Source organism: Mustela nivalis (genome assembly GCF_964662115.1).
Source record: "Mustela nivalis genome assembly, chromosome: 3".
NCBI classification, from domain to species: Eukaryota; Metazoa; Chordata; class Mammalia; order Carnivora; family Mustelidae; genus Mustela; species Mustela nivalis.
In genome coordinates, this window is record NC_139022.1 from 96,269,808 (window position 1) to 96,388,361 (window position 118,554).

At 36.4% G+C, this 118,554-nt stretch overlaps 1 protein-coding gene across 2 annotated transcripts; it reads right to left on the bottom strand.

The window, feature by feature from the left end:
• Positions 1 to 27,028: 27,028 nt before the first annotated feature.
• On the bottom strand, positions 27,029 to 108,209 carry DDX4 (DEAD-box helicase 4). Of its 2 annotated transcripts, XM_082725993.1 has the most exons (22): positions 108,118 to 108,209; positions 107,231 to 107,326; positions 97,616 to 97,676; positions 78,225 to 78,302; positions 74,271 to 74,348; positions 72,644 to 72,694; positions 68,901 to 68,960; positions 51,072 to 51,173; positions 49,987 to 50,067; positions 48,187 to 48,234; positions 46,174 to 46,221; positions 46,020 to 46,067; positions 45,655 to 45,797; positions 44,873 to 45,025; positions 43,097 to 43,251; positions 38,955 to 39,084; positions 37,092 to 37,258; positions 32,198 to 32,343; positions 29,942 to 30,041; positions 28,677 to 28,947; positions 28,405 to 28,518; positions 27,029 to 27,728 (listed from the first exon to the last, which is right to left on the bottom strand). In XM_082725993.1, exons 2-22 carry the CDS (start codon positions 107,300 to 107,302, stop codon positions 27,642 to 27,644), a joined length of 2,193 nt encoding a protein of 730 aa, XP_082582119.1. In that variant the 5' UTR covers positions 107,303 to 107,326; positions 108,118 to 108,209; the 3' UTR covers positions 27,029 to 27,641. The 2 variants fall into 2 exon arrangements, with proteins under 2 accessions (XP_082582119.1, XP_082582120.1); XM_082725994.1 differs by lacking the exon at positions 74,271 to 74,348.
• Between the last annotated feature and the right edge of the window lie 10,345 nt (positions 108,210 to 118,554).

The window sequence follows — 118,554 nt, forward strand, 5'->3', positions numbered from 1 at the left end:
CTAAGCCATTTATTTCCCTAAGCTTCTTATTTAGCAGTTTATTATGATAATGATGATTAATAACATGTGGAGCTCTTATGGTATGTCAGGCACAGTACTAAGAACTTTAATTACCTCCTTGGATCTTCACAACAATCCTAAAACACTAATAGTATTTTTTTTATTAATATATATTATTTGTTTTAGGGGTACAGGTCTGTGATTCATCAGTCTTACACAATTCATGGCACTTACCATAGCACATACCCTCCCACTGACAGTATTTTTATTCCCATTTTACAGAGGAGGAAACTCAGGCCAAAACGATTGATAAACTTGTCCCAAGTTAGTGGTGGAACCAAGAAAGAAGCCAAGGCAGCCTGACCCTCAGTTTCCTAAAAATCAAAAGTTTAAATTACATAATTTCTAGGATTCCTGTGAGCACTATCATTCTACATTCTTTTGCAATGAACAAAATCATAAAGGACATAAAGACAAAGGAAAAGATTATGATGCAAAGGGAAAGAAACATAAGGGGTTTTGGCTTTTTAAAAGATTTTATTTGAAAGAGAATGTGTGTGAGTGGGGGAAAGTGGTAGAAAGGCAGGAAGAGGGACGAGAGTCAGTTCTGAGCTCTGAGCTCAACCCAGGACTTGAATCCCAGACCCTGAGACCATGAAACCATGAGTTGGATGCCCAGCCAACTCAGCCACCCAAGCACCTCAGAAACCTAAGTTTTAAAACAAGATATGTTTTCCAAACTCATGTTTCATTTTAAACCATCTCCCCAACTTCCTCAGGCAATGTTCCACTAAGTAAAAAGTTTAGCAGAAATAAGGAGAAAGAGAGGTATCTCTTAAATAGTAGATTATAAGATATTAAAAACCCCATTGTAAGTTATCATCTAGCAGAGCTAAACTTATGTATAAAGATAGCACCTCTTTAATCTCTTCAACCAGTTCTTAGTAAACACCTACTATATGCGTCACACCTGACTGAAGTTGTTGGGTATGAAATAAAATTCTGGTTATTTGTTGATGAAACATAGACATTTATCTATATTCTCTCAGCAAACTCCACAAAAATTACAGGAAAGGTATAGAGCCACAAAACAAAACAAATGGGAGCAGAGACATTAACACATAAAATGAAAGACATCAATAAGTTTTTGAAAAATGAGAAGTGGGGAGTAATATACTAAAAGTGCAACATCTACACCAGATTTGAAGGATTAATACAAAAAATATTCTTATTAATAATTTTTCTATTGATTACATGTTGAAATAACTTTTAAAATACATTGGGTTAAATATATAACAATTTTACTTTTTTTTTTTTTTCAATAGGTTCCATCCGCAGCATGGAGCCCAGCGCAGGGCTTGAACTCAAAACACTGAGATCAAGACCTCCCTTGCCTCTACTAGCTCTCTCCACCCTTATTCCTCTTCTGAAAATCTTCAGCTATACTTTTATACTCTTAAAGTTTGTAAATTATCCTTAGGTCATGCATGCTTTTCCTATACTTTGATTCTAAAACTTAAACACTACTAAAGAGCATTTCCAATATTATGATTATATAATTGATAATTACAGCAGCATCAAGTAGTGTTTTGCACAGACAGAAAGAGAAATGTAATCCTATACCCCTCAAATTGTCTGTTAGATTGAGAATACTTCAAGAATCCAAGTCAACTGGATTATCTTTCCTAAACTCTCATCCTCAAAATTATGCCATTTTTTAAAAGATTTTATTTATTTAAGAGAGAGAGAGAGTGAAAAAGCATGAGAGGGGCAAAGGTCAGAGAGAGAAGCAGATTCCCCATGGAGCAGGGACCCCAACGCGGGACTTCATCCCAGGACTCCAGGATCATGACCTGAGCTGAAGGCAGTTGCCCAACCAACTGTGCCACCCAGCGACCCCTCAAAATTATGCCATATTTATTCCTCCTACTTGGACAATGACTTTCTACTAGAGCTTTTCATTTTTCCTGAAGTTTTTGTCTTCTATTTTCTTGTTGATATGAAGAGCCTAGACCTTCATCTAATACTAAAATCATCCAAATTCTTCATCATACATTTTGTTAAAATAAATCCATTTTCTTTCCGAAGCATCTTCTTTGAGCCAGCTACAATGAGGTTTTGGCAGCAGGAGGTAGATGCAACAGGAGGGGTGCATAGGAAGGAGGAAGAAGCAAGTCTCCTGAAAGAAGCTTAATTCTGAAATGAACACGGTGACAAAGGGACACACTGGAAGGATGCAAGGTAGAAGAGAGTGTGTCTATGTGTGATCCCAGAATTAAGAATGGGCTTGAAGACTGGAGTCCTCTCCACCTGACAGCCTCAATCTCACCATCTAAAATAGGAGAAACAACCATCTGCTAAGAAAAGGATCTAAGGACTCATTTCTCTCATCATAGGAGCACAATAGGGACCAGATCCTGAGGATAAGGATAACTGAGTGACACCCAGGATCTTAGACAGTTGAAAAAAGCACTGGTGAAAAACATCTTCAGATTTCTGTGACATTCATCTGAAGACTTCTGTTCTTTACTATTTCAAGATAAAATGACTATACTATAAAAGTCAAGGAATATGTTCCTGGCACAGATCAAAGGGAGATTTCTGTTTTCATTATTATTTCCTTAACTAAACTCTTGACTCCCTCCTTTTTCCTGTTTTAATAATTATAACAGGAGATAATTACACAGCAATCTGCAAATTAACTCTATTAAAACTGTAAGATCTCTGGCAGCCTTTCTCATCTAAGCTCCTCATCTGAACTACAAATCAGAATTTAAATGACTATTCTATTTCACAAAGAATGGAACGTAATTAGTACCAATCCAGATGCACAGAAGAGAAGTTCATTTACAAGATGCACAATATAGTATTACATACAGTAGACGCCTTAGGGCATTAAGCTTAATTTTCTCACAGAACTCCAGCTGAGAAAGGCCAACTGAGGTGGATATCCAAAAAAGTAGCCAGAATTACTACAGAATTTTGAGCAATTACAATATTATCAAAATATATTGGTGATCTTGTAAACTGACACTCTTGAGGAATTAACACCCCTTTAGACTAATAAATTCTGATTTCCAAAAACATAAATTTCTAAACTGCATAATTACGTCCCTTATAGTTGTTTTTTAAAAAGGTTTACTTCTTTGTTTTAGAGAGAGAGAGAGCATAATTGGGAGAGGTAGAGGGAGAGGAAGAGAAAACATCAAATAATTGCCACACTGAGCACAGAGCCTGAAATAGGACTCGATCTTTCAACCCTGAGATAATAATGTGAGCTGAAACCAAGAGATGGGTGCTTAAACACTGTATACCCAGGTGCCCCTACTCTATAGTTATTAACTCTAACTCTATACCTGCAAAAACAATGTTCCCACTTCCAAAGCCTGGGATTTGAATAGGTTAATGAAGGAATGGGATGTAACTTCACTGACTTAACAAAGGAAAGCTACAGTAAAACTCCAGAACCACTGCATATAATCACACCTCTATAGGAACAATGATGTGACTGAGACATTTTCAAGGGGGTTTTTGACACTAAACCAGCCCTACAACATATGTTAAGGGAGAGTCTGTGAGCTGAAAACAAAAACCACATAAAAGTAATAAATATAGGAAACACAAAAGCAAAGATTAAGTCTATCTGTAAAAACCAGTCGAGAGAAACACAAAGCAAAAGGTTATAAAATATGATATCAAATATCTGAAATGTGGAGAGGAGAAAAATAAAGATTAAAGATTAAGTTTAGATTAAAGATTAAGTTAAAGATTAAGCGACCAACTGCTTAATATAGACTGCTTTATGCAGAAGATGTTATATATAAACCAAATGGTAACCACAAAAGTAATAGATATGCAAAAGGTAGGGAATAAAGAATCCAGTATTTCACTAAAGGACATCAACTATTCATGAGAAGACAGCAGGGAAAAAAAAAAAAAAAAAAACAGAAAGTACAAAAAAAAATACCATGACACAAGTATTTATACATATATATCAATAATTACTTTGAATGTAGATGGACTAAAAGCTCCAATCAAAAGACAAAGGGTGACAGAATGAATAATAGGGGAGAAAAAAAAAAGAGCCAACTATATACTGCCAACAAGAGACTCTTTCACCTAAGGAAACATGCACACTGAAAGTGAAAGGATGGAGAAAGATTTATCATGCAAATGGATGTTAAAGGAAAGCCCTTAGCAGCAATTCTTATATTGGACAAAGCAGACTTTAAAGCAAAGGCTGTAACAGGGGGCCAAAAAGGACACTATGTAATCATAAACGGTACAATCCAACAGGATATAACCACCATAAATATTTATGCACCAAACATGGGAGCACCCAAATACATAAAACAATAACAAACATAAAGGAAATAATAGTAACACAATAATAGAAGGGGACTTTCACACCCCACTTACATCAATGGACAGATCATCCAAACAGAAAACTGACAAGGAAACAGTGGTTTTGAATGATATACTGCACCTGATGAATCTAAGAGATATATTCAGAACATTCCATCCTAAAACAGCAGTATACACCTTTTCAAGGGCTCATGAAACACTCTCTAGATGAGATTCCATATTAGGCCACAAGCCAAGTCTCAACAAATTCAAAAAGGCTCAAGTCATACTATACATCTTTTTGGATCACAATACTATGAAACAAAACCACCCCAAGGAAAAAATCCACAGAGCACACATGCATGGGTCAACCAAGAAATAAAAAATTCCATGGAGACAAATGAAAATGAAAACACAATGGTCCAAAATCTCTGGGACATGGTGAAGGAGATCTAAGAGGGAAGTTTACAGCAATAGAAGCTTACTTCAAGAATCAAGAAAAATCCCAAGTTAACAACTTCACTTACATCTAAAGGAATTAGAAAAAGAACAACAAAACTCAGTCAGTAGAAAGAAAGAAATAATAAAGATTAGAGCAGAAAGAAACCAAATAAAAACTAAAATTACAGTAGAATTTATCAATGAAACCAGGAACTAGTTCTTTGAAAAGATCAACAAAACCAATAAACCTTTAGCCAGACTTATAAAAAAAAAGAAAAAAAGAGGAATCAAATAAATAAAATCAGAAATGAAAGAGAAGAAATAACAGAAATGCAAAAATAACAGAAAATGCAAAAAATTATAAGAGAATATTATGAAAAACTATATAGCAATAATTGATAAATAAATAGAAATAGACAAATTCTTATGCCAGGGTGGCTCAGTTAAGTGTCTGCCTTTGGCTCAGGTTGTGATCCCAGAGTTCTGGGATCCAGCCTCACACTGGGCTCCTGACTCAGCAGGTAATCTGCTTCTCTCTCTCCCTCTGCCCCTCCCCACTGCTTGTGCTCTCTCTTGTTCTCTCTCAGATAAATAAATGAAATATTTTACAACGATGTATTCCAAGGTTAAAGAGTGGTTCAATATCTGCAAATCAATGTGATCCATGACACCTATAAGAGAAATTATAAAAACCATATGATCATTTCAATAGATGCAGAAAAAGTCTTTGACAAAGTACAACATCCATTCATGATTAAACCCTCAACAAAATAGGGATAGATAGATAGATAATGAACATTCTTCAACATAATAAAAGCCACACATGAAAAACCCACAGGTGGTATCATATTCAGTGGGGGAAAATTGACAGCTTTTCCCCTAAGGTTAAGAACAATCCCGAGATGTCCACTTGCACATTATTTAACTTAGTACTGGAAGTCCTAGCCAGAGCAATCAGACAATAAAAAGAAATAAGAGGCATTCAAATTGGAAAGAAGTAAGTAAAACATTCGCCATTTGCAGATACGTTACTATATACAGAAAACCCTAAAGACTCCTCCAAAAAGCTACTAGGTCTGATAAGTGAATTTAGTAAGGTTGTGGGATACAAATCAATGCATGGAAATCCACAACATTTTTATATACTAATATGTATACTAATAATATATACTAATATATATACTAATAATGAAAAAAGAAACTAAGAAAGAAATCCCACTTATACGTGCACCAAAGATTTAAAAAAAATTTTTTTTAATTACCTAGTATTTTTAAAAAATATCTAGGAATAGGCTTAACCAAGGAGGTGAAAGACCTGTACTTGGGAGAACTATAAAACATTAGTAAAAGATATTGAAGACAACACAAATAGGTGCAAAGATATTCCATGATCATGATGGAAGAAAAAATATTGTTAAAATGTCCATACTAGAGGTGCCTGGGTGGCTCAGTCAGTTAAGCACCTGCCTTCAACTCAGGCTGTGATCTTGGGGTCCTGGGATTGAGCCCCACATGGGGCTCCCTGCTCAATGGGAAGCCTGCTTCTCTCTCCCCCCAGCACCCACTAATGCTTTTTCTCTCTCTCAAATAAATAAATAAAATCTTTTTTAAAAAAAGTCTAGAGTATCCAGAACAATCTTCACACTTAATGTAATCCCCATCAAAATACCAACCACATTGCTCATAGAACTAGAACAAACAATCATAAAATTTGTGTAGAACCACAAAAGATCCTAAATAGTCAAAACAACCTTGAAAAGAAAAACAAAGCTGGAGGCATTGCAATTCCAGGTTTCAAGTTATACTACAAAGCTATAGTTATCAAAATATTTGGGTACTGGCACAGAAATATGTGTACAGATCAATGGAATAGAATAGAGAGCTCAGAAATAAACCCATGTTCACATGGTCAATTAATCTTCGACAAAGGAGGCAAGAATATGCAACAGGAAAAAGCCTCTTTAAAAAATGGTGTTGGGAGAACTGGACAACTACATGCAAAACAATGAAACTGGACCACTTTCTTAAACCATATACAAAAAGAAATTAAAATGGATTAAGGACCTAAATGTGAAACCATAAAAATCCTAGAAGAGAACACAGGCAGTAATTTCTCTGACATTGGTTGTATCAACTTACCACTACATGTGTCTCCTAAGGCAAGGAAAACAAAGGAAAAATAAATTATTGGGAATTAATCAAAATAAAATGCTTCTGCACAGCAAAAGGAACAATCAACAAAACTCAGACAACCCACTGAATGGGAGAAGATACTTGCAAATGACAACTCAATAAAAGGTTATCATCCAAAATATATAAAGAACTTATAAAACTCAATACCTTAAAATAATATAATCCAATTAAAAAATGGACAGCAATGGTGGCTCAGTCTAGTAAGCATCTGCTTTCAGCTCAGGTCCTGATCCCAGGGTCATGGGATCGAGACCCATGTGGGGCTCCTTGCTCAGTGGAAAGTCTGCTTCTCCCTCTGCCCTCTACCCCTCCCCCATTCATGCTTTCTCTCCTTCTCTCCCTCTCAAATAAAATCTTAAAAAAAAAAAAAGGAAGAAATGAAAGATACTTCTCCAAAAAATACATCCACACGGCAGCAGACACATGAAAGGATGCACATTATCAATCATCAGGAAATGTAAATCAAAACTACTGTTAGATATTATATCACATCTATCAGAATAGCTAAAATAAAAAACTCAAGAAACAACAAGTTTTGGAGTGGATGTGGAGAAATAGGAAGCCTCATATATTATTGGTGGGAATGCAACTTGTGCAGCCACTGTGGAAAAGAGTATGGAGGTTCCTCAGAAAGTTAAAAACAGAACTACCCTATGATCCAGTAATCATACTACTGGGTATTTACCCCAAAAAATACAAAAACATGAATTCAAAAGGATACATACACTTCTATAAGTATTGCAGCATTATTTACAATAGCCAAACTATGGAAGCAGCCTAAGTAACCACTGACAGATGAATGGATAAAGAAGATATAGTATACACACACACACACAAACACACACAGGAACACTATTCAGCCACAAAAGAATGAAATCTGGCCATTTGCAACAACATGGATGGAGCTAGAGAGTATTATGCTAAGTGAAATAAGCCAGTCAGAGAAAGACAAACACCATATTATCTCACTCAAATGTGGAATTTAAGAAACAAAACAAATGAGCAAAGGAGGGGGGCGTGGGGGAAAGAGACAGAGACAAACCAAGAAACAGACTCTTACTTTAGAAAATAAACCGACAAGATACCAAAGGGGAGGGGGGCATAGGTAAAACAGGTGAATGGGATTAAGAACACATATTATATGAGCACTGAGTAATGTACAGAATTGTTAAATCACTACATTGTACACCTGAAACTAATATAACACTGTATGTTAACTATGCAGAAATTAAAACAGCAAACTTAATAAAAATAAAATTAAAAATAAAGTGTTGTTTTTTTTTTTTTTATTTTTCTGATCTATAATAGAATCACATAACTTTCCAAGGAAACTCTTACAAATGGATCCATTACATTATCATGCCAAGAGCTAATGCAGTATTGTACTTTCTGGGAAATACTACAAGCCTTTCAAGAATTTACTTCATTAATTAATCTTCAAAAATGTTTAAGACCAAAGCATGTTTTGCATTTTCATATAACTAAGCATGTCTCACAAATACCAAATGGTTTTTTCCACATCATTACATCTAAACCATTATAAATATTAAAGATGATGTATATAGGTAACAGTCATGCTTTCTTCTCTCATTGTGCTACTAGCAGCTGAGAACTAATCAATGTGTGCCAGAATTTGGCTTTTCAAAGTAGAGTCTAGGAATTAGCCATGTGAGTACTAACTAGGAGCTTGTTTAGAAATGCAAATTCTTGGGGCGCCTGGGTGGCTCAGTGGGTTAAGCCTCTGCCTTCAGCACAGGTCATGATCTCAGGGTCCTGGGATCCAGCCCTGCATCAGGCTCTCTGCTCAGTGGAAGCCTGCTTCCTCCACTCTCTCTGCATGCCTCTCTGCCTACTTGTGATCTCTGTCTGTCAAATAAATAAAATCTTAAAAAAAAAAAAAAAGAAATGCAAATTCTTGGAATTTGTTGAGCCTACATCATCTCAGTTCCAGTTATCCCCCTGCCTAATCCTGCTTCCTACCCCTCCCTTTCAGAGCCATCAATACACGTGCTATGCCCCAAAGTAAAGCAACCACATAAATTCCTCTAATAAAGATGAAGTTTTCCATGTTTACTTGGAAAGTATATTGGGAATACTGGCACTTGGCAGTATATTAGGTACGGCATAGATATTAGTTCAACAAATGCATACAGCCATCTTGGAAATCTCACAGCTATCTTCCATATCGCACTTATGTACTTTCTATAGTGATGTTTCCCAACTTTACAAATCCACCCTCACTTTTTAACACAAAAATTCCATTCACTCTCACTCTCAGAGACAGCACAAAGTGACCCCTCTAGTTGAAAAATGTCACGTATTGAAGAGGGTCCGTCCTCTGTATATCCCAGAAGGCCAAGAAGCTTTGGTCTAAATTTATTTTCTGTAATCAGTATCAAAAAGTAATAGACTTCTTTTGATTTTATTTATATTTTATTTTTTAAGGCTTTTATTTATTTGATAGAGAGAGATAACAACTAGGAAGATGGGCAGGCAGAGAGAGTGAGGAAGCAGGCTCCTTGCCAAGCAGCCTGACGTGGGACTCGATCCCAGGACCCTGAGATCATGACCTGAGCCGAAGGCAGAGGCTTAACCCACTGAGCCACCCAGGTGCCCTGATTTTAGTTTTAAATAAATGAATCTTTTTCTTCAGTCACTCACTTTGCAAACTTCCATCTCTTGTTCATTTTCTATAGACAAGGCATGCCACTTACATAATTGCATCACAGAGGGCCCTGTACTTAAAAGTCCCTTCATTTGGGTTATTAGCTTACTACTGCTGTCTTCAAATTCTGGTTTATTTTTCAACAAGGGGCCCCACATTTTCATTTTGCACAAAGCCCTGCAAATTATGTAGCCAATCCCATCTGCAAATCTGATTCTTAATGAGGGATGGTAATCAAAAATCATTAGTAAAAGGTATTCTTCCCCAAATACATGTGCCAGGGCCCCACCTTCTGAAATTCTGATTCAAGAGGTATGGGATAGGGTTTGTACATGTATAATTTTTTAAAACACACATATTTAAGAAACAGAAAAGAATTAAGGTAGAATTAGAAAACAGGTAGAATTAAGAATTCTACCTCGTAACTACTCACATTGCCTTAAATAAGTTCTACTTGAATAATAAAAGAAACCCCTTAATGGCTTTTAAGTGTGAGAGGCATTACTTGGTCTCTAATAGTATTTGGAATTGAACACTCCAAGCTCTAATTGTTTCCCAGTCTTGGGAGACCTCCCTTCCGCCCATCCATTAAATATTGACTCCTTTGGGAGTTTTACCTTGGGTCTTCTCTCTCTAATCCTATTCCTTAGAGGCCTCAATCACCATCTATGGATATTAGCTATTTATAACAATATATTTATCATATGTCATTTTGATTTTTCTACTTGAAACCTTTACTAAATATTTCAATTTTTCTTTTTTTTTTTAATTACAGTATAATTAACATAGTGTTATATTTGTTTCAGGTATACAAAATAATGATTCACCAATTCTATACATTACTAAGTTTATATCATAAGTGTACTCTTAATTTCCTTCACTCTTCAAATTTTCTTTTATAGCTTTTTATTTACAGTATCGATTGAGCAGTTTTGAGGTTATATTCATTACACACTTAAATCTTTTTTTTTAAGTTTTTATTTATTTATTTGACAGAGAGAAATTACAAGTACACTGAGAGGCAGGCAGAGAGAGAGAGAAGGAAGCAGGCTCCCTGCTGAGCAGAGAGCCCGATGCGGGACTCGATCCCAGGACCCTGAGATCATGACCTGAGCCAAAGGCAGTGGCTTAACCCACTGAGCCACCCAGGCGCCCTACACACTTAAATCTTTATATATTTATATACCTACTCTGTATGGAATTTGCTTTGCATTCACCCATGCTTTTTTTAAATTAACATATAATGTATTATTTGTTTCAAGGGTATAGGTCTGTGAATCATCAGTCTTGCACCATTCACAGTGCTCACTGTAGCACATACCCTCCCCAGTGTCCATCACCCCGCCACCTTAATCCTACCCGCCCTGCCCTCCAGCAACCCTGTTTCTTGAGATTAAAAATTTTATGATTTGTCTCCCTCCCTGGTCCCACCATGTTTCATTTTTATCTCTCTTCCCCCCCACAACCCCCTACCCTGACTCTCAAATTCCTCATATCAGAGAGATCATATGATCATTGTCTTTCTCTGATTGACTTATTTTGCTTAGCATGATACCCTCTAGTTCTATCTATGTCATTGCAAATGGCAATATTTCAGGAGCTTTATGACTGCATAGTATTCCTTTGGATATATATAACTACACCTTTATCCATTCATCTGTTGATGGACATCCAGGCTCTTTCCATAGTTTGGCTATTGTGGACACTGCTGCTATAAACATCCAGGTGCACGTGCCCCTTTGGATCACTAGTATTTGTATCATGTATTTGTATTTTTAGGGTAAATTACCAGTAGTGTGATTGCTGGGTCATAGGATAGCTCTATTTTGAACTCTCTGAGGAACTTCCATACTGTTCTCCAGAGTAGCTTGCATTCCCACCAACAATGTAGGATGGTTCTCCTTTCTCTGCATCCTCGCCAACACCTGTCATTTCCTGAATCAAAGTATCATTCTTATCATAAGTTAGATTAATTTCTGAATTTTTTTCTTCCAATTCTAGGAATGTATGTTCTGAAAGTCTGTAGTATATGTGAGGGGAAAGGGAAAAAAGAATAAATTTTTTGCCCAAAGAGCCTGTTATAATGTGGAATGAAAACTGATTTTCAATACGCACACACTATGCATTTATTTTAAGGGCCCAGAAAAGCAGATAAAAATAAACAAAGGTCTAGGTACTAGAGAAGCATAGGATCCAAACAGCCTGTATTATTACTGGTGTGCCTATTTTATTTGATGATGTCAGCAAATCAGTTTGCAGCAAGTTAGAGCTGAAGCCAGAGAGCACAGGATTCAAACTACAATTTACTACAGAATTATAAAAAAATGGAAAAATAGTTGACACAGATAGCATTTTGTATGATGGATAAACTAAAAAACTTAAAAATATTTTTGCAAATAATAGGTATCTTAAAGACACTAAAAATAAATATTAACCATGTTATAAAAGTTCCTTTCCTGGCAGATTTATGTATTCTCCTCATCTTATTACAGGTTGTGTGTTGCTGCTGCTTCTTTTGTTTTTGCAACAAGCACTCTATGAGATTCTACATTAAAGTGGGGACTTTAGTATTCTGTTTTTGTAATTTAACCTTTGCCTCTGAGATTACTTATATTTGTGTTTGTGGAAAGTATCATTGCCGATTCAATGTACAGAAAACTGAATTTAGCCTTCTGCTTAAAATGTAGATAACTGCAAGAAAATGTAACTTCCACCTTAACAACAACAAAACCAGCTCTTATTACACAAAAATGTTTCTTGAGCCCATCAAAGAAATGAGGTCCTAAGGCAACCTACAAAAGGAATTCTAAAGAGGGACAAGTTCCTGCAAGGAGAGATAGAATACACAAATTGTTTCACCTTAAACAAGAACAGGAGAAAGAAGTGGTTGCCCTACAACAGGTAAGGGGTGAGCAAGACTTTTTTTTAACAAATCCTTAATGCCAAGTATGGGCTAGCATGTCTTTTCCAAATAGTTAGGAGAAGCCAGTCACAAATAAGCTCTCTATCAGAGAGGGTGCCACTGAGTGTTCACAAGAAAGACTGGAGATGGGTCAGGAGACTGATCTCACCCACCCTCACCCTCTCCTCAGTGAAGCAAAAGGCAAGATATAATCACTCACCTGAATCATAGGACAAAGAATTCTCTCACTACTGGGGCACAAACAAAACTCCACTGCCTCTGGAGGAGGAATAAAAACAAACCCATTCCCTCTGGAAGAGGGCAGGAAATCCTCTCACCCAGGACACGGGAGAAGATCTATTAGCCTTCTAATAGAAGGGGAAAGAGGTAAAAGCAAAACCTCTCTACTTATCGGGGAAGAGCAAGAAAGAAGCTCAGGCCCAGGACCTGGCACCAAGTTCCAGAAATCTGCTACCACTGGAATAAGTAGGAAATCATCTCTTGCCCAAGACCAACTGCAGATCCAAGGCTGAGTGTGTCTACAAAGGGTAGAAAAGGCAGAAATGCTGAGAAAGCTTTACATCCAAGGCCTAGGAGTACAAGCCTTGCATAGGACAACTCAGGTCATGCTAAGATGGCCACAAGCCTAGCACCAAGTAACCAGCAACCATGGTCTTCTGCTAGGAGAGAGAGGAGAGCATGGAGAGAGAGAGAGAGAAAATCCCTCTGTGGAGGACCTGTGCAGAGCAACCCAGACCTCACTTGAAGCACAAGGTAATAGTAGCACACAATTAAAGGAGTTTTCAGCCTATGGTACACTGAAGCCCAAACCTAGCTCAAAATTTGGCTAAGTTGGATCACTTCCACACACACTGATGGCCTGCCAGAACAAGTACATCTATTTCCAGGTATAAAAACTATTTACCTGAGTCTCTACACATGACCAGAATTTGAGCAATATTTGTCATGATATAGTCAGCAGAACCAAACTAAGACATGACTCAGATATTAGAGCTATCAAACATAAATTTTAAGATAATAACTGTATGAACCACTTGGTGAAAAATATTTAAATGGTGTCTAAGTAGTTTTTCTCTTTATATGTTGTCCAACAGGATAGTTTGGGATGTTAATATTCCACTCCTATTTTTCCTTTCTTCTTCATTATAAGCAAGAAACCAGGACAACAATTAGAAATCTGAATGAACTAGAAATGTCCACATGAAGTCCATGACTCTTCTAGTCTTTAAGGAGAGCCCAGATTAATGGAAAACTTACCTCAGGGTAGGGTGAGGGAGTGCCTAGAAGGGCAGCAGAAAGTAAGAGTAAGAAAGCTCCCACCCAACCTCAGAGTGGGGAGAGATTAAGAATTTGTAGGCTCCGTGAGTTTGATGCTAAGGGCCTGCCCAGGACTTTGGTGGTGCTCATGACCTAGAATCTCAGCCAACTCTAAGTTTATGTGTTGGGTGAGAGTGATCCCCAATAATGATTTGAGATAAAGTTCCTACTATTCCAATTGGACAGATGGAAGATTCAAGATGAATTTTTCATTTGTGATATTATATTCAAGAATACAGGGTTCACATCCATACCCTTGTTTTCAACTTTATATCATTATATAATAATGTATATTCTGTGGTACACAGCTTCTAAAAGATCTCCCACTGATCTTGCCTTTTGTTATTCACACTCTCTGTAATGAATTCTCTCTTGAGTTCGATTTGAACTGGTAACTCCTTCTAATTAACAGAATACAGCACAAGTGATGTGATATCACTTTTGAGATCAGGTTTTTAAATTCTAACTTCTTACACTCTCTTTCCTCTCACTTGCCCTGATGAAGCCAGCAGCCATGCTGTGGACTGTGCTACAGAGATGCACACATGGCAAAGAACTCACAGGGAAGTCTTTGATCAATAGGTTGTGAGAAACAGGCCTTCAGTCCAACAGCCTGAGAGGAACTAAATCCTGTGAACAATAATTTGAGCAAACTTTGTAGCAGATTTTTGCCCCCAGTCAAACCCTAATATGACTATATCCCAGCCAAGACCTTGACTACAGTTTTGTTAAACCACACACAGACTCCTAACCCACAGAAATGGTGAAATAATGTGGCTTTATGCCATTCAGTTTGAGAATGATTATGCAGCTGTAACTAAAACAGATTTCAAGAGAGAGAAGAGAAAGTTCTTAATGTACACCTATCTATATGTATTATTTCTTTCTATGTAGGTCTAGCCAGTAGTTCTTAATAAAGGGTGTATATCAAAATAAGCCAGGGCTAAGGGAAGTATTAGAACAGAGAAATATATAGGAAAAGTAAAGTGGGGGTAATAAAAATGACAGAAGGCAAAGTCTATTTTGTTCCAATTGGATTCCAATGCCTGAGCTCTGGTTCAGTCCATAGCAGGTGAGGCTGTCAGGGCCACTGTCCCAGGATTTGATCTCCTTGTTACAGAAGAGCCCTGGCTCACCACTCAGAATTCTTATGTGGTCTCTCAGAATTATTTGGTTTCCTGCTCTTATCTACCATTTGGATTTGGTTTCCAAACTGCACAGAAGACAAATGAGACTGAAGGGGAACAGTAATGTGGTATCATCAGAATCTTATCCACCCCCTGAACTCTGCCAAAAAAACAAAAACAAAAACAAACAAACAAAAAAAACTTATCCCCAGAATTTATTCCAGGACAGTTTCAGCAGTCAAATTTTAGGAAATGGCTCCAGGTGATCCTACAAAAGCTCATAAAACATTCCATGGTTTAATTCATTTGTTCTGCTCTGGCAAAGCTTATGCAACAGCTCATGGCATTCCTGACACAGAGTACAGTAAAACATCCTTTCATGTGTATAGTGTCTTTACAACTCCCTCAGGATCACTGGCTAGCCAAATGGGGCAAGTTTCATTTCCAGCCATGTCACCAACCATGTCACTAACCATGTTACTAACCAAGATTTCATGTCATTTCCAGAAAAGGTTGGCATAGTTAGAGGTTCAAAACAATCCCTACATAGGTAAATAAATATCAGTGAGGAGGGGAAAAACCAACAAAGATTTGATAGGTGTTTTTAAACTATGGTGACCTTTATAGGTTAAGGGTCTATCATCAGAAAAAAATAACAGAAAACTTACTCTTCTCAGGTGGCTTAAAATAATTTAATTATGGAAAGTGCTCATAATTAAATGTGGCAACAACCATTAGAGAATGATCAATTAGACATTAACCTCTCTGCTTAAGAATGTCCTATGATATTCCCTTCTTCTTCTATACCCTATTATTTCAATCTAGCTCATCATAATATGTTAAGAAGGTCTAAAACAGAGATGCCAAAGACATAAAATGCCATGTTCAAGATGTGATATAGGCAGTTTATGAAGATAATACAAAAGGATACTACATCTCATCAAACAATTCCATTTATAACTATACCAAAAAGAATAAAATGCCTAGGAATAAACTTAACCAAGGGGGTGAAAGACCTGTATTCTGAGACATAAAAAACACTGATCAAAGAAATTGAAGATGACATGAACAAATGGAAAGATACTTCATACTCATGGATTAGAAGGATTACTATTGTTAAAAATGCCCACATTACCCAAAGCAATCTACAGATTCAATGCAATCCCTATCAAAACACCAACAACATTTTTCATGGAACTACAACAAATAATACTAAAATTCATTAGGAAGCACAAAAGGTCCTGAATAGCCCAAGGAAACACGAGAAGGAAGAACTAAGCTGAAGGTATCACAATCCCACATTTCAATATATACTGCAAGGGTGTGGTAATCAAAACAGGATGGTACTAGCGCGTGCATGCGCACGCGCGCACACACACACACACATACAGACATATAGATCAATGGAATGGAAATAAATCCAGGATTACATAATTAATTACTCTCCAGTATAGGAGGCAAGAATATACACTGGGGAAAAGACACTGAAACCGAAGACTTTTTGATCTGGTACTTTTGATTCTACCCAAAGGTGTCAGTGGAAGGTTTCACACAATTAGATCACAACTGTTACTTGGCTGACATCAACTGGACAAGATAACCTGATATCAAATATACTCACACACAGGAAAAATGTACACCCTGCAACAGATGAAATTAGTTTTAAGTCTTTAGAAGAGAAGTGATTTCATACTTCGGGAGTCTAGCTTCTCACCAAAAAAATAAAACCCTCTATGAAATTCCAGGACTGGACACAAGCAATTACAAAGGCTTTACCTGGCAGGCCTTATAGGAGAAAGCTGCCCTCCCCATATCAGATTTGGTGTAAAGCCAGAACATTGCAATCTCTGAAGGTTGCTGCAGTGAAGGACTCAGGCCTTGGTGACTCCATATGGAGGTCTCCTTATGGAGGAAAACTGGAAGACCATTTCCTTCATTTGGACTTAATGCTTTTTCACTCCTAGCCCTCCCTTTGTCCTCTTCCCTCCCCCTTAGTCCATAAATCTGCAGAAGGCTTTTGTTTGCTGCTCACTCTACAGTGAGACAACACCCCATATTCATGTTAATGCAACTGACCTTCACCCAATGGGCGATTTCACAGGAAGAAGTGGAACAGGGAGTCTTTCTCTGGTTTAGACGCCTGTTTATACAATTACAATAAGTGATTAGAAACTTGACTGCCACTTTCATTTTGGCTTATTTAATCCAATACTCCAGCACATAGTGGCTCAGCTGAGTTTGTGCCATTAGTCAAGTTGAGTAGAATGCAGTAAAGTAGTAACACAAAGCATGGGAACAGTCAGAGGTTCCTAAGAAGTTTGTTAGCTAGAATTTCCAGGTTTTTCTTTTTCTGGGGACTCAAGCAAATGTTGAGCAACTGCTACTAAAATACATGACAAAATTTATTAATCAACTGGAAACAATTCACAACACTGTAGTTATGTATTTGGATGAAAAATATTTGATTCTCATGAGAAGGGAAATCAAGGAAAGAAGGTAGCACCTAAACTTACGGTAGTCAAGGAAGGCTTTATGGAAGAAATTCCTCTTTGCTAACACCGAACTAGTACAATTTGGGTAATTAGTGGACAAAGCAAATCCATATTAGAGTATAATACCCCATTTTTAAAGAATATAAAGAGTTCTAACACTGCGGAACATTTTCCTGGTTAGATTTTCTTTTTCTTTTTCATTTATTATTATTATTTGTTTGTTTTTTTTTTTTTTGGTAAATTAAAGGTGTATACCCCTCTAACCACAAAGTATTTTCCACTGCAGAGTGACATGGAATGGGATATATGATCATTTTTCATATTTTCAAACTTGTTTTAACTACATTCATTATTACTGTATTTGTATACCCCAAATCCAAACTAGTGGATTAAACAGAGGGCATCTTGAATATATTCCTCCACAATTGTTTAGCTAATCCACTATGTGCCAATTAATAGGCAATTTGGCCAGTTACCAGCCATTAGGTTGGAAAGCAGCATCCTCCAATAAGGTGTAACCACTCTGGTCTAAATAGCGGCACTCTGAAAGCTAATTCCGAATAATTAAGTTTTGGAAAAGAAGCCTGGCTTCCCTCCAGCTGTTCAATTAAATTAACTTATTTATTATGCTTCACTTTCAACTCTACTTTCTTGACAATATGCTGATAATATTTTTCAAACCACAAATATTGAGTACTTTCTCAATGCCAGAGAGAAGCACATGCTTTCCTAGAGCTTAAGAGTTCAAACTCAGTCTAGACTCTAGAGCTGCACTGTGGATACAGAAGCCAGTGGCTGTGGAACACTTTAAACACGGCTAGTGCAACTAAGAATATAATTTTTTAATTTTATTAACCTAAATTTAAATTTTAAAACCGAGAGTTGCTTCAGCTATTGGAAAACTTTTAAGTAGGTTTGGAACAACTTGGGTATGTGAATCTATATTGAATATGTGAATCAATATGTATTATGCATATTTTATAAAGACTAAATACTGTTGAAGTATTTCCAATGAAAACCACATCCAAAATGAGATGTGAGGTAATTACAAAATGTACAGTCAATCTCAAAGATCTAGTACCCAAAAAAGTAAAATACCTCTTTAATTTTTATATTGATTATATGCTGTAATATTTGGGATTATTGACTTCATATATGGCTCACATTGCGTTTCTAAAGTAGAGCACTATTCTAGAGCAGTGCTTTGCCCATAGAAAGCTTAAACACATGGCTACTTAGGAAGCTCTACTGCAGGTACCTCAGCTCATGTTCATTTTCTTTCTGTCCCCTTTCTTCTTTCTTCCCTTGTTTTCTTCTCTATCCTTCCTCTAACAATGATGTGCACTGGACTCTTAATTGCTGATCCAGGTTTTAGAAAATTCAAGGCAATCCATCTCTTACTGGTTCAGAATATAACAATTAAAAAAAAATTTGAAGGACTTAGCAAGCCTAACATATTAGGAGTATCTTAGAAACTTTAGGGAAAGGTGTCAAAGAAACAGCTTTGCATTTCCCCATGGAGAGTATCAGAAGTAATTTTCTAATAAGCCACTAAAAACTTATTATGCACTTTAAGTTTTAAAGTCACAAAGTCCTGAAAAATTAATAAAAGACAAAGTAGTTACCTTATTTTAATTTTATAAATATCAGACATTAAATAAATAAAATTATAATGGAGAAGAGCTTTCAGCAAAGCATTTTAGCCATCACAGAATGGACTCATTAGGTTACCATTATCTGTACTTCTAATAGTCACTCTCCAACTCCAACAACATTGTCAGGCTACACAAAGAGAATGGGAAGTGTCTTGCTTAACAGTTCATATAGATTCATTGATATTTAAAGCTAACAAAGAAGTTAGTCTTTGTCCTGATTCAGTTTAATACAGAAATCCATTGACTATTCCTGAGAACATATGATTTCATCATTATTGGCAGAGACTGCTGGCCAGTTCCCAATTGGGCAATTCTTGGGCACACAAGACACAAGCTACTTTTTGCAGCCTCCCTTACAGTTAGATTCATCTGAGTTCTCAACACTGGAATATGAAGAAAAGAGATGTATATGCCATTTCCTTGCCAACCCATCAAAATCTTCTATATATGGGCATATGTCCTCCCTCCCCTGCCCCAACTCTTCCTTTCTTTGGCTTGATGAAGAGAAGCATAAGGACCTTGGAAGCCATGTATCAAAGATTACAAAGCTAAATGATGGAAGAAGCCTAGAGTCCTAAATAGATATTTGAAAGACCACCTACCTACCAGGAATTTGAATTCCCTCCTTGGACAGTCAAGGTGGGGAAAATAAAAAAAGTAATTCTACCTTAAGTCACTGAAGTCTTAGGGATTTAACAGCACCTAGCGTTACCCTAACAGACATAATCAGTAACCCGAAGGACTGTAATTTAGCTTAAGACAAACCATTTTCACAGCTCTTGGTGTCATCAGTGAGCAGCAAGATAGCACCACATCTCTTGGTTGCATTTTTTCTCACTCTTTTTTTACCACTAAAGGTGTACAGTTTGCACAACCTGACTAGGTAAGTACATAAACAGGTGTAGAAAGACAAAAATGCCCAAGAGGCATATATAAAGGCATTCAACATCACTAATCATCAAGTAAATAAAAATTACAACCACAGGAAATGACTAGAATTAATAATACTGGAAGTACCAAGTAACAGGTCGGATGTTGAGCAAATTTAATATTCACAAAACACTGGTGGCTAAGTTAAATGGTACAACCACTTTGGAAAACTCTTTGGCTGTTTCTAATAAAGTTAAATCTAACCTAATTTTTTCTAAATAATTTATTAAAATTTTTTATAAACATATAATGTATTTTTATATATGTGAATCGCCAGGTTTACACACTTCACAGCACTCACCATAGCACATACCCCCCCAATGTCCATAACCCTACCCCTCTCTCCGTCCCCCCTCCCCCCAGCAACCCTCAGTTTGTTTTGTGAGATTAAGAGTCACTTATGCTAAACCTAACTTTTGACCCAGCAATTCCATCCCCATTGAATGCTATGTTCACTGAAAGACTTGTACAAGAATAAAGGAGCTTTTTAGTCATAAAAAACTAGAAACCTAAGTGCCCATCAACAAGAAATTGGAAAAATTATTTGTAATATATTTGTATGACAGAATACTACACAATAAAAAGATAAACTACTGATACACAAAACACAACATGGATAAATTTCACAGATTTTATGTAGGCCAAAAGCCAGACACAAAAGAGGACATATTCTATGATTCCATTTATATAGAGTTCAAGAACAGGTAAATCTAACTGTGGTAATTAAAATCAGAATAGTAATTACCTTTAGGTAGGCATTTGACTGGAAAGGGGCAAGAAGGTAATACAAGTGTTACATATCTTGATTTGGGTGATAGAAGTATACGCAGGTAAAAATTTAAGCCATACACTTAAGATTTGTGCATTTCATTATTACATTTTATTTCAAATAAAGAAACAGCTTGGGGTGCCTGGGTGGCTCAGTAGGTTGAGCCTCTGCCTTTGGCTTGGGTCATGATCTCAGGGTCCTAGGATCGAGCCCCGCATTGGGCTCTCTGCTCAGCGGGGAGCCTGCTTCCCCTTCTCTCTCTGCCTGCTGCTCTGCCTACTTGTGATCTCTCTCTGTGTCAAGTAAATAAATAAAGTCTTTAAAAAAAATTGTGGGGAATATATGAAGAGCTTAGAAAAATGTAACTTTGAGGGAAATGTTGTTTAAAAAAAAGAAAGAAAGAAAGAAAGAGCTTGTCCCAGAGCACACAATTATTAGTAAGAAGTTGAGCTGGGATTCAAACTTAGGTCAACTTGAGTCTTTGACTACAGTAGTGTTCATTTTCCTACCACATTATACATAGAGAAAACTATAAGCCTCTGTTACCACTTAGTTTCAGTAAGTGATTAGCATCACTCTCGATAATATCTCTTAACATCCACACTATGATAAACTATACTTATTTTGGCACTGTATTCTAGGTCAAATGCTGGTATTACCTTTGCGGCACTGTATCAACATTCCTGTTTACAGAATTGAAATAAATTATTTCTGCTATGTTTTCTACAACCCCGGATGACTGGTAACACAGTAAGATAATTCAGAACAAACATATTAAGATGAGACAAACTGTCAGAACTTGCATTGCATTTACCTGGCAAGAACACACTGGCTGATTACCATGTGCAAATGACCATGAATAAATCTCTAGTGGTGAACATCTTAAGAATGATTGAAAAAATTAACAGATGAGGTACAGAGTAAGATGCCAAAATGGTCAATTAACAAGCATCACTCATGCCCATGCAGTATTTGTAATAGAGATTGAAAAACTATATAGTTGTAGATGTGATTTGACTTGTTTCTCAACTATCCATTTAACATTGATAAGGCAACTAATGCAATACTAGAATAAAACTTGAACATTAAAATACAAGTACACCAACATTTACCTATGATACTCTGCATTCTTATACAAGGCTGCCTCTCTTAAAAAAATTTTTTTTTTGTAATTGCATGCATTATGTGACTTCTTCACATCAAGTCACATAAAGGTGACTTCTTCATTGACTGGAGATGAACACAGAGAAAAATGCAGTTACTGTCTTCTTTTTATATATAAGCCAACCAAGGCCTAAAGTAGATCTATGCTAGACAAGTCAACAAATAAAGCCAATGTTTACTCCAACTAGTTATTTATTATAAAGCGTCATGCTGACCTTCTTATATAGGAGCCTCTCCTATACATAAAAATTTTTAATAAAGTGTTTGGATTTCTGTTGAGAATATTTTTATCTCTTTGATGCTAACCCCCTCCTAAAAGTAAATTATTAACCCCCCTCCTAAAACAAAAATCAAATTAAAATAGACATACCCAATACTTTGGGATAATTAATAAGTTCATACATTTAGAACAAGAAAATTTTTTTGTTCCTGAATAGTGAAAAAGAATCCCATAAACACATTAGACTCCAAATCCAGAAAATACTAACTACTGGAGACAAAAAAAAAAAATCCTTTGGGGGATTTTTACCAAAAATTCCCCCACAGAAAAAGCAAATTCCAATACTCTACTTTGACAATTTGACAATCATCCCCTAAATTACAGGAAAACAATTAATGAGTCATTTAAAGGATTAACAGATTTAATTGAATCACCAGCCCCCAAACTTGGGGACAAATAATTTACTCACTTCAATTTCCAGCGTCTGTAGTGTCCTAGCACACCACCCTGTCGTCCCCGTCCTCTCCTGACATGAAATCCTCATGGCACTACCATATCGTGGGAGTGTTAATCTGCGGTTCCGGACCCTTTGCCTGGGTCTGTTATGGATTTGAGAGAGGTTGGTAAAATCGCTGAGATCTAATATCTAAGTGGGGTTTGTAATTTATGTGATCGAAAAGGTTTCAGAACGCTAATGAAGAGTCCAAGGAAACCTCGCAGGGCCAGCCCACCGCCCCACCAGCACACCCGTCGCCCAGGCACCCACCCCTCCACGACTGTTCAGCCCCCTGGATCGCCTCAGCCCAAACTCCCGCTCCACCCCGCAGGCTCCAGCGGTCCCACGCCCTTGCTCGCTTTCATTTCCCGGCTTCTCCTCGGAGTAAGCGGGAGAGTGGAAGAACCACCGTTGGGAGCTGCTTCTGGGAGCAGCCTCAGCAAGGGTGCACGCAGGCGGAAGCTGCTTTTCAGCGCTGGCGGCTTCACAGCGGCCACAGCCATCCCAGAGCCGCCTGACTGCTGAGGCTTTCTCCTGGCTGGATCTTCGTTAAGAGAGCCTCTCCTCATCGCCAGGGCCTCGGGACACAATACGATTCCATGCTGGACTAATTTTTACCAAAGAGGTAGTAAGCATGCAGTTCGGCATGGGGTGCGCGACGGGGGAATCAAGCTGACCCTGAGCATAAGTAGTGTCTGCCAACCATAGATAGCAGCTGCACGCTGGCAAGTGACTAAGAAAGGGCTCTCAAATAATTAAAGACTAGAGAGGTACTCTATTTCAACACACTTAGAAACCAAACAAAATGACAAAAACACAACTGTGCAAACTGGGTAAGTGTAGTGTCATGGGAAGGGCGGTAAGGGAAAACTTCTGACCAGTGCTGCTGCTCTACACAGAAATGTTATCTATGCTTTAAAAAAAAAAAAAAAAAAAAAAATCAGAAAAATCATACCACCTCTACTCCAAGAACCTAGGGACAGATGGAGTACCTGGTGGAATTCCTAAGTGAAATCAGGACCTCTCCTCACCCTTATTTGCTACTACATCGTCATTATTCCCGAACCTTCACACGATCCTGTATATTCCACATTTTGAGCTTCCTACTTTGGCTTAGGCCAGAAACTCTGGCTCATTAAAAATGCATAAGCCTCTAGGAAAGGAAAGCTAAGCTTTATTACTCACATTTCAACCTGTGCCTTCTCTTGAGAGCAGACCTCGATATAGTTAGAGACTAAAGAGCACTTAAACTCCAGGCTCCAGGGTGCAGGCACAGAATGCTAAGTGAGTAAAGCTAGCATTCAAAAGACACGCAACTGGAGCACCTGGGTGGCTCAGTTAAGGTGGTTAAGCCTCTGCCTTCAGCTCAAGTCATGATCCCAGGGTCCTGAGATCAAGCCCCGCATCCGGTTCTCTGCTCAGTGGGGGGCCTGCTTCCCTCTCGCGCTCTCTCTCTGCCTGCCTCTCTGCCTACTTGTGATCTCTGTCAAATAAAATCTTAAAAAAATGCAACTTATAAATTGATAAGGACCCAAGATTTCTGATGCCAAGTAACAGAAAAACAAATGCTCAATGTAAGAAAAATTATTTTTAGGTTAAATTCCTAAGTGAAGCAAAAAATTCACTATTAAGCAACATTTTGAAAAACCGAAGAAATAAAGATAGCCCTTGGAAATAATTGCTAAAAAAAAAAAATCAAAGAATTAAGAAAAAAGCAAAAATTCTACCAGAACATAACAGATGAAAAAGAAAAGAAAAAAAAAAAGCTATGAGATGTAGAAAGAATGAAGAAAACTTAGGAAAATTAATCAAAGAAACACTTCCAGGACCAGAAAAGAACTGTCTGCTAAAATACCAAGTACCAGTCAGAATTTAAAAGCCCACTCAAAGTTTAAAAGCACCAACATCTTTTGGGATTGATACAATAATACTGAACCTAGAAAGGTAATAAAAAGGTGGCAAGAGCATGCTTCCTCTCCTGGGGCCAAAAAATACAAACTACAGGGTAAACAAATTGCTCAAAAAAAGTATGATGCAAGTTTAAAACAAACAGGTATGTGGAATAGTTTTTTTTTTTTTTTTAAAGATTTTAGTTATTTACTTGGCAGAGAGATCACAAGTAGGCAGAGAGGCAGGCAGAGAGAGAGAGAGGGAAGCAGGCTCCCTGCTGAGCAGAGAACCCTATTCGGGACTCGATCTCAGGACCTGAGCTGAAGGCAGCGGCTTAACCCACTGAACCACCCAGGTGCTCCATGTGGAATGATTTTGATCAATTTTCATTTCACTGGAACATTAATAATCTTCCCTGGAAAAACAGATAATTGGAAAAATAAGTTTAAAAAAAGGAAATCAGACTGTGTTAATTGGTCCATTCAGGAAACAATATTTATGTAATGTAAACCCTGCCTGATGTCCAATTTCAGAATCAACCTATAAATAAAAGAAGATAGACTTTATGGATATAGAATAGAGTGGATGTTTTAACTCTGGAAATGTAAATGTATAGTTTACAGATAATACAATGTAAAAAGCCATAAAAGAGAAGAGAAAGAGAGCCTTTATCATTACTTCATAAAGTATGTGCTTAGTCTCTCAAAGTTACCAAGAAAGTGAGAGTGATGTAAGTTAAATCTTTACCTATTATAGGGAAAACCAAGAGAAATCTAAATTTGGTGAGACAAAAATGAAATACACAATACCAATTACTAGAAATGGTGAAAGGCTGTTCAATATGGGATGTGAAATAGCAATTAAGAAAGGGAGACACAGGAGAATACTGCTTCCTATTATAAACTCTTCTGTGGCATTTTCTAATCATACGTGTACCTGTTACTTTGATATTTTTTAAAGAAATCATTCAAATGTATACCTAGAAATGCAGAAAGTAAGTAAACATAGGAACAGTTTGATTTGTAATGATAGTGGAATTAGGTACAATATTCTTTCCCTTTTTATATTTGAGTCAGTAATACTGTTATGGTAATTTTACAAATCATGCAAATTCAAAAAACTTTTAAAGGCAATTAGGCCAGCTATGACCGAAAAACTCTTTAAAGAAATGGGAATGGGAATGGGGAGCGGAGGGAACAAATGGTCTGTAAATGCTCTTTGTAAACAAAACAAAATGGAGGAGAAAATTAAGACACGCAGGTATTTTGCAAGTAATGACCCAAACACTTTCCTTCATTTACCCTTCCCCAGAAATGACATTACAGAATAGAAGTTAAATATTTCCCTATTTTCATTACTTGAACTTCCCTTTTTTCAGCTGTCTGTTCTTTGTCCATTCTTTTACTGGAATTCCTACATAACCACATATAAAGAACTATACATTGATAATCCATTGTAGTCACAGTAATATTTTTCCTTGTCTGTTGTTTACTCTTTATATAAGCAACTAATCCTTTTGTGCTCGAATCTATTGTTTCATGATTTCTGACCTCTGAGTTATAAGTCAACTATGATCCCCAATTCAAAGGTTTCATATTTAACTGTATTTTTTGTAGCTTTTAATATATGTGGAATACATTGTGAATATGGCATGGGGCACACATCTAGTCCTAACAACCTTCTCTTTTCCTAAGTGATGTCTCATTTATTAACCAAATTCACATAAAAAGATTTATGCTGGGGACACGCTGCTTTGCATTTCTTAGGTTAACAATAACAAACATTCATAATTGATCATTTTTTATCTAATATTTACAACTCACTTGTTTCATGTCTTAATATTTTGGTTCATTTATTTAATGATTTATTAAGAATTACTTAAGCTTAGTATGTCTAGAATGTTAAGATATATACTGGTAAATGAAAAAAGGATTCTCTCATTAGTCTTAAAATATCAAAATATTAATTATGGGGGCACCTGGGTGGCTCAGTGGGTTAAACCTCTGCCTTGGGCTCAGGTCATGATCTGAAGGTCCTGGGATTGAGCCCCGCATCGGGCTTTCTGCTCAGCGGTGAGCCTGCTTCCCTCTCTGTCTCTCTCTCTCTCTCTGCCTCTCTGCCTACTTGTGATCTTTATCAAGTAAATAAATAAAATCTTAAAAATATATATATATTAATTATGGCAAGAGTGAACAGTATTGTGTTTTGTTGACAGTTTGAGCTGAAGAGTGATTTTCACCATTACATCTGTGTATTAATGTCTATTTTATATAAATATTTAAATTATGTAAGACCTTATTCACTTCATTGGTTTTACAAGACTCAAAATTTCAAAATATGGGAGAACTATGATATGCCAACAAAGAAAAATTAAAAGTGCTCTTGGAAAACTAAGGGGGAAATGTGTTTCATCCTTTATTTTCAAGGAAAGTCTGTATAGAATAAAAACAAACATTTGTTATGTCATTGAGTACAGAGCTCACATTGCATTTAACCATTTTCATCACATACCTAATGATCTGAAATCAAAATCACCTTAAAAGGCTTATGTCTTTCACTGTCTGCTACATGAAAATCATGTTACCATGTTTCAGTGACATACTTTTGCTTTAAAGTCTCCTTTTAAGTAAAAAATGAGACTCAATAATTTCTAAACAAAAGGTTATCATAAATCCTACTGCTTATTATGGGATCAACAAACACCACACTCCGATTAAGCATTTAGACATGAAACATGTCTAAAACCCCTGAAGAATACACTAGAAATAAGCAAGACATTTAGAATGCTTTAATCTTTCCAGTTAACACCATTTGTATCAGTAACTGCAATGTTGTAATTTTTAGCATTTCACATAACTAGTCAGTAAGAATTTTTTTTTTAAGGGTGGGAGTAAGAACAGAAGGACAGAAGATACGAGAGTGTCAGGTTTCACACTTCTGTTAAAAACTCAAAAATGAAAACTATTTTCTTCTCTGCATCAAAACTATACCACAAACTTGACGGATGTTTTAGCTTTAATCCCATGACTCATCATCTACTGGGTTGGGAGCTTGTGAAGAAGAAAACCCTGCTGTGTTCAAAGTGCTCTTGCCCTGGTAATTCTTTAAAAAGAAAGAAAGAAAAAAACATTTAATTTTATATCATTTCTAAAGTTACATTGCCCAGACTGCGAAAGGGGACTCAAGCCTCCCACCATCTATTCCCCAAATATATAATAAAAGACTTAATTTTAACTAAATTTAATCCATTTGGGGAAAAAAGGCCCATATCAACTTAGGAAGTCTAAATTGCACAAAATATTTCAAGAAAAAGCTTTCTTAAACCAGTATTTGGCAAGTAGAAAAACTGAAAGCTTAAAAAGCATAAATATTTAATGATTAGTATGCTCAATGCGTCTGACTAAAAGTGGTGCTGCCTTTAAAATGACACGTCAAAAAAGGACATGAATTCATTATCTCTAGTATTTTGTCTTACTTAATAATACCATCAGAATTCTAAAAACAAAGAATTCTTATAGAAGGTTTAGAAGAATCCAAATTAGAATTTTAAATGCTAGCAAATTTGGGAAAGGAGGATGTTTGAGCATAAATATTGTTAATTCCACACTTTTAGGATCAAAAATACATACATACATAAAATTTCAAGAAATATTAATCTAGATATGAAAAAAATGGTTTAGATAATTATTGAATGTTATATAGTTACTTCACATCATTAACCACAACATTCACAAAGAGTAACTGGAACCCAGGTTTGGAATTTTTCCCCTCAACCAACCTTTCTAGTGTCAACTGATGCAAACACATTTCCTCTTGCACTACTACCACTGAAGCCAGGAACATATGTACTAAAGGCAATTTCTTCCAACCATGCAGGAACATCCTGTTGGGCCTTTAAAAAAGACATTAGTTTCATATACAACATGCATCAAGTCTTAAAGATTACTTTAAGTAATCTTTACTTATCCTGAATATACATATATATCTAATGTCTACTTTCAGTGATAAGGTATGATTACTATCCATTCAGTTTACACATTCAAAACTTACATCTGACAGTACTTTCACTAAAGGTTGTGCCAAATGGTTATCTGAATCAGGATCAAAAAAGGAAATAGCTTGGCCAGTATTTCCACAACGACCAGTACGTCCAATTCGGTGTACATATTCATCAATGGTAGAAGGAAGATCAAAATTGATAACATGTTGAACATTTTCAATATCCAGCCCCCTGGCAGCTACTGAAGTAGCAACAAGAACTGGACACTTTCCACAGCGAAAATCTCCAAGAGCTTGCTCTCTCTCTCTCTGTTCTCGGTCACTAAAAATAAAAGCAAACATGTGTTAGGACAGTTTTTAAGAAAATTATTACAGTGAATGATTAAAGTTCAACATATATATTTATTTTTAATACTAGTAAAAATAGCAGCATTTAATATTACTCTCTACTTCTTACATACCAGGTATTACACTAATTCTGTTCAAGCCATCATTTCATTTAATTCTCACAGTAATACTTTGAAGTGGAACAGTTATCTTCATTTGCACACGGAAGGTAATGGGTAATATGTACATGGAGTTAAAACACAAACTTAAGTATGACGAACATCGAATCTCAGCTATTAACAATCTCTTTCTAGTCTTGACAATATATAACTATTTCAGAATATCAAAGAAGTTTTTTAATTATAATCTCAGATTTCTGTATATTCACTGTATCTAAAGATACATTAGTAAAGCACCAATAAAGCTGTATTAATATGACATTTTTATGCAAGTCAATAAAAAGATGTCTAACATGAGAAAGAGTGGATTCTGAAGAAAAACTTAGATCTAAGGATCAGAGAGCCTGAAGGAAGCTCTCTTGAAGAGTTAGCATTCCTCATGATGAGGAGTCTAAGACCTTTAATGTCCACCCCATCACCCAGTTGTTATAAAAACTTAAAATGAAAATAACTGTTTATTGTATTTTTTAATTATTTTTTAAAAGATTTTTATTAATTTATTTGACAGACAGAGATCATAAGTAGGCAGAGAGGCAGGCAGAGAGAGAGAGAAGAGGAAGCAGACTCCCTGCTGAGCCAAGAGCCCAACACAGGCCTCGATCCCAGGACCCCGAGACCATGACCCAAGCCGAAGGCAGAGGCCTTAACCCACTGAGCCACCCAGGCACCCGAAAATAACAGTTTAGATCTTGAGAATTCTGAATCCTAATCTTAGGATTATATGATGTTAGTTATATACATTAATGTTTCTTAACAAAGGACAAATACAAGTGTCACCTCCCTACTATGAAATCATATTAATCTACTCACCCATGAATACTTGTTGTTGATATTTTTTCTTGACAAAGAAAAGTAGCAATAAAATCTGCTTTTTTCTTAGTCTCAACAAAAACCATAGTTCTTTCATCACCTATAAGACAATGAAACAGTGATTAACATTCAAACTACAAAATTAGGGCAAGGAAAAAAAGGCAAGAGTTATTATTAGGAAATAGTCTCATCCACCACTGTATCCCCAAGACCAAGACCAGGCCTGGCAGGTAATAGAAACTCAAATATTTCCTGAATGAATTAATATCAAAGTTAAAGAATTAAGGACTATTTTTTCTATTTTAGAGACCAAAAAAAAAAAAAAGCTTACCCTGTCCTCCCAGGCCAACACCAAGGTAGACACTTAGAGCAAGATAAATGATATCTACCTGCCAACTCTTAGCAATTCATTTCAGGATCTTCATTTCCCTCTCTAGTTAAATAAATGCCTTTGTTCCCTACCTCCCAAGGTAATTCAATCATTCATTCTGCTTTGATTGCCCTAAGGATTTATAAGGCATCCAACACAATATTGACAAATACTACAATATTCCATGTTCCAACATTCTCTCTTAATTCAAACCCCTTTATTCCCAAAATTTCATATATCAAGAAAATTAATAAACTTTATCCTAGGGTCTTATGAATCAAAAATATTTATTGGTTAGCTGAAAGTACTTAAGTGGTAGAAACTCAATCATAACCCAGAGATTTTTTTACCTATTATAAAGAGGATAATTTATAGTAATGGAAAGAAGATTGTATGACTGTCCATAATTCCTCTCCTCCATTTCCCTATTAGTTGGCTTCATTTATTCAGCAAATATTTAGTGCCTAAGAGACGCCAGTCACTATTCTAGGTGCTGGAAATACTGCAATAAAATGAAGTCCCTGCTTTCACTGTGGAGAGGCAAATAATAAGCAAATATTGTGCAATAAGTCCTAAAAGGGAAAAAAGAAAAACACAAGGATAGTCTCAAGAAGGTTACTTCAGATGTACCCTAATTAGATGACATCTGAGTAGAAATAAGAATAAAACAATATAGTGAACTTCAGAATAAAACAATATAGTGAACTTCTCAGATAACTGGGAAAGCATAGTACAAGGCAAAGGGAAGGACAAATACAAACACTCCTGAGTTATGGGTGTTCCTGGTGTGCTAAAAAGAAAAAAAACAATCAGAAAAGAGGTACAAACACCTTGAAGCAGAAGTGTGCCTGGTGCATGTAAGGAACAGTAATGAACGTCTGGGTGGAGTAGGGTGAACATGAGAGCAGCAGAACATGAAGACAGAGAGGTAATGGTGGTCAAGTCACGGGAAGGACACTGAAAGAAATTCTTGTGAGAAGGGAAGCCCCTGGCTTTGAACAAAGAAGTAACAAGATCTATTTTTTTTTTAAAGATTTTATTTATTTATTTGACAGAGAGAAATCACAAGTAGATGGAGAGGCTGGCAGAGAGAGAGAGGGAGGGGAGCAGGCTCCCTGCTGAGCAGAGAGCCCGATGCAGGACTCGATCCCAGGACCCTGAGATCATGACCTGAGCCGAAGGCAGCGGCTTAACCCACTGAGCCACCCAGGCGCCCCAAGAAGTAACAAGATCTAATCTTTGTTTTTTATCTGAGGAGCTAATAGATGCAGAATATATTTTGATGGTAGAAGCAAAATTATTTTGCAACAGACAAGAAATATGCAGTTAGAGAAAGAAATGAAGAATGACTCCAAGACTTTGTATCTGAACAACTGGAAAAATGGAACATTAACTAAGAGACCTGCAAGAAAAAAAGGCTCAGAGGAAGTATTTCATTAAGTCTCAGGTCTACTAACCAAGCAGAAAATCAAAATGGCAACTGATTCCCACAGTAATAAGTCAGTTAAACCTTAGTCAGTTTTAAAACTAAAAACAAAGAATTCATTTTTGGTGGAGTAAACACAGTTTGATGTAAAGATATGTTATTAGGACTTTATACTTCTTAAAACAAAAAATATATATTTCACCCAGAATAGTTTTTTGTCAAATACTGTTTAAATCTCAAATCCTTCCTATTTTTTAATCTTTATGAAAAAAGGACTATACTGCTACATAATTTACACAGGAAATTGAATCATAAAACCTTTTATAAAAGAAAGCTTTAAATACAAAGCAGTAAAAACACAGATTTAAAAAACTTAACACCAATTTTTAAAGTAATTTTTAAAAATTAGTCATTTAAAAAAATCAAAATCATGAAAAAAAATTATATCAATTTAAGGTACCTATGTTTCGTAGAATTTCAACAAGTTTTTCTCTTTTGGAGTACTGGCCAACTTGGAGAATGGTCTGCTGAACATCTCTACATGCTCCACCCACTTGTCCAACAGCAACAAACAAATAATTCGACTTTAAAAACTCCCCAGCCAACCTTCAAAGACAAAAGATTATCTCTTAACTTATCCTCTTTCATTAATACTCATTATATGCACTGAATTTCTGCAAGTGTTACTTCAAATATGAGATTGTAACAACTCTAATAAGGTAAGTAACTATGTCATCCAAGTACTAATTCCAAAGATCAGTATAAAATGTTAAGATTTTATTAGCAACTGTTAGTGAAAAAGTTTGTGTCAAATTATGGATACAGGGAGTTCAAGTGATGTGGAGGTCATGTAAAATTATGTAAAATGTGTATGTTATATAATAAAAATTATGCTTAAATATCAGACTACAATAAGCAGGAATTTTTGTTAAAAGCTGAAATACATGCCTAGGGCAAAAACTCTGTTCTTCACAAATACTTTTATGTATATTATTGCTAGAATTTATTTTCTGATAATATTATTTGTTAAATTACTATATTTTCATCAAATTATGAGCAAACCAGATCTTAGGTCAGTGTTTTTCATGTCAAAACACATACCAAAAATGGTTAACACTTATAGAGCACAACTGAGTAAAAAAAAAATCAGACAAGAGGTGAAGGGTCTAGGGGCTGATGTTCACCCCAAAGGTTGAGGGTATCAGCATGTTGACACACACATAACTCACTGACAGGGCACAATTAAGGTCTGCTTTAGATCATCCAGAAACATAGGGAGCAGGGAAAGGGAACTGCCAATCAAAGAGCTGAATTTTCGGGGATTAAGGAAGAGGTCCAAATCTATCATCAGTCCTCCTCTCTCCCATTTAGCAGTCCCTTACTTTCTACCTGCCTCCTAAAATACCATGAAAATAGTTCAAACTTAGCATTTCCAGAATTTTAATAAATCATTGCTGTTTCTTTCTCCTCACCTGCCCTTACAATAAAAGAAAAAGAAAAGCTTCATTTTGAATCCCTCCTGCCAGAATCAAGCCCCTCTCAACCACAAATTTCAAAACCACCTCAAATTCTTTATTATCCATCATCCTTTTCATTTGCTAAAACATTTAGTGAGCGTTAGGCACACATGGTGCAAGGTACTGGGAGTACAAAGATGGATATAATGTTCTCTGCCACTGAGATGTTCACATCAGTAAGATAAACATATAAAAAATAATTACTATATTTTTAGGTAGTTAACATTTTAATATTTGCATTAAAGTGTCTAAAGTATCTAAAACAGTTTCACAAGTACAATGGCAGGAAATAGATGAAATTATGTGTTTTTGGAAGAGCTTTCAAGTTGAAGCCAATAGGAAATAGTTTTAGTAGACAAGAAATACATGATTTCAAGCAATAAGTAGCAGGTGAAGCAAAGATTACATCATGTGCAGAGTCTGGAAGATGGTTAGTCAGACTGTGGAGATGGGAAGACATGAGAGGGTTTATTTATACATTTTTTTGTTTTCTTTTTTTTCTTTTATTATGTTATGTTAGTCACAATACAGTACACATCATTAGTTTTTGATGCAGTGTTCCATGATTCACTGTTTATATATAACACCCAGTGCTCTATGCAATATGTGCCCTCCTTAATACTCATCACTTGGTTAACATATCCTCCCACTCCCCTCCACTCTAAAACCCTCAGTTTGTTTCTTGAAGTCCATAGTCTCTCAAGGTTCATCTCCCTCTCTGATTGGGAGGGTTTATTTTGAATAAATGTCTAAAAAAAACCCAGACTTTATTTTGAAATAATTACTAACATAAAATTGAGATTAGAGTCGGGAGAAATGTTAGAAAGCCACTACCAACGAGAAGGAAACTGAAAAGGACTTAAAGTGGGAAACAGAGAAGAAACTAACAGATTTGAAATATTCTAGAGATAACTACCAAAATGAGTATTTTTGAAGGGAGAAAGTTAAAATTGTATGAGGGAAGAACCAATAGGATTCAAAGGATTTTGGTTTAGAAATACTATGCTGCCAATAAGGAAAACTGGATAGGAAGGAGGGTACTGAAGAATAGCTTCCATTTTGGACATAATGAACATTGGTTACTAGTAAATATTTTAAAAAGAAGTACTCTTTTTTTTCCCAAAGATTTTATTTATTTATTTGAGAGAGCATGAGCAGGAGGTGAGAGAGTGAAGCATGAGAAGGAGAAGCAGATACCTTGCTGAGCAGGGAGCCTGATGTGGGACTGGATCCCAGGACCCTGAGATCATGACCTAGTCTGAAGGCAGACACTTAACTGACTGAGCCACCCAGGTGCCCTAAAGAAGATATTCTAAAAAGTTAAAACCTCAAGTCTGGCACTCAGGAAAGAGATTAGGGATACAGGTAATAAATTTGGGACAGTTACAGAAGAAAACGTAAGCCACCGAAATGGATGCTGCAATGGTTTAGTGACATGCGCAGTGATAAACGTGTATTTTCAAGACAGTAATGAGCAGCTTATAACATTTGAAAGCAGAGAGTGAAGCAAGTGAGGAGACTTCAGTAACTTAAGACTGTAAGCAACTCAAGGTCAGGGCCTCTATTTTGTTTACCATATATCCCCAGGACTTATAATCAAATGTGTCTCATAAAAAGCACTCAACAACTGTTAGTTATGAGAGTACGCATTAGTCATTTTGACTGACCAATATCCAAATGCCTTCCTATTTCAGGGTGAATCAAAAAATGGGCAACAGGGTAGCTGGGTGGCTCAGACCGTTAAGCGACTGCCTTTCGCTCGGGTCATGATCCTGGAGTCCTGGGACTGAGTCCTACCTTGTGCTTCCAGCTCCACAGGGAGTCTGCTTCTCCCTCTGGCCTTCTCCCCTCTCATGCTGTCTCTCTTACTTCCTCTCTCAAATTAATAAATAAAATCTTAAAAAAATAAAAGCAACAGAATATTTAAATATTTAAGTAGGTAGTTACCTATCCACTATTAATTGCCAAAAATGAAGATGGAAATGCAGATATCACTTTTCAAACTTAAGACACCATTTAATATAAGAAACTATTATTTTATATACTACTAAGAAAAAAAATCCTGATCAAATGCTTTATTTAGACATTTTCTCCCGTAAAGAGCTCTTTTTAACCTTACACAGAGACTTTTAAAATCATCTCTTTTTTTAAGATTTTATTTATTTATTTGAAAGAGAGACAGTGAGAGAGAGAGCATGAGTGAGGAGAAGGTCAGAGGGAGCAGCAGACTCCCCATGGAGCTGGGAGCCCGATGCGGGACTCGATCCCAGAACTCCGGGATCATGACCTGAGCCAAAGGTAGTCGTCCAACCAACTGAGCCACCCAGGCATCCCTAAAATCATCTCTTAAGTAAACCAAATCAATAGCGAGTCCTACTATCTGATGACTTTGAAGTGTTTGATCCCATGTAACACTCTATCAGACAAGGAGACCTACTTTACAGCAAAAGAAGTAATGGAGCAGGCCCATAACCATAAGGTTAGGATTAGGTCTACAGGTCATATCATACCCCTGAGTAAGGAAAGGGTTAAGATATAGGCAGGGAAAGAAAGGGGGCCCCTGGCTAGGCTCTGAGACTATTCCAGGTAGGCAGAAGCACTAAGACAGAGCGAACAAGGTATAAGGAAACAGACCACCTGGCCCTGGATGTTAGGGAGTATTTTTCTTTGGTGGCTACCAAGTATCACAGAAAATGGCCAAGCCTCAAAGAATTAAGTCATTAAGGGCATTAACTATGGTCCTTGCTCAAACCAAGATGACCAAAGAATCTGAAGGACACAAGTTTCCCAGTCAGTTCTCAATGAAAGACTGCCATTAAAAGCCATCAGTGGCAACCTGTTTGGGACTCCTCCCACTCTAGAGAGCTTTCTCTGTATCCTTACTTAATGAAACTCTGTTTTACTCATTCTCCTTTGTCCAGGAGAGTCATTCTTCAACTCTGTTAGACAAGAACCTGACTCTCTCGCTTCACTACAACACTCAGAATCTGTCACCCTGACAGAAAGTGGAACATCCTCTTAAAGAATAGCTCACGGGCCAGCTTGGAAGTGTTTCCTTACAAAGACCACACATCATTCAACACGGCCCAGTAACTTTCAATCAGAAATCTTTATATAGTGCATTCAGTCTGAGAGCCAAAGGGTACAAGCAAGAGTGGCCCCCTTACCATCACTCCCAGTGACTCACATAGGAAATCTGTGCTTCCCACTCCCCCTCAAGCTATAGATTCTGCAGATAAGGAGGTCTTGGTTCCCAAAAACCAAGAGGTTCTGTCAGAGTCAACAGGAGGAGTCTTTAATGAATTACAAGCTAAAGTTGCTTTCTGGTCATTTCAGGTGCCTTGTGGCCAAGGGAGCAGCAAGCAAAAAGAAGAGTCACAATTCTAGAAAGGATGTGTCATCCTAATCTCAGAATTCACCAAGCTATATAGTGTATAGAGTAAGATATTCAATATGTGTCAATAATTGGTACATGAATTTTCTAAGAAAGGCCCAATTTTCCCAAGCTATATAATTTTGATTTGAAAAGAAGATACAAACATAAAAGTAACTTCATTTAGTAAACATTTATTAAATCCTAGCTAGCTGCTGTGTAATCACACACATATACATATTTTAACAAAATGTGACACTAATGCAAAGCCAGGCAATAAAGGCAAGAAACAATGAAAAATACAGTAAACTTTTTAGGAACACATCCATTTCTATGTTAAAATCTTAACATTTTAAAAAAACCCTCAAAAAACCCCCTCAAAAATAATATATTTGCATTGCTTTTCCTTTCATAAAAGCATTTATGCACAAAACAACTATTTTTAAGAAGAAAAAAAATGTTACCTTTGAATTTCTTCCGGAAAAGTTGCACTAAACATAAGGGTTTGCCGCTGTTCTTTTGATGGCATTCCAGGGCAAGAAATTAACTTCTTCATTTCTGGTCCAAAACCCATATCCAGCATGCGATCAGCTTCATCCAGAACTAAATATTTGACTTGTCTGAGACCAATCTTTAAGAATATTTTTAAGAGAGCAGAAAATGCATACAAATCAACATATTAAACTAATACGTTCCTCACAATTCTGACTACTAATTTATTGTTAAGCATGAAGATCAGAAATCAATGCATAAAATAATGAGAATTGTTATGTTTAGATAACACTAGTATTGTTTAAATACTGATGAACAATTCCTGATCTTCACTAACATGTTAGCCACTAGCTATTAAGTACTTTAACCTACAGCTATTAAGTACTTAAACCATGGCTACTGTGTGTAAAGAACAGAATTTTTTATTTTATATCATTTTAAAATTTGTATAACCCACATGTGGCTGCTGACTACTGGACTGGACTACTGTAGAGATGTACAGCTTATTATCTGATAAAATCAGTCTTTAACGTAAGGAAAAATTTCCTAACAGCATGATGTATTCAAATGTCTTATAAGGGGTAAATTTAGCTCTAATACTTTAAACTCTTAATAAATTCTCCATTCTCTAATCACTTGGGAACAACTGAGAAACTTCTGTCACCTTCACATGAATACTTATACTATAAGGAGAAGGAGACATTTTCAAGGAAAACAAATGAATTTGGCATAACCACATAGGTTGTTTAGTGAGAAATCAAGGTGGATTTCTCTGGAGAGTCTAAATAAGTATCCAAAGAAAACTACCTTTATAAGGAAAGACCATGTTTTGAGTAATCCCTTTAGAGAAGAGCCTTAAAAAAAGCAAAGGAGTTTCATCAAAGTGAGCTTAAAGCACTGATTTACAGATGTGATAAAGTGTTACATGAATACCTAAAGTAAGTACATAAACCTAAATATGTTTTTAAAGGCTCAGAAATTGTAACAATCCTGGCTAACATCATCCTATGCTTAAAAAGAGACAAATGCTAATAACCAGGCTTTCTTTTATGAAGAAAAGATGTCATCATGACTTACATGAAACTAGATAAAAGAATTTACTCCATTCCTCCCAGTGTAGTGGAATATGGGATATAGACTTGATTCAGATCCAGCTTCTAGCCCTAGCCTATCACTAGAGCTAAGTGAGGAATTTTAAACAAATTACATAATCTCATTCACTGTCTTCTCAAATACAAAATAGGAAGTACTACTTATCTACTGTTGGAGTTATTTTAATAATTGTGTAAGAATGCATTCAAAGAGTGGCTCCTGGGTGGCATAGTTAAGTGTCCAACTCTTGGTTTTGGCTCAGGTCATGATGGAGCCCCGGGCTCAGCACAGATTCTGCTTAAGACTGTCTTTCCCTCAGGGGGCACCTGGGTGGCTCAGTGGGTTAAGCCTCTGCCTTCAGCTCAGGTCATGATCCCAGGGTCCTGGGATAGAGCCCTGCATCGGGTTCTCTGCTCAGCAGGGAGCCTGCTTCCTCCTCTCTCTCTGCCTGCCTCTCTGCCTACTTGTAATCTCTATCAAATAAATAAATAAAATCTTTAAAAAAAAAAAAAAAAAGACTGTCTTTCCCTCTCCCTCTAACCCTCCCATCCTGTGCTCACTGTCTCTCTAAAGTAAATGATATACATCTTAAAAAAAAAAAAAAAGAATGCCTTCAGAGAATCTGATGGGCGCCTAACATAAACAGTACTCTAATAAACCCTTATCTCTTTGCATCATCTTTCCTTTTCCCATTCAAAAGAAATTATATCAATCCACAATTTTATTACCCGGCTAGGGCCTACCTTTTCTTTACCTATGATATCCATCAGTCTCCCAGGAGTAGCACATAATATATTACAACCTTGTACTATTTGTCGAATTGAATGCCCCAACTGGGTTCCCCCATATATAACAACAGCTCTTACACAGGTCCTATTAACAAGAAAAATGGATGTTATTTTCTAGTTATGTAAAAATTATATACTTGTTTCTAATAAGATATTTTTAAAAACCCATAAAGAGAAAACCTAATACATTCAACTACCTGAAAAATATTAAACTCTTTCTAGGAAGAATTGAAAAGCAAATGACGAATGATGGGGAAAAAAAAAACAACCCTGGAATATATCCAATAAAGGGCTCTTCGGGGTGCCTGGGTGGCAAAATGGGTTAAGCCTCTACCTTCAGCTCAGGTCATGATCTCAGGGTCCTGGGATCAAGTTCCATATCAGGCTCTCTGCTCAGCAGGGAGCCTGCTTCCCCCATCTCTCTCTGCCTGCCTACTTGTGATCTCTTTGTCTGTCAAATAAATAAATGAAATCTTTGGGAAAAAAAAAAAAAGGGCTCTTCAAAAACATTAGTAAACACCAATACCACCTCATAAAAATTAGCCCAAAACTGGGTGCCTGGGTGGCTCAGTGGGTTAAGCCTCTGCCTTCGTCTCAGGTCACTATCTGAGAGTCCTGGGATCAAGCCCCACATTGGGCTTTCTGCTCAGTGGTGCACCTACTTCCCACCACACACAACCCGCCTGCCTCTCTGCCTACTTGTGATCTGTCAAATAAAATCTTTTTTAAAAAATGGCTAAAAACATGAATAAGTGGTTCATAAAAAATACAAATGGCTTTTAAACATTTTTTAAGACCAACATTACTGTAAAAATGAAGACAAATGAAGACAAACACATTTTTCCTGAAGTTTAATAATACCATGTTAATTAACCATTTCACAATTTTAATCTCTTTCACAATTTTAACTCTCTTAAAATTTAAAAACTTCTCTCTTGTCCCAATAAATTCACATGTATTAATTTACCCTTCAGATATGTCCCCACAAATGGGGAAAGAAGACTTTATAGTAATATTCACTGCCAGCTTTATTTTTAGTATCAAAAGGCTGAAAACTTATAGTCTAGTCATCCAAAGGGATACTGTACATTCTTAAAAAGAAAAAGGGTACAGTTTCAGATTAGGCATTATCTCCAAACCTTGCCATTAAAAAAATAGAGTGACAACAGATTAGTGTGCTACCATTTGCTGAGAAGAGGATTAAAGTGCACCAGCTATTTCTCCTCTAATTCATACAAAACTGTTAAGAGTGGGTAACTCTAAAGAGAATTAAATAACTGGGGGGGGGGGTGTTAAGACAACAGGACAATTTTTTGTGTTTTCTTTTTAAAGTTTATTTATTTACCTAATCTCTACCCCTAACATGGGGCTCAAATTCATGACTCTGAGATCAAAAGTCACATGCTGGGGCGCCTGGGTGGCTCAGTGGGTTAAGCCGCTGCCTTTGGCTCAGGTCATGATCTCAGGGTCCTGGGATCGAGTCCCGCATCGGGCTTTCTGCTCAGCAGGGAGCCTGCTTCCCTCTCTCTCTCTGCCTGCCTCTCTGTCTACTGTGATCTCTGTCTGTCAAATAAACAAATAAAATATTTTTAAAAAAAAAGTCACATGCTCAGGTCTCCTGGGTGGCTCAGTCGGTTGGTGTCTGACTCATAACTTTGGCTCAGGTCATGATCTCAAGGGTCTTGGAATCAAGCTCTGCATTAGGCTCATACTGAGCATGACACCTCCTTGAGATTCTCTCTCTTTCTAAAGTAAATAAATAAATCTTTTTAAAAAAGGGGGGAGTTGCATGTTCTACTGAATGAGCTAGGCAGGTACCCCAAAAACTTGTTAATTAAACTCATTACTTTAAACAGATTCTTTGTTTTCTCCCATTGCTAAACCTAAATAAGCTAATACATTAAAAAATTGTTTATAACTTACCAAATGCTAAGTATTCAGTAACTTAGTTATTACCATTATTCTTCTAAGTGTACCATAATTTAACCAGTCCTTGAATGACATTTAGGTATTTAGTTTTCTGTCACAATGTTACAACAAATTTCCGTGTACAAATATTCATTTTGTGCACACACATTATCTGAATTTACCATGCACATGTTTTTGTTTTTAACAAAGAAAATGTGTTATTTTTTACTTGACTTAAAAGTCTAAAAGCAACATAGTACATGGATACTATTAAAAAAAAAAACCTCTGGCCTCAGCAATATATATACCCACTTTTTAAAAAATCTGTTAAGCTTGACATTAGATTTTTTTAATAACTTTGGTTTTTTTCTTCTCATTTGAAAATAAACTGATTCAGTGGGGCCTGGGTAACTCAGTTGGTTGAACATGTGACTCTTGATCTCAGCTCAGGTCTTGATCTCAAGGTCATGAGTTCAGCTCCACTCTGGGCTCTATGCCCAGCATGGAGCCTACTTCAAAAAAATAAAATAAAATAATTCACAGAAAATAAAATGTTAATAATTTCTACATAGAAAGCTCTTTAAAAAAAACCTGCAAAAAAGAACACTAAGATCCTATCAGATAAAGTGGTAAATAACAATGTTTAACAAAGGAAAAATTATAAAGTGTTCCAAAAGTAGCTTAACATCTTAATAAAGTTTTTAAAAATGAAGATACCTGTAGTGGTTTTACAACATATAAAAATTTTCCCACTTTCCTTTCCTTTTTTTTTGAAATATAGATCCTAAATCTCTTTCCCCTTAAATGTGTATAAGGCTGCCTTCATATGTGTACAACCTGTGCAGTCACACAGGGTCCTAAGGTAAAAAGAGCCCTTAGTTTGATTTAATGCTATGCTATATACAGTCTTAAAATTCACAATAATTTTTGAACAAAGGTCCCTGCATCTTCATTTTGCACTGGTTCCAGCAAATGACATAGCTAGTCCTGAGTATACGGCATACTGAGCGCTGAGTGATAAACACAATATGGCAGAAGTGACTGAGAAGGTTTTAAAAGAGCCTCCTTCTCTTTCTTGTTCATCACTCTAAGCAAGCCAGATGTCACTTCCTAAGAACAACCAAGGATCCTTATGGAAACAGTACAGTCAAGTCTTCAGATGACTACAATTGTTGGCTGGTATCTTGCCTGCAGTCTTATAACAGACCTCAAGCCAGAAGCACTCACCTAAACTGTTCACCAATTCCTTATCCCCAGTAACTATTAGGTAATAGTTACATTTTGAGTAACTACGTTTTAGGTAATTTGTTAGGCAGCAATCCGTACTAAATGTCAGCAAAATGTATAGTGAAACTGGCATTCTCATATACTGCTGATAGAAGTGTATATTGGTGAGGGGCGCCTGGGTGGCTCAGTGGGTTAAAGCCTCTGCCTTCGGCTCAGGTCATGATCTCAGGGTCCTAAGATCGAGCCCCACATCTGGCTCTCTGCTCAGCGGGGAGTCTGCTTCCCCCCTCCTCTCTCTCTGCCTGCCTCTCTGCCTACTTGTGATCTCTATCTGTCAAATAAATAAATAAAATCTTTAAAAAAAAAAAAAAAAAAAAAAAAAAAGAAGTGTATATTGGTGAAAGCTTTAAGTATATACCCTTTAACATTAAATTTATAAAAACCTACTTTGAGGAAATGCTTAAAACATAAAAATCGAAAATCTTTAAGCAAGCTGTTCACTATAATTTATGTTAGCCTCAAACTAGAAACAACCTAAATGCCGCAAAATAGACATAAAATCCATACACATAAACAATTTTAAAATGATTAAAAATTGGGGTGATTATGATATAAGCATTTTCTACATTATAAAGTTACATGTGAACATATTATTATTAGGAACACCCTAAGTGCATTAAGCATTCATTTAAAACTACCAGAAAATATACCACCCTTATGTTCACTATTTTATTTTTCTACTTCTATTATCATCTGATTTTAATATGCATGTTTCTTTTTTAAAAATAAATGTGTTTCTTTTAAAAATAGAAATTTAACAAGGATTCCATAAAGAAGATGATGAAAAAGTACACTTCAACCAAGTAACATTAATTATGTGACTGCACTAACTTATTCCCAAAGTAATTGAGAAAAATCTCTGAAGAAAAACTTGTTTTGAGTGGCATTCCAGATGTACATACCCAAAAGAAAACTTTCTGGCTTCCAGATAGATCTGATTGATCAGTTCTCGAGTTGGTGCTACAATGATGCACTCTGGTTCCTGCAGCTCTTTAAAACGACTGGCTGTTATTCCATCACGCATCATATGTGCCAAAATTGGCAAGAGAAAAGCTGCCTAGAAGTTGAATTACATAATTTACAAATTTATAATACACCATCCTTCTCCCTGTAGAAAGAAATCTATTCCTTAATTCCTTACAGCTTCTAGATTCTTCTTCCACCTTGCTGGTAAATTTAGTATGAGAGAGGAAAACAATTATTTCAGTGAGTTTTTGATAGATATATTTCAGTTATTTAAAAAGTATACCCATGAATTCTAAATAATTAACATAAGCTTATTGAGGGTAATGTACACATAACCTGATGTAAATCAGTGCATTTAGCAATTACTCTAAATGAATTCCTTTTGGAGTAGAGCTAAAATTACCACTGAATACATGACAAAAGTGGTACACAAACAACAAAAATTGGGAAATCATTCATTTGGATTACTCACCCTTAGTAAAATTGATGTGGCAAGTGAAATTTTGTGCTATAGTTTTCTCATTAAGCAAATCAGACAGTAAAATCTACTTCCAAAACTATGTGTGGGTCATCCATCAGCTGCTATAGTATACAACTCCTTTATTATCCTTTCAATTCTACTACAGAGGCTAATAAAAGTTGAAATAGCATGAACCATAATTCTTTGATTCAGAAAGGATAGGCTTTTAGACTAATCTCAAGGAACTCCATTTAACAGACAGATCCCAAAGGTAAGTTCTAAGACCAACCTGATCTCATCAGAGTTCTTTTAAATAGTGTAACCTGAAGTTACTCCATATTAAAGACCAGGCGCAATGAATATTGCTATTTCTTATTCTTTTGACTCCAAAACTTTATTTATACAACTTATTTTCTCCCTTTCTCTGCATTTTATAACCTCTGGTGCTTTGACCATCAATCATTTTGACGGTCTTTATTATACAACTTTATTCTACAACTTATTTTTATTACATTTATTATACAACTTGTTTATTTATTACACAACTTATTTTCTTTCTCTGCGTTTTATAACCTCTGGTGCTTTGACCATCAATCATTTTGTTATATATTTTTTAAGAGGGTAGGGCAAAGACAGAGGGAGAGAGAAACCCAAGCAGGCCTCATGCCCAGCACAGAGCTCGATGAGGGGCTCCACCTCACAACCACGAGATTATGACCTGAGCTGGACATTTAACCAACTGAGCTACACAAGCACCCCTCAATCATTTTGTTTTAGACACCATCATCTTACAGGAATTGAACAGTCTTAAAATGGATTAAACATCTATGAACTACAACACTACTCTAGAAATAGTTCTAAATTCTTTCTTCAGAAGTATACAGACCCCCCTTGGGGCTCATATAGTTGAGCCTCTGTGCTTTTGGCTCAGGTCCAAGCCTGGCATTGGGCTCCCTGCTCAGTGTGGAGCCTCCTTCTCTCTCTCCCTCTCTTCTGCTCTTCCCCCTCCTTGTGTTCTCTCACTCTCACTCTCTGTCAAATAAATAAATAAAATCTTGCCCCCCCCAAAAGAAGTATACGAACCTCAATAAAACCAGAATTCAGAAGCAAAACAATGAGTACTTTTAACAGTTCACTGAAATCATCAACCTTCCATCCAACAAAAAAGGCAAACTACTTGAGAAAAACTAAAGTTCAAAAACTATTAATAATTTGATTATGGGGCAGACTATATGTGGGGAAAAGGACTTACAGTCTTTCCAGACCCTGTCTGAGCACAAGCCATCAAATCTCGTCCTGCTAATATAATAGGAATACTGTATTTTTGCACAGGAGTAAGTTTAGTATAACCAGCTTTAGCAATGTTGTTATTCAGTGTCTGACAGAGATTAGCTTCCTCAAAATTCTAAAAGAAAGGGGAAAGGGTATGATTAAATTCCATATATCATATGCAGATCATTCCATAAACATATTTCATTTGAGTAGTCTCAAGCTTTTAACTCCACTTTATATACTAAAGTTACTTTACCAATATGCCCCCAACTCAAGAATACTATCTACAGCCTGTATATTATTACTTGATGGAATTAAAGAGTTACTCTCTATAGACACTGGTTCTAAGGACATTTTTTTCTGGCCCCTTAAAACCTGTAAAATATAAATATCTTGATCAGTAACAATGGCTCATTAACCACAGGGGATTACAGGCACCTCCCTACTACTTAGAATATCATTCTCCTTAGACAGATTTCTCATATACTTAAGCAGCAGAAAATTTCAATCCCTAGGAAAAATATCCTTTTCAGTAAGTTTAAATGAAGTTCTCATCCTAGTTTGGGAATGTGGGGATGAAATTTAATACTTTTCAACATAGCCATTAATTCTACAAGGAGTATAAAGTAGATAAGGTTCTCAATTTCTGACCTAAAACATTATATGCTAAAAATGAAACTTCTGTATTCTGCAGAAATGTACCATATATGTTACAAACAAAGTATGTTATATAGTCAATACAGAAATAATTATTACACTAACCAGAATTGCTGGTGGTGCATCATGTCCAGATACTTCTACAAGAATAGTATCATATTTGTCAAAGTTTATGCCTGTCTGATAATGTGCAAAGATGGAGTCCTCATCCTCAGGTGGAGGAGGTGGTATGTAGGTCACCTTTGGTCCTTAGAATTCAAATAAAACATAGAGCTTACATTACAAGGACCAAAAGAAAAGTAAGAGGGAAAACAAAAACTGAAAATCAAATTTTAAATACTGAAGAACTTCCCACTGTTTACCATTAAAATTCACTTCAAATTAAAAAAAAAAATGTAACTCTACTCTTACTTTTCATTTTTATTAAAATGCAACAGATGTTCATATGGCTCACATAAAAATTATTATACCTTGAGTATCACCACTTTCTCCTCCTTCAGCTTCTGACTTCCAAGAATCTTAAAGGGAATCAAACCCAAAAAAGAGATAATTTTTTTTTTTTAATTTAGAGGTGAAAGAGCTTTCACTGTAAAAATCAAACACCTTATCTAAAGTAAAACTTACTTTTTCCAGAGCCTGTTACTACTTCTTCATTTAAACCTTTGTAACCACCTAATTAAAGAAATTCATACTAATTAGTCAGGATACAAGGTTATGCACATGTTTATTTTCACTGCTTGTCTTCAAAGAGAACAAGGTCTAAAAATGGACAGACATCTTTCAAGTCCTTCATACAAATAAGACAATTAAGATAAATAGAATCCTTAACAACTTTAGGTTTAAATGCTCATTTTATGCAGATGATACTGATTTATGTTATCAGTTTTTGTATCAGTCCCTTTCATAGTTCCTATATTTCTGAGCAAAAAGGAATATATTTTCTTTTCTTTTCTTTTCTTTTTTTTTTTTTTGGAATGTAGTTTCTAAAATGAACTAAAACTCCATCCGTATGGGGGAATCCCTACTACAATTCCCAGGTTGAATGATTGAGCAGGACTCAGAATATAGTCATACTCACAGCTAGGATCTATTACAGTGAAAGGACAGGAAGCATCAGCAAAGGGAAAAGGTGCATGGGGCAAAGTCCAAAGATAACCAGATAAGAGCTTTCAAGAGTCCTCTCCCACTGGTGCCACAAAGAATACACTTAATTACCTAGCAACAAGTTGTGAAAACATGTTGGAAATGTTGCCTACCAGAGAAGTTCTTTAGGGACTCAGTACCCATGGTTTTTATTAGAGGCTGAAAATGGAGCCACCACTTTCTGTCTGGCACATACCAATATTCCAGACTCCAGAAAGAAAAGCTGGTATTAAAACTACATTGTAAAAATACTCCAGGCAGAGGAGAAGGGAGTTGGGGGAAATTGGAAGGGGAGGTGAGCCATGAGAGACTATGGACTCTGAAAAACAATCTAAGGGGTTTGAAGCGGTGTGAGGTTGGGAGAACCTCACAGGTGGTGGGTATTGGAGAGGGCACGGATTGCATGGAGCACTGGGTGTGGTGCAAAAATAATGAATACTGTTATGCTGAAAATAAATAAAAGAACAAAAAATACTCCAGGCACACTAAGCCATTCTTAAACTAGTTAGGGTTGTGAGAACCCTCCTCAAATCCAATTTTCCAGATGCCAGGAAAAAAACAATCTTGTAAGGACATTCAAAGAGTAGAAGTCAGGCCTGTCATGTTAACTATTTCCCATATACTACCTTCATGGTTTTAAATAACTAGTCCTCTATCGTGCCACTTTCCAGTATTATCACAAAAAAGAATAAGGACTGCATTAGATTTGAAAATCTAACTAGATACATTATCACATGTAAACTCTCTTTCTTGTCCTGAACACCCACAGATCTTTAAATCCTTTACCCAACAAGATTTGAGCATTTGTAGATATGGTTTAACTAACCATTAATAACTTCTTTATGAAGAATCTAAGAATCAAGGTAGGAAACAGAGGTAGTTCAAGGGAGTTGTCTCTTTGAATGCTCTCAGACTACTAATGATCACTTTGGATTTTTCAGAGACATCAAATAAATTTTATTATTTTCCTAGTCCAGAAAGCATTTTAACTTTTATATTATAATATTTAAATATTATAACTCTGAAAAAAATTTTCATAGTATAAAATCATGTATACCAAACTTTCTTTATGCCTTATACCAAATCAAATTAACTATCTCATAAGAAAAAAACATTGTTTTAATATAAGAACACATACATACAAACATACTTCAATCTTCAACATCTGCACAGGATCCTCTTTTAGGGTGATATGATTTATTAAACCATTATTTATTGATGAATTTTGGTTGCTTTTCAGTTTTTATTTATTATAAATGAAGCTTCAGTGAACACTCTTGTGCATACATTGAGCAAATACATCTATGGTATATAATCCCTATAATGGAACTGTTACACAGAGGAGTATTAAATAATACTCCAAAACAGGCTAAGCATATGTCTACTCCTCCAAATCTGTTAAAGCAGTAACAGTCACCAAACCTTTAACATCAAAAATAAAATTAGGATTACTATAATGTTAACCATTTATAGGTAAACCAAGTAAGAACTCACCTCGTCCACTTCCACTGCCACTTCTGCTTTGGTAAGTGTCACCATTACCTGTAATGCATTTTTTTTTTAAACAGATTATTTAGAGAAAACATAGTTCACCTTTTTTTTAAACACAGCTCTCCTCTTTGAACACATAAACCAAATAGCTATTTCTATTCAAATATTGAGTGTTACAGATTTCTGGTCCCTGCATCCATCCATCTCTTAATTCTACATTTAATTTAAATCTTTTCCTTATTTGAACATTTTGTTTAAAGAGTTTTCCTTTCTATAAGAGAATTTTAGATTTACAGAAAAATTGAAGGACAGAAATTTCCCATATACCGCCTCCTGCCCCACATTTGAACAGCCTACCCCATTATCAATACCCCCCACCAGTGCAGTACACTTCTTACAACTGATGAACCTAAGCTGATATGGCATAATCGAAGTTTACATGAGGGCTGTACATTCTATGTACAGCCTAGTATTCTATGTACATTCTATGCCCTTGGTGCTGTACATTCTATGTGTTTGAACAGATATAAAATGACATGTATCCACCATTAATGTATCACACAAAGTCTTTTCACTGTCCTAAAAAAAAAAAAAATGCTCCATGCTATTCATCCCTCCTCCCCCAACCACAGGCAACCACTGATCTTTTTACCCTTTTCCAGAGTTGTTTCTTTTCCAGAATGTCATACAGTTGGAAATTATACAGTGTGTAGCCTATTCAGATTGGCTTCTTTCATTTAGTAATATGCATTTAGGGTTCCTCATCTTTTCATAGATGGATAGCTCATTTCTTTTTGTTATTCAATAATATTCTATTGTCTGGATGTACCAGTTTATCCACACTTGCACATTTTTAGCAACAATTGGACTTTTTAAAAAATTCTCTCTTCAAATCTCCTAACTCAGGTTCCCTTTGAAACCACTAAAACTTCATTTTCCTTCCTCCAATTAAAGGTATAATTTACACCTCAAATTAACTGGTACATGAGAGAAAAATTAATTCACAGTATACAAATTTTCTAAGGAAGGCAAAGCTGCACATGTATTTTTGTCTGCAGATCTACAAAGCAGACAAAATCATGAGCTAACCTACTATACTCAAATGTATCTATTAGGTTACTAACTGTAGAGCTAAAAGCATATATGAATTGTTAACATTCAATAAGGAATTCTATTTCTGGGGCACCTGGATGGCTTAGTTGGTTAAGTGTCTGCCTTCCTCTTAGGTCATGATCCTAGGGTTCTGGGATCCAGCCCCACAACAGGCTCTTGGCTCAGTAGGGAGTATGCTTCTCCCTGTGACCGCCGCACCCCCCATTGGTTAAGTGTCTGCCTTCCTCTTAGGTCATGATCCTAGGGTTCTGGGATCCAGCCCCACAACAGGCTCTTGGCTCAGTAGGGCCCTGTGGCCCCTGTGGCCCCTGCCCCCCCACCCCCCACAGGTCATGCTCACACTGTCTCTCTTGCTCTCTGACATAAATAAATCTTTGGAAGGAAAGAGGGAAGGAAGGGAGGGAGGGAAAGAAAGAAAAACGGAGGGGGGGAAGAGGAAAAGAAAAAAAGAGAAAGGAAGGAAGGAATTAAATTAATTCTAGGGGCATCTGGGTGGCTCAGTGGGTTAAAGCCTCTGCCTTCAGCTCAGGTCATGATCCCAGGGTTCTGGGATGGAGCCCCACACTGGGCTCTCTGCTCAGCGGGGAGCCTATTTCCCTTCCTCTCTCTCTGTCTACTTGTGGTCTCTGTCAAATAAACAAATTAAATCTTTAAAAAAAAAAAAAAAAAGAAATTAGTTCTATTTCTCACCTGCGCCACTTAATGCTGGTCTTCTAGAACCAAAAAGGCCACCAGTGCGCTGTGTTCCTTCATCTTGTTCATATTCACTATCTATATTTATACATAATAAAATGAGATTCTGTTACTTTGAAGAAGTTTTAAAACCATACAGTATAGAGAAGAAAATAAAGTCACAGTGCCAGAAGTTAAAGATATGAGGCAAAATAGTTTAAATTTTAAAGGAATCACAATGAGCTTTTTTCAAAGTACCATACAAAAGATTTCTCCACAAATTATTTCCTTCAATTATAATTACTTCCTCAAAGTTTTTATTTTATTAAAATTATTTCATTAAAGCAGTTAGGGCCAATGCTATGTTAAAATATCATATAAGCAAAAGTATTTTAAATAACCTCCAAAAACTAAACTGTTGCTGCTCCAGAAAATGCACATCACATAATCTCATTAATTATTCTCCAGAATAGGACACCCCCTTGCTCCCACTTTTACCAGATCAAACCATCTAAGTCCTGAACAACAACCTCTAGGCCTCTACACTTTTTAAAAAGTGACAATTCACTGATCTCCTACACATTTATTAAATCATTATTACAAATTTAATTTTAACTTCCAAAACCACTAGTCTATCCTCCTCCATTAAGAGGCAAATGCAATCCAACAGTGACTTCTGAAGTCAATACCCCTAGCTCGAGAAATGATGGCTGGAGTAATTTAAAGTAGAAAGCCACATTAGTGAAAGAAGGTATATTGGGTGGAGGTGGGGTGGGGTGGTAGAACCTTAGAGAAGGCCACCTCTTTTTAAGGCTGGCTGTCATTATCAAGGCCAGGCCCTAAAACACTTAGAAATAATAAATAAGATTAAAGAGCTAAGTCACACAAATTTCTGGAAAGATCATATATTCTAACTAACAAGTATACAATTAGATACGTGTCTCAAAAATAATGTTATATACAATGTAGATGATTATGTACCAGTCACTCTGCTAAGCTATTCTCATATAATCCTCTCAACAACCTTATATGTTATATATGAAGGAAATGATGAAAAATAAAACCTAACAGATAAAGCACAGCATTTGCAATTCACTACTAACTTGGACTTCCTAGACCAAATCCTCCACGGCAACCTCGGAAACTACCTCTTCCACCTCTTCTGGATGACCCTGAAGCTTCTGAATCATTTCCATCTTGATAGCCTATAATATTAAAACAGACACACAAGAACAATACAAAACAACAACAAAAAAATCTTGGAGAAATGGTGGCCAAATTTAATTTAAGCCTTGCATAATTCAATGACTTTAAATATTTTAAGGCATTAACAGTAAAAAGAAATTCCATATTTGACCTATAAATGTTCAACTTTACTAACATAAACAAACACAGCTATAATTTAAAAAAAAAAAAAAAAACATTGCTTGCTTTGAGAATCAAAACTCTTCAGGTGCTGGCTGGCTTAGCTTGTAGAATACATGACTCTTGGTTTCAGGGTCTTGAGCTCAAGACCATGTTGGCAACACAGTTTATTTAAAAAAAAAAAAAAACTAAACTAAAATGACTAAAAGAAAAAAGTGTCACTTGTAAAACAATGAAAGTTGCCACAACTGCATCAATGGCAAGATTTCTACAATGCAGAGAAGGATTAGATAAATCTAGGGTTATATTTGTTCCTTACAGAAAGCAGTAGAACATCTTACTCAAAGCACAGACATACAGGCATATATAAAGTCTGGTTTCCTGCTATAAATAACATATTAATTCAACTAAATACCAAAAATTGGTATTAACAGTACTAGTAAAATTTGACCCCCCCAGAGCAGAATGAGATCAGTTCAAAACCAAAATGTCATCTGGGCAGAAAATAAAGTGATATTTACTTTATGAACTTGCCACTATTTACAACAAAAGAAACTGACCAATAAAGGTAAAAATTCTCCGTATGTTTCTTGATATTGAATATATGTGTTTTCAAAACCTATTTATAAAATAGGACAAACTTAATTCAAGGTAGATTCAGAGTTATACATCTACTATCTAAAACTTACAGATCCTCAATCTGGCAATAATCTACCAATAACCACACTTATATTTCAATTACAAATTATTTATTTGTTCCCCTTTATCTTGGAATAAGCCTTGTTGGGGTTTCTCACTTTTCAAGAAACGGTTTATCTTTTTGGTATGTTTCTTTTTAAGGTATGTTACTTTGATGTATGCACATGAATAAATAAAATATAGAAAACATATATACAAGTTTAAAATACAATAAAATGAAAACATATGGACCCACAATATCCAACTTAAAACTAGGAATGTTCCCAAAACCTCTGGAGCCCCAGCCCCTAGATAGTCTTTTGCCATGTAAATTCCACCCCCACCTTTCCCAACCAATATCCTGATTGTTTTTCATTTCCTTGCTCTTATTTTAATTTTACCAACTATGTACATAACTTTCTGCAATGTATTTAGTTTTGTCCTTGAGCTTTATGTAACAATCATATAGAATATATTCTTTGTCTTGCTTCTTTAATCCACCTTTGTTTCTGTTGATGTGTGAAAATGTACTTCACTTTTACTGATGAGTAATATTCCATTGTATGTTTCATTTATGTCTATTATTTAACTCCCTTCTACTGAGTTTTTAATTAAGTTGAACACTGAGCTCACTAATTTCTTTTCTACTCTATACATTTAAGACCGTAAACTTTCCTCAAAAAGTTGGCTGCTTTATCTGTATCCCTTAAGTTTTCATGTTTTTATTGTCCATTCAATTCTAAATACTTTATTATTGCCATATAAATTTTAGTTCATAAATTGATAAATTCACAGTTCCCAAATCACAAGGGTTAGGCTTTTCATTACAGATTTCTACTTTCATGAAACTTTAACAAGAGGACAGAGTTTGTAATAAATTCTATGGTATATTTTGGGACTTCCTTTTGGCCTTAATAGATGGTAAAATTGTATTTTTTATATGTTGTAAAAGAATGTGTAATTTATAATATGGGCCATATTATTCCCAACAAATTTCAAATCAAGCTTACTAATTTGGTATTCAAAACTTCTATAGTTACCATATTCTTAATCATTTCTGGTCTGATCATTTTTTTTTAAATATTTTATTTATTTATTTAACAGAGAGAAAGATCACAAGTAGGCAGAGGGAGGGGTGTGTGTGGGGGGGGGAGCAGGCTCCCTGCTGAGCAGAGAGCCCAATGCGGGGCTCAATCCCAGGACTCTGAGATCATGACCTGAGCCAAAGGCAGAGGCCTAACCCACTGAGCCACCCGGGCTCCCCTGGTCTGTTCATTCTATCAGTTCTAAGGGGAAATTGTGTGGGGGGCGCATCTAAGTGGCTTAGTGGTTAAGCTTCTGCCTTCAGCTCAGGTCAGGACCTCAGGGTCCCGAGATAAATAGCACCCCATGTGGGGCTCCCTGCTCAGCATACAGCCTGCTTCTCTCTCTCCCTCTGCACCACCCCCTGCTCATGCTCTGTCTCAAATAAAATCTTGAAAAAAAAAATCTTATGATTAATGGTTTAACTAGAACTTGTAAATTTTTCCATATAATTGTATCTACTCTTGTTTTACATAGTTAAGAATATTGTTATATTTTCAAACCATGTTCCAAACTGTAATATCTTCTCAGTGAACATGATTTTTATCATTAATTATTTTTTTATTCATAATATATCTGCTTTAGGGTCTGTATTGTCTCTTAAACTTCTACTGAGGTTAGTATTGGACTGACATTTTTTCTCTTTGTTTTCAACTACACATTGACACAAGTTTACTGTCAATATATATTATGATTACTAATGTATCAATTCCTACTTCTGTCATCCTATTTTGTGTTTTACCTTCCCTGAATTTTTTTCAGTGTTTTTTTGTTTTCCTTTCTGTCCTTCTATTGATTTCCTAAACACTGTGTTTTGTATTTTTACTGATATTCTTCAATTTCAGCATGAATATTTAGGAAATATTTATCTTCAAATACTGTTATGCTGAAAATAAATTTAAAAATTTATTTATTAAAAAATAAATAAATAAAAGAAATATTTATTTTCAACCTTGTCTCCTTCCTCCAAGTCCCAGCCTTCTATCCTATTGGATTTCCTCCATTGGTTAAGTTATACACTATAGACTTTTTCTTATTATGCTTCAATTTTACCATTTTTAAGAAATTCTGAAATTAGGTTCAATCTGTTCTCTTTCCCACTGAGCTGACAAAGAACTTAAGTCTTTTCATTTGCTAGTATTTTAGCTCTTTCTTATTTCTAAAACCCCTAAATTAATGATATTATTACTATATTCTAAAATACTTATTTAGGTTTACCAATATGTTTACCAATTTTAAAATGTGTATTTATTTAGTTATGCTCATCATTGCTTCCTACATCTTTCTTGCTGCATTCAGTTTCCTTCTTCTTAATATACATAATTCAGTAGTTCTTTCCTCAGTGGCCTGACAGTACTCAACACCATCTTTATCTGAATGGTGTTATTTCTCTATGACACTTAAATTATCCTATAGTAGTTTTGATTCAGAATTATTCTCCATCAGGATTCTACATTCTACTCTATTATGTTCTCTACCTTTATTGAAAAATAAAAAAGTTCTGCAGTCAATCTTTTGTTCTTTTATATATTTTCCTCTTTTAGCTCTAAATATTTTTAATCTTCATAATTCTGCAAATGTCAGTACACATATAAGACTGAATTTTTTTAATCTGCTCAAGATTCTTGTGCCCTCTTAACTCTGGAAGAGTTTCTCAACTATTCTCTGAATAGTTTTCCCTCCCTCTCCTCCTCCCATTTTCTCTGTTCTCAACTCAGGAGATATTAGACATATATTGGAATAACAGAGCTTCTAATTCTATCTTCCATAACTATCAAACTGTTTCATGTTTTCCATTCCCAAATTTAGAGAATTTCCTCAGAACTATCTTTGGATTCACTAATTCCACTCATCTTTGTTTAATCTGTTTAATTGATTCATTATGCTTTTAATCACTACTGCTTTCTGTAAATTGTTTGGTTCCTTTTCAAAACTAGCTTCTCTAGTGAGCAAATGACTACAAAATGACTCAGTACCTCCAGTATCTACAGCTTAATAATTCCATACAGAGGAGAAACACAAACATTTAAATGAACATGCTCTTTTTTTCCCCATAGCTCATGCCAATTTCTAGTTATATAAGGAGCATAATAACTGGAGGTAAAAAGATCATGGAAGTTATACAGAAATAAAAGTCTAAATGATCTTCTACAGAAACTCTACATACTCTACATGGTGTTAAAAATAATTTGTTTTTAAATAAATAGGTTAAAAGGTTAAGTAAAACACTATGAAAGTTAAAATGAATGAAGTAGAACTGTACTTTCAATATCTAAATCTTAAAAACATGGGAGAAAAAAAAGTCACAAAAAAGGGGAGGGAGATGGGTGTGCCTGGCTGGTTGAGTCAGTAGAGCATGCAACTCTTGACCTCAGAGTTTTAAGTCTAAGCCCCCCAATGGGTGTAGAGATTACTTAAAAATAAAATTTTTTTTAAAAATCACAAAAAGATAGGTATAATAAACTTTTATAAAAGTATGAATAAGAAGTATACGCTACACACCAATGTTTAAAAAAGTTACCTCTGGGGGAAAAGGATATATAAAACACAAAGGAAAGATGGGTCCTCTTAACAACTATGTAATTTTTTTTAATATTTGAAGTATACATGAAAAAATGCTCCTGTTAAATTCAGGTAGTGGTATACAAGTGTTTGTAATAGAATATTCTGTGCTTTTCTGTGTTCTTGAAATATTTCAGAATTTACCACTTTAAATGTCACTTTTCATAAAATAACATTAATATATTTTTAAAGGTGACATTTGTCCTTCCATGAATTTTGCATTTCATAAGGGACAGCTGACAATCTCTTGCAGCCTTTTAAAGATGTCTGCTAACGATCTTCAGAAAGGAGTAAGTTTATAAATCACTTTTATCTTTGTGTAAAAGAAACATGAACATCTTTTCTTCATTTAAAAAAGTACTTACCATAAATTTTCGAGGTCACTCAACCTTCAATATATAAAATTCAATTGTATTTCTATATACTAGCAAACAAAATGAAAATTTTTAAATGATATGGATCACTGACATCAGCGAAAATGGCAAAGCAAGAAACTCCAAATTCTGCTCCTCCAAAAAAAATGCACAAAAATTGTCAGAATTAACATTTTCTAAAATGAAAATTAATCAAACTTGTGGTAACCCAGAGAATTTTTTTTTAACCCAGAGAACAGTGAACTCTGTGGCATATTTCAACTTACTTCAGTCCCATCTCCTGGCAATTCCACTTCTAGACATATATTCAAAAGATGTAAGGACTCAAACAGATAAATACATATGAATGTTCATAGAAGCATTATTCACAATAACCAAAGTAAGTAAAAACCCAAATGTTCATCAACAGATGAATGAATAAAATGTGGTATTATACATACAATGGATTCATCTATAAAAGAAATGTACTTTGTTCAGATCACGTTACAACATGAACACTGAAACCATTATGGTAAGTGAACTAAGGCAGACACAAAAGGGTCAATGTTGTATGATTCCACTTGATTGAAATATCTAAAATAGAGGCAAATTCAAAGAGAATATAGAATAGGGTTTACCAGGAATTCAGGGGGAGAAGATAAGGAGAAGTACTATATAATGGATATAGATTTCTGCTTTTAATTTTGGAAATGGAAAGTGGTGACAATTGCATAATACAGTAAATGTACTTAATGTCACTTAATTTTACAGTTAAATGTAATTAAAACGGCAAATTTTATGTCATAGTTATTTTGTCACAAAAAAAGAGTAGAAAATTTCTCAAATTTGATAAAAAATATAAATTCGCACATCCAAGAATCTTAAACAACTCCCAGCAGGACAAATTTAAAGAGATTTACACCTCTACCCTATCAATAATAAAACAAGAACAAATGGTGCACAGACTAGATATTCACATGCAAAAGAATTATATTGGGGCCTTCCCTCACACCATATATAAAAAAGAACTCAGAATGGATCAAAAAGAAGAATAAAATTATTAGAAGGAAACAGGTGAACATCTGAATGGCTTTTAATAGGCAAAAATTTTCTAGATATGACACCAAAAGCACAAACAAGAAATTAAAAAACAGATAAACCAGACAGCAACAAAATTTTTAAAATTCTGTGCTTCAGAGGACTCCATCAAGAAAATTAAAAGGCAATACAAAGAAAAGATAATATATCTGCAAATTGTCTATCCAATGGCCCATGTACCAAGACATGAAGAATTCTTTAAACAATAAAAAAAAACCTGCAGTTTTTTAAATAAGCCAATGATTTATATATATCTTTCTCCAAAAAAAGATACACAAATAGCCAACACACATAGGAAAAGCTGTTCAACATAACAGCCATCAGGAAACCCAAAACAACAATGAGATACCATTTTACACCCTCAAGGATCACAACCACCAAGAAGACACACAATAACAAAGATTGGTAAAGATACAGAGAAACCAGGACACTCATTCATTGCTAGAAGGAAGATAAATTCATGCAATTGCTGTGGAAAACAATTTGGCAGTTTTACTCATAGGTATATGCACCAGAAAAATTAAAACATATGTTCACATAAAACTTATACACAAAGGTTGATAGCAGTATTAGTCATAATATCCCCAAAGTAAAAACAACCCAATAATCAATCAACTGATGAACAAACAGAATGTGATATAGTTACACAGGGAAATATTACTCAGCCATTACAAATAATTAAGTACCATCACATACTACAACATGCTCAAACTGCAAGATCACTCTAAGTGAAAGAACACACAAAATACCACATATTACATAATTCCACTTATATGAAGTGTCCAGAATCAGCAAATCCATAGCTACAGAAGGTCGATTAATGGTTGCCAAAGGATGGAGATAAGAAAGAAATGGGTTTGGCAGGGAAGAGACAAAGAAAATATTCAGGAATTAAATACTGATGATGGGCATACAATACAGTGAATATATTTAAAACTACTCAAGTACATACTCAAAAATGGTGAAATCTATGTTGTATGGAGCATTCGATAAATAAAAAACATATGCAAGGGTGCCTGGGTGGCTCAGTCGTTAAGTGTCTGCCTTCAGCTCAGGTCATGATCCCAGGGTCCTGGGATCGAGACCCACATTGGGCTCTCTCTGCTCAGTGGGAAGCCTGCTTCTCCCATTCCCTCTTCCTGCATCTCTGCCTATTTGTGATCTCTGTGTCAAATAAGTAAATAAAATCTTTTAAAAATGCATCACAGAAATGGAACAAATAATTAAAATTTATATGGAACCAGAAAAGACCTCGAATAGCCAAAGGGATATTGAAAAAGAAAGCCAAAGTTGGTGGCATCACAATTCCGGACTTCAAGCTCTATTACAAAGCTGTCATCATCAAGATGGTATGGTACTGGCACAAAAACAGACACATAGATCAATGGAACAGAATAGAGAGCCCAGAAATAGACCCTCAACTCTATGGTCAACTAATCTCGACAAAGCAGGAAAGAATGTCCAATGGAAAAAAGAGAGCCTCTTCAATAAATGGTGTTGAGAAAATTGGACAGTCACATGTAGAAAAATGAAATTGGACCATTTCCTTACACCACACACAAAAAGACTCAAAATGGATGAAGGACCTCAATGTGCGAAAGGAATCCATCAAAATCCTTGAGGAGACCACAGGCAGCAACCTCTTCGACCTCAGCCGCAGCAACATCTTCCTAGGAACATCGCCAAAGGCAAGGGAAGCAAGGGCAAAAATGAACTATTGGGATTTCATCAAGATCAAAAGCTTTTGCACAGCAAAGGAAACAGTTAACAAAATCAAAAGACAACTGACAGAATGGGAGAAGATATTTGCAAACGACATATCAGATAAAGGACTAGTGTCCAAAATCTATAAAGAACTTAGCAAACTCAACACCCAAAGAACAAATAATCCAATCAAGAAATGGGCAGAGGACATGAACAGACATTTCTGCAAAGAAGACATCCAGATGGCCAACAGACACATGAAAAAGTGCTCCATATCACTCGGCATCAGGGAAATACAAATCAAAACCACAATGAGATATCACCTCACACCAGTCAGAATGGCTAAAATCAACAAGTCAGGAAGTGACAGATGCTGGCAAAGATGCGGAGAAAGGTGAACCCTTCTGCACTGTTGGTGGGAATGCAAGCTGGTGCAACCACTCTGGAAAACAGCATGGAGGTTCCTCAAAATGTTGAAAATAGAACTGCCCTATCTCCCAGCAATTGCACTACTGGGTATTTACCCTAAAGATACAAACGTCGTGATCCAAAGGGGCACGTGCACCCGAATGTTTATAGCAGCAATGTCCACAATAGCCAAACTATGGAAAGAACCTAGATGTCCATCAACAGATGAATGGATCAAGAAGATGTGGTATATATACACAATGGAATACTATGCAGCCATCAAAAGAAAGGAAATCTTGCCATTTGCGACAACATGGATGGAACTAGAGCATATCATGCTTAGCGAAATAAGTCAAGCAGAGAAAGACAACTATCGTATTAGCTCCCTGATATGAGGAAGTGGTGATGCAACATGGGGGCTTAAGTGGGTAGGAGAAGAATCAAGATGGGATTGGGGGGAGACAAACCATAGGTGACTCTTAATCTCACTAAACAAACTGAGGGTTGCTGGGGGTAGGGGGTTGGGAGAAGGGGGGTGGGGTTATGGACATTGGGGAGGGTATGTGCTTTGGTGAGTGCTGTGAAGTGTGTAAACCTGGTGATTCACAGACCTGTACCCCTGTGGATAAAAATACATGTTTATAAAAAATAAAAATTAAAAAAAAATGCATCACAAAAATATCAAATACAAAAAACCCAAAGTATCAAATGTTAATATAAATAAAGATGTGTAATGACTCTCCAGTGAAAACTGCAAAACATAGCTAGGAAAAACTAAAGACCTACTTAAACAGGGATCTTCATGGACTGAAAGGCTCAATATTGTAAAAATGGTCATTTTCCTCAAAATAAATGGAATCCCCAAAATATGCCATTAGGTTTTTTCCAAAAAATTGATCAACCAATTCTAAAAATCACATGCAAATGCAAAGAACTAAAAACAACTGAGGTAATACTAAAGAACAATAAACATGGAAGACTTACACTACCAGATATTAGGATCTATTATGAAATTGCAGTAATTAGGCTATATAGCAAAGGTGCAAAAATATAGACCAATGGAAAGGAACCATGTCCAGGGACAGTTCCATACACACATTGTCATCTGTTTAGGACAAAGAAGGCCTGGTAGGACTGGAAAAGTCTTTTCGTAATTGATAAGGGATCAACTGGATACCTTATGGGGAAAAAATGTACCATGATCCCTATCTTACATCATATAAAAAAAAAAAAAAAGCCCAGATGAATTACAGTATGAAAGTGCACACTAAAAAGATAAAATTTTAAAGGAAAAACATAAGAGTTTATCTTCATGACTTTAAAGTAAGCAAAGAGACTCCCAATATAAATGTTATCCAGGAGTTACTTTTACAAATTTTTGCAAATTTTCTATAAGTTTTTGCAAATTTTTGCAAATTTTCTATAAGTTTTAAATCATTCACCAATGAAAAGGTAAAAATAGACACCCAATAGAAAAGATGGCAAAAGAATGGAATCAGCACTATACAAAAGATGATGTACAAATATCCAGTAAACTTATGAAGCACTGGACATGTCATTAGTCCATCAAGGAAAGGCATATTAAAACCACAGTAAGAGGAGGAGTCAAGATGGCGGAGAAGTAGAAAGCTGAGACTGCTTCAGCTAGCCGGAGATCAGCTAGATAGCTTATCTAAAGATTGCAAACACCTGAAAATCCATCGGCAGACCGAAGAGAAGAAGAACAGCAATTCTGGAAACAGAAAAACAACCGTTTTCTGAAAGGTAGGACCGGCGGAGAAGTGAATCCAAAGCTACGGGAAGATAGACCCCGGGGGGAGGGGCCGGCTCCCGGCAAGCGGCGGAGCAACCACGCACAAAATCAGGACTTTTAAAAGTCTGTTCCGCTGAGGGACATCGCTCCAGAGGCTAAACCGGGGCGAAGCCCACGCGGGGTCAGCGTGGCCTCAGGTCCCGCAGGGTCACAGAAGGATCGGGGGTGTCTGAGTGTCGCAGAGCTTGCGGGTATTGGAACGGGAAAGCCGGCTACAGAGACAGAGCCGACAGTAAGCTCACAGCTCGGGGTTACCTTGAACTGGCCGAAGGCTCGGTGAGCTCGGAGCGCGGCCGGAGGTCAGGCAGACGGGAATAACTGGGCGCTGTTCTCTGAGGGCGCACTGAGGAGTGGGGCCCTGGGCTCTCAGCTCCTCCGGGCCGGAGACCAGGAGGCCGCCATTTGTGTTCCCGTCCTCAGGAACTCTACGGAAAGCGCTCAGGGAACAAAAGCTCCTGAAAGCAAACCCAAGCGGATTACTCACCCCGGCCCCGGGTAAGGGCGGTGTAATTCGCCTGGGGCAAAGACACGTGAGAATCACTACAACAGGCCCCTCCCCCAGAAGATCAACAAGAAATCCAGCCGAGACCAAGTTCACCTACCAAGGAGTGCGGTTTCAATACCAAGGAGAGCAGCAGAATTCCAGAGGAGGAGAAAGCCAAGCACGGAACTCATGGCTTTTTTCCTGTGATTTTTTTTTAGTCTTGCAGTTAATTTAATTTTTTCTTTTTCATTTTTTTTTTTTCTTTTTCTTCTCGCCTTTGGGTAAAAATTTTTTTTTTTTAACTGTTACCTTTTTCTTTTTTAACGATTTTTTACTAGTTTATCTAATATATATATTTTTTCTTTTTTACATTTTTCTCAGGTGTTTTCTTTTTTTAAAAAAATTTTTTTTTCTTTTCTTTTTTTTTTCTTTCTTTCTTTTTGAACCTCTTTTTATCCCCTTTCTCCCCACTCACGATTTTGGATCTCTTCTAATTTAGTTAAAGCATATTTTTCTGGGGTTGTTGCCACCCTTTTAGTATTTTACTTGCCCCTTCATTTACTCTTATCTGGCCAAAATGACAAGACGTAAAAATTCAACGCAAAAAAAAGAACAAGAGGCAGTACCGAAGGCTAGGGACCTAATCAATACAGACATTGGTAATATGTCAGATCTAGAGTTCAGAATGACAATTCTCAAGGTTCTAGCCGGGCTCGAAAAAGGCATGGAAGATATTAGAGAAACCCTCTCGAGAGATATAAAAGCCCTTTCTGGAGAAATAAAAGAACTAAAATCTAACCAAGTTGAAATCAAAAAAGCTATTAATGAGGTGCAATCAAAAATGGAGGCTCTAACTGCTAGGATAAATGAGGCAGAAGAAAGAATTAGTGATATAGAAGACCAAATGACAGAATAAAGAAGCTGAGCAAAAGAGGGACAAACAGCTACTGGACCACGAGGGGAGAATTCGAGAATTAAGTGACACCATAAGACGAAACAACATTAGAATAATTGGGATTCCAGAAGAAGAAGAAAGAGAGAGGGGAGCAGAAGGTATACTGGAGAGAATTATTGGGGAGAATTTCCCCAATATGGCAAAGGGAACGAGCATCAAAATTCAGGAGGTTCAGAGAACGCCCCTCAAAATCAATAAGAATAGGCCCACACCCCGTCACCTAATAGTAAAATTTACAAGTCTCAGTGACAAAGAGAAAATCCTGAAAGCAGCCCGGGAAAAGAAGTCTGTAACATACAATGGTAAAAATATTAGATTGGCAGCTGACTTATCCACAGAGACCTGGCAGGCCAGAAAGAGCTGGCATGATATTTTTAGAGCACTAAACGAGAAAAACATGCAGCCCAGAATACTATATCCAGCTAGGCTATCATTGAAAATAGAAGGAGAGATTAAAAGCTTCCAGGACAAACAACAACTGAAAGAATTTGCAAATACCAAACCAGCTCTACAGGAAATATTGAAAGGGGTCCTCTAAGCAAAGAGAGAGCCTACAAGTGGTAGATCAGAAAGGAACAGAGACCATATACAATAACAGTCACCTTACAGGCAATACAATGGCACTAAATTCATATCTCTCAATAGTTACCCTGAATGTGAATGGGCTAAATGCCCCTGTCAAAAGACACAGGGTATCAGAATGGATAAAAAAACAAAACCCATCTATATGTTGCCTCCAAGAAACTCATTTTAAGCCCGAAGACACCTCCAGATTTAAAGTGAGGGGGTGGAAAAGAATTTACCATGCTAATGGACATCAGAAGAAAGCAGGAGTGGCAATCCTTATATCAGATCAATTAGATTTTAAGCCAAAGACTATAATAAGAGATGAGGAAGGACACTATATCATACTCAAAGGGTCTGTCCAACAAGAAGATTTAACAATTTTAAATATCTATGCCCCCAACGTGGGAGCAGCCAACTATATAAACCAATTAATAACAAAATCAAAGAAACACATCAACAACAATACAATAATAGTAGGGGACTTTAACACTCCCCTCACTGAAATGGACAGGTCATCCAAGCAAAAGATCAGCAAGGAAATAAAGGCCTTAAACGACACACTGGACCAGATGGACATCACAGATATATTCAGAATATTTCATCCCAAAGCAACAGAATACACATTCTTCTCTAGTGCACATGGAACATTCTCCAGAATAGATCACATCCTCGGTCCTAAATCAGGACTCAACCGGTATCAAAAGATTGGGATCATTCCCTGCATATTTTCAGACCACAATGCTCTAAAGCTAGAACTCAACCACAAAAGGAAGTTTGGAAAGAACCCAAATACATGGAGACTAAACAGTATCCTTCTAAAGAATGAATGGGTCAACCGGGAAATTAAAGAAGAATTGAAAAAAATCATGGAAACAAATGATAATGAAAATACAACAGTTCAAAATCTGTGGGACACAATAAAGGCAGTCCTGAGAGGAAAATATATAGCGGTACAAGCCTTTCTCAAGAAACAAGAAAGGTCTCAGGTACACAACCTAACCCTACACCTAAAGGAGCTGGAGAAAGAACAAGAAAGAAACCCTAAGCCCAGCAGGAGAAGAGAAATCATAAAGATCAGAGCAGAAATCAATGAAATAGAAACCAAAAAAACAATAGAAAAAATCAACGAAAGTAGGAGCTGGTTCTTTGAAAGAATTAATAAAATTGATAAACCCCTGTCCCGACTTATCAAAAAGAAAAGAGAAAGGACCCAAATAAATAAAATCATGAATGAAAGAGGAGAGATCACAACTAACACCAAAGAAATACAAACTATTATAAGAACATACTATGAGCAACTCTACGGCAATAAATTTGACAATCTGGAAGAAATGGATGCATTCCTAGTAACATATAAACTACCACAACTGAACCAGGAAGAAATAGAAAGCCTGAACAGACCCATAACCAGTAAGGAGATTGAAACAGTAATTAAAAATCTCCAAACAAACAAAATCCCAGGGCCAGATGGCTTCCCGGGGGAATTCTACCAAACATTTAAAGAAGAACTAATTCCTATTCTCCTGAAACTGTTCCAAAAAATAGAAATGGAAGGAAAACTTCCAAACTCATTTTATGAGGCCAGCATCACCTTGATCCCAAAACCAGACAAGGATCCCACCAAAAAAGAGAGCTATAGACCGATATCCTTGATGAACACAGATGCGAAAATACTCAACAAAATACTAGCCAATAGGATTCAACAGTACATTAAAAAGATTATTCACCACGACCAAGTGGGATTTATTCCAGGGCTGCAAGGTTGGTTCAACATCCGCAAATCAGTCAATGTGATACAACACATCAATAAAAGTAAGAACAAGAACCATATGATACTCTCAATAGATGCTGAAAAAGCATTTGACAAAGTACAGCATCCCTTCCTGATCAAAACTCTTCAAAGTGTAGGGATAGAGGGCACATACCTCAATATCATCAAAGCCATCTATGAAAAACCCACCGCAAATATCATTCTCAATGGAGAAAAACTGAAAGCTTTTCCACTAAGGTCAGGAACACGGCAGGGATGTCCATTATCACCACTGCTATTCAACATAGTACTAGAGGTCCTAGCCTCAGCAATCAGACAACAAAAGGAAATTAAAGGCATCCAAATCGGCAAAGAAGAAGTCAAATTATCACTCTTCGCAGATGATATGATACTATATGTGGAAAACCCAAAAGACTCCACTCCAAAACTGCTAGAACTTATACAGGAATTCAGTAAAGTGTCAGGATATAAAATCAATGCACAGAAATCAGTTGCATTTCTCTACACCAACAGCAAGACAGAAGAAAGAGATATTAAGGAGTCAATCCCATTTACAATTGCATCCAAAACCATAAGATACCTAGGAATAAACCTAACCAAAGAGACACAGAATCTATACTCAGAAAACTATAAAGTACTCATGAAAGAAATTGAGGAAGACACAAAGAAATGGAAAAATGTTCCATGCTCCTGGATTGGAAGAATAAATATTGTGAAAATGTCTATGCTACCTAAAGCAATCTACACATTTAATGCAATTCCTATCAAAGTACCATCCATCTTTTTCAAAGAAATGGAACAAATAATGCTAAAATTTATATGGAACCAGAAAAGACCTCGAATAGCCAAAGGGATATTGAAAAAGAAAGCCAACGTTGGTGGCATCACAATTCCGGACTTCAAGCTCTATTACAAAGCTGTCATCATCAAGACAGCATGGTACTGGCACAAAAACAGACACATAGATCAATGGAACAGAATAGAGAGCCCAGAAATAGACCCTCAAATCTATGGTCAACTCATCTTCGACAAAGCAGGAAAGAATGTCCAATGGAAAAAAGACAGCCTCTTCAATAAATGGTGCTGGGAAAATTGGACAGCCACATGTAGAAAAATGAAATTGGACCATTTCCTTACACCACACACAAAAATAGACTCAAAATGGATGAAGGACCTCAATGTGCGAAAGGAATCCATCAAAATCCTTGAGGAGAACACAGGCAGCAACCTCTTCGACCTCTGCCGCAGCAACATCTTCCTAGGAACAACGCAAAAGGCAAGGGAAGCAAGGGAAAAAATGAACTATTGGGATTTCATCAAGATCAAAAGCTTTTGCACAGCAAAGGAAACAGTTAACAAAATCAAAAGACAACTGACAGAATGGGAGAAGATATTTGCAAACGACATATCAGATAAAGGACTAGTGTCCAGAATCTATAAAGAACTTAGCAAACTCAACACCCAAAGAACAAATAACCCAATCAAGAAATGGGCAGAGGACATGAACAGACATTTCTGCAAAGAAGACATCCAGATGGCCAACAGACACATGAAAAAGTGCTCCATATCACTCGGCATCAGGGAAATACAAATCAAAACCACAATGAGATATCACCTCACACCAGTCAGAATGGCTAAAATCAACAAGTCAGGAAATGACAGATGCTGGCGAGGATGTGGAGAAAGGGGAACCCTCCTACACTGTTGGTGGGAATGCAAGCTGGTGCAGCCACTCTGGAAAACAGCATGGAGGTTCCTCAGAATGTTGAAAATAGAACTGCCCTATGACCCAGCAATTGCACTATTGGGTATTTACCCTAAAGATACAAACGTCGTGATCCAAAGGGGCACATGCACCCAAATGTTTATAGCAGCAATGTCCACAATAGCCAAACTATGGAAAGAACCTAGATGTCCATCCACAGATGAATGGATCAAGAAAATGTGGTATATATACACAATGGAATACTATGCAGCCATCAAAAGAAATGAAGTCTTGCCATTTGCGACAACATGGATGGAACTAGAGCGTATCATGCTTAGCGAAATAAGTCAAGCAGAGAAAGACAACTATCATATGATCTCCCTGATATGAGGAAGTGGTGATGCAACATGGAGGCTTAAGTGGGTAGGAGAAGAATAAATGAAACAAGATGGGATTGGGAGGGAGACAAACCATAAGTGACTCTTAATCTCACAAAACAAACTGAGGGTTGCTGGGGGGAGGGGGTTTGGGAGAAGGGGGTGGGATTATGGACATTGGGGAGGGTATGTGCTTTGGTGAGTGCTGTGAAGTGTGTAAACCTGGTGATTCACAGACCTGTACCCCTGGGGATAAAAATATATGCTTATAAAAAATAAAAAGTTAAAAAAAAAAAAAAAAAAAACCACAGTAAGATAGACCACCACACACTCAGCAGAATGTTTAAACTCAAAAAGAAAGTATAAGATGTTGGTGAGGATGTAGGAGTTATACCTTAGTATATCTATCTTGAAAACATTTCACAAGAGCTATTAAAGCAAAAAATATACAAAATCTATGAGGCATCAATTCTACTTCAGAATATATATCGATAACACCAAAGAATGTCCACAACAACAGCTTCAAAATAGCCTAAAGCTGGAAGACATCCAAAGAACATCATTAGCATAAGAGTAGAACCAAAGAGTCTATACAAGCAAAGGTAATAATCTACAACTGCAACCAACATTATGAATGCATCTCACAAACATATTAAGCAGAAGATGGACACAAAAGAGTATACTGCATGCTTCCAAGTACAAAAAGAAAATTAACCCATGCTGCTAAAAATTAAATTAGAAGTTAACCATGGGATGGGAGGGCTGTCAGCAAAAGAAAATGAGCATAAAAGGGACTTCTAGAGGTGCCAATAATTTCTATTTCTTGATCTGGATGCTTGTGAACACAGTAAACCCAGGTGTGTTCCGTTAGTGAAAAATCACTGAGCTATACAGGTACAACATATGCACATGTCTGGTGCACATGTCTGGTGCTGTATCAAGTTACATTTTAATATAAACTTAAATATGCTTATATTTATGCATGCATGTCTGTTATTGACCACCATGTACAAATTTCCTATCTTCAAATGCATACAACTAAAGAGAATAGCAATCAGGGATATGCAAAAATGACTGTTTCCCTGCTAGTCACCCTGTATTAGCAAATAAGACAGGATCAAGCACATAGAGCAGCAACTGGCTTTTGACTGCCTCAATTAAGTATGAATTAGATTAATTTAAAGAAAATACTGAGGAAGATATTCACTGTTCTGCAGAAAACAACCAAAAATTTAAAACTAAGAGCAATGTTTTAAGAACATTAGTGTTAAAATTTGCTTATTAAGCGGGGGGAGCAATTCTAGAGGATGAGTCTGGCTTTTTCTTTTAGCTAAATTTCCTCCCCATCATTACATGTCCCCCTGCAATTATCGTTAAAAAAAACCAAAAACTTCAATTTATGAGACAAATAGCAAAACCTCCTTCAACCACCAAATTCCTCCCCACCTCGCAGCCTTAACATTGCTATAGTGAAGTCCCCACAAGTCCTAATTGCACTAGGAAGGGCCTGGCATTCAATGGGCTAACTTTCTAATGGTAAAATGAAAATTATGTTCCCAAATCACAGTAAAAACACTGATGTATCTGATTATCATATGGTTCCTAAGAATAAACTCTTATAAACAGATTTGCACATTATTAACAATTTTATAAGTTCACTATGTTTTTCGTGGGTTTTACTGTTGCTATTTTAACATGTCTACCCATAGGTTACCAAGAATTAAGTAAGGTAATATTTATACCACCTAATCTCAACTTTATTAAAGGTGGGATTAGCACAGTATGGTTAGAGCACTGCCAGACCTTAACAAAAAGTCATCCACAATTTTTTCACTCTCTGACATATCCAAATATTCTATTCAGAGACAAAGACATCCCAGTTCATAGATATTGTGACTGACCAGAACTCACAGTCCCTATTCTGTACTTTATAACACATTCTGGAGATCTTCAGGGATTTTTTTTCCTTAGAAAGCCTAAGTACAAATCATTCTAAAATGTGGTCTTACCGCCTCTCTTGGAAAACCCTCTGCTCCGTGTTTGATTATCTTCACAGTCATTATTAGATTCTTGAATAAAAATTTAACATGTGAATAGCATCTAAATAATTAACTTTAAAGTTTTAATATCTAAAGAATAGCACTATCGCAGGATAAAGTAGTGAGAAAAATGAGTATTTTTAAGTTAAAATATGGACATTTTAAGTCTTCAAATAATTTTAGCAACAGAAATATAAAGACATTATTCAGTCAAATCCCTATACAAATCGTTTAACATACCTAAATGTCCAATGTTAAGTGTATAATTGAGAATTCACTTATTTCTCAAGTGCTACATACAGGCCAAACAATAAGAATTTCATCAATATTGGTATGAATAAAAATGGTCTCAGAAATATCTAAACTATTAAAGTAGTCAAGTAGAAATAAATGTAGGCTACCAGCCACTAGAAATACATGACTATTCTTTTTATAATACTGTCAATATTTCTGTAATTTGCCTTTCTTACTGTATCTCAAACATTAGTGGGTTTTTTAAACATATGCAAATTTCCCCCCAATCATCCTAATGAAACAATTGGGGGATATCTTGGCTTTTCTGTTTTTAAGGATGTTATCAAGTAACATCATCAGTTTCTCAACAGTGGAATGCAAATCACTACACTGAAGGCTGCCTAAGAATTAGCTGGAAGGTTTGTTAAAAATAAATTCCTAGAAAAAAATTACATCAACCAATCAATCAATCAATCCAGCCCTAGAATCTACTCCCAGAGATGTTTATCTTGAAAGTATAGAGTGAGAGCAACAAATGAATAATTTTTCAAAATTTAAAAATGTTACTAATATGACTTGAAGTAATAACTTCAAGCTTTCTAGAATATTCCAACAAAGCCACATTTGGGAAATACAGAAATGATTTCAAGAGACCTTTGTATGTGTCATTAAATGTTTAAAATTTGAGAACTTTAAGTCATAGTAATGACATCAAGGGCTAGACTGCTTAAAAGCTTTGAGTTAAGTTCCTGTACAAAAGTACTAATCTATTTAGCAACTAACCCAGAGCTCTTATTGCAGGCTCCTACTGAAATGAAGTCAATAACTACCAAATATTCCAATTCATTTAATAACAAGACAACTTTTCGGGAAGCAGGATTTAATACTACAAGTGAGCTTAACAGGAAGGAAAGAATTTTGAAAAGAAACTTGGCCAGCCCTGGAATAATGAGGACAACTAACATTTACTGCCTTATGTAAGAAAAAGCTATAAATTAATTGAGACCTGATAAGGACAAAGAGGTCTCCCATTAACTTTGTCCAGTTATTTCCCTAAAACAAACCTATATTTTGACCACACTGGGAATTAAAATGGCCTAATGATATTGGGAGAAGTTGGGTGATAAGTACAGCTACATTTGGAGAGGGGCAATGGAAACCCTCTGTACTATTTTTCTATTTTTTAACTTGTAATGAGTCTTATTTCAAAATATAGTTATTGAAAAAAATCTGTAGAGTTAGGAAATAAAGCCAAGCACCAACAAAAAAGAGATATTATCCAAAGATCAGCTACAACCATATTATATTATTACATAAAAATTAATTACAGAAAGTATGTAAAATATATATAACATGTATGAAGTATAAATATTTAAAAACATAAATATGATATATTGATATGTTAAACATATAGTAATAAATATATTAGATATATAATATATATTCATATAAATATATTACATGAAATTATTAATAATGAATAGTGATAACACACATAGAATTCAGCATGGTCTAGCACTGTTCTAAAGGAGTAATATGTACTGACTTTTTAAATTTTCACAAAAACCTTGTGATGAGGGCATTATCCTCTTTTATAAATAGAAAAAATGAAATACAGATGTTAAATACGCTTTTTCAAGGTAATACAACTGAGAAGAGGAGACTCTGGGTCTCAAATCTAGGGTGTCCAAATCCAAAATGAATGGTCCTTATCACTAACTATACCAGATGGAGGAAACTAGACTGCAGGGAAAATAACAACCACAAAAGATGCAATTTGTGTACAGAATAAAATCTTCTATCATGGTATCAAAATCTGTTCCTGGGCTTGCCAATAAAGCAAACCATTTTGGAGGGAAGTTCTCTCAGGTGCCATGGAAACTAGAATTTGTGCTCAAAAGTGCTCTCATCTACCACTGATAAGAGTCAACTGGGAAAGCAGGTCTTGGCTAAGCGAAAACGATCTTGAATATTCTTTTTTTTTTTTTTTTTTAAGATTTTATTTGTTTATTTGTCAGAGAGAGCACACACAAGCAGGTAGAGTGTCAGGTAGAGGCAGAGAGAGAAGCAGGCTCCCTGCTGAGCAAGAAGCCCGATGCCGGACTTGATCCCAGGACGCTGGGATCATGACCTGAGCCAAGGGCAGTGGCCCAACTGACTAAGCCACACAGGCATCCCTTAACTGGTTTTAAAAAGGGAGATTAGGTAAAATAGAAATGGAAAAGAATAAAAATGGTCTTTTTTTCTTCTGTTAAGTATTTGTCCTATGTTACATACATTTTCATTTGAATTAAATGAAAAAAAGCATAGAAAATCAGGGAGAATGAGACTGAAAATAACTTAGGGAACAGTTTTATTAGATATATTAAAACTCCATCTAATTCAGAGACCTGTACCCACAATTCCAAAGGGTTTTAAGGTGATCAGTCTAGGCTTGGTTTTGATTTTTAGAATCACTGTTAAGAGTGCAATGAAACTAAGACTCAAATATTTAATGAAGATAGATGGCATTTACTGTTTACCATGAATGTGTCCGATATTAAATTTCTTAATTTCATGCATATTTTCATTAAGTCTGCCTAACCACCTATAACAGGGATGTCCTCCACTCTGCAGAATAGCAAACTGTGGCTATGAGAAACTAAGCAACTAGCTCTAAGTCATTCAACTAGGGGGTCACAGAGCAAGGACAGGAAACAAAGTCTGCAACTCCAAAGATTCCACAGATAAGGGCACCCCGGTGGCTTTGTTTGTTAAGCATCCAATTCTTGATTTCAGCTTAGGTCATGATCTCAGGGTTCTGAGACGTAGCCCTGAGTGGGCTCTGCACTGGGCATGGAGCCTGCCTAAGATTCTCTCTCTCTCTTTCCCTCTGCCCCTACTCTCATAAAAAAGACTCCACAGATAAGTGATTATCAAACAAAAACCATCAGAGTCACCAGGAATGCTTTTTAAATACAGGTTCCAAGGCCTCACCCAAATCTGCTTCATCAGTTTCTTCTAGGAAAGCATTATTAATTATTGTAATCTATATTCTGGTAACATTACTCTATTCTCATCATCCTCTGTATTCCTCCAAACCAGTTTGTCAGTACCCGGACAGAAATATCTTGATTTTGGCACTCATCCACATTCTCATGAATCTTTTTCCACTGTCAAGAATTATATTTGTCTGAATAGGGACCTGCATGTCTCAAACTGCATGTATATATGGACATGGGAGTTTTGATTCTTGGTATGTTCTTTCCTTTATCCATTTTTTCTCAAGGTAGCAAACATTCAAAAGTTGTACCTCATAGATCAAGGTCAAACTAGGATGTCTGAGCTCTTGGTTACAACTCTGGAAACAGGTGCTTTATCAAACTGGGTTCAAATAAATTAGAACTGAAAAAGACTATGACACTTAATCTTAGTTTCTCTTTAGCATGTACACCGAACATTAAATTTTAAAAGGCCTCTACAAAAAACACTGAACTTACCTCTCCAGAAATCAGAGCTATCACCTTCTTCAAACTTGTTATTTGAAAAACCTATACGAAATAGAAAATTAAACTTGCAAATTCATGAAAACAATTACCTGCACCTCTGTGGTAAATCAAACAAAAACCAAAGGGATTACCAGCTCTGATACCCCCTTAAAATAAAATAAACCACACAGAGCTATATATACATATACTGAATGAAAACTCACACAAGTTGCATTCTGACTTCTGCCTGTGTCAATTAACTAAGGTAAAAGGTCCAATCAGTGTTATACTACCTCAGATATCACATATATATAGATGGTCAGAAAAGCAGTATATATCAACATAAGCACTATATACTTCCTATTCAAAAGATCCAAGTTTTTATTTATTTATTTGAGAAAGAGACAGTGAGAGAGAGCATGAGCAAGGAGAGGGTCAGAGGGAAAAGCAGACTCCCCTTGGAGCTGGGAGCCCAATGCAGGACTCGATCCAGGAACTCCAGGATCATGACCTGAGCTGAAGGCAGTTGTCCAACCAACTGAGCCACCCAGGCGTCCCAAGATCCAAGTTTTTAAAACCTTATATATTAACTCAATCTCTTCAACTGCCACAGGACAATGCAACTAAATTATAATCCAATATCCAATAATTTTTCCCATTTCAGTAATAAGGAAATTATTCCAACATTTTTTGTTTATAAAATTTTTTATATCTTTCATTTAGCTTTGTTTTCAAATTGCTCATATAATAAAAACCTATATCTAGATTTGTGTGTCTCTAGAGCATACAGATACATCACTAAAATTAATTTTAAAAGCATTCATCAATAATAATTCACAAAATTTTAAAATAGTGAATCTTAATAAAATTGTCTTTAGTGCAAAGATATTCAGGGATTAATATCCATTAAAATTAAAGGTCACTGTAATATGGCTGTCGATCAGTATTTAAGCTAAATTATAAAATATTAAATATATTAAATCCTGGCAATACAGACTAATCAATTAGTATCTGAAATGTTAAATTTATATGCAGAATATATACATAAAGTCACTTAGTATCTCAGGTTCAAAAAATAGAACATCCCTTTTTAGCAGAGAAATTTAATACACAATTATGAAACAAAATAAGTGCCCAGTAGCCTCAATATATGATTAGATGAAAAAAAGGATTTTCCTTGAAAAGATAAATCATTTCAAAATAAACACAATCTATACAGAAAGAGTTTTATACCATGAAACTTAAGTTTTGAGTTATTTAGTTCATTTCAGAATTTGCAATCTTTCAAGTTGGTTCAGAAAAGGATTATATTCTCTCCACTGTCCACCACGACTGCACCCTCCCTCCATTCTAACCTTCTTGACTGCTGGGTTTCCAAAATGCTTCGGAAGTCTTCAACCTACACATTACTGGTCTTGATCTTAAATTCTGTTCCAGTTCTGATACACAGTTTTTAAAGAAAAAAAGAACTTCAAAGCTTCTACTGGTTCTTTGCTCAACAAGGTGGAGATTCAAATTTACCTTTGGAAGTATAGAAGATGGATCTCTTGTTGGAGAGCCCAGGGCAAGGGAGCCTTGAGTACAGAAATAAACTAGGGTTCACTCAAACTATAATTCTAAGATACCATAAGCAGTTTACCTCTGTTTCCAAAACTCTTTCCAACTCCAAAACCACCCATTGTGGATGTATTCTCTCTTTTATTAGATTCGCCAGCATCTGAAAATGTTCAGATAGAGTTAAAACTCTTTAAAACATAAAATTGATTGTGTCATCAAAATCTAGGTATTAAACAAATCTTTGGGATTACTTAAAAATAAAATCTTTTAAAAAGTCGGGGGAGATGGGGCACCTGGTGGCTCAGTGGGTTAAGCATCTGCCTTCAGCTCAGGTCGTGATCCCAGCATCCTGGGATTGAGCCCCGCACTGGGCTCCCTGCCTGGCGGGGAGCCTGGCTCCTCCTCTCTCTCTCTGTCTGCCTCTCTGCCTACTTGTGATCTCTCTCTGACAAAATAAATAAATAAAATATTTAAAAATAAATAAATAAATAAAAAGTCGGGGGGAGGGCACCTGACTGGCTCAGCTGGTAGAGCACACAATTCTTTTTTTTTTTTTAAAGATTTATTTATTTATTTTACAGACAGAGATCACAAGTAGGCAGAGAGGCAGACAGAGAGAGAGGAGGAAGCAAGCTCCCTGCTGAGCAGAGAGCTTGATGCAGGGCTCTATCCCAGGACCCTGAGACTATGACCTGAGCCGAAGGCAGAGGCTTAACCCACTGAGCCACCCAGGTGCCCCAGAGCATGCAATTCTTGATCTCAGGGTGGTAAATTCAAGCCCTGTGCTCAGTGTAGAGATTACTTAAAAACAAAAATTTTATTTATTTTTTAATGATTTTATTTATTTATTTGACAGAGAGAGATCACAAGCAGGCAGAGAGGCAGGCAGAGAGAGAGAGAGAGAGGAGGAAGCAGGCTCCCTGCTGAGCAGAGAGCCCGATGCGGGACTCGATCCCAGGACCCTGAGATCATGACCTGAGCTGAAGGCAGCGGCTTAACCCACTGAGCCACCCAGGTGCCCAAAAATAAAAATTTTAAATGAAAGAATGAATCTCTGACATAAAGAGACATCCAAGGATGGGGGATAAAAAAGGACAGGAACTTAAAAAGATAAAATCTCCTGCAACTTCTATTTAAACATTCTTGAATTTTAAAAATAAAAATTCTTGAATTATAATACCAACATAAAAACATAAACATACTATTGGTGAAATACAGCTTTCTACTAGTTTTTATTTTACTAGTGACCTGTTATCAGGAAATTCAACTCTGTGATGTTCTGTATATTGAAACCTCACCCTGAATAGAGCCAGCTATTAATGCACCAGTATCAAAGTCCTGCTATTGAAAATTTCATACTCTTGTCCTGTTTTTTTTTTTTAAAGATTTTATTTATTTATTTGACAGACAGAGATCACAAGTAGGCAGAGAAGCAGGCAGAGAGAGAGAGGAGGAAGCAGGCTCCCCGCTGAGCAGAGAGCCTGATGTGGGGCTCGATCCCAGGACCCTGAGATCATGACCTGAGCCGAAGGCAGCGGCTTAACCCACTGAGCCACCCAGGCGCCCCTCTTGTCCTGTTTTTTAATTACTTATTACTTACTCATTTTGTTAGCATTTAAAGTTCTCTTAATCTTTCCACTTTTAAAACTCAGTTTAGGATGGAACTATATAATAAAAAAATAAAAGCTGCAATTACCACTCCCTTAGTCACATCTCCACCCCTCCAGGGACTTTCCTCATGTTATCTTTGTGAGCTTTACCTCCAACTACACAACACTGAGTACCTAACACTTTAATTCACACCAAACAACTTCCCATATTCCACATTGTTAACTTCTAATATTTTCTACATTCCTACACACTGTTCCTTAAGCATGGCATTCCCTACTTTCCTATCAAAATTCTTTTCACTCTTCAAAACCCCAGAAAGGCTATCTCCTCTATGAAGTCTTTCAGACCTCCAATCACAATCAATCCTTCTTCCACATTCCCACAGCACACTCTATTTCTTTCCATGTGTTTCTCTACCACTAGAGTTAAGAATTTTGAGAGCAGAGTTGGTATGGCAAGAAGCATGGCTATTTAAAACAAAAAAATGGAACAAAAGACAGTCAAAATGACATAAACTACCACTTTAAACTATCACTAGAAAAAATTAAAGCATTATCTTGTGGTCTTCATAAATTGTGTCTTATCTAACTGAATAATATCCTAGTACAAGGCAGTAAAATGATCTGCAAAGCTCCTAAAACCATGTGCAAAACTGTGTATCAGCAATTATCTCATATTTTCATCAAGTTCTAAAGATGTGTGTGAGATTCAAGAAGTTAAAACTATTTAGATCATAGTTCACAGAACATGAAAAGTGATTAATATTACATTTTAAGAATTAAGAGTCAATTTCAAAAATAAACTACTAGCTATGAAAGCTCTGAGAAAAAATATCAGATTGAAACTAAAAATTACATTAACAATAATGGAAGGGAGTTACATTCATGGGTCTATGAATTTCCAAGATTATATATAGTACAATGATAACTTTTTAAAGTATCAACATTCAACCAAGAGTTTTGATCAAAAATTTAATGTGTTTTTCAACATAACACATATGGGATTAACAATGTGTCGTAAAATCTGTTTCAGTGATGATTTTTTCATTTTAAAAACCCTTTATTCGGAGATACAGGCTTCCAGTTACAGAATGAATAAATCACACAGATCAAAGATACAGTAAAGAAAATATAGTCATTAGTGTTGTTAATAATGTTGTATGGTGACAGATGGTAGCTACATTTTGGTGAGCACAACATAATCTATAGAGTTGTGCAACAGCTATGCCATATAGCTGAAACTAATGTAACATTGTGTGTCAACTACACTTCATTTAAAAAAAAAAGAAGAAAAAAGCATCTTCAATTCATGTAAAACTTTAACAAGATCTATGAATATACGCTCTGAATTTGAAAATTAAAATATTGCTAATTAATTTAAAACATTTCTCAGGGCCTGGGTGGCTCACTAGGTTAAATATCCCACTCTTGACTTCAGCTCAGGTCATGATCTCAGGGTTTTGAGATGGAGCCCCATGTGAGATTCCTTGCTCAGCAGGGAGTCTGTTTCTCCCCCTATCTGCCACTCCCCCTGCTCCTGTGAACCCACTTGCTCTTGCTCCTTCTCTCTCAAATAAATAAAATCTTAAAAAACACATGCATCTATAGATCCACATCTGTGTTAACTGAATCTAAACAAGAAATTAAGTTTTCCAAGTATCAAAGGAAATACTACACATCAACGTTTATTGTCTCCAATGAATAAAAATACCTAGAAGTAAAATCTTCCAATTAACATCTAATGAATTCAAGATTAAGTGTTACATGTACTTAAAACTACCAATAAGCCTTAAATTATACTTCCTATTAAAGAAATAAATGACTATATATATTTTTAAATGAACTGGTGGTTCTAATATTTTATGGCACTATAGTAAAACATAAAACAAAATACTTTCAGTATTTTATTATTAAATTAAAAAATGGACTATAGGAAGGTATTTCGCTATATCATTATCTGTCAAATCAAGTACTGGTTGTTCTAAAAATAAGAAGTTCCAAGTTTGGGGAAAAAACCTGGTAATACTAATAAACTAACAGAAATGCTTCCATACTGCCTTTTCTTGAGAAGTAAAAACTTCAAAAAGAGATCCTTCTCACCCAGATCTCTGAAGCTTTTACAAACATTCCTTTTATGCCAATTACTGAATATCAATAATCAATATTAAGAAGTAGGTCTGTAAAGCAACTATTTTTAACCAATCTATTTAACCCATCTATTTTATCAATTTAACTATTTGAAACTACTATCCCAGGAAAGGAAAAAGCAAAAAGAGAATTGCTAATTGAAAAAATGATACTCATTATTTCAAAGTCTACTGTGCAGTGCAATATAACAAATATAGCTTTGCACTAAACAGTCATAACAGTCTCTATTCTTTCCACCATTCAAATTGATAAGATTAAGGAAAGACAAAGATATTTACCTCTGTTTCCCATACTCCTCCCAGAGGCAAATCCGCTTCTCATGAAATGATCTCTTCGAGAAGGTCCATCATCCATTTCTAAATCAAGTAACAATTTGAAACAAGTCAAAATAAGTACCTTGCTGGTACACAAACTTTTAACCTTTTCAATGTACCACCTCCCATGACAAAGGAAGAATTCTATAAATTGGTAAGAAAGACAAATAGCCTAGTGGCCTACCTAAGGAAGTTCTCCAAGAGAAAAATAAAGGGTGACTAAACCTTACTCAATAAAACAAAATGTGAATCAAAGGAAGGAGATAGTTTTTTCAACATATGACTAGCTGCATGACAGTTTTAAGTTTGCTAATACCAAAAACAGCTAAGAACATAGGGAAACAAGCCCAAATCATATACTATAATGAAGCTACAAACTAGATCTTGATCCTAGCTCTGAAAGAATATATTTGAAAGTATATTAATTGTCATAAAGAAACTAAATCAGTACTTATATCTCTGCATCAAGCCTAGATATAGTTTTACACATGAATTCTATCAAACTCTCAAAGAACGAATCATTTCGATGACATATAACCCTCCCAGGAAACAGAAAGAGGAATTATTCCCCAATTCATTCCACCAAGTCAACCTGACTTCAACATGTCAAGGATTGAAGAAAATATCTCTTAATCAAAAGTGGATGTAAAATCTCCATAACAGTTATTAGCAAAACAAACCCAATCAAAAATTAAATAGATAGAACATTATGACCAATGCAAGGGTATTTTAACATCACAACATCTTAAAAAGGTAATTTATAACATTAACATATCAAAAAGAAAAAAAAACTATCTCCATAGATAAAAAATACATGAAATAACCCAATACGATTTATGACTTAAAAACATACACTTAGGGGTGCCTGGATGGCTCAGTAGGTTAAGTGTCTGCCTTTAGCTCAGGTTATGATTCCAGGGTTCTAGGACTTAGCATGAGGCTCCGTGCTCAGCAGGAAGCCTGCTTCTCCCTCTCCCTCTGCCTGCCACTTGCCCATTTGTGCTCTCCCTCTGTCAAATAAATAAATAAAATCATTTTTTTAAAAAAAAGAAAAAAACATATACTTAGCAAACAAAGTGACATTCATGCAGCTCTGCTAATACTAGCAAAAGGGAAACAACTCAAACATACATCAAAAAGTGAATAAAAATATGTGGCATAGTTGCACAAGAGAGTATCACATATATTGTGCTCTATACTTTATTATGTAATATTATATATATTGCATATGTGTAGTATATTCATACGAGAGAGTACAATTATAAATAGACCAAAACAACTGGCTGGCAACATGGATAAACTTTAAAAACAATACTGGATGAAAAATTTAAATTGCAAAGACTATAAATAGTAAGATACCAGTTTTATAAAACTCAAAGAAGCAAACTTAAACGCAGTGTTTGGGGAGATATACATATGTAATATGTTAACAAAGAAAGGAAAACAATGTAGGATAGGAATTCGACAGGAGAGAACTGGAAAAGCATATATAAGTTATATAACAGTAATAGTAATGTTTTTAAACAGGTGATCATTCAAAATATTTATTAAGATTTATAATTTGCATATGCCATTTTAAATACAGTATTTTTATGAAAATGTCTTCAATAAAGATTCAACAAAGTCACAAGGTAACAAGTATTCTTTGGATTTTTAACTCTAACTAGTTGCCCACATAGCTAACACAGTAAAAGAAGACTTACTAAGTAAAGAAAAGTGCAAAAAAATATTTAACCTACAATCCCTCTTCTGTATGTTCCCCTTCTTGCCTGATTCTGGCATCACAGTTCACATGTGTTTCACAGTTCACATGTGTAGCCTCTCTTGCTGAGGTTATACATTTCATCAGGTAACCAAAAGGTTGCTGAATTTCTGGCAATAGTAACCAAGTTAAGTTCAAATGCTCTCAGATCACACGAAGTTCAAAGACAAGAAAGATTTACTCAAATTCTAACTGCTTCAACATTAAAGGGATTCCACATGGAAGTACCAGTTACAGTAGCACTAAAAAGTTGCTAGCTTTTGGCACACAGTAAACAGAAAAGCAAAGGTGATATTAAAAGGACAAGGACACGGCCAGAAAAATTAGCAATTCTCTAAATACTAACTTCTAATGTTTGCCAGGCTCTCCCCAAATATACAAGATGAGAACAGCCATGCTTCAGCTGGCTCAAATTTTAAAGCTATGCTGTATAATACTACCATCCATACTACCCATATGTGGCCATTTTTTTTTTCATATATGGCCATTTAAAATCAAAATTAAGTCAATTAAAATAAGCAAAATCAAAACTTCATTTCCTCAGCTGTACTCATTAGTCACATTTCAAGTGCACCCTGTGGCTATATTAGCCAGTGCAATTAAAAAATATTTCCATCATTGCAGAGAGTTCTAATGAAAGCACTGGTCTTAGACTGGTAGTTCCCAACCTGTGGCACAAAGACATCAATGGAAAAGGAGTATGCTTCCATCTTGAGTCAACTTATAAAGCCAACTTCAGTACAGTGGTACTCAAATACATAAGAAAGTAACATATTTAAGACACTGCAAGCTCTTAAGAGTCAACAGGAATTGTTTTACCCTCAAGTAACAAACTAAAATACCCTTTACTCAATTAATTGAAATCCCTATATATGCTTCCCAGGATTTCTTCTCTTTTAACATTTATATTATTTCACCACTACTGATTTTTTTTCTCTCTCTTTTCAACTGCTATAATTTCAAGTAACTCTTCATCTAACCCATGTTGCACTTAAGATCCACATGATACATGTCCATTTGGTTACTATGGTATCTAGATCCATACTTCTCCCAAATTCTTTGACAAAAACCCAATTACTAAGATGGAAGGCCAAAAATTAAAATTACCATAGAAATAAGTGTGGGGGAGGCAAAAGGATAGATGATTTCCTAATAATGGGGAGCCTGGGTGGCTCAGTGTGTTGGGCCTCTGCCTTCAGCTCGAGTCAATATCTCAGGGTCCTGGGATTGAGCCTTCATTGGGCTCTCTGTTCGGTGAAGAGCCTGCTTCTCCCTCTCCCTCTGCCTGCCTCTATGCCTACTTGTGATCTCTTTCTGTCAAATAAATTTAAATCTTAAAAAAAATGATTTCCTAGTAAGAACATGGAATCTTGTGTTCTGAAACCTCACTCAAGTCAAGCAAACATAATTAAATATGTACAAGCTATACTGTATTATGCCTATTGGTAAAGAAAGGGTCACAAAGTATGAAAGCTTTGTAAGCACTGTAACTGCTTAACTAAAATGCCTATGATGCGGTATCACACAAGCCTTAACCACACTTGGTATTGAGAATGAAAACCTAATATGGTTATATTCCTATATGGCTTCGCCTATTTTAATAAATTTCCAACCATGTCTGGAAAGAAAAGCAAATTCTCATTATATATATTTTCTTTCCCCAACAGTTACAGGACTTGTTTGGCAAAATAAAATAAAGTGCAACAGATCTAATCAAACAATACAAAGTACTGTCTCCTTCTGCAAAAAGCATTCTTATATATACTTTTTTTTTAAAGATTTTATTTATTTATTTGACACAGAGAGATCACAAGTAGGCAGAGAGGCAGGCAGAGAGAGAGAGAGAGTAGGACGCAGGCTCACTGCCGAGCAGAGAGCCCGATGCGGGACTCGATCCCAGGACCCTGAGATCATGACCTGAGCCGAAGGCAGCGGCTTAACCCACTGAGCCACCCAGGCGCCCTGCAAAAGCATTCTTTACAAATTCTTTACAAAATGACTTTATATGCATCATCTCATTTGATCTTTATCCTTATAACAACCCTGTTGGGAATCAGGATAGGTGTTGCCAATTGCTTTTAGAAAAAAATGAAATGAAGTAAAAATCACAAAATAACACAATCTGCAGGTGCTACGTCTAGAAGGCAGGATTTCCATCTCAAAACTGTCCTCAACTATAGCCATTCCAAAAATAATTTTAAATTACTGGAACTAAAAGCAGACAGAAAAAAAGAAAAACAGAGAGAGTATGCTAACACCCAAAAAGAAAAACTTAAGATTCACGTAGTTTATTACTGTCAAAGTAAAATTAGTTGACAACTGAAACAAGTAGTCAAATTCAAGATAGGTAATTGTTATCAGATGTGCACAAGAAAATTATCCCTTGAGGACCATAAATACCAGGCACTACGCTATGTTAGACCTTTATATGTATTAACTAGCTTATTTAACACTTAAACATAAAAGGTATTATCCTCATTTTAAAAATGAGAAAACAAATAGTTTAGAGAACCTAGCCAACTTCACCAAGGTCATCCAGCCAGCATGAAGACTGGACTTCAATTTGAACTCAATTATCAGACTTAAAGACCTACTTATTGAAGACCTGTACACATTCTGTACAGTAAAACTGTGAGAGGCACCTTGCCATCTCCAGATGGTAAATTAGAGGACAAGTTGAAAATAATTTTGGAAAACACCCTATTAGTCATTCAAATTTGAAAAGTAAAAACAGAGGACAGAGACAAATATTTTTAAGGTTTACAGAAAATAGCATGTAAAAATTTTAAAAAGCTCAAGGTAGAATCTAAATATGATGGTCCAAAAATAGAAGGGTCTAATAAAGAATTAACTCATCCTTTCTTCTTTGCTATTAGCATATAGTTAAGAGGAAATAGGCAATTACTTTCTTTAATTTTTTTTAATTCATTATAGGGCTTGCTGCTCTCACTTTCATGAATTTAATGATATGCCATCACTGAGTTTTATCAGTTCAATCCCCATTATAATAAATACATAGTAAGAAAAATATTGGTAAAGAAGTCCATGATACTAATAAATAATAAAATACAGATATTGTTCTTTAGTGCTCTGAAGCCTATCAAAAGAAATAAAATGAAACTCCATTTAAGATGAAATTAATGAAAGCAATTCCCACTAAATGACCAAAGAATACATCCCACATATAATCACATTTGGACCAGATCCAGGAAGGAGGAGCAAATCTTGAATAACTTAAAAGAAACCCACATATTTAACCACCAAGCAAAAGAACAAAGGACTATGGGACTTCACTATGAGCTCTAGTCCTCCTGTAATCTTACAACTTGCCTCCAAAGTAATCTGCTTAACCCAAGGTAAAAAGGGTAAGGAATGATAAAGACTTGATGGCAAAAAGTTCTGAAACTACTTCTCAGTATTTAGGGCTCCCTGTTTCCTAATGTCTAATCCCCTTCATTATCCCAAGTAACTCAAAGACTAAACATTTATAAATCATCAGTGTTCAGTCTTCCAAACAGATAATGTAATTATGAAAGTAATGTGCAAAAAAATTGCCTGGGAATCTTATTAAAATGTAGACTGTAATCCAGCAGAGTTCTGGGTAGACCATTAGAGTCTGCAGTTCTTTTTTTTTTTTTTTCCTCATTTGAGAGTGGGAAAGCCCACGCAAGTGGGGGGGGGGGGGGCGGGGCAGAGAGAGAGGGAGAAGCAGACTCCCCACTGATCAAGGAAGGCGGGCAAAGGGCTCTATCCCATGATTCTAAGATCATGACCTGAGCCAAACTCATGCTCAACCAAATGAGCCACCCAGGCACCCCTAGACTCTGCATTTCTAAGAAATTCACAGGTGACATTGATGCTACTTGTCTGTCAACCACATTTCAAGTAACAAGATTCTTACATCCACCAAAAGACATACCAGAAAAATATGCATAACAGAAATGTTCAAAATAGGAAAACTACCCACATGCCCATTAATACAACTTATGGTACAGCTGGAATACTATATACCCATAAATAACCTATAACTACTTCTAATAACATGGAGAGAAGCTTGAATACAAGGGAATATAATGTATAGTTTCATTTTGTATGATTCCTATTTATAGGAAAAATTAATCTAGATTTCTAGAAATTAGAAGAGCAGTTACTCCTAGTCAGAGTGATAGTGCCTTAAAGAAAGACATACAGGGATTTTTAGAGTTCCACTAATGTTTTGTTTCCTGATTTGGTGTATTCCGATTGTTCAAATTCAGTGAGCTATACATTTATGATTTATATCTTACTTAAAAATACTGAATGTGTGTGTGTACACTATGGTGCAAAAAAAGTTTTTTCTTTCTAAAAAAAGAAGAATCTGGCCTAGACTCATATACGGACAAAAGCAACTAAACTTGTAATAAACAGGTAATTTCCATGTTCTAGAGCTTATTTTTTAAAAAAGATGAAAGGCATAAAACCAAAATTGAATTAGGACAACACAAGGAAAAAAAAAAAGGGCAATCTTTCTTAGTTTAAAAGTGCTAAATAACACCCGTGCTGGGCACAGCATAGTGTAGAGTTGTTGAATCACTACATTGTACACTGTCACACTGTGTGTCAACTATACTCAAATTAAAAAAAAATTTTTTTTAATTTTTTTAAATAAAAAAATAAATAAGAGTGCTAAATAGGGGAGTCTGGTTGGCTCTGCCAATTAAGCATCTCACTCTTGATTTCAGCTCAGATCATGATCTCAGGGTCGTGAGCCTGGGCTCAGCACTGAGTGAGAAGCCTGCTTGAGATTTTGTCTCACCCTCTCCCTCTGCGCCTCATCATCCCACCCCTGCTTGTACACATCCTTTCTAAAAAACAAAAAGAGACAGGGAGAAAAAAAAGATCTGTCTCCTTTAAAAAAGGGGCTCAGTCAGGCAACTGATTTTTTATTTCAGCTCAGGTCATTATTTCAGGGCAGTTTTATCCAGCCCAGTATCAAGCTCCACTTTCAGCATGGAGTCTGCCTGTCCTTCCTCTGCTCCTCCCATTGCTCTTGCATGCTCTCTCTCTCAAATAAGTAAATAAATAGAATCTTAAAAAAACAAAACAAAACAAAACAAAAAGCTTCTGCTCTGCAAAAGACAATGTCAAAAGAATGAGAAAACAAGCCACACCCCAGGAGAAAATATTTGCATAAAACACATCCTATAAAGGACTATTAACCTGAACATACAAGGAACTCTTAAAACTCAACAATAAGAAAACAAACCTAATTTAAAAATGGGTCCAAAGCTTTAAAAGACACAACAGAGAGGGGCGCCTGGGTGGCTCAGTGGGTTAAGCCGCTGCCTTCGGCTCGGGTCATGATCTCAGGGTCCTAGGATCGAGTTCCGCGTCGGGCTCTCCGCTCGGCGGGGAGCCTGCTTCCTCCTCTCTCTCTCTGCCTGCCTCTCTGCCTACTTGTGATCTCTGTCAAATAAATAAATAAATAAATAAAATCTTTAAAAAAAAAAAAAAAGACACAACAGAGAAATGCAAATTAAAACAATAAGGTACCACTACACACCTTTCTGAATGGCCAAAATTCATAACACTTGACAATACAGAATACTAGCAAGAATGTATAGCAACAGAAATCCTTACTTATTTCTGATGGGAATGTACATTTACATGTACATTTACAAAAGTAAACCTACTCCTATCATATCATCCAGCAAGCATGTTCCTTGGTATTTACCCAAAGGAGATGAAAACTTATATTCACACAAAAACCTGCACACAGATGTGTTTCTAGCAGTTTTATTTCTAATCACCAGAACTTGGAGGCAGCCAAGATGTCTTTCAATAGGTAAATGAATTAAAAACTGTGTTATATCCAGACAACAGCACATTATTCACTGCTTAAAAAAAAAAAAAAAAAGAAAAAGAAAAAGAAAAAGAAAAACTGGGCACCTGTGGCTCAGTTGGTTAAACAACTGCCTCCAGCTCAGGTCATGATCCCGGAGTCCTGGGATCGAGTTCTGCATTCGGCTCCCAGCTCCATGGACAGTCTGCTTCTCCCCCTGACCTTCTCCCCTCTCATACTTTCTCTCACTCTCTCTCTCTCAAATGGATAAATAACATATTAAAAAAACAAAACAAAACAAAACTGAGCTATCAAGCCATGGAAAGACACAAAGGAAACTTAAATGCACATTACTAAGTGAAAGAACCCAATTTGAAAAGCCTGCATACTACAAGATTCCAACTATATGACATTCTAGAAAAGGTAAAACAATGTAGACAGTAAAAACATTATTGGTTGTTAGGGGAAAGAAGAGGAGGAGAGATGAATAGGCAGAACACAGGATTTTTAGGGCAGTGAAAATTCATTTTTGGTACCATAATGATGGATACACTCATCCAAACCTGTTAGAGTGAGCAATGGACTTTGGGTGATTATAATGTGTCACTGTAGATTCATCAATTCCAACAAATGTACCACTCTGGCTGGGAATGTTGATAATGGGGGAGGCTATGCAGGCATGGAATAAGGACGTATGGGAAATCTCTATGTCTTCTCAATTTTGCTATGAGCCTAAAACTGCTCTAAAAAAAATGAAGTCTTATTAAAAAAATTTTTGATTTAGGGGCACCTGGGTGGCTCAGTGGGTTAAAGCCTCTGCCTTCAGCTCAGGTCATGACTCCAGGGTCCTGGGATTGAGCCCCGCATCAGGTTCTCTGCTCAGTGGGGGGCCTGCTTCCTCCTCTCTCTCTGCCTGCCTCTCGGCCTACCTATGACTTCTGTCTGTCAAATAAATAAATAAAATCTTTAAAAAAAATTTTTTAATTTAAAAAATGGTTAAATTGGTAAATTTTATATTATTTTACCACAATTAAAAAAAAAAAAAAAAAGAAAACTTCACTGTTACTGCTAAAGACCCATGACCTGGGGTGACCAGAAAAACCCAAATGTCAAAGATTCTTTTTTGTGAGCCCTGGATGTACACTCATATTGCATGCACTACGTTCTGATTCGGCACTCAAATAATTATGGATACCATGTTTTTTTTTTAAACAAACAGATTTAGATGATTAAAAGCTAAATGTGAAAGGTAAAACTCTATAACATAGATGGTTACTTCTGACATAGGGGTAAGGAAGAGTTTAAATAAAACTACAAAAGCAAATCAGAAAGCAAAGAAAAAAATATTCTTTCAAGTACTTCATAATAAAAATTTTTTTTAAAGATTTTATTTATTTATTTGACAGAGAGAAATCACAAGTAGACGGAAAGGCAGACAGAGAGAGAGAGGGAAGCAGGCTCCCCGCTGAGCAGAGAACCCAATGCGGGACTCGATCCCAGGACCCTGAGATCATGACCTGAGCCGAAGGCAGCGGCTTAACCCACTGAGCCACCCAGGCGCCCCCATAATAAAATTTTTGATCAGTAAGGGACATCATGGAGAAAGACAGATACAGAATGGAAGGAGATATTCACTATCAGAAGCATAATATCTAAAATATAGGAGGACTGCCTGTCAATCAACAAGAGAAAAAGAACATGCAAAATACAAAAATAGACTAAAAATATGAAGAGGCAACTTACAGAAATGGAAACCTAAAACAGTAACAAGCATATAAAGGAGAGTTAAGCTCTTAATAATAAATAATAATAAGATAAATATATTTTTAAAATGAGATTTTAGGGGCGCCTGGGTGGCTCAGTGGGTTGTGGCCTCTGCCTTCGGCTCAGGTTATGGTCCCAGAGTCCTGGGATCGAGCCCCACATCGGGCTCTCTGCTTGGCAGAGAGCCTGCTTCCTCTTCTCTCTCTGCCTGCCTCTCTGCCTACCTGTGATCTCTGTCTGTCAAATAAATAAATAAATAAAATCTTTTAAAAAAATGAGATTTTACTTTATATCCAACAGAATGGCTAAAATTAAAATACCAAATATCAATGGAGACATAAAAACCTTCATGTCCAACTGATGGGAATATAGACTGGTATACTTATTCCAGAAAGCAAGTATTAAATACTTAGTCAAATTAAGTACACATACACCCATGACCTTGTAATTCCTTTCCTGAGTCCATTACCTAAAGACATTCTCACTATAGCCTAATAAGTGAATAGTGTAGAAATGTTCATCCTTGTGGTGGCGGAGGGTAATAGGAGGTCTTCTCAGTGTCCATCATGGGAATAGGGAGGTAAATAAAACTTGATGATAAAGTGTATGAAATACCTTGCAGTATTAAGAAATAATGACATCAATTATCAATTACAAAGAGATTTTAAATGCAGCAGGGGGTGGAAAAGAATGATATCCTTAGCTCTATTACATTTTTCTAAGTCAAAAATAGATGCATAGAAAAAACAGGCACACAAAACATTTTAAAACACACACATAAAAAAGAATAGTTCCTCTGGGGAAAAAACAGAGTAAGAAATCCCTGACACTCCCTCACATAAATAGCTGGGTCTAGGAATAATTCAAATCATTCAAAAATGTATAATGAAAAAATCAGCAAAGGTAGCATAAGGTCTTTGCAATACAATGAATTAAGGACAATGACACAGAGAACAGTTTTAAAAACTTAAATCCTCTAAACAAACACTAGCTGATTCCTCTCTACGGAAACTTCTGTGCCCAAGAAAACTTCCTGGACCAAACACTCCATAATAGAGCCAATCAGCCAACAAGATGTGTCCATGCACATAAAGTTGATTTCTCATTGGCATTTTTAATGTTCCACTCTAAATACAAAAAGACACACAAGTATCACCAGACTTTTGGAAAAAACCACCCATATAAAAGACACAGACTAGGCCAAGGCCAGGTGGGACAGCAAATGGCCATGCCTGAATTGGCTCCAGTAAGTAAGGCTTCCCATGCAGAAGCCCAGATTCAGGATCTTTGGGACTCCACTCTGGCAGACACCCATCCAGGGCCCTTGTTGGGGGCAGAGAATGGGTGGAGCTATGTCTACAGGTCACGCTAGTCCCCAAGTGTAAGATATGAACCCTGGATGGAGCCACAGACAGCACTCTTGAACAAACCAAATGTGAACCACGTTGATTGACTGGGGGCCCAGCCTGGACCGCGGTGCCCAGGCATGGCAACGGTGGAGAAGGGAAAGGCAAGAAACTGGTCTGGTGCCTACGATGGGTGTTATAGCTCAGCCAATTTTACATCACAGTTACTGAGTCCAGAAAAAGCATTTTAAAAGATTTAAGATGCTGAGTAAATAACGTATGGCAGAGGCTTAAGTACGACAATTGAGCCACTAAAGTATTATAGTTTGGGTTGAGTTTAAGAAAGATGGAAGACACGCTGGAAAGAATAGAATAGGATATGAAAACCTAAGCAGAGTACACACTCTTTAATTATCCAATGTTTTGTTGTGATCGAGGTTTAGAGGGAATGGCCATTTATTATGTTTTTTCATATGTTATAAACTTTCATATTGAGCATTTTTCCTCATTACTAAACAAAATGATGAGGTTGGTAATTTTGAAATAGCATTAATAGCCTCAACCAAGAAAACGTAATTCCTAGGATTAAAAAGTCTAAAGATATTCAACAGCTTTATGAAGAAACTATAAATAAATGAGATATAGGCCCAGGAGATAACTGGGCTTATAGATGTAAAGACAAAATGTAGTAAGGATACTATAAAGACATCCACGTTAATGTACAAATCTACTGCAGTTTTATGAAAATGGGAGAAAGATTTTTGTGAATTTAAGTAAACAGATTCTCAATTCCATTTGGAAAAATAAAGGTCAAAAATACAATTCTGCAAAAAGAATGAAAGGAGACTTGTACTAGCAGATAATAAAACTTATTAGAAGCCCACAGAATTAATGCAGTACTATTTTGTGCACGGTTAGACACAAAGAGCACTGGAAACTGAACAAGAACCAGATGCCAAGTGTACTGGGTTGAATAGTGTTTCCTCAAAATTCATGTCCTTTCTGCAACTTCAGAATGAGACTTTATTTAGACTAAGGTTACTGCAGATGTAATTGGTTAAGATGACATCATTGGAATAAGGTAATCTTAATATGACTGGTATCTTTTAAGAAGAGACACTGAGACCCAGACATACAAAAGGGTGAACACCTTTTACAGTGAAGACAAATGCTGGAGTCATGTAGTTTTAAGTCAAGAAATGCCAGGGATCAACAGCCATTGCCAGAAGCTAAGAGAAAGGCATGGAACAGATTCTCTCCTAGAGGCTTCAGAGATAGCATGGCTCTGCTGACACCTTGAATTCAGACTTAAGGGAATAAATTTTTATTGTTTTAAATCACCCAGTTGTGGGGGTGCCTGGGTGTCTCAGTTGTTAACCATCTGCTTTCCTCTCAGGTCATGGTCCCAGGGTCCTGGGATCCAGCCTCACGTCAGGCTCCCTGCTCTCTGAAAAGACTACTTTTCCCTCTCCCACTCCCCCTGCTTGTGTGTTCCTGCTCCTGCTCTCTGTCAAACAAATAAATAAAATCTTTAAATAAATAAAATAAATAAGTATCACCCAGTTGTGGTACTCTGTTATAGCGGCATTAATAAACTAATATAGAGACCTTCAAAAGCAGTGTTGGGACAACTGACTTTTTGATTTGGAAGAAAACATTAAGGAAGATCACCACTATATACCATAAAACTACATTCCATATAAATTTAAAATCTAAACATAAGTAAAACATAAGCCTTTTGAAGAAAATTTAGAGTATTTTTGCAACCTAGATTTAGAAAACTTTCTTGAAACACAGTAAGCAAAATGACAAGGAATACGGGCATTGGGGAAGGTATATGCTATGGTGAGTGCTGTGAATTGTGTAAGACTGATGATTCACAGACCTGTACCCCTTAAGCAAATAATACATTATATGTTAATTTAAAAAAAATAGTGGCTCTCAGCCACTATTTGGGGCTGAGATTCTATGGAAGATTGTAGGGAAGATTGTAGGGAAGTTTTATTTTTTTCTTTATACTCTTTTGAACTTGCAGTTTTTCTCCAAATGCATTTTGTATGTGATACCTTTAAAAAAGCAATAAACATTAGAAAATGGAAAAAAGACATACTGATATATTTGCATTAAAACTGAAAATTTATGTAAAATATGAGCATAAATAGACAAAACATACACAAGAAGGAGGTATTTGTAACCTAATATAGTCAACAATTAATCAATTTTCAATTAATCAATTGATCAATCAATTAATCAATTTTTTCTGTAAAGAAATCCCAGAGATGAAAGACAAGTGATCCAGTAAAAATACAAGCAAAGAATCTGGACAGTTCAGAGGACTGAAAACAAATGGTTAATGGATAAAAGAATGACTAAATGACATATTTAGAAAATGGGATATGACACAAAATTAAAATAAATCATTTCTGTGTATTTCAACATGGAAAGATCTCATAGTGTTGAATGAAAAATGCAAGCTATAGTATAATAAAACATTGTGCATAAAAGACAAAATAATACTTACTTATAGATACTTATGTGTATTTAAGAATTAAAAGCATTAACTAAAAAGTTACTATGTGTGTCATAATGTTTGCTTCTTGGAAGAGAGAATAGGACTGAGTATAAGAACAATATTGAAGAGAAACCAAATAGCACTTGAATTTCATCTGTCATATTTCATTAAAAAAAAATCTGAAGAAAATGTTATGGTGGCAAATACTAGGATACTTGCTATCATGTTCTCCAATTTTTCTCTACCTTCAACTTCCGAAAATTAAAGCAATAAACAATGAAAAAAATCAAAGAGGCTAAGACAAACACAGGAAAGAAAAATCCCTAAGGAACAATAAAGGCAACAGAAAAACACCTTCAAAAGAAATTTTAATAATCCTCAGAGAATAAAATAAAACAAGGAAATTTCTTAGGAGTAGAGAACATGAATTTCAGACCTAACAGGCCCACTAAGCATCTTGCTCAATAATTAGAAAGTCCACATCCAGGTTCATAATCATTAAATTTTCAATATTCAGAAAATGAAGATCCTAGAACTTTGGAAGAGTTTAGAAAAAGAATCATATACTAGGGACCAGAACTCAGATTATCAAACTTGTCAAGCTTCATTAGAATTTCATGTATAATGGGGCGCCTGGGTGGCTCAGTGGGTTAAGCCGCTGCCTTCGGCTCAGGTCATGATCTCAGGGTCCTGGGATCGAGCCCCGCATCGGGCACTCTGCTCCGCAGGAGGCCTGCTTCCTCCTCTCTCTCTCTCTCTGCCTGAGTCTCTGCCTACTTGTGATCTCTCTCTGTCAAATAAATAAATAAATAAAATCTTTAAAAAAAAAAAAAAGAATTTCATGTATAATAAAGCAGTATGAAGTTTTTAGGGGAAATTATTTCCAACTTAAAACTTTACTCTTAATTAATTAAGCATGAAGGTAAAGACATTTGTAATATCTCATATTTATTACCTAACTGGCCTTTCTGAAGATGAAGGAAAACAGACTCAACTCAAGTGAGGAGATGAAAAAATAAATAAATAAACAAAACGGGATCCATGCAAAATGGAACATGATACAGAAAAGAGGTAAAGTTATTAATTTTTAGGATGACAGCCTAAAGAGCAGCAAGTCTATACTGGAAGGATGGATAGAGGAATTAAAGATGAGGCTTTAAAAAAAATAAAGCTGAAAGATCAATATATTTTTTAGAAACTAGATGACTGGGTATCTGTGCTTCTGGCAGGGAGTTCTGTGAGTGAATTAGCAATACACAAAACCAAGTAACAAGTAAACAAAATGAGGTAGTAAGTGTAATAAAACCAAAACAGAAGAGTGAATAATAAAAGAAATGTAATCATAATATATTGCATGGCTCAAATGTGAATGATACATATATAGCCATGCTGATATAGAATACGAATTCGGATCTTTAAGCAAAAAGTGTAGCTATGAGGGAGGTTGCTGGGGGAAGGGAAGAGGCTAAATACTCCTGTACTAAGTCAAATGATGAATGAGAAAGGGAACTAAACATTTTCAACTGTAAGCTGTGAACTTATGATGTGACAGGTAACATGAATTTTTTCCACTGAATTTTGCAAGAATGAGATTGTACCCAGTTGACTTAGGAGGGGTTTTACGACTATCATTAAGTAAAAGCAAGACGCAGTATAACAAGATTCCATTTAAGATTATGAAAAGGGTGTTGAAGGGTAGGTAAGCAAAGGAAAAGCAAGACAGGTACTTCCAATACAAAGGAATGTGTACAGGCTTCCAGTTATAGAATGAATAAATCACAGGAAAAGAAGCTTAGAGAATATAGTCAATGGTACTGCAATAGCATTGTATGGTGACAGATGGTAGCTATACTTGTGAACACAGCATCATGTATAAACTTGTGGCATCACTATATTGTACCCATGAAACTAATGTAACACTGAATGTCAACTATATTTCAATAAAAAACTTTTAAGAACATGTATATGATAGCCACTGGAATGCAATTATTAATGTAGGAACATATGCAAAAATCTAAAACATCAGAATCAACAAACTCCCAATAGCGCCTTAATCTGGGGGCCAAAACCTCACATCATTTTCTCTCTTTTGAAGTCTGCAATTTAAGTTGTTTTTTTCTTCCAAATGCATACTTAGGGATTGGCTTAGATACATTCATTAGCCTGATATGCATTTCTCTAATTTAAAAAACAAAGGATTTTCTATGAAAAAAATTTTTTTAATTTAAAAAGAGCTACAAAAGTACCTGCAAATTGCCTGATTAGCTCCTTCTGGACACTTTTCATTACCTAATTTAATTTCATTTGCCTAAACATTCAGAGATCTAATGCTAAAACAAGTCCTGGCTTTCGGTTGGTGGCTATTTCAATCTAGTTGCTTGAAGATTTCACCACAAAACAATGTTGTGTGCTTTGATATACTATAGACCTAAACTTTATTTCCTTTACAAAAACTGGCTTTCAATACCTCAAAGAACAAGGTTTCTCCTGATTACACAATAATCTATGCAAATAGACAATTACTTTTACTTATTTGTCTTTTTTGGCTATTCCAAGTACACATGCATGCATGTGGTTCAGAGAACTGAAACAAAGTTAGCCTTTTTAAAAAATTTTATTTTTCAGTGTTCCAAGATTCATTGTTTATATACCACACACAGTGCTCCATACAATATGAGCCCTCCTTAATATGCACCACTAAGCTTACCCATCATCTCACCCACTTCCCTTCCAAGTCCCTCAGTTTGCTTCTCAGAGGCCACAGCCTCTCATGCTTGAACTCCACCTCCGATTTCCCCCAATTCGTTTTTCCTTTCTTTCTCCTAATGTCCTCCATGTTATACCTTATGCTCCACAAGTAAGTGAAACCATATGATAATTGATTTTCTCTGCTTGACTTATTTCACTCTGCATAATCTCCCCCACTCCCATCCATGTGGACACGATGTTGGGTATTCATCCTTTCTGAAGGAGAGGTAATATTCCATTGTATATATGGACCATATCTTCTTTATCCATTCACCTGTTGAAGGGCATCTTGGCTCTTGCCACATTTTGACGATTGTGGCCACTTCTGTTATGAACATTGGGGTACTCATGGCAATTCTTTTCACTACATGCAAAGTTAGACTTTTGCTGGGGTTTCAGCAGGCAGCAATTTCATCAACTTTCCACAATCTGAATTCTATATTAAACCAGTACATTTAAATGTTTATGAAAGATAAAAGCTTCTTGACAATAGCAAAATCATCTCTTCTAAATTTAACTGCTATCAAGATAATTATTTTGAACTGAAGGTGAACAGGGGAATAAAATTTGCTTGAACCTGATGAACTCTTGCTCTCAAATTCTCTTTCACATTTTATTTCTTTTTTTTTTTTTTTTTTAAGATTTTATTTATTTATTTGACAGACAGAGATGACAAGTAGGCAGAGAGGCAGGCAGAGAGAGAGAGAGAGAGAGAAGCAGGCTTCCCGCGGAGCAGGGAGCCCGATGCGGGGCTCGATCCCAGGACCCTGAGATCATGACCCGAGCCGAAGGCAGCAGCCCAAACCACTGAGCCACCCAGGCGCCCCTCTTTCACATTTTATAATCTATCTTTCCACAGGGTTTTTCACTTTACGACAGGCTTCAGTGACCTGGTAACTACCTTGACTCTAAAACGTTTTACCTCTTCCACTAAGTTTTGATCAAAGAAACGATATAACTACCTGGTGCCACTGGGCTCTCTCTCTTGCACTACAGTAAAATTAAAAGTGGTAGTTAAACAAATCCAGAGACTCAGTAAATTCATAGTAATTGAGATGCAACAGAAAGTAGAATAGTGGTTGCCAGGAACTGAGGAGAGGAGGGACTGGGGAGTTACTGTTTAATGGGAATGAAGTTTCAGTTTAGGAAGATGAAAAAGTTCTAGAAGTGGATGATGGTGATGGTTGCACAGCAATGCCACTGAAATGTACACTTAAAAATGGTGAAAGTGGTAAACCTTATGTTACATATATTTTACCACAGTAAAACCGGAAAAGATACAGTAGAAATAACACTTCAGGGGCGCCTGGGTGGCTCAGTGGGTTAAGCCTCTGCCTTTGGCTCAGGTCATGATCTCAGGGTCCTGGGATTGAGAGCATCAGGCTCTCTGCTCAGCAGGGAACCTGTCTCCCCTCTCTCTCTGCCTGTCTCTCGGCCTACTTGTGATTTTTGTCTGTTAAGTAAATAAATAAAATATTAAAAAAAAAAAAAAGAAAGAAAGAAATAGCACTTCAGCCAACTTTGGATTTCAACAAAATGAAGACTACTGCTGTGAGTTTAACTTCCTACCACTTGTGCCCTTCCCATCCCCAACAAATCTATAAAACATTTAGGCAACCCAGCTAGAAATAAGTGGTGGGGGAAAAAACAGTGGCTCCATTATCTTGACTTGTTCCTCTTATTCTTTTCCAACCTTTTTAAAATTAGTTTTCAGATCCCAAAGAAATTCACGATATCCTGACGTTATCACAGGACTAGCAGAAATAGGTATAATCCTAACAACCTCCCTCTATTGCAATTTGCTTCAACAACCTTAAAGCCTACATGAGACCGATTTCAGACCTAAAGATACCTACAGATTGAAAGTGAAGGGATGGAGAATATTTATCACACAAATGGACGTCAAAAGAAAGAGTAGCAAAACTTCTATCAGACAAACTAGACTTTTTTGTTCTTGTATTATTTTCATCCTGCTTTGGCATCAGAGCAGTACTGGCTTCATGTAAAGCAGTACTGTCTTTATATTATTTGTAAAATTTCAATAAAGAGTGTCCTTCATTTTTTTTCAATGTTTGCTAGAATTCACCAATGAAACCATTTGGTCTTGGGCTTTTCTAGGCCGGTGAACTTTCATTCTTCTTATTGGTGTAAGAAAATATCCTATTTCTTGGATTTAAGATTCATGATTCAATCCTGGTAACTTGTGTGTTTTTTAGGAATTATCTGTTTTGTTTTCCTAAGTTATCTGATTTGTTAGTAGTTAACTGTTTATAGTAATCTGTTATCATACTATGTATTTCTGTGGTTATCTGTTATATTGTATTCTCTTTCATTCCTCATTTTGGTTTTGAGTCTTCTTTGTTTTCTTAGTTAATGTAGTTAAAACGTTGCCAATTTCAGGGCTTTTTTCTTTTTAATCGGTCATTACATTCAGTGTTATGTTATTGTTTATTCTGGTCTCTTTTTTATTTATTTATAATTTTTCTTTGTTATTTCCCTCTTCTACTAAATTTCAGTTTAGTTTCTTCTTTCTTCTTTTTCTAGTTCTTTGTAGTGTAATGTTGTTTATTTGAATTTTTTATTTTTAGATTTTATTCATTTACTTATTTTTTGAGGGTTTATCATGATTATGAATATGATCCCTTTTATTTATTTTTAATTTAAATTCAACTAGCCAACATATAGTACATCATTAGTTTTTGATGTAGTTTTTTCAGCTAAAGAACACATTCATGAGAGCTGGGGGCAGGGGACAGGGGGTGGTCTCAACCAGGCTTCATGCTCAGCAGGGCTCAATCTCATGACCCTGAGATCATGACCCGAGCCAAAACCAAGCCTCAGACACTTAAATGACTGAGCCATCCAGGTGTCCCAAACTTTTTTTCTTAATACAGCATTTATAGTGGAAATTTCACTCTAACATCAGCTTTTGCTGCATCCCGTGGGTTTTGGAATGCTGTATTTTCATTTTATTTTGTTTTGAGCCACTCTTTGATTTGCTGGTGGATTTCTTATTCAGCCCATTGCTTGTACAGTAGTGTGTTGTTTAATATTTACACTGGAGAAAGAAAGAACGAACGAACAAACCCTAGTAGTTCCACTTCCTACTCCCTTATTTCAGGAATCCTGACGATTCTCTAGCAGTCTGAAAGCCAAATATGCAACTTCCAGTTTGGGTAATGTTCTATAGGACACCCACAAAATCAAATAATGATCCATAGCACTACACTGTCTCTTTTCTCCCTTCCTCCAGTTAAAAGTGGCCCTCATCCTAAAACATCCAAACAATAAATTCTCACAGAAATTTAACACTCTTTACAAGATGTCTACTAATCTTCTCTTTATTCACTAGATGAAGCCCTTAACTTCAAAAGGGTCCCATCTTTTTGCCTTAACACATACCTGATGATGAAGCTGGAGTCCTGTTAAAAGTGTCTCCATTTGCTCCAGAAGAATACCTATCCTGTAATAAGGAAGAAAAAACTCGTTTTCTATTTTGAAAATAAAAATGCACCACCATAAATACTAGAAAACTTTAATAACCAGGCATTGTTCCAAACAAAACAAAGCAGAGTATCAGATTTCCGGGTCACTTGTTACTTTATTAATTATTCCAAGACTTCACTTTAACACTGAATGTATAGCATGTTTTTGTGAATAACTTATTTATTTATTTGACAGAGAAAGACATGGAGAAAAGGAACACAAGCAGGGGGAGTGGCAGAGGGAGTAGCAAATGGAGAAACATTCTTTCCGCTGAGCAGGGAGCCCAATGCTGCCCCATCCCAGGAACCTGGGATCTTGACCTGAGCAGAAGGCAGATGATTAATGACTGAGTCACCCAGGTGCCCTGAATGCATAGCATATTATCACTTAAAACAGTGATTAGCAAACTAAAGTCATGAGGCAAATCTGGTGACCCCCCAGTTTTCATCAAATTTTATTGGAACATAGTCACCCTTGTTCATCTAGTTATCTCTATGGCTGCTTTCCCACCACAATAACCAAGTTGCAACAGAGATCATTAAGCCTGCAAAGTTTAAAATATTTACCATCTAGCCCTTTATGGGAAGAGTCTTCCAACATCTGACTTAAAGTGGTGATGCAACATGGGGGCTTAAGTGGGTAGGAGAAGAATAAATGAAACAAGATGGGATTGGGAGGGAGACAAACCATAAGTGACTCTTAATTTCACAAAACAAACTGAGGGTTGCTGGGGGGAGGGGGTTTGGGAGAAGGGGGTGGGATTATGGACATTGGGGAGGGTATGTGCTTTGGTGAGTGCTGTGAAGTGTGTAAACCTGGTGATTCACAGTCCTGTACCCCTGGGGATAAAAATATATGTTTATAAAAAATAAAAAATTAAATTTTACATTTTACTCAACAACACCTCACAGAATATAGTGGAGAAGGAGAGCAATAGGTAACAGCACAGTACTACAGGATTTTATTGCTAAAACCTCAGCTGTTTTATTGCTAAAACTCGGGTGGCTCAGTCAGTTAAGTGTCTACCTTCGACTCAGGTCATGATCCTAGGGTCCTGGTATCAAGCCCCATATTGCGCTCAGCAGAAACCTGCTTCTCCCTCTCCTCTCAGCTTGTGCTCTTTCTCATTATCTCTGTCACTATGTGTCTCTCTCTCTCAAATAAATAAGTAAAAATAAAATCTTTAAAAACAAAAACAGAAAATATTTCAATTGTGTTGGGGCACCTAGGTGGCTCAGTTAAATGTCTGCCTTCAGCTCAGACCATCTCAAAGTCTCAAGGTCCCGCGACTGAGTCCCACATTGGGCTCCCCACTTGGCAGAGTCTGCTGCTCCCTCTCCTTCTGACACTTCCCTGCACTTGTCCTCGAGTGCACACGCCATCTCACATAAATCAATAAAATCTTTTTTTTTTTAAACTTCCATTGTGTTTATATAAAGGGAAATAAATTTATGTGTTCATGGTTTTTAAAAAGGAGTTCACTCTAAAATAAAGAAAACAACACATCACTGAGGCACTAAAGACAATACACCTATATATATACATTGCAAGTACAGTGTAAATACAAAGAAGTGGTTCATGTCAGCTTCAGAATATTCAAGTTAATTTCAAACAAACTTGTCACAGCAACAGTTGAAGACTTTTGTTGATGCTCTTAAATATTTTCCCTACTTTAGTCTCCAAAAAATGTATTCGCTATTAATGCATATATATTACATTTGTAGTGGTATATTTTCATTTCTGTTGGGCTCAGAAAATTCAACTTCTGTTATTAATTCAATGCCTAAATGTCAAATTAATGTGGGAATGTTCCAACATTTTCAGTGTATCTTTGTGTTAACAACACCTTGTGTAACTTTCTTCTCACTTGTAATGCCTAGGCTGTCCTTATCGTCATTAACTAACTCCTTACATTAACCTCACATAAGCTTTCTCTACTTACAACAAAACTTACAGAACGCAATTCTCAAATTCTTGCAAATGAAATGCAGAACTCAATAATTTAAAAATGAAAGTTGACCTAAAACTTACAGGTGATATCTTAATTAATAACTGATTATATTAGAATAGTCACATTTCTTCAAATGAATTCCTTTAAATAAACCAAAAGCTAGAGGTAGTGCACTAGTCATACTTATTTTCTAAAATTCCTCTACAGAAGACACTGAATAACTTTAAAAACTACTTTTATAAAGCTCAAGAGTCATCCAATTATTTTCTGAGTTATTAAGAACAGAAAGGCAATACATCATAGTTAAAATGCCTTGGGCTTTTGGTAATTACTACAGTAAAAAGTTGCAATTTATAATTACCATAGACATTAAAACAAATATCCCATGAGATAATTAGGCTTTTAAGAACCTGACTGTGATGCACTGGAAAGTCAGAACACAAGACACAGCATGTTTTAAAAAAATGTTTTTAAATAAATAAAACATTAAGATGAGTGATCCACTTTTCCCTCTTTAAAGTGATATTCTGAAGACTTTTAAAAAAATTTTTAGTGGTCAAAGTATTATTGGATGAAGAAAATCCAAACAAGGGCTGGTTTAAGTGTGATAAAGCTAATAAGGGTAATGAGACACTTCTGCATTCAAGAACTTAAAAACTATTAGGATTAGGTGATCTTCAAGCTGTGGAATTTAGTATTCCACATACACAGAATTCAGAAATTCCGAGGCAAAATTTTTTTTTTCTTAAAAGGTTTTTTATTTATTTATTCAACAGACAGAGATCACAAGTAGGCAGAGGCAGGCAGAGAGAGAGGAGAAAGCAGGCTCTCTGAGGAACAGAGAGCCTGATACGGGGCTCGATCCCAGGACCCTGGGATCATGACCTGAGCCAAAGGCAGAGGCTTTAACCCACTGAGCCACCCAGGCACCCCCAAGGCAAATTTTGAAATAAAACATCATAAAAAAATTCCTAACCTTTCTCATAACCTTAAGGATATTTTTAAAAATAAATTAATTTCATATTCCCTTTAGCTACTGTACCATTTCTCTGCCTCTCTTAAAGTAAAATGTCTACAGCTGCTCTGTCCACTTTCTTATATCCCATTTTTCCTTGGAGCCACTCAAGTTGGGAGTACCCAGGGTAAATCCCTTTAAGTCTGTTTTACACTATGCAACTCTACCCAATCTCAAAGCTTTAAATCCCATTATTATGCAGATAATTACCAAATTTATATATATAGCTCTGATCCCTCTTCTAGGCAACAAATTCATATAACCTACTGACTGGTATCTTTACTTACACTTTCATAGTCAACACAACAATCCCAACATTCTTTGTTTTGACCCCTCCAAAGCTTGTACATCAGTTGGATAAATGAACATAATAAAAATAAATAAATAAATAAATAAATAAATAAATGAAAATAAGATGCTGGGGCACAAAAAAAAAAGAAAAGCTGTGCATCTTTCATAGATTCTTCATTTCGGCTAATGGCACCATCATCCATCTAGTTGCTTAAATTTTAAAACCTATGGTACAGCACGGGGAATATACTCAATGGTCTTGTAATGCTATTATATGGTTACAGATGGTAGCTACTCTAGTATGAGCACATCCTAACATACAGACTTGTCAAATCACTATTGTATACCTGAAGCTAATGTAACATTGTTTCAACTATACTTCCATAAAATAAATAAATAAAATTTAAAAACCTAGCCATCATCCTTGATTACGCTCTTTCACTCCCCATACCCAGTCAAGCAAATCCTATTAACTCTTAAGTCCACAATTACCTTAGGTCTCCTTTCACTCTGTGAGTTCATTTTCTACCACTCTTCTCTTATCTCACTGTACTTAGCCATACTATCTGTAGTGGGCTGAAAAATGGCTACCTAAAGACATTAAGTAATAAACCCTGAAACTTGTAAATGTTACTTTATTTGGAAAAAGAGCTGTTGTAAAGGTAATTAAACATTAGACTTTGAAATGAGATTGCTCTGGATCGTCTGTGTAGGCTCTAAATGTCACCACAAATGTCCTTATGAGAGACAAAAACAGTTAAGAGACACACACACACAGGCAGCCATGGAAGATGGAGCAGAAAGAGATGTAGCCACAAACCAGAAAATGCCTATTACTACCAGAATGCTGGAGGATGCTATGGATTCTCTCCTAGAACCTGCAGAAGGAAGACAGCCCTGATGATACCTAGATTTCTAACTTCTGACCTTGGGAAACTAATACCTTGTTATGCAATTTATCTATCAGGTGCACCACTATCCCCAACACCTAATAGGGCTCAATAAAATTTCACTGGATGATTCAAATAAGCCAATTTAGAATTTTCAAAATGCTTTACACATAGGGTTCTCATATGCAGCTGCAAATAATCCATTTGCATTTTGGTGAACACATTTCTTTTAACTTTGTATGTATTCAGTATTTTCACTTCTAAAATATCACATTTTTTAGGTCTTTTATGTTTTTAAGCCAGTGAATACTTCCATCAACATGGTAAGCTTTTATTTTGTTTTTTTAATGCAATAAGGTTTTGATCTCAAAAACTTGTCAGTTCTGATACCCAAATGAATAAGTTCAAATACCCAAATCAATAAGTTCACAGCTGGACAGTTTGTGAACCCTGAAGATGCCTCTTCCCTTTCCAATGTGGGGTCCAATGCAGATAGCTCCATGTTTTCTTCCCCCAGACCCCTAAAGTCCTTAGCAAATATTTCTTTCATTTTATAGCCAGAATCCCTTCAAATGCAACAGAGTACTGTATCAATTTATATAGAATACCAAGATTTCATTTCCTATTCTAGGTTCCATGTCCAATAAAGCTGACATAGGTTGTCCAAATAAACAGATCAGATAGGGTTATGTCAAATAGTGTGCTTCATAAAAATTTTAAAATTTAAATTTCAGGGGCATCTGGATGGCTCAGTGGGTTAATACTCTGCCTTCGGCTCAGGTCATGATCTCAGGGTCCTGGGATCAAGCCCCACATCGGGCTCTCTGCTTGGCGGGGAGCCTGCTTCTCCCTCTCATTCTGCCTGCTTCTCTGACAACTTGTGATCTCTCTGTCAAATAGGTGAATGAAATCTTGGGGAAACAATTTTAATTTCAGACAAAGCATGTCTCCTTCTTTGGTTTGACACATAAATTAAAGTCCCAAAATACAGAAAATATTCTATATCCCTTCTTCTGACTGATCAGTCCTAGCTGGGTCAGCCCTGTACCCAACCCCAGCTGAAGTCTGGTCTTTTTTCCCTTTCTTCAGCAATTGGTATATGACAACTTCTAAAATTACAGCAGCTACTTCAGCACTTCCAGGGCTGAAGAACTCCAACTCCTGAGTCTCAGATATCACACACATACCCAAAGTTCAAGAGAACTAGCACGTCACACAAGAAAGAGCAAAGAACCTCAAAATGTAGAGGTAACTACCAAAGCTAGGAACAAATGTGACTGCTCTAAGAGCTCACAATCTAGGCCCTAATTTCTGTATGTGATAACATTTTCCAAATAAAAGTTATTTCCCCAAACAAAAACTTTTAACAATCAAAACACAGAGTGAAATCATCTACCCCATACTATGAGAGAAACCTAGACCAAATGAGGACAGAGTATAGTCAGAGAAACACAGAAAACAAAAGGCTCTCTAGTTTCACCTTCTCTCTGGAATCAGGCAATCTTGATCAGCTGACTAGAAACCAATGGCTGTAAGCTGCTGAACTTCTTCAAAAGGATTCAGTTTCCTCTATCTTCCAGACCTACTTTACCAACATCTCTGCCATTCTCCTCAGCCTTCTCATACCTTTCTATCACTATATTCTCAGGTCCACAGGTCCACTATTTAATTTTTTTAAAGATTTTATTTATTTGACAGAAAGAGAAACACCGAGAGGGGGGACACAAACAGCAGAAGTGGGAGAGGGAGAAGCAGGCTTCCTGCTGAGCAGGGAGCCCAGTGTGGGTCTCAATTCCAGGTCCCTGGAATCATGACCTGAGCCAAAGGCAGATGCTTGATGACTGAGCCACCCAAGCGCCCTCCATTATTTAGATTTTAAAGATGAGTCAGAGATCTTTCCTTCAAGCTTGACACCTGGACTTTTATTTGGATGACCATTTTGACTGGTGTCCACAAGTTACATGTATTTAGCAACAAACAAGAATTTCCTTGTTTTCTAATAGGACACACAATATCCTCCCATATCTCAGTGATGATTATAAGCAGAAACTGTTTACAGTCTCTCAGGCTCTAGCATTTCAGCTTCCTCAGTTCTGCCAATTCAGTGATGTCCAAGAGCCACATTTTTTCCTGCTACTTCAGAACCATAGTGTGAATGGGAACAAAGAAGCCTTGAACTTTATTTTCTTATCTAGACAATTATTATAAACGTTGCTAGTACTGCTTAATAAAATTATAATTGTGGGGGCACCTGAGTGTCTCAGTCAGTTAAGTGTCTGATTCTTGATATCAGCTGAGGTCTTGATCTCAGGGTTGTGAGTTCAAGCTCTGCACTGAGCTCCACGCTGGGCATGGAGCCTACTTAAAAAAAAATTTTTTAATTGTGGGTGGACCAGTTATCTCAAGCTATGTTTGCTTTAATCACAAGAGTATTTGCCTTCTGAAGTGTGCCACCAAAAAGGCAGATAATGAGACAGAAGAAATCACTGTAGAGACTTTCTCTCATGGTCATCTATCAAGAAGAATTCATTACACAGCTAGTAAGCAAATACAGTATACTATTATTCACCATATTCATCCATTCCAACACTCATCCCAACAAATTTGCTTGCAGTGTGCAACTGCCTAACAACTGAGATGTATGGACTACATCATTACTAGATTAGCAAATATTTTTTAATCTCACATTTTGCACTGTTCCACACCCAGGTGGTATACCATCTTCAAAATCTGTATTTAGGAAGTTCCAACAGCTATCAGAACAGTGGCCTATTAGTTCAAAATTACATAAGCACGGGTAACTATTAAGTCTCAAAAAAAAAAAAAAATACTGAAAAGTAGTCAGGAAAGGCTGATCAGATATTCTCTAAAATATCAATCCAAGGCTGATCAGATATTCTCTAAAATATCAATCCAAGACAGTTGAGGAGCCAAGACAAATTTTTTAAAAAAACAAAATATCAGCTGTCTCTTAAAATAGATATTCAGAACAGCCAATCAAAATGGTACCTTTAAATGAAACCGGGTTGAATAGAAGACCTCAGATCTCTCCTACACATACATATCACGTATTCATCCTCACTTTCTGCACTTTTTTTTTTCAACCAAGGCAGACAGACAAAGCCACTGACTGCATCATGTTCCTTCAAGTCAACTAGGCCAGATAACTAACTGTTCAACCAGCACCAGGATTTAAGTTTGCAGACAATGCAAAAAATTTACAAATTGGCCCCACACAAATGTATTAAGAACCATAAGGTAAAATTAGCATTAACACTCAATTTAGTATTCTTAACATTAAGAAACAAGGTCGGGGGGCACCTGGGTGGCTCAGTGGGTTAAGCCGCTGCCTTCAGCTCAGGTCATGATCTCAGGGTCCTGGGATCGAGCCCCGCATCGGGCTCTCTGCTCAGCAGGGAGCCTGCTTCCTCCTCTCTCTCTCTCTGCTTGCCTCTCTGCCTACTTGTAATCTCTCTCTGTCAAATAAATAAATAAAATCTTTAAAAAAAAAAAAAAAGAAACAAGGTCGGTTACTAAATAGCAAAACTACTTCAAAAAGGTAAACTGACAGCTCTGACAGCCAACCATCCCCAATTTCAGACATCCCATGCAATAAACATGCACAACATGTTACAGTCTAGTGTACTATTTGAAGAATACATAATGAAGACAAAAATCTCAGACTAAGAAGAAATAAATACTAGGTGATTATTAAAGTTCAAGTGAAAAAGTCTGTATCTGTGAATCAAACTTTGTAATATAACAAACCTACTGAGAACCAGGGGTAAAAAGAACCATAAAATACATTTTGACCGAGTAATTCTGTTTCTGAAAAAAAGTACTCCTGAATTAAAACAAAAAATAATACTCCTAAATTAAAATGTAGATATTCATGACAACATTACAGTGGAAAGCTAACATCTTAAACTCCCACCAACAGAAAATCAATTATATTATGGTAGAGCCATTCCATGAAATAATATTATGCAACCATAAGAAATTATTTCTAGGAAATTAGTAGTAATATGGAATAGTTAGTGCCAAAGAGTGAAAAAGCTGGAATCAAAACTACTACTATGTGGGCGCCTGCGTGGCTCAGTGGGTTAAAGCCTCTGCCTTTGGCTCAGGTCATGATCCCAGGGTCCTGGGATTAAGCCCCACATCAGCACCCTGTTCAGTGGGGAGCCTGATTCCTTTCCTCTCTCTCTGTCTGCCTCTCTGCCTACTTGTGATCTCTGTCAAATAAATAAATAAAATCTTTAAAAGAAAAAAGGAATATAATCTAAAAAAAATACTACTATGTACTATCACTGGGGGAAAAAAGAATTAACTTTACTAAAAATTTATAAGAGTGTCTGTGCTAAGACTGTTAAGTGATTTTTTCTCTTCTTTTCCCAATACTGTAATAGAATTTTTATGATAGGCAGTGGCCCATTAAAAAAAACACACACATAAAATATGTCATTTCTAAATAAGTTCCAAAAAATGAAAAATGTTAAAAATCATATTATTATCTTGAGTATTTTGAAATAAATTTTACACACAGATCAAATCCAGGTAAAACAAATAAAGTATGTATTTTATATTTTTGTGTGATATAAGAACTTCCACTAAGACATCACTTGAAATACAGTGTTTGTCAAAATTGATCAACATATTGCATAAACATAAACTAGAAACTCTAAAAGAAAGAAAAGAAAATCAGTTTTTGGAGACATTTCAAGTAGATTACACTTACGCAAAAACAATCCCTTAAAATATTTTAACTTCTAAATATATACATAATATATAATACAAACATATACATTAACTTCTAAAATAGAATTTTTTTAAGTCAATTTTCAAGTCAGAACTGAAACCCAAAAACCTACTCCAAGGCCTCTTCTTGTGAATTACAATGTAACTCTCCAAATGCCACTAAGGAAAAAGATCTGAAGATTAGCACATTTGAAGAGCAAGGGGCTGATGCCATCTCAATCAGCCTAACATACTCATCTTGAGAGATAACGTATGGAACCAGTTTTCAAAATTCAAAGTATCACCCAACACCAAATTCTATTTTTCAATTTTCAATTCAAGTGTCTCTCAGACATACTCAACCACAGTTGTACCAGCCTGCTTCCACCCACAGTACATCCTAAATCACTGACATTTAAATTGTAAATAATATTACATTTATTTTAATTATCAAATTACATATTTTACTTCATTTGAGGGTTAGAGTGCCTCTTCCTCGCTGTCCCTACGACAGTTAATAACTATCAGATGGAGATAAGCACAGCATACTGAAACAGACTGTGATTTATAACTTTCCCACCACAGTGATTTTTCAACTTCGATAAAATCTATAGCATTTAATAATCACAAACTTTCAATGTTACTACCTTCTCGAAAACAGGAACATAGGAAGACATATGAGGTTTGATTATTTCTGCTTCCCAATCTTCATCTCCCATGGTGGCCTCCAGTTCTATTTTTATCTTTAAAAATAAAAACAAAAACAAAAAACAAACCAACACCACATGCATATTTGGCCTGTTAGATCAGAATCATATATCTAAAACCATAAACTACCATAATTTCACATACACCTCCTGAAACTACTTAACTAGCTGCTGACCTTCCTCAAAAGTGTTTCCAAAAAGAGGGAAGTTTTGTTTCTTACCTTATACCCATTTTTTTACCTTTAAAAATGAGTTGAACTTAATCATTCTAGCAATCTAGCTTAGGGTTTTCCCCCAAACCTGTTCACCGTTGCCTTCCCCCAACAGCTTATTGGTATTAAGGGCAAGGGAAAAATTTCAACTACTCCTCAAAGATTCCCTCTTCACACATCTTTGTAAAGTTTGAAATCTTTGATAGTTTAATGGAAGAGAAGGAGCTGGGGCCAACGCCTTTAAGTCTGGCGGGGTAGGAGACATGGGTTATCCTTCCAACAGTGGTCAACCAGTACTCTGAGGAGCGTGTGTACACAGAAGTTACCGCTGACATTCTCGTTAAGAGAAAAGCCACACAGGCACTGGGCAAAAAACAAAACAAAACAAACAAACAAACAAACAAACAAAAAAGCCCCACAAAAACCTGTGCCTCCTCTGTAGGCCTTGAGCCCTTCCGGCGTTCCCTTTCCGGCAGGAAAAGGAAAAGCCCCATAGGACGGCCCCAAACCCCACCTGTTCCATCTATTCTTTGTCTACCCCAAACTCCCACTACCGGAAAGTCCAAGGCGACAGGCAGAGGCCCACACAGAGAAGGGAGGCGCCAGAGCACTCACCTCTCCGCGGCTTGCTCTCCCAGGGTCCTCGCAGGCGCTGACGCCGCTTAAACGGCTGCACGTGCAGGACGCCGTCGACTGCGTCAGGTGCGCAGCTTCAACAATAAATGGCACCAGGCGACGAGAGCCACCAGCCAATCAGAGCTCAGACCGTCGGCGTCACCCCGCCCCACCTCCGCCGTGCGTTCCCTACTTGCTCGCATTTGAGGTCGCTGTGGTCAAACCCACTACCTTGTTTCCACAGTGGCCCGTTGGGCCTGTGTGTACAATGTGGCTGGCCATGAGCCACTTCTCTTCAGATTCTTGAGTGGGGTCTTCAATCTGGAGATGCCCTAGATTTTCTCTACGCCAGTACTGCACGCCAAAAATATCCACCTCCCTTTTTCTAACACCAGAAATAAAAGGAAGTAGGGTAATGCCCTCCCTTCAACCTGCTGAGCTTTCTCTTTTCCTTTTTCCTACGGCAGTCTGTGGCAGTTGGTCCCTCTGGTTCTTCGTTTCTGAGGCACTTACTTCCCATCTGGAGATTTCTGCTGCTTCAACATATAGCATAGGCCCATAGAGCCAGCAGATTTTCTTCCTCCCAGTGACGGCTGGGATGAGGATCTGTCTTGCTGTTGTAAAGAAAGCCTGTCCTGTAGAGTCAAGGGTCCACATCTTTGGGAAAGAGATGCCCTCCGATGCAGAACGAAAGCAAAAATTGTGTAGGTCGTTCACAGGCTTGAACCTGGGGGCCACAGGGTTATATCCCTAGGGATACTGGCCAAACCTAAGAGTGACCAAGGCTCATTTCCATGCTTAATCCTCTCACGAAGCAGATACTCTTGTTTTGCCTCACAAAAAGTAAATTTCTCAGTATATCTCCATTCCACCAAAAAGCCTAAGAGGGCTGTTTTAAAAGCTAGTTTCCATTTTTAAATTTTCATCATTTTCTGTTCTCTGAATCTTTAAAGAAATGCTGAATATTTCATTCAGTAATATAAATCCCAACATAATGTGACACTCAGACATAGAGGACAACACACTTTATGGGTTCAGCTTTGTGGTGTTCATCTTTAGAACCACCATTATTGGGCGCCTGGGTGGCTCACTCATATGGTTAAGCATCTGCCTTCAGCTCAGGTCATGATCCTGGGGTCCTGGGATCCAGTCCCACATTGGGCTCCCTACTTCTTGGGGATCCTGCTTCTCCCTTGCCTCTCTCTCTCTCTCATGAATAAATAAGATCCTTAAAAAAAAAAAAAAAAAAGAACAACCATTATTGTTTCTCTCTTCCACCAAGAATGCCAATATTTATCTAGTTAGCACTATTTCCAAAGTGAATTGTTTTCAAAAGATTATATTTAACAAAGATCAAACCAGAATATATTTTAACATAACTGTCATTTTTAATAATTTCTCTTATTAAACCAAATTTTCACATCATACTCTTGAGGAGGCTTGTACCTTAAATCACTATGTGTTCATGGGAGAGCCACCAATACTACCGGAGCTCTGAGCTTGTAAAAAGGAGTTTTCTAACATATTTTAACTCACTTTGAATTGATTGTTATTCTTTCAAAAATTTTTATGTCATAGGAAAAAATTAAGCAAAAGGAGTAAGATATGAAATTGCTTTGATAGAATGATAACCAAGTAGATTCTTTTTTAGGTATAGAAAACTTGGGAGATATTTTCTAAAATGAGTTTTTTTAAAGAATTGAGCTAAAGATAATAACTTTTTAAATTTGAGTATAGTTGACACAAACTATAAAATTAGTTTCAGATGTACACCACAGTAATTCAACAAGTTTATACATTACACTATGTTCACCACAAGTATAGCTTATATCTGTCGCCATACATCTCTATAATAATATTAACTATATTCCTTATGCTATGCCTTTTATTCCTGTGATTATTCATTCCATAGCTGGAAACCTGTATCTCCCACTCCCCTTTAACCACTTTGCTCATTCCCCCAACCCCTTCCTTTCCGGCAACCATCAGTTTGTTCTCTGTACTTATAGGTCTGATTCTGCTTTTTGTTATCTTTTTTCCCCTTACAGACTCTACACATGAGTGAAATCATATAATATTTGCCTTTCTCAATCTGACTTATTTCACTTACCATAATACTCTCTAGTATTAATACTAGTAATAATACTCTCTAGGCCCATCCATGTTGTCTCAAATGCCAGGCTCATCCTTTTTCATGGCTGTATAATATTCCATTGTGTACTTATACGCCATATCTTCCTAATCTATTTGTCTATCAATAGATACTTTGGTTGCTTCTATATCTTGATGATTATAAGTAATGCTGCAATAAACACAAAGGTGCACATACCTTTTTAAAAAAATATTTTATTTATTTATTTGAAAGAGAGATAGAGACAGCAAGAGAGGGAATGCAAGCAGAGGAGTGGGAGAGGGAGAAGCAGGTTTCCTAGTGAACAGGGAGCCCAATGCAGGGCTCGATCCCAGGACCCCAGGATCATAACCTGAGCTGAAGGCAGATGCTTAATGACTGAGCCACCCAGGCGCCCCAGTGCATATATCTTTATAAATTACTGTTTTCCATTTCTTTTGGCTAAAGAAAACAGTTAGCAAACACTTTCAGCTATCCAATCTCAGAACAGATTGCTTTCAGATATTGCAATGAAACAGCTCTTTGCATTCATTGCTCATTGCAATGAAACATTCTATATAATTTTTAAGGGCTGTCCCTGGTTAAGAAAAAGTAAATTCTAAAGAGAATTAAAGTTCGATATTAAGGAAAGGATAAATAAGAGGTGGATGAAAATAATATAATTCAACAATAGAACATAAACAGTGAAAAAAGACAAACACAGTTAAAGCCAGTATGGGTATCACTCATGTTTAGAAAACTCACATTCTGCCACTTTGCTTCTATGAAAGACCTACATATGGGCCTGTTTTCACTAACAGAAAAATTCAAAGAGGATTTCTGCTTTTATGAAAAAGCAAAAACAAGAATAGCATTCAGTGTTTTTTCTGTAGTGATGCCTTCTAGAGGCAGCTCCTTCCCCAAGAACTAAACATCTTAGCATCAAGCCACTGTAGCTTTGAACTGTATTTGTGAGCATCTTTGCTTTAACTCTATTTTATGCATCCATTAGCAAGATGTGACCTAAGGTATCAGAACAGTGTAAGAGAGGTCATTTTTGTGTCTGAGAAGGGTCAAAATTTTTTCATATAAATTCATGGTGCTTGCTTCTTCGCTTTACACTATTGGGACCTGTGAAAACTTTCATAAGAACACTCTACTTTCAGATAGTGGGGAACACAAATATGTTCTATTTTCTGTGTCCCCTCCAAAAGATCTTAAACTGGTGATGGTATTAAATTGCAACACATGGAAAATGCAGGAATTCATTAGTTATTCAGTTAGTTATTATATAGGCTTTAAATGAACACCGAGGGTGTGCCAGGTACTATGCTAAGTGCTATAAGTAAAATCAGCCAATTTCTCAGGAAACAGTCTGGAGCAAAGAATGGCAGTGGCAAATGGAATATAAAACCTTAAGATTTCTGTCTCAGAAGATTCACTAACATACAGTTTATCCGAATTCTGTACATCCCATGTAACAAGATTTTTCCCAAAGATGTTTCACAGTTAGGAATCAAAGTTTGCAGTTAATATCCTTCCCACTTTAGAAAGAAGCATTAAATTCTCCAAAGAAAACTGGTATTTTAGGCTTTTTACATTTTCGGTATTATCTCTACATTACTCAAATAACGACTTTTTAATTGGTGTAAACTGTGCCTAGTATCTTGTCAAGGTTGTTAATTTTTTTTTTTAATCTACCGGTAGGCCATAAATGGGTCACCTCAAATGGGGGAACATAGATATTCATTCCTAGGTACTAAGAAATCTGAGAATATTTTACTGAAAAATACTCTGAAATCTATGTTCTAGCACTGTAAAATTGTTATGTGGTGGTTAGTAAAAAGACTATTTATTTATAAACTCGCAAGGAGTTACCTATACTTGTTTTTTCCACTTTCCCATCTTTCATTCCTGAACCCACTGCAATCTGGCTTTTATCTCATTGTTCCATCAATATTGACAAGGTCAATAGCAACAAAGACCTCCTTGTTTCTAAAATCAACTGACAGGGGCACCTGGGTGGCTCAGTGGGTTAAAGCCTCTGCCTTCAGCTCAGGTCATGATCTCAGGGTCCTGGGATCAAACCCCACATAGGGTTCTCTGCTCAGCAGGGAGCTTGCTTCCCCCCCCCCCCTCTGCCTGCCTCTCTGCCTACTTGTAATCTCTGTCAGATAAATAAATAAAATCTTTTTAAAAAAATAAATAAAATAAAATAAAATCAACTGACAGTTTTCAATTCTTAATGTAAAAGATTTTTTATTGATGACACTATTGACTACTTCTTCTTTACAAAAATACTCTCTATAAAATTGGACAACTATATGGAAACAGATAAAAGTAGATCTGCTCTTTACACCATATAACAGGATAAGAAATTCAAATGTAAATTAAAAAAAGAAATTCAAATGTAAAAGCAATAAAACCTTGCGGATACTAGAAGAAAACATTAGTGAATTCCTCTATACTTGGAAAAACATTCTACCTATAATTCAAAATCCAGAAGCAATAATTTTATATAGTAGGACTAAATAAATATTAAAAATAAAATTTCATATAACAAAAAAATAAATAGCAAAGGCAAAAGACACATGACAAACTGGGAAGAATTATTTCCAACATAATCCAGAGAAAGGAATAATATGTATAACACAAAGAGATGGTGGGGCACCTGGGTAGCTTAGTCCGTTAAGCATCTGCCCAATATATGGCTCCAGGCTCACCAGGGAGTCTACTTCTCCCTCTTCCTCTGCCTGTTGCTCCACCTGCTTGTGTTCTCTCTCTGTCAAATAAACAAATAAAATCTTAAAAAAAAATAAAACCAACAAAATGGCTTAAATATATAGAGATGCTTGATTTTTTCAAGAACAATTCAAATTAAAAATACACTAAAATAAAATTTTTCACCTATTAAAATGACAAATGTTTGGGGCGCCTGGGTGGCTCAGTGGGTTAAAGCCTCTGCCTTCGGTTCAGGTCATGATCCCGGGGTCCTGGGATCAGCATCGGGCTCTCTGCTCAGCAGGGAGCCTGCTTCCCTTCCTCTCTCTCAGCCTACCTCTGCCTACTTGTGATCTCTGTCTGTCAAATAAATAAATGAAATCTTTAAAAAATGACAAATGTTTGATAGTGTACTCTATCAGAGAGGTTGCAAGGTAACAGGCACCATTACACATTGCTGCTGGTGATGTACTGTGGCCTAGTCCTGAGCGAAGGGAATTTGTCAGTATCTAGCAATATTTCATGTGCACTTGCCCTTTGATCCAGTAATCCTATTTCTGGAATTTATCTCAAATACACACTGTCAGAAAATATAAAGGGGTATATACACAAAGTTATTAATTGTAGAGCTAAAAGGTAAAGACTGTAAAACTCACAAGTCCCTCATTAATAGAGTGAAACATCCACCCATGTAGTTGCAGGGTGAAAAAATTTTCCCTTCTTCCCTTCTAGGTTCTTTGGCTGACCTTATGATTAAATTGACATAAGACTGATAAACAGGAGAAAAACCGTGTTAATTTTATATGTATAGGAGCCCCATAAAAATATGAGACTCAAAGAAATGACCAAAGCAGAAGGCTTTTATACCTTTTAGACAAGTGATAATCTGTGAAGAGTTGACAAGACAGAACGATTTGGACTTAAGGCAATAAGTTGATGAAGAAATAATAAGTTCTGTTTACACAACTTTCTTGACCCTAAATTCCCTATCTCTGGTGATAAGGATGCTTTCTACCCTCCTGGTATGAAGACAGGGGTAACTTGTCACATGCTTTTAAGGACACAAAAGCGCTCAGAGAGTCCTTCCTGTATCAGCTGCTTCTCAAGTACCTTGAATTCAAAATAATTAATATGCCAAAGTAGCATATTTTAGCATGACATATTCTGCTCTTCAGAGTACTTTGCAGTGGTACAAAAGTCACTACACAGACATGAAGTCTTTATCATTATCTTCATCTTTCCTATATATCTTTATCATTCCCATCACTTAGGAGATTCTGAGTTTTAGTTCTGTGCCAGAAAGGGGTCAAAGATCAAATATCTATTTCTCAGTATAAATCATTGTACCACAGGTGCATATTGGTCATCATTGACAGCTAGTTTCCATGAACTATGTCTCTAAGTTTTCATGTCTTCATATAGTTCCCTCTCCTTGAATCTCTACTGGCTCTATGATTTTTTTTCTTTTGCTGTGTTAATGAAGTGACTTTTGTACCATATTTAAGAATGGAGCTGGTTGCCAGTGGAGCCAACTAGGTATTCAGAGGGTTGGAACTTTCAGTTACCCCACTCTCCATCTCTGGCAAGAGGAGAGGGGCTAGAGGTTGAGTTTAATCACCAGGTTCCAATGATTTAATCAATAGTATCTGTGTAATAAGAAACCTCCTTAAAAACCCAAAAGGATGGCGTTCAGAGTACTTCCAGGTTGGTGAGCACAACCTGGAATGTTCTTCTTACAATTTGAGGAGAATGGTGCACTTGGAAAGGACATGGAAACTCCATACCTTTTTCCATACCTTGCCCTCTGCGTTTTTTCCATCTGGCTATTCCTTAGTTATAGCTTTTCATAGTAAACTAGTAATTTACTAAGTAAAATGTTTCTCCAAATACTGGGAACCACTCTAGCTAATTAGTCAAACCCAAGGAGAGGTTCATGGAAATTTCAGATGTATACAGCTAGTTGGTCAGAAGCGCAAGGACAATCTGGACTTTCAAGGGGTGTCTGAGTAGGTGGGTGGGGGGTGGAATTCATGTAGGACTGAGCCTTTAACCTATGGATCTGGAACTATCTCCAGGTAGATAGTATTAGAATTGAGTTAAATTGTAGAACACCAGTTGGTGTCAAGAATTATTTGATGGTGTGGGAAACCCTCTTCTCATGTTGCAATTAATATTAGAATCTTAGTTTCATGTGCCTCATGATAAAATGCATGAGAAAGACTCTATAATACTTATGTATTAATCCTACCAAAAATGCATAATGAATCTAATCACAAGGTAATATTAGGTAAATTCAAATTGTGGGATATTTTACTAAATGGCCTATATGCTTCAAAAACATCAATGTTATGGGTGTCTGGGTGGCTAAGTTGGTTAAGCGTCTATCTTCACTCAGGTCATGATTCCAGAGTCCCAGGATCAAGTACCAGGATGGAGTTCTGCACCGGGCTCCCACTCAGCAGGGAGTCTGTTTCTCCCTCTGACCCTCCACCATTTCATGCTTTCTCTCTCTCACTCTGTCTTTCAGGTAAATAAATAAAATCTTTAAAAACCAAACAAAAAAATGTCAATGTCATGAAAAAGAAAGAAAGTCTTCAGGAGCTATTCCAGAATAAAGGAGCCTAAGGAGACTTGAAGACTAAATGCAATACATGATCAATCCTGTGTTGGGTTCTGGATGAGGAAAAAAGACCCAGAACAAAACATCTCATAAAGGACATTATTGAAACAATTGGTGAAATTTGCCATAGGCTTATAAATTAAATAAGAGCCTTGTACCAATTTTTAAAAGGTCTAGTCTTGACCATTATACTGTGAAAACCCTTTTCTTGGGAAATAAACACTAAAGAATTTAGAAGCAGAGGCATATGGTGTGCAATTTAATCTCAAATGGTTTAGGGGGAAAAATGTATGCAAAGAGAGAGAGACAGAGAAAAAGTGAGGAGACAGAAGGAGGGAAGAAGGGAGACAATAGATGAATATGACAAAATGGTAACAATTGATAACTGAGTAATGGATATATTGGATTTCTTTGCACTATCTTTGCAACTTCTTTTGTAAACTTGAAATTATTCTGTTCTATTTTATTTTAAAGCAATTATTTATTTGACAGAGAGAGAGTGTGTGTGAGAAAGAGCATGAGGGGGTAGGGAAAAGCTGGCTCCCCAATGAGCAGGGAACCCAATCCAGGGCCCCGAGATAACAACCTGAGCCAAAGGCAGATGCTTGACTGACTGAGCCATGCAGGTGCCCAGATGCAAGTGTTTCTACTACATTTCTCAAACACATTTCAACTTGGGGTAACCAAATTATTGAGAAAATACTCTTCTCCTTAGGAAAACTGCAACTAATACACAAAAATCTCCACTTTGCATCTTCTAAGCTGAGGGTCAGAAAACTATGTCCTGGGGATAAACCCAGCCCAGTACCTGTTTCTATAAATAAATTAGAACACAGCCACTCCACTTGTTCACATATTGTTTATGTTGACTCCTTTTATGCCATAAAGACATGATCAGGTAATTGATGACAGAGAATATATGGCCAGAAAGCCTAGAAAACTTACTATTGGGCCCTTTATAGAAAGTTTAACAATCCTTGTTGTAGAAATCATGGCTAGTGACCTGCAGTCCCTAAACTGTGAGAGTACCACAGGAAACTCCCAGGGACCCCCAGAGTACAGTATTTTTTTTAAGATTTATTTCTTTATTTTAGACAGAGAGAGTGCACATGAGGGGGACGAGGGGTAGAGAGAATAACCAAGCCGACGCCTGCTAAACATGGAGCCCAGGTGTGGGGCTTGATCTCAAGAGCTATGAGATCAGAACCTGAGCAGAAACCAAGAGTTGGATCCTTCAGAGACTACTAAACCACCCAGGTGCCCCAGGGTATTTTAAATTTTTGAGGAAAACACAGCAACATCTGTCAGATACCATGTGAACTACTACATTGAGATAATTAACAATTTCAACATTAGATCAAGTTAATTTCTTGGATAACATCATATCCACCAAGTTGAGTTTTCAGTGGTTGCTATGGTCTCAAGAAAGTGTGCAAAATCCAGTGTGAAGCACAAAACAAGGACAGTGCTATCCCACATGACTTCAAGTTTGAGAAGTTAGGAAGTGCCCAATAGATGTACACTTCCCATTAGTAAACAACCGGGGCTACTTAAGAATGAAATAAAATATTTTTCATTCAACTTCAATTCAACATATTTTAAGTGGCTACGAAGTTGTTAGGACATAAATGCTTATTAATTTGGACCTAACTACTTAGTAGACTTAGTGACTAATTCATTCATTTTAAATGCTTTTTACAAACACACTAAGTCCTAGAAAGCTGCCTAAGCCCTGGGGACATTCCAAGGCAGGCAAAATAAAGGCAAGCAGTGGAGCCAAACTTTCAGGGAACCAACAGATAGGTGAAAATGCTTAATTACAATTTCTTGAGAATAAGGTCCATATTGCTCCCTCCGATACCAGCAACCTACATCAGGAACATAAGCTACTATTTTCTTTTTTAAAAGATTTTATTTATTTATTTGACAGAGAGAAATCACAAGCAGACGGAGAGGCAGGCAGAGAGAAAGAGAGGGAAGCAGGCTCCCTGCTGAGCAGAGAGCCCGATGCGGGACTCCATCCCAGGACCCTAAGATCATGACCCAAGCCGAAGGCAGTGGCTTAACCCACTGAGCCACCCAGGCGCCCCCAGAAGCTACTATTTTTAAGGCCGCTACCAACCTGGAGAGTAGGAGATGATCATGGTGCTCTCCTGTCAAAATTCAGCATTCTTTTCTTAAGTGTTCTCTGGTTGTTTTACATCTTATCATTACATGCCAGAGTTAAAAAAAAAAAAAAAAAAAGTTATTCCAGCAGTTTTGCCAATTTGTTCATTGCTTTTATGGAAGCAACATTTTGAAGTTCCCTACTTTACCATTTTCACTGATGTCACTCCATACCATTCAATTTTGTGCTTTTTGGTCTTGCCTAAAATTATTTTCTCAACCTGGAATGCAGCGAAAGAAGAAAATTTTACTATCATTGAAGTCATCAAAAGAATGTTAGTTTATTTATTTTTTTAAAGGTTTTATTTATTTATTTGACAGAGATCACAAGTAGACAGAGAGGCAGGCAGGGTTGGGGGGAAGAAGGCTCCCCACTGAGCAGACAGCCCAATGTGGGGTTCGATTCCAGCGGAGCCAAAAGCAGAGGCTTTAACCCACTGAGCCACTTAGGTGCCCCAAGAATGTTTATTTAAAGGTAGGTAAAAGAGTAACTGCAAAATGTTTGGAATAAGGACACCATTAGCAAAATAAATTTTACCTGTCATAAAGCCAATATTCATTGTATCATCTGCCTGTTGTCAAGTCCTCAGTAATATAGGGAATGTTTGATAATGTTTGAGAACTCAGGCTTTGAAATAAGACGTCAGTTGGAAGTCTGACTCTTCTGCCACTTTCTTCTTGTTTGGCCTTGGGGAAGTTACTTAAATTCTGTAAGACTATTTCCTTATTTGTAAAATGGGAATAATATACACTTCTACATCATGGTAGAGACTTAAAGTATTGTATGTAAAGTGCTTAGGACTCAATATTAGCTGTTAAA

Bases quoted from the DNA above. Each gene is read 5' to 3' on its own strand.
- DDX4 (XM_082725993.1), bottom strand. From the start codon at position 107,302: ATGGGAGATGAAGATTGGGAAGCAGAAATAATCAAACCTCATATGTCT. The intron at 72,695-74,270 runs GTAAACTGCTTA...TATTTCGTATAG, and splicing joins AAAGAGTTTTGGAAACAGAG to GTTTTTCAAATAACAAGTTT. The intron at 28,519-28,676 runs GTAAGTTTTGAA...TCTTTTTTAAAG, and splicing joins TAGTGAAAGTACTGTCAGAT to GCCCAACAGGATGTTCCTGC.